General features: G+C 45.7%; 5 protein-coding genes and 1 long non-coding RNA gene across 9 annotated transcripts; 4 read left to right on the forward strand and 2 right to left on the reverse strand.

The window, feature by feature from the left end:
* Positions 1 to 2238: 2238 nt before the first annotated feature.
* Positions 2239 to 42155, forward strand: ADGRE3 (adhesion G protein-coupled receptor E3). Its single transcript, XM_081135469.1, has 15 exons — positions 2239 to 2331; positions 5417 to 5467; positions 7752 to 7874; positions 12110 to 12147; positions 16318 to 16501; positions 21540 to 21659; positions 25164 to 25348; positions 28252 to 28416; positions 31427 to 31624; positions 31892 to 32127; positions 32625 to 32691; positions 32910 to 33001; positions 35133 to 35301; positions 39139 to 39234; positions 41852 to 42155. The coding sequence occupies exons 1-15, from the start codon at positions 2307 to 2309 to the stop codon at positions 41858 to 41860; spliced, it is 1758 nt and encodes a 585-aa protein (XP_080991595.1). The 5' UTR covers positions 2239 to 2306; the 3' UTR covers positions 41861 to 42155.
* A 6591-nt stretch (positions 42156 to 48746) lies between these two features.
* CLEC17A (C-type lectin domain containing 17A) lies at positions 48747 to 59881 on the reverse strand (the record flags this gene model as incomplete). The annotated part of the gene is given in 11 exon segments (XM_081135470.1): positions 48747 to 48879; positions 50592 to 50701; positions 52539 to 52690; positions 52795 to 52890; positions 54594 to 54656; positions 54742 to 54885; positions 55863 to 55913; positions 57725 to 57865; positions 57868 to 57880; positions 57882 to 57947; positions 59837 to 59881. Coding segments are annotated over 11 exon segments (1014 nt in total).
* A 7938-nt stretch (positions 59882 to 67819) lies between these two features.
* Positions 67820 to 72552, forward strand: NDUFB7 (NADH:ubiquinone oxidoreductase subunit B7). The gene is made up of 3 exons (XM_081137071.1): positions 67820 to 68060; positions 71776 to 71944; positions 72387 to 72552. The coding sequence occupies exons 1-3, from the start codon at positions 67949 to 67951 to the stop codon at positions 72493 to 72495; spliced, it is 390 nt and encodes a 129-aa protein (XP_080993197.1). The 5' UTR covers positions 67820 to 67948; the 3' UTR covers positions 72496 to 72552.
* A 69-nt stretch (positions 72553 to 72621) lies between these two features.
* TECR (trans-2,3-enoyl-CoA reductase) lies at positions 72622 to 96318 on the reverse strand. 4 transcript variants are annotated; one of them, XM_081137068.1, is made up of 15 exons: positions 96118 to 96219; positions 95470 to 95540; positions 92839 to 92970; positions 75770 to 75820; positions 75034 to 75085; positions 74656 to 74700; positions 74458 to 74561; positions 74263 to 74378; positions 74071 to 74176; positions 73826 to 73898; positions 73691 to 73734; positions 73560 to 73617; positions 73391 to 73479; positions 72971 to 73016; positions 72622 to 72887 (listed from the first exon to the last, which is right to left on the reverse strand). In XM_081137068.1, exons 3-15 carry the CDS (start codon positions 92908 to 92910, stop codon positions 72760 to 72762), a joined length of 984 nt encoding a protein of 327 aa, XP_080993194.1. In that variant the 5' UTR covers positions 92911 to 92970; positions 95470 to 95540; positions 96118 to 96219; the 3' UTR covers positions 72622 to 72759. The 4 variants fall into 4 exon arrangements, with proteins under 4 accessions (XP_080993194.1, XP_080993193.1, XP_080993195.1 ...); XM_081137067.1 differs by lacking the exon at positions 95470 to 95540 and having other exon boundaries at positions 96118 to 96272; XM_081137069.1 differs by lacking the exons at positions 92839 to 92970; positions 95470 to 95540 and having other exon boundaries at positions 96118 to 96318.
* LOC308557077 lies at positions 78055 to 97831 on the forward strand. Its single transcript, XR_013998793.1, has 3 exons — positions 78055 to 78230; positions 84434 to 84573; positions 97749 to 97831. It is a non-coding gene; the product is annotated as an uncharacterized lncRNA (long non-coding RNA).
* A 5977-nt stretch (positions 97832 to 103808) lies between these two features.
* Positions 103809 to 108424, forward strand: DNAJB1 (DnaJ heat shock protein family (Hsp40) member B1). Its single transcript, XM_081137070.1, has 3 exons — positions 103809 to 104138; positions 105614 to 106194; positions 106498 to 108424. The coding sequence occupies exons 1-3, from the start codon at positions 103928 to 103930 to the stop codon at positions 106726 to 106728; spliced, it is 1023 nt and encodes a 340-aa protein (XP_080993196.1). The 5' UTR covers positions 103809 to 103927; the 3' UTR covers positions 106729 to 108424.
* The last annotated feature ends 3297 nt before the right edge of the window (positions 108425 to 111721 follow it).

Consider the following 111721-nt stretch of genomic DNA (forward strand, 5'->3'; position numbering starts at 1 on the left):
ATGCTATAGTAAGCAGTTAGACAGACATGAGCAGAGTAAGCATGATAAGCCAGGTATGGAAGATCACCGGAGTGGAAAGCCCTGGGTGCCTAGCAAGGGAGAATTCTAAAGTGGGCCCTCACCTCCAGGGCAACCATTCCTCCCCTAGCATATCTCTGGTCATGTGGTTTAGACCCCCTGACCTTTCATATCACTTGTCAGGCAACACAGACCCTCCCCTGACACTTCCTCCCCTCAGTATATGTGGTAGACCTCTTTCTAGGAGGAACAAGGGGGCCAGAGAATAGCCTCATACAGCTCCCATACAAGCCCTTGCATGACTATTCCCTTAAGCATTAAGCCCTCAAAACAATGAAGTTCTGAACCTCATCAAATAATCTTAGGAACAAAGCCTCAGGTCTGTTGACCACAGAGACAATGTTTTGGTCAAACTAGAGACAACGTCTAGGCCTCAGCTGTGTTTCAGCTCCAGGCCCAGAAAAGCAAGGCAAGGCAGAGCAATGCCATAGGTGACCTCAGGACCAGCTGTGCTATGACTAATAATCCCCTTCCCTGGTGGGAGATCCAACCAATCAGTGGAGATCACAACCCTGAGGATATATATTATATGGGTCTCATTTTCTTATCCATTCAGCTACCCTATATCTTTTGATTGAAGTATTTAAGCCATTTGCACTTAAAGTGATTATTGAGAGGTACATATTTATTGCCATTTTATTTTTTTATATATTCCTTTGTTTGGTACATAAAATAATGGTGTACTTTAAAACTGATCATTCCTTCCATTTGATTAAATGTGATATGAATAGAGGGAGGAGATACTAACTCCACCTCCAGGTGGGAGACTGGGGCTGTAGTGGATATACATTTGGGGTCAAGTAAGGATATACAGAACAACACACACTTGAAGGACCTGGCCAGGGCAGAGCAATGGAAGAAAGGGGGCAATTCCAGGTGAGGGTGCCACACATGCAAAGGCTTGGAGGCTGAAAAGAGCAGCATGAAGTTGTCCGAAGTCAGAAAAGCCTGAGGGACAAAGAAATTGAGTAACTTTCCCCAAGTCACACAGTATTAAGTGAAAGACCCAAGATTTGAACCTAGGCAGTCTGGCTCTAGAGCCAACACTCTTTAGTAACATTGTCCTGACCATTAGGTGGCACTGCCTGTCTTTCTTGAACAACTCTTGCCCCCAACAATCACCCCAACCCCAGAAGACCACTAAGGATAAAGAACAGGAGTGCTCCTTTGCTGCAGAGAAAGGGAACATTGAAGAAAAAGCTGGTTTGGGGGGACAGAAAGAATTTCGTTTTGGACAAATTGATTTTGAGGTGCTATATCAATATATGTTGAATATATAGCCTGGATCACAAAAGGAAGGGCTTCCCCCCTCCACAGCCAACAGGTGATAATTAAAATCATGGTAATGTACTAAATCATATAGAAAGAGATTGCAGAGTGAAAATAGAGCCATGAGTAAGTATTTAAAATCAAGTCATGGAGGAGTGGCTAATAGAGAAGACAGGGCAAGTGTGCAAGAGAAATGGAGGCAGATGAGTAGAGTATGATGTCATGGAGGGCACGGAAAGAGAGCAGACTGAATTAAGACTGAAAAATATTCACAGGTTATAGCATCAAGGACGTTGTTGGTATTCTTAGCAAAAGCAGTTCCAGTGGTGAGGATGATGGTGGTGGTGCTGCTGATGATGATGGTGATGAAGATGGTAGAAGTAGTGCTGGTGATAGTGATGGTGAAGAAGATGGTGGGGATGGTTGTGGGAGTGATAACGATCACCCACGCAGTTGCCTAAGCAAGAAAAACGGAAGGAAAAATAAAACAAGAAAAAAACACCTAGGACTAAATTCCTCTCTTGGGGCGGACGTGGGAAGCAACTAATTGATGTTTCTCTCTCACATCATTGTTTCTCTCTCTCTCTCTCTCTCTCTCTCTTTCTCCCTCTCCCTGCCTCTCTCTCTAGAATCAATAAAAACATCTTTGGGTGATTAAACATCTTTGGAGGATTAAAAAAATAAAAAGCAGAACCATGGATCTAATGGTGAAAAAAGAGAAGTTTGCTCTTCTGAGAACAATTTCCTAAGTCAGCTCATAGAAAAAAAACAAGTAAGAAAAGAGAACCATGGTCTGATGGTGAAAAATGAGAAGTTCACTTTTCTAAGAACAAATTCCTCAATCGGTTGACCATAGGTACTTATGTCAATCCTCATAAGATTACTGACCCAGGAAAAGTGGCTTAAAGGGTAGTAGAGAGCTTTCAGAACTGGCCAGCAAGGATTACCTGCAAGCAGAAATGCGGGGGCCATCACTTCTTCCAGGTACGTGTAACCTCGACAACGCCTGTATCTAAACCTACCCCCTATCAGGAGCTTCTCAGTTTAACAATTAGCTCTCTTTTCCTTCTCTTTTCTCTGTTTTGCTTTGAACAGTCTCCTTTTCTCTTAAATTATGGTTTCCTACCTCACCACTCTATTTAAACTATGCTCCCAAATATCCCTAAAATCTTTCTTACAGTCCAATCCAATGAGTTGTTCATCTTCTTCTATACAGGTTTTGGTTTCTAATTGACATCCTCTCCTTCTTGATAACTTCTTTGACCTAGCGCTGCCCTAACTCATTCTCTGCCTCTTGCTAGTCTTTCTTCCCCAACCCTTTTCCTTTTCCTGTACCAAGAATATTATTAATAACAACCAATATTTTTAAACATTCACTATGCTCCTTATATGTATTAACCCATTTAATCCTCTCAATAGACCCAGGAGGGAGGCAAGTACTATTATTATCCCCATCATACAGATGAGAAAAGTGAGGTACAAAGAGGTTATGTTGCTTGTCAAAAGCCACATACAAATGGCAGAGCCAGGATTCTACCCCAGCCATCTGGCTCAGATCTTTGCTATAATGCTCTTTCCACAGGATTCTGCTTGGGGTCTTCGTCTCTCCTTCTACTCCCTCTCCCTAAAGGAATACCATGATTCTGTGGCTTCAACCACAACTTCTTTGTATATAGTTCCCCAACTCTGAAATCCAGTCCGTCCTTCTGGCTCCAGGTCAAAGAACTATCGACAGCCACAAAATCAACCAAAGCTTACATTTATCATGCCCCTACTTGAGCCTGGCATCAAGCTAAAATTGTTTTACACTCATTTTCACACAGCATCTTCATATAACAGATGTGAGATGGCATCATGGGAAGGTTATAGACTTGCTTAAAGTCTCACAGTTATTTATTTGCAGAGGGAGTGACACACCATAAATCCTATCAAAATAATATAAACTACTTGAAAGCAAATGTCATGTCCCCTCAACTTTGTAGCCCCTCCCACGACATTTTACATAGAAGAGATGTGTATTATATATCTGTGGAATCAAATTTAAATGAGAGAGTGTGCAATGTAAATGCGAGAAACCCAAACAATATATTTCCTGTTTGGGGGCCAACTGGAGACAGAGTCCTAGACACTTTTGAAATAGGTTATTGGTGAGTTTGGTTATCCATAAACTCTCTGCCTCGTCACTGGATGGAACAAGCAGTGGAATAAAATCAGCATCAGGTCAAGAATTAGGAAAGGATTCTCATGCAAATAAAATGATAATAGAGGAAGCTAGCATTTATGGAAGATTTCTGCCAGACTTTATGCATTTACTCATTTATGTTATTACCCCAACCTCAGAAGATGGCAATGTCCAAATTTGCGCAACTGATGTCTGAGCAAATTGAAACTGAGGACCTGTTTCCTCAACAACAACAAAAGTCAGTGGATGATTTCTAAAGACTGAGAACTCTGGGATTCCAGCATACTGATGACTTTTCGGAAACTCTAAGTACATGAACATACCATTGAGAGTGGTGTTGCTGGTGGGGCTGGGAGGAGACCCTAAAGTCTAGCCTTGAGGAAATGTGACAGGGCCCAGACTGCCTGAGTTTTAGGAACTGGGAAATACTTTTCAGCGATATCTTTTACTAGTTGGAACCTGGTTCTGGCCATGACTACTGTGGAAGTGTTTCAGTATGAACCACCAACATAGTTCTTTTAGTGTGCACTGGTTAAAATTTAGCTCTGGTGACTGGTAACCTTATTTGCACCTTTGGTTACCCCTAAGAAAGTGGGTCCTGCCAATGAATGGGTAAAGAATACATACAAAGTATACATACAAAGTATATACATACAATTAAGTATTATCCAGCCTTTAAAAAGAAGGCAGACCTGCCATTTGTGACAATATAGATGAACCTGGAGGACATTATGCTAAGTGAAATAAGCAAGACACAGAAGGACAAATAATTCATGATTCTACTTATAGAAAGTATCGAAAGTAGTCAAACTCATAGAAGTAGAAAATGAAATGGTGGTTTCCAGAGGCCAGGGGGAGGGGGGAATGAGGAGTTGTTTTTCTGTTTATAAAGTTTTCCTTATATAAGATGAATAAGTCCTAGAGATTCACTGTAAAACATAGTACCTAGAGTTAACGTTGCAGTGTTGTGTGTGTCAAAATATGTTAAAAGGGTAGATTTCATGGTAAGTGTTCTTACCAAAGAAGAAAGAAGACCACAAAACAACACTAGGAAATTTTTGGAGGTGATAGATATGCTTTAGGACCTTGATTGTAGTAATGGTGTCATAGGTATATGGTATATGCATGTCCAAACTCATGAAGGTGCATACATTAAATGTGTGTGATTTTTGTATATCAATTATACCTCAGTAAAGCTTTAAAAAAGTGGTTCCCAGCCCGGCTGGGCGTGGCTCAGCGGTTGAGTGTCGACCTAGGATCCAGGAGATCCGGGTTCAATTCCCGGTCAGGGCACATGCCCGGGTTGTGGGCTCAATCGATGACTCTCTCATCATTGATGTTTCTATCTCTCTCTCTCCCTCTCCTTTCCTCTCTCTGAAATCAATAAAGATATGTTTTTTTAAAATAAATAAATAAATAAATAAAATTTAAAAAATTAAAAAGTGGTTCCCAGTAATGGAAGGGTATGTGGGATGATGGGTGTAGATGATGGTGGACTAGTTTGGTGGAGATGGGATAAACTTTGATTCCTGTGCAGCCTGACCAAGGTCAACATGTTGGAAGTAAGCTCAAACTACCCCAGGCCCTGAAATCACAGGAAGAGATAGTAATGCCCAGTTTCTAGCCACTCCAGTCCCAGCCACTGTCTAACTGCAACAATATAAGAAACCCTGAGCCAGAACTACCCAGCTAAGTTCTTCCCAGATTCTGGGCCCACAGATATCATAATAAAATTAGAGATAATAAAATGAATGTTGTTGTTTTAAGCTGCTACATTTTGTGATGGTTTGTTTTGCAGTAATAGATAACTGATACACAGCCTTGGAGAATTTCTTGAGATCTTTTCTCATTAATTTCATGTCTGTCCCTTCTGCTTCCTTGTTCCAGGACTCTGCATTCTACTGAGTTTGTCAATAGTCATGATTCAGAAGGCCAAAGGTGAGTGCTCAAAGCCTGCGTCTTCCATCGTCGGAGACCAGGAGGGATGTGGCCCGAGAATGAACCTGGGGCCATCCACATCCTCCAACAGGCTAGAGAAAAGAGGCTTGTTTGGGGAACAGAACTTGAGCTGGCTTACTCCTGTGTTGTTTCTTTTTTAATTGATTATTTCATCAAATTTGGATATATTTTATCTTTTTATTTTACTTTTATTAGTCTATTTGTTTGCTTTTAGTACCCCCAATGTTCCCAAGGTGGAGATAGAACAATAAATAAAACAAAGTCTCTTGAAGTAAACACTCAAGTGGGAAGAAACAGCATGATGGTCACCATTTCATTCTGATCATAAGCATGTCAACATAAAAAGAACAAGATCATTTCAGGTTAGCTTTAAATCCTTGCAGATCTCACTAGATTATGATTCAGTAGGTCTATGGTGGGGCCTGAGATTCTGCATTTTTAGACAAAGGGTGCATTCTGCGTAGCCAAACTCTGCATAGTGGTCCCCTGTAGTGTTCCCAGCACCCACTCCCCATGAACCCTTTACAGCTCCCAAATCTCTTCACTAGACCCAAAGCTCAAAATTTTTCCCCAGCCTTATTCTTTCCACTCATTCCCAAGGAGTCTCAAATTAAAATATTTAGTGTATCTTTGTCTAAATGAAGTTATACCTAGGGTTACAAAGATAACATATACCATTAACAGAATATACATCCCATGGTATCTTCCAAATTCAAATTTTTATAATCATAACTGACACTTATTATGTACCAGACCCTGCCCAAAGCACTTTGTATGTATTAATTCATTCCTCACAATAACTTATTTTACAGTTGAGGAAATTGAGGTTCAGAGAGTTTAAGATACTTATGCAAAGACACATAGCTATTAAGTGGTGAAACCAGAATTGAACCCAGAGTCCCAAGTCTTAACTAACTCATTCCCCTTTTATAAATTCTGCAGTGATCTTGAGAATGACACAGTATGTTGCATTGAAAATTTTCTGTTAAGATTAATTTGTTTAATGCCAACCCCAGGCCCATATCATGCACTCCTCTATAACTTGGGTTTGGTGTCTCTAATTTTTTTAGATTTTTTAAATTTATTTTTCAGTTATAGTTGACATACAATATTATATTAGTTCCAGGTATACAACTTATTGATCAGACATTTATGAAATCTCTCCATTTCTGACAACATGGATGGACCTAGTTTGAGAAGGATAGGTGTTAGTTCTTCTTTGAATGTTAGCTGTCATCAATAAATCTACTAACAAGTGCTGGCGAGGGTGTGGAGAAAAGGGAGCCCTAGTGCACTGTTGGTGGGAATGCAGACTGGTGCAGCCACTATGGAAAACAGTGTGGAGTTTCCTCAAAAAATTAAAAATGGAACTGCCATTTGACCCAGTGATCTCACTTCTAGGAATATATCCTAAGAAACCCAAAACACCAACAAGAAAGAATATATGCACCCCTATGTTCATAGCAGCACAATTTACAATAGCTAAGATCTGGAAACAGCCCAAGTGCCCATCAATAGATGAGGGGATAAAAAAGCTGTGGGACATTTACACCATAGAATACTATGCAACTGTTAAAAAGAAGGCTCTCTTACCCTTTAGGACAGCATGGATGGACCTGAAGGTGAGTAGGCTAAGTGAAATTAGCCAGTCAGAGAAAGACAAGTATCACATGATCTCATTTATATGTGGAATTAATGAACAAAATAAACTGACAAACATAAACTGACATGGATGCACAGAATACACTGACAGATCTCAGAGGCAAGGGGATAGGGAACTGGAAGAGATTAACCAAAGAACTCATATGCATATATCCATAACCCACAGGCCCAGACAATAGTGCAGTGAAGGCCCGGCATGGGGCAGGGGCTGGGTGGTGGCTGGCAAAGGGTGGGAGCTGGAAATGGGGGACATCTGTAATACTGTCAACAATTAAAAAAAATAAAGTTAAATAATAATAATAATTTTTTTAAATAAAATTGAAAGAAAGAAAATAGTCTGGGGATGTAAGTACAGCATGGGGGAATATGGCCAACGAAGTTGTTGTAACTATGTGTGCTACCAGGTGGGTACTATCGGAGTGATCACTTTGGAAGGTATATAAATAGTATCTCTAATTTTTTTTACTGCACTGAGATCTCACAAAAGAAAAAAGGTACAGGTTCCCTCAGCCTCGAGAGGCCCTACTCAGCAACAAAGCCAAATGATAACTGGAGAGTTTTTGACCCCAGTGAATCTGGCCCGCCTCTCTTCTTCCTGCAGGTGCCTGTCCTCAATGCCCCAAAAATGCTAACTGTGTCAAGGACAAGTACTGTACTTGCAACAAAGGATACGTCTCCAAATCTGGGAAGGAATTCTTCACTTTCCCCTTGGAGGTATGTCAAGGTAAGTGTGTAATTTTCAAACCGCCAGAGCTGGAACTGGAAGGTAGACAGCATAAGGGCTGTGGGGAGGTAACAGGAATGTGCGGTGCCGAACACTACCGTTCAGCCTTCGCCAAGAAGGAAACGCTCCCATGAAGTCCGCAAAGGGGGCTCTTCCAGAGCCTGGCTGGGTCTCAGGACTCTCCTCTGTAACTTGGGGATGATCATGCTGACTTCACAAGGGTGGTAGGGGGATTGAGTAAGATAATGAATGTGACAGTGCTTCATGGATTATAAAGCATCGTATAAATGCTTGGGTTTGGGGGTTTTTTAAGTTAAGGAGAGAGAATACGCACAGAAGTCATGGCAAAGACAGAACAAAGCTTAGGCAGAAACTTTTCTAATATAAATTCCTGCGGTCCTCTAAGATGCAAAATGCAGTCTCAACTCAATAATTAAAAGGTCCAACCTTATAGAAGAATAAGTACTCCAGACTTGAGTTAATATTGGCTTGTTTCCTTCCCCTAGTTCGAGCTCCCTGCTGGCTGGAAACCTGCAGTCAGTCCTCTTTCCCACCTAACACCTCTACTCTTCTCTGCCCCATCTTGCTACATTTGGAATCCAGAAGAAATCTGAAAAGGAAGCAGAAAAGTCTCTACTTGGCTGATGCTATTGTTGCCATTTAGCCTCTATGTTCCTGAGTTATAACACTTTCTCTCACGAGAACCTTTGTGGGTTGTATGAAGATAATTCCCCTCTTACTCAGTCACTGCCCTGAAATTTCCTTGATAACAGCAAATTCCTCTCTACACCTTCCTCATCCTGGAGGAATCCTGCAATTCCTCCAGCTTCTTCCTGCTAAAGTCCACTTGCCACTCCAGGTGACCATCTTGGACAGGACCTAAGCAACTGCACACCACAAATCACTCACACCTGACCCATGCCTAGTTCTTGGGAAATATTCACCCACCTTTGCCCAAGAAACTTGGGGTGTGCAGGTGGAGTAGATATCCCTTCTCTGCCCAATGCAAGCCAATGGCTCACCTTTCAGGTTTTTTAGGGGGAAATAGGCACCAATCAACTGGGTCCCGACAAAATATAGGCAATATATAATTAGCCAAATGAACTCCTTAAAATCCCTTTCTCTCTTGGAGTAAGATGAAGAGGAAAGGACCCACACACATCTCTCCTCTTGGGCGGGAGTGGAGGGGCTCACAGCACAGCATCAGCTCTCTCCAAATAAGTCTTCCCTTTCTTACTTGTCAACTCCTGATCCTTCACACCCTCGATATGAGTGAGGATATAAAGTCATATGACCAGATTCTAAACACCTCCTCCTTTGCAAATATTGCACCTGGGCTGGTTCCTCACTTGGCAATGTGGTGTCAACCCCAGTTGGTGCCAATGCTGAAACTTCTGCTTTAAGAACTGTTATTATGATAAGTTAATGTCAACATATTACCTCACTACGTAGATTGTAGAGAATGGAAGTGGTAGTCAAGAAAACTTAGCAAAGGCAATCACAAGTACAAAGATCTTTGGATTGAAATATGTCTAGCTGGTTCCAGAAAAAGAAATCAAGTCAGTGTATCCATAGCCTGGTAAGCGATAGGGACATTGGTTGGAGACATCGTTGGGGACCAGTCCTGTAAAGCCACCATCATACTTTATTGAGATTTAATTCATATATCATAAAATTCACACTTTTAAAATATATTATTTAATAGGTTTTGATATATTCCAAAATTGTGTACCATTACTACTATCTAATTCCAGAACGTTTCACTATCTCAAAAAGAAACCCAAACTCATTAGCAGTGACTCCTCATTTACTCCTCCCCCTAGACCTTGGAAAACACTAATCTGTTTTTTGTCTCCATGGATTTGCCTATTCTGGACATTTCACATAAATGGAACTACATAATATGTGTTCATCTGTGTCTGGTTTCTCTCACTCAGCATAATGTTTTCAAAGTTCATCCTTGTTGCAGTAGGTATCAGTAATTCATTCCTTTTTATGGCTGAATAATATCCATTATATAAATATATCACATTTTACTTACCTGTTCATCAATTGATGGACATTTGGGTTGTTTCCAGTTTAGGACTATTATGAAGTCAGTGAATATTATGTACAAGTTTTTGTCTGAACACCTGTTTTTGGTTCTTTGGGGTAGATACTTAGGAGTGGAATTAATGTGTCATATGATCACTGTGCTTAACTTTTTGAGAACTTGTGAACTGTGTTTCAAAGTGGTTGTGCCATTTTACATTTCCACCAGCAGTGTATGAGAGTTCCAATTTCCCCACATCCTTCCCAGCAATTTATGGTCTGTCTGTTTTTATTATAGTCTATCTTGTGGGTATGAAGCAATATCACATTGTAGTTGATTGCATTTCCCTAGTGACTAATGCTGTTGAGAATCTTTTCACATGCTTTCTATCTTCTTTGAAGAAGTGTCTATCACCCCTGGTCAGTGTGGCTCAGTTGGATGAGTGTTGTCCCACACACTAAAAGGTTGCCGGTTCAATCCCTGGGGGTTGGTAGCTGAAGGGAGCTGAGCAATGTTTCACTCTCATATCGCTGATTCTCTCTCTCCCTTTGTCTCTCTATAAAAATCAATTTTTTAAAAAAAACCTTCCATTTTAAAAAAAAGAAATGTCTATCAAATTATTTACCCATTTTTAATTAGGTTATTTGTATTCTTTTCTTGTTACTGAGTTGTAGTTCTTTATATATTCTGAATGCTAGTCCTTTACCAGATATCCGATTGGCAAATATTTCCTCCCATCTGTGGGTTTTCTTTTCACTTTCTTGATAGTGTCCCTTGAAGCACAAAAGTGTTGTTGGTTTGGCTTTTTTAATGAAGCCCAATGTATCTATTTTCTCTTTTGTTGCTTGTGCTTTGATGTCATATCTAAGAAACAATTGTTTGTTACAATTATTCATTTTTATATGATCCTCATTGTATTAGAAAATAAAGGAATCACGTTTAATTTTTTTAAATTTATTAGAGATTTTAAACTAATGGCTAAGATTTTCTACTTTTTAAAACTTTATTAGAAGTTTCTTTGCAAAAGCATATGATTGAGTTTATTAAAATGTATATTTTCAGAGGAGGGCAGGTGGGTGGAGGGGGAGAGATTAACCAAAGAATTTATGTGCATATATGCACAACCCAAGGACAGGGACAATGGTGTGGAAAGGGACTGGGGAGGGGAGTGGGACGGGGTGGAATGGGTCATTGGGGAGAAAAAGGGACATCTGTAATATTTTAAACAAAAACAAAAACAAAAAAAAGCATATTTTCTGCAGACCGGTGTTGTTCAGTGGTTGAGCATCAATCTATGCACCAAGAGGTTACCAGTTTGATTCTTGGTCAGGTCAAGTGCCTGGTTTGCAGGCTCAATCCCCAGTAAGGGTAGTGCAGGAAGCAGCCAATTGATGTTTCTCTCTCATTGATGTTTCTATCTCTCTCTCCCTCTCCCTTTCTCTCTCTCTAAAAATAAATAAAAACATATTTTTTAAATGCATATTTTCTGTTCAAAGAATATAAGATTCTCTCTGTGCATAGGTCTCTGTCTAGGAATAGATTTAACCTCAGTTTGGTGGTAACAGGTATATAAACATTTGCTAGCCTTTTCTCATCTTTCTAAAACAGAGATGGTTGTCCTCATAATGCACAATAAACAGCACACAAGGTCCCATTCATTAACAGCTGATAACCAAAAATGGACACTCCTGTTTCTGTTCTAATTCCCAGCCAGGCTGAAGTTTAAAACCTGAGGTATTTAATTTTCTGTTTCCTCAGCCATTTCAGCTATAATGTCCAGCCATGTCTGAATTAAAGAATTTGGAGTTTACATTTTTCTGCTTCCTCTATGCCAGGGTATCTCTATCACAGCAGTATTGGCATTGAGATCCAATAACTCTTTATGGTTGGGAGCTGTCCTGTACATCCCAGGCCTCCACCCATCAGATGCCAGTAGCATCCCTGCCCCAAACTGTAACCACCAAAAATGTCTCCAGCCATTGCCAGTGTCCCCTGGGGACAAAATTACCCCCAGTGGGAAAACACTGCTCTGCATCGTAACAAGGAACTTGGACTCTGATCTCCCAAAGAGCATAGAAGTTTGTCAATGAAAATAATTAGTTTGACTTCAGACATTCTACATTCAAGTTACTCACCTTACCTACCCACTCTCCATCCTTTCACTCTCAGTTCCAACAGTAACTTCCCATGGTGTCTTTTGCAGAGCTCACCTCCTCAACCACAACTAAAGGCAGTAAAGAGGTGAGTGGAAGCTGAGTCCTGGGACCTAGTCAGGTAACAAATATTTTCAAAGCCCAAAATTAGCAAATGAAGATGGGTACTATATATTATATGTGTACTACATATTGTATATCATATATTGATACATTATATACATGATATATAATATATTTTCATATATAATGTATGTTAATTATAATATAAGTTCATTACAATATAATATAATGTTAGATAATTTATATTATATATAACTATGATATATATTATAGTTGACCCTTGAACAGCATAGGGACACTGCCACCCCCATGCAGTCGAAAATCCACGTATAACTTTGACTCCCCCAAAAACTTAGCTACTAATAGGCTACTGTTGACTGGAAGCCTTCCTGATAACATAAATAGTTGATTAAGACATATTTTGTATGTTATATGTATCATATACTGTATTCTTACAAATTAAGCTAGAAAAAAGAAAATGTTATTAAGAAATTCATAAGGAAGAGAAAATACATTTATGGTATTTATTGAAAAAATTTCACATATAAGTAGACCCATTCACTTCAAACCATGTTGTTCAAGGGTCAACTGTATATCACCATATTTATCACTCTATACATATGTCACTATATTTCTCACTATAGAGATAGATTAGATGATGATGGAGATAGATAGATGGTAGGTAGATAGATGATAGATAGATGATAGATAGATAGATGATAGATAGATAGATAGATAGATAGATAGATAGATAGATAGATAGATAGATAGATGATAGATAGAGCGTGTGTGTGTGTGTGTGTGTGTGTGTGCTGCCCCCTAAAGATAGGATCTATCCCAGACCAAGAAAGACAGACTAAGCAAGACTATATTAGAGTATGCTGAGCTACTGCAACAGAGGCCCAAATAGTCAATGACTTTTAAAAGACAGATCTTTATTACTTTCTGAGTTAACAGTCCAGAAGTTAACATTCTAGGCTGGTGAAAGGATTCCACTCTGTGAGGCCATTAAGGGTGCCCAAGTTCTTTTCATACTATTGCTCCACCATCCCTTGGCATCTTGTCCTCAACTGCCTGGTCATAGCTGGGTTGCTGCAATGTTGCATTGCTACCAGTAGGGAGAGGGAGTCTAGGGCAAGTTGTCTGGAGTACAGGGTGACAGGTCCCAAGATCTGCAGCTGGCAAACTGGAGACCCAGGAGAGCTGATGATAGTGTTCCAGGGACCTGAGAACCAGGAGAGCAGAAACCCTGGAGGCTTGAAACATAGGAAGAGCTGATGTTTCAGTTCAAGTCTGAAGATAAAAAAATAAAAATAAATCAATGTCCTAGCTCAAGGCAGTTAGGTAGTTTGGCAGGAGAAAATTCCCTCTTACTTAAAAATTTTTTTCTATTCAGGCCCCTAACTGACTAGATAAGGCCTACTCACATGAGGGAAGGCAATCCACTTTCCTGTGTCTACCCATTCAAATGTTAATTTCATCCAGAGAAACCTAAAATGAGGCTTGACCAAATATCTGTGCACTCCTTGACCTTGTCAAATTGACACATAAAACTAACCATCACACGCTACAAGAATTGATTTACACATCTGTAAAATGAGGCTAATAATGGTGCCCACCTCCTTGGATAGATGGGAAGTTTAGATGAAATTATATATGTGGAGTACTTAGCACGGTGACTGATCCAGAGTACATGTTCCTTCCATGATATCCACGTGATCTCCAGCAGACTGACAACATTTACATGATATGCTGTCACCCCCATAGACTGAGCTCGAGGGCAGGAATAAGACCAAGCCCTCATAGAGAATTCAACAAATGTTCATGGAAGTAATAAATAAGCATGTAATTAAAAGGAATATTTCATTATAAAATTTTTTGCCAGGTTCCTCAAAAAGTTAAACAGAATTACTATATGCCCCAGCAACTCCACTTCTCTGAATATACCCAAGAGAATTGAAAGCAGGGACTCAAACAGGTATTCGCACATCCATGTTCACAGCAGCACTATTCACAATGACCAAAAGGTGGAGACGGCCCAAATGTTCAACAGATGAATGGAACAACATGTCATTCATCCAAACAGAACGTCATTCATCCATACAGAGGAATGTTATTAGCCATAAAAAGGAATGAAGTTCTAATACATGTTACAATGTGGATGAACCTTGAAACATGCTGAGTGAAAGAAACCAAACACAAAAAGTCATACAACGTATGATTTTATTTTTTTAATATTTTTATTGATTTTTTAGAAAGAAAGGTAGAGTGAGAGAGAGAAGCATCGATGTGAGAGCAAAACATTGATCATCTGCCTCCTGCCTGCCCCTAGGCGGGGGGGGGGGGGATCTAGCCCACAACCCAAGCATGTGCCCCAACTGGGAACCGAACCCTCAACCCTGTGGTGCACAGGACAACACCCAGGGCTGATTCCATTTATATAAAATGTCAAGAATAGGCAAATTCATAAAAGTAGAAAGCAGGTTAGTGGTTGTCAGGAGCTGGGGGAGGAGGAAATGGGGAGTGACTTCTTAATGAGTTTTCTTTTGGGGTGATGAAAATGTCTTGGAACTAGATAGAGGAGGTGTTGCATAACGTCATGAATGTACTAAATGCCACTGAATTGTATACTTTATAAGGGTGGATTTTATGTTGTGTGAATTTCACCTCAATAAAAAAATGCCCTGCCAGGAAAAGATAGGTGCAAAGTCATCGTGCTGGGTCAGTTACTGCAATGGCAATTCTGAAAGGCCAATACTTTGATGCCTGCTCCGTACAAACGGGTTTAAACCAAGAAAACTTCAGCCGTCATTTTGAGGAGACAGATAGATCTGTATCAGCTGAGGAAGGGGGGACAGCTCAGAATTCCCATGAAGACTCAGACTGGAAGAGCAGAACATTAGGAAGGTTTATATGAACCCCAGTTCTGAACATTCCTCCAGCCCTTAAGTATCTCTCTGCTTATAGCTCTTTGGCGTGATAGCATTTTCCTCTTCAGGGCATTCATTCATCCAGTACATGTATACTTACTGAGTACCTACTATTTGCCAAGAACTGTTCTAGGTTCTGGGAAATAGCTGTGAACAAGACAAAGTCCCTATCCTGATGGGACTTAATGTCTACTACTTTAACAGATGCACAAATTCCTCGGGGAGCTTGTTAAAGTGCAGGTGGGGATTTAGTACACCAAGAGTCTGCATTGCTATCAGGCTCCCAGGTGATGCTAACCCTGATGGTCCAAGGACCACACTTTGAGTACAAGGATGTGGGAATCAACACAAAAACAGTCTTTTAACTCAACTATGTTTCCATTTTTAAACCTTCACCTTGGCCCATTCTTCAGCCTCTGGTCCATCTCTTTCCTATCCTTCATAGACAAATGTCTTGGTTTTAAAAGGCCAATTAGGGGCATGAGGGGGTAGTCAAAGGTAGAGGGGGTTGAGTATATGATGACGGAAGGAGATTTGACTTTAAATGGTGGGCACACAATGCAAAATACAGATGATGCATCATAGAATTGTACACTTGAAACATAATTTTATTAATCAATGTTGCCCCAATAAGCTTAATTTTTAAAAATAAAAAAGGCCATTTAGAGTACCTTCTGAGCTATGTCTGCCTCAGAATTTCTCTTTGTATAACATTATAATGTTATAATATTCGAGATTGGGTTATTCTTGGACCTGGGGTGTTATCCTGTGCATTAGAGGATGTGGAGAAACATCTCTGGCCTCCACCCACTGGATACCAGGAGCACCCCTCAGTGGTGACAATCACAAATGCCTCCAGACTTTACCAAATGTCCGCAGGGGGTCAAAATTGCCCAAGCTGAGAACCACACTGCTCTATTTCTAGCAAACTTACCACTTCCCTGTTGGTAAAAGAGGTTCCTAATAATTAACCCTTGTCCTGTATTTATCAGGCACAGACACATAGCTTCTCTTAACTCATTTAATCTTGCCAAAAACTCTATAGGGTCCTATTACTGTCCCCATCCTAAGGTGGGGAAACTGAGGCACAGAGTGATTGAGTGACTTTCCCAAGGTTGCAGAGCCAGTGAATGGTGGAGTCAGGATTTGAACTGGGTCTTCTGACTCCAGAACCTGCTTTCTCTTGTTTTCTACTGTCCCTTGAGGTTGTGGGGACTTATTACAGTAGATTATGATGATTATTGTTATTATTTATATCTTTAAAGCTACAACGGGTTCTTGAGCATTTTGAGTCACTCCTCACCAACAAGTCTCTATGGGGATCGGGAGAGAAGAGTAAAGTCGCATCCAAGGCCACATCTATTCTCCAGACTCTGGAATTGGATGTCTTAGGATCTGCCTTGAAATCCCCAGACCAAGAAATCCAGAAAATTCAAAGTAGTACTGTGGGTAAGTACTGTGGGTAAGGAGACAATAAGGCCTAATACACACGGAACTGGCTGAGGGAGGGAAGGAGAGGGAGCTGGATTAAGCAATTAGAAAAATAAATAAATACATTGCATGAGTCCATTATATAAAATGCTGGAAAATGCAAACTAATCTATAGTGACAGGGAGGGGAGGGTGGAGGGAAGAAAAGGGGGCATGAGATAATTTGGGGAAACTTGGGGGGCATGGAGATGCTCACTACCTTGATTGTGGTGGTGGTTTTACAGGCGTATACACCAATAAAACTCATCAAATTGATACACTTTGATGTATAATCAATTACACCTCCATGGAGCTGTTTAAAAAAACCATTGTCAGTGGTTTCCAATCCCAGGCCTGGGATTTGAGTTTAAGAGTATTTTTTTAATCTAGTGCCTACATAACCTAATAGCACATGTGGAAGGAACATCTTACAACATATTTTAAAAATGAAAATCCTATTGCACTTGTCATACATATTATATAACCATGTGAAATGACACATTAATTAGCTTGACTATGGTCATCATTTCACTATGTATATGTGTGTAAAGTCATGTTATATACCTTAAATATACACAATTTTTATTTTTTAAAATAAAATATAGCAAATCCAAGTATTAATTTTTTAATTAGGAAAAACACATAAACAAAACTAAATTTAGAGAAGCCAAATCTGCCCATAGCCCACTCTTCCAACCCTACACCTAGTTAGGCATATGTTTGATAAAGAGACACATATAGGGTATCCCAAAAAAATGTATACACACACTTTAAATAATCATAAAGGCAGTGTATATTAAAACACATTTAATTTTCAAAATTGAGCTCTCAGCTGTTAAAGTGCATATACATTTTGGGGGACATCCTGTATTTGTTGTATATGTTATCTTTTACATACGGTTGCACAACCTGCTTTTTCACTCATCCCACTAACATCTTTCCATGAAAACTATATACAACATCATTACCTATTGTCTTCAGCGGTTTATACAGTTGCACTGTATGAGTGTGCCATAATTTATTTTCCTATTCTGGGAAATGTGGGGTTTTGCCAAATGACCCTGTGATATAGACCACTAAAAATGTATGCATGTATTTGTTTGATATTTTCTTAGGATAAATTCATAAAGGAGGAGTTGTTAGGTCAAGGGAAGAAAACATGTTAGACTTTTGATGCACATCACTATATTGGCCTCCAGAAATGCTTGCTGTGCTTTTATTCAGCTCAGGGATAGCGAAGGATTGGCGTATGCCTAACTAACCATTTTTCTTTTACCAACTTGGCTGATAAAATACTTTATGCTCTATAAAAATAATAATGAATGAAAGTAAATTCAAAAGATAAAATAAAATCTAGTGCCTAACCATCTTGGGAAACTGGAATCTGGACACTTTCATTCTAAATTAAAACATTTTCCAAATTGCAAGTAACTCTCATCTCTCCTGATTAGGCCAGGTTCTAATTGCTTGATCGGTAACCAGTGCCCTCACCTCAGTGAGCTTCAGTCTCTTCATCTATAAAATGGGATAATAATAGCGCATAATACACTTAGAAAAAGGGCTGGTAACTACAATTTTGATTATTCTATTTTCCATCCCTTATTACAAAATTTTGTTTAAATAGTATTCTTTTTTCATATTCCTATAATAGTATCATTCTTGGTTATTTTGTTATGCTATTTTGTTGCTTGCCTTTTTTAACTTTTTTAACATATACAAAAGGAGACCAAATAAAAACCCTGCTGCATCCATCACCCAGCTTCAACAATTTCCAACCCACACAGCCAGTCTTCTTTTTAAGCTAAATATTTCTATGAGCTTGCTTCTTCAATGCAGTTCTTCCATGATTTCATCTTTATCAGAAGCATGGTTTCCCATTATAAAGATAAGCCATCAATTATTTAATCAACTCCTTCTTGTTAAACATTTAGATCATTTCCCATTTTTCACCATCATCATCATCTGTGCCACTACGAACTTTCTTGTAGTTAAATCTTCCTTCTCACCCATGATAGTTCTGAGAATAAATTTCTATAAATGGTTGTACTAGAGAATGTTATTTAATAACCTGATTTCAGTACACAGAGTCTTACCTAATTTCTTTTTTTCTCTCTCTCACGGCCCCCCCAATCCCAAATTTCTTTTTTTAAATCATTTTTATTGTTCAATTACAATTGACATACAATATTACTTTCAGGTGTACACCTCAGTGATTAGACATTATACAATACACTAAGTGATCAGGCCAATAAATATCATACCCGTCTGACACCATACATAGTTATTAGAATATTATTGACTATATTCCCTATGCTATACTTTACATCCCCATGACTATTCTGTTACTACCAATTTTTACTTCTTAATCCCTTCACCTTTTTCACTCAAAATTTTCTCTGTATCTATGAGTCTGTTTCTGTTCTGCTTGTTCATTTGTTTTGTTTTTTTAGATTCAATTGTTGATAGATACATATTTATGCCATTTATTGTTCATATTCTTTATCTCTTCTTTTTCTTCTTAAAAAAGACTTTTTAACATTTCATATAATACTGGTTTGGTGGTGATGAACTCCTTTAGCATTTCCTTGTCTTGGGAGCTCTTTATCTCTTCTTCTATTCTAAATGATAGCTTTGCTGGGTAGAGTAATCTTGGTTGTAGGTCTTTGCTTGTCATCACTTTAAATATTTCTAGCCAATCCGTCTGGCCTGCAAAGTTTCTGTTGAGAATTCTGCTGAGAGTCTTATGGGAGCTCCCTGTAGGTAACTAACTACTTTTCTCTTGCTGCTTTTAAGATTCTCTTTTTGTCTTTAACCTTTTGCATTTTAATTATGATGTGTCTTGTTATGGGCCTCTTTGGGTTCATCTTGTTTGGGACTCTCTGTGCTTCCTGGACTTATATGTCTATTCCTTCACCAGGTTAGGGAAGCGTTCCATGATTATTTTTTTAAATAGGTTTTCCATTTCTCTCTCTCTCTCTTCTCCTTCTGGACCCCCATAAAGCCAATGTTGCTATGTTTGAAGTTGTCCAGAGTCTCCTTACTCTATCCTCATTATTTTAATTCTTTTTTTCTTTTCGCTCTTCTGGTTGGGTGTTTTTTGCTTCCTTATGTTCTACTGTTGATTCCCTCTAAATTATTCTTCATTTCAGTTAGTGTATCCTTCATTCCCGACTGGTTCTTTTGGTTTCCATGCCCTTTTTTGCTGTTCAAGTTCTAAGTTCATCTACTCCTCCCCTAAGTTTATTGAGCATCCTTATAAACAATGTTTTGAATGAACTCTACATCTAGTAGATTGCTTATCCCCATTTTGTTTGGTTCTTTTTCTGGAGTTTTGTCCTGTTCTTTCATTTGGGGTGTGTTTCTTTGTCTCCTCATTTTGGCAGCCTCCTTGTTTTTGTTTCTATGTATTAGGTAGAGCTGCTACATCTCCCAGGCTTGATAGAGTGGCCTAATATAGTATGTGTCCTATAGGGTTCAGTGGCACAGCCTCCCCATTCACCCGAGCTGGGCACTCCAGGTGCACCCCCCATGTGGGCTGTATACACCCTCCTGTTGTAGTTGAGCTTCGATTGCTGTTGATATGTTAGTGGGAAGGATTTACCCCCAGGCCGATCAGCTGCAAGGACTGGCTGCAACCATTGTGGAGGATCAGCTGTGCAGAGGCCACCCCACACAGGGACTGACTTAAGCAGTGCTTTGGTGCCTGCAGAGTCTGCCCCTTGAGTGTGTCACTTATAGGGGTGGTTGGGTGGTGCTTTGATATGGTCTGAAGCTGTTCACAGGATGCACTGGCTCTAGGGCTTCCCAGGAGGTGCAGGCCAAGGTCAACCACTGCCTGTGTTCTGCCCAGAACCACCAGGATGAGCTACAAAGCCATCAGCAGATGGCTGCTACTTGTGCTGGTCTTGGAGGTGCCCAGGAGAGGCCAAGCTGCAAACCAGCATCAGCTGCCACTAGTGCCGAGCCTGGGGCCACTTACCAAGAGGTACAGGGCATGCCAAAGCCAGATGCTGCTTGTTGGAAAGATTGTAAGAAAGTCAGAAGCATGAGGCAAAAGAGGCCAGTTGTATGGAAAAGCCACTGGAAACAGCTTGGGTGGTCCTGCAAGTGGTGGGGCAGGTTCTGGGGGAATTACCAGGGCAGGGCAAACAGTGATAGCCAGGTTGGAGACTCAGATATGGTGCCCGCCTGCCAGCTCTGTGGGAAAAGGGCTCAGAAAAGGAACAATGGCTTTGCCAGCACTTCTGTCTGGGAGAAAGCTGCCTCTCCCACTCTCACCTTGTTGCCATACACTTCAGTTCCTCCCCATGTGTCCCTGGTCCCTGTGTGTCCCAGCTCTGGAGCTCAGAGCGAGTGAATACAAGTAAATCTGTGCATGGGCCCTTTAAGTGGAACTGCCTGGGTTTCCAGCAGCCATCTGTCTCACTCAGGCACAATTCCCGCTGGTTTTTAACGACCAAAAGTTGTGGGGACTTCTCTTCCCAGCACTCGAGCCCTAAGCTAATGGGCCTATTGTGGGGCTGGGACCCCTTGGCTCCTCAGGAGTGACCTCTGCAGCCAAGATATCCCTCCTGATTTTTATCTGCCACATGTGGGTGTGGGGCCAGCCCATTCCATGTCTCTGCTACTCCTCCCAGTCTCAATGTGGCTTCTTCTTTATATCCTTAGTTGTAGGACTTCTGTTCAGCTAGATTTCAGGCAATTCTGAATAATGGTTGTTCTGTAGTTTAGTTGTATTTTTGATGTGGTTGTGGGAGGATTTGAGTACCATGTTTACCTATGCCCCCATCTTAACCGGAAGCATCAGAGAGGACCCCTAATTTCTGAACCTGTTTCCTCCTCTGAATAATGGTCCCTCATGGGGTTATATGATGCTGTCATAACATGACAGTGTATAAGGCTCTTAGCCCAGTGCTTAGCACCTTCTACACATTCAGTAAATGTGACCTGTTTTTGTTGCTGTGCACATTTTTAAAGCTTATGATAATGGTAAGCTTGCCCGGTGCTTTCCTTACCAGCTGTTGAAACTCGAGTTGTTACAGACCGTTGCTCCGAGGAAAGAAAGATCTTCAACCTGAGAGTCCATACGAACTCACTGGACATCTCTTGCAATGACGTCATCCAGGGAAACATACAAGGTACATGTGGTGGCTGCATTCAGAATCCCTAAGACACACACAGCAATATCACTGTGTGAGTCATGAGGAAACATCCCAAATAGGTTCCTATCTGATGGGTTTGTTACTCTAAGATTGTATCAGTTGAGTCTTTTCCTTAAAAAAAAAGACATCTTCCCAAAGTGGAAGCTTTCTATTCTTCAGCATGGAAGAGACTTCTTTGCAATTTGGAGGCTGTTCTGTCCAAATCTGTTTGGGTTCATCAAGAAGCAGCTTCTAGAGCAATTGTAAGGGGTTCCAGTTAAGTTTATTTAGGACGTGATCCCAGGAAGCAGCAGTAAGTGTTTTAGTCAGGATTTTCCAGAGAAACAGAACAAATACTTTATTTTTTATTTTTCAGTTACAGTTAACATTCAGGATTATATTCGTTTCAAGTGTATAGCATAGTGGTTAGACATTTATATAACTTATAAAGTGATCCCCCGATAAGTCTAGTATTCACCTGACCACACATAGTTATCACAATATTATTGACTATATTCCCTACATTGGACTTTACATCTTTGTGACTATTTTGTAACTGCCAAGACTCTCTGATTTTTTTTTTAAGAGAAACCAAAAATTGAGTTGTTTGCATGAAAACCTCCAATTTTTAAATCTAAGAATACATTTACTACAACTGCCAAATAGCTAAAACTGCTATGGCATGATAAATGGGGTCTTGAAATCCAATCATGTAAACATGGGTACAGTTGTCTATACTATCCAACAAAAATCCCAAAGTAAAGACAATAAAACATAGACAACAAACCACATTTCGATCTGAGAAAATTTCACGAGACAAGTAGTTCCTATCACTTTCTCTCCGCCCTCAAGAAGGTAAGTACTTGAATCTGCCTCCATCTGTGAATGAGCCGGGCGGAGGAAGGGGGCCAACCTCCAACCACACTTGCATTGTCACAGGATTCCTCTGCAACTCACAATTTGTAGAGAGAGTGTACAAGACTTCACAGTGCAGGCTACACAAATCACATCTTCAGCCCAGTTTGCTCCTTGGTCACATTCTGGGGAGCGGGGAGTTGGGATTTCAACATACAGATTTAGGAGGACACAGCTCAGCCCATAACAACTGTCTATGCTGAATTATTTAAGTAAATTACAGACATCGCTGTGTGATTCCATGTGCTTTGAGGAGCACCTGGCATAGACATGCAGAGCAGCAGCAGACTATTATCCCCTAATGGGCCCTGTGGTCCCACCCCCCAGCATTTGCACTGGCTGTTTCTCTGCCAGAAATGCCAACCATCACTTCACTGGGTGAACTTTGACTCTTCTTTTAACACAGCTCAACTTTCACCGGGTCCATGATTCCTCCCAGGATTGCCCACTTTCATCACCACACCAGAGTCAGGCCCTCCCTCCTCTGTGCTCCAGCCCCCTCCTCAGCATCTTGAGCCTACCTTATCCGGGCATCTACTGTGTTGTGTTGTCTGTTGATTGACACAGCCCTGTCTCCTTCACTGTACTGGGATCCCTTTCAGGATCGGAACCATTAATTCTTTCTCTATAGGCACCTTACCTGGATAACAATAACAAATGCTCAGCGAATTAAATCCACATTTAGGCTGAAGCCTTAACATTACTAATGAGAAAAAAGAACACACTGATGGGTTTGTGACAAAGAACCCTCTAATGTTATAGAGGGACATTTCTCTGTCCTTCAGGTTCTTTCTAGATTCCCAACCTCAGCACTATTGACATGTGGGGCCACGTCATTCTCTGGGATGGGGACCCTATAGTGTGCTGAGCAGCATCCCTGGCCTTTACCCACTAGATGCCAATAGCAACCCCACAGTTGTGACAACCAAAAATGCCTCCAGACATTGCCCAGTGTCCACTGAGGGGGCAGAATCTCCCTCAATTGAGAACTGCTGGTCTAGAGCAACCTTGTAATTTATTTCCAAACAGTGACAATTTTAAGATAGGAAGGGGGTGCTATTAAATCACACCAGGACACCAGGTGTGAACTGGGACTTCATAGGTAATTGGAGATGTGACACACCCTCCCTCCCATAAACCGTCTCACAGAACAAAACCACAGGCCATGGAGACCAAACTTGGAAACCTCGACAGCCTCTCCTCTCCTTCTACTTGTGCTTTGCTCTTGTGCCAGGATATTTCAGCTCAAAAATAAGCAATTTCCAGGCATAAGAACAGACAAACTTATCAGCTGCTGATGTTTTCCAACCACCTACCAGTGTTTGATTCTGACAACAGAAATTGCCATTAACTTAGAGAAACAGAAGCGCTCTCCTACTTCTGACCCCTGGAATGAGGCCAGAGAAGCCTGATTAGAGGAACTGTGGAGCTAGTAAGTGGCAAAACTGGGATTTAAATGCAGAAACTCAGTTCTTGCCCTTAGACTCCTTTTCTTCCCTTGAACACATAAATCTTTAATGAGGTTTAAATCTTTAATGCAAGTTGTTGAGGTAACAACTTGCATAGGTATTTAATAAATAAATGATTTTAAGCCTGAGCCATTTACACTTAAATTGTATTTTTGACATAAATTATTTGCCTGTTCAGTGATAAATTCTCATTGCACTTCACAAGGCTGCCCCAGATGACTTGTTCTCTGAAATGTAAGGAAAATTTGCTAATAGAGGTCTTTCTCAGGCTTATACTTACAGATGATCAGTAGTGGAAAACAGCATTTAACAGACACTATCTTTCATTAAGAATTCAACCTGCAAGCAAACCCTCTTAAAAAAAGAAATGATCTGGTGGTTAATACTGAGCTAAGATCTTACAGAGCTGATCAACATATAGTAATGGGTTTTCCTCTTTCTGAAATAAAGTTAGCCACAGTAGGATTTTAAAGAAATCTAGTAAGATTATTAGAGAAGAGCAAAGTCATACTGTATTTTTAATAAAATGCAAGATTAGATCATTTTAAATGTCAGGACCCAATGTTTGAGTATCTGAGAGGCTCCTCATGTTCACATAATCCTTGCAAGAGTGAGTAATCCAGGCTTTAGTTTAGAAAAATGAGATGCATATTTCCCAGCCCTTAGACTCTTAACTACTTATACTTTTCTGAGTGTCTAAAATATAATTTAAACTTTTTTAGGAAATAAAGGAGATGTTTGGCACTGTGCTGGGAGCCCTGTGGTTTCCAAATGAAGTGTCCTGCATAACTACTCAAGAAATGTAATTCTTGTTGGAAAAACAGAGCTCAATCCATATGAAATAATTAGTGGACAGTTGCATTCTCATCGACATGGCAGGGGCTGCACCTGAAATACAAATTCAGAGAAAGAAGCATCACAACACTTCCTGAGCTGGAGGGGGATTGAGCTGTGTCTTGAGGATGAGCTGGATTTGGGGAGGAAGAGCATGGGAGGAAGAGTGAACTTACTAGACATACCTGAGCACAAGTGTGGCCATCATGGGAGCATGATACGTGTGGAGCAGGGAAGGGGGCAGAAGGAATGGTGGTGGCACTTTATTTTTCTGTTTCCTCAGGTCCCAGTGCAGTTGCCTTTATTTCATACTCTTCTCTTGGAAATATCATAAATGCAACTTTTTTTGATGAGATAAATAAGAAAGATGAAGTTTACCTGAAGTCCCGGGTAGTAAGCGTTGCTGTTGGACCCAAAAGGAGCATCTCTCTCTCCAAACCCGTGATTCTGAGTTTTCAGCATGTGGAGGTGGGTCAAATCTGCAACTGGAGCTTGCTTGGGTTTCAGGGACATAGATGGAACGATTTGCATAGCCTCCCAGTCAGTGGTTCTGGACCTGTGCTGTCCCATATGGTAGCCAGGAGCTACCTGTAGCTATTAAGCATTCTTAAAATGTGATGGTTTCACTATACTGGGTGATCCTTGAAGACAGGAACTTTGTTTTGGCATTTATCATCCAGACTATCCTAAACCTTTGTTTCCCTGATCTCTCACCACACTTCACTAATGAATAATTAGTTTATAACAGAAACTCTATTTATCAGAGTCTAGATGGAGGAAAGGGGAATGACGAGTAGCAGATGAAAGGGGACGAGATGGTGAGAAATCAAGTCACCTCCTTTCATTTTCCCTTCATTTGCCACTATGGCTTTTCAATGATCTTCTCTGTAATACCTCTGTAGTCCCGGGTGGCACAGATTTTCCTATGAAAGCAAGATAAAAGAAATGGATCAAGCTGTTGAATACAGTAATAAAAAGTAAGGGGAAAGGATGGGACCAGGGAGACAGATAAGGAAGACGTGAACACAGTGAGGGATGATGAGTCCCATGTGGTCACGGGGTACCATAGCTTGCTAACTCCTGATCAGTATGCACATTAGAGGAGCCAAGAGCAAGCAAAATTGCTCTATAGAAAAAGAGAAATGGTGGACGTGTGATGGAGAAGGAGAGTTGAGAGAGCGTGGCAGAGAAGAAATTAGAATAGAGTGAAAAATTAAGGGGAACTTTGGGGAAATAATAGAGACCTTAGAAGAGATTATTTTAAATAATAGGAAGATAATCTTTTGCCATTTGCTTTGCAATGTTAACCATTTACCCCAACATTCCACAAAAATCTTGAATAAAATTCCCATTTTTGCTCATGAAAATAATTAATTAGTTAGTTAATTAAAATTAAATAGGGTGAGTCTGAATTGAGATTTCAAAAACTTAGTATTTTGAAGACTTAGTATTTCTAGATTTCAAAACCTTAATAAGAATAAAGCATGCAAACTATCTTCTTAATAATTTTTATATTGATTTTTATTGGCATATTAAGAGAAATCATTCTAGAGCATCATCCTACCAAATTATGTCATAACCAGACATATATATGCTCTGCAGGGATGCAATATATTAGATATTTACAATATTTTACTTGAATTAAAATGTAAGTGTATTAAATCTATAAAATAAAAAGTACACTATTTTGAATATGGTGAGTTAAACGAAATATATCATTAAAATTAATTTGACTTTTTTTTTACCTTTTTAATGTGGCTAGTAGAAAATTTCAGATTACATAAGCAGCTCACATGCTATTTTTCTTGGGCAGCGTTATTCTAGTGCATAGAATTATTTGAGTGGCAGATACCTCCTACATCTGTGAAATTTGAACTGAGATATAATATTCATTTCTGCACAGAAAGCTAATATTCATTATTAAGACTATATAACTCAATCAGAAAAAAACCTTTTATTTAATCCATTGCCTTTTCCCATTCTCTGACCAAACAAAGACAGGAGGAGTAATAGCCAGACAGAGATGTAGTAAAATTTGTTTGCTCCTTCCCCATTCATTTCTGTTAAGAAAATAAGAACTGAAGGAAATCTTACCATTTGTGACAGCATGGATGGACCTTGAGGGCATTATGCCAAGTGACATAAGTCAGTCAGAGAAAGACAAATACCGTATGATTGTACTCATATGTGAAATCTAACAAAGCCAAACAAAAGCCTCATAGAAATGGAGGACAGATTGGTGGTTGCCAGGAGTTGAGGGTGAGAGAAATAGGTGAAGGTGATCAAAGGGTACAAACTTCCAGTTATCAGAAGAGTAAGTTCTGGAGGATGTAATGTACAGCATGGCAACTCTAGTTAATAATTACTGTGTTGTATATTTGAAAATTGCTAAGAGAGTAGATTTTAAAAGTTCTCACCACAAAATAAAAATTGTAACTATGTGAAGTAATGGATGTTAACTAACCTTACTGTGGTAATCATTTCACTATGTGTGTGTGTGTGTGTGTGTGTGTGTGTGTGTGTGTGTGTATAAAATCATTACATTTTACACCTTAAACTTAGACAATGTTCTATGTAAATTGTGTCTCAATAAAACTAGAAAAATTAATCTAATTTTAAAATAAAAATTTAAGAAAACAAGAGTTAAAGGGGAAAGGTAGGGAAATGTAGGTGTTCTCTATCAGATGCATAAAATCTAGGTATGGAATTTTTGATGTATAGCATAGGGCAGATGGAGTGGAGAAAGAAATCCAGGAATGGCCCAGTGGGTTATCAAAGGAAATACAGGCCCCAAACAGGAGAGCATCTGACTCACCTCCTTGCTCCCATGAACTGTTACTCCAGTAGCTCTTGAGACAAAGAGAAGAAGTTGAAGGCTAGTTTTATTCTCTATCTCCTGGTGATGTTCTTTCCTTATACTAACCCTCTCACCGCATGAGCAATTATCGTATTGTTGTCAGGGACAGAATTGGTGTGAAGGGACCAGGAAAATCTGTTTTTTGTGTTTTGGTGGGGTTTTCAGGGGTGGGGGGGCACCAGGAAAATTTGACTTGGAGAGTGTTTGAGAGAAAACTTTGTGTGAGCCTTGTACTCTTTTTGTCTGATTCCCATGGTAGGGGACAAAGTCATAAAATCAGTGACATTTTGGAATATTCTGTCTCCCACAGAAAGAGATGACCCTGTTTTATGTTTTGTGAAATTCCAATAGAGGTGGGGCTATGGGAGCAGTTGTCCAGGTGGCCACCCTCTTCACTTAAAATAGAAGTCCACTGAGTCTCAGCCATGGTTCCCATTCTCCACTCTGGCCAAGACCAACACTCTGAGAGATGTTCCTCCTGAGCAAGGACATGATGATCTCATTCTATTTTCAGATGAAGCCCCTGAGCAAAAAGGCCTTCTGTGTCTTCTGGGAAAGCACAGAGGGCGGCCACTGGTCCACGGACGGCTGTGTCCTGGTGCAAGTGAACAATAGTCACACCACATGCAGCTGCACTCATTTGTCCAGTTTCGCCATACTCATGGCCACCACCAGCCAGGTATGGTGTAATCATTTAATTCCTCTAGCTAATACTTTCTGAGCCCCTGCTAGGTTCAATAAGTCCTATAAAGAAAATGAAAAAGAGCAAGGGACCTGAGTGACTAGAGAGGTGTGCCACTTTAGATAGACTGGTCAGAGGGGGATGAAATATGAGACCTGAAATCTGGTTATTTAGAGCAAGTAGTCCTACGATGTGGATGACATCATGCTGAGTGAGAGAAGCCAGACACAAGGGACCACATATTGCATGACTCCACTTATATGAAATGTCCCGAAAAGGCAAATCCATAGTGACAGAAAGCAAATTGGTGGCTGCCAGGGGCTGGGGGCAGAAAAGAATGGGGGTAGCTGCTTAATGGGTATGGGGTTTTATTTGGGGGGTGACGAAAGTATTTTGGAACTACACAGAGGTAGTGGTTGCACAATACTGAATGTGCTAAATGCAGCTGAACTGTGCACTGTAAGATGGTGAATTTTGTGTTATTTGGATTTTATCTCAATGGCAGGGAAAGCCAGTAGGAAAGGGTCTCAGGAAGAGTATTTGAAGAAGAGATACAAGTATGTGTAAAGACTCTGTAGAGAGAACAAATTTGATGTGTTCCAGAGAGAAGTGTGGCTGGAGCAGAGTGAATAAGAGGAGTTGGAAGGGGACAAGGTTGGAGAGAGGAACGAAGAGAGATGTGCCGGACCTTGAATGCAATGTCAGGGATTTAGATTTCATTCAAATTACAATGGGGAGTCAATGGAAGGTTTCTATCAGGGGTGCTGCATATTTATGTCATTAGAAGATCCCTCTGGCTCTCAGGTCAAGAATGAACAGTGGTCAAGAGTGGACTCACAGGGAGATGATGCGGGCTGGGGTTTGGGTGGCAGCAGTAGAGGTGGTGGAAGGTCAGACTGGACACATATACTAGAGGTGGGTCAGAAAACTTCCTGATGACATAGGCTTGGGGACAGCACACAGGAAATCCTGCATCCCTCTCCTCTTCTCAGGGATAGAGGTGGTACCCCAGAACAACACTTGGTGGAAATCTCTGACCTCTCCTATTACACGAGGCAGTGGAAAAGCTAAAATAGATTTAAAAACATAAAATACTTCTTCCATTTATTGTTACATTTATGAAATTCATCATGAGTTGAGCATAGCCTTAGTTTATTCATTTTCATTGATGTATAATATTCCCTTGTATGACTATACTACAATGTACTTACCCATTCTACAGTAAATGAGTACCTAGAGTGCTTCCTGTCAGTGGCTATTAAAAGCAATGCTACCTTTCTGGGATGAAGCACAGACAGTTCCATGTGGGATCCTCCAGGCTGATGAGGAAGCAACATACTCCAGATGGTGCAGCTACAAGATGGTGGAGCCTCTGTTATCATGGGTTTCTGAGTGGCCCTGTGGAGCAGAGTATTGTTCCATCTATATAAAGTTGAAAACAGACACAACTAAATTATATTCTCAGGGTTTGAATACATAGGTGGTAAAACTTACCACAAAAAGATCATGGCTACCTCTAGGAGAGAAGGTGGTTTGCAATTAGGAAGAGCTTCTGGGATAATGTCTACAGGCTAGTTCATGATCAGTATTCATTTAATAATTATTAATCATATGATAGATTGATTTTTGTGCTTTTTTTCTGTATGTGTGTTATATGTCACAATTCTAAGGTTAAAAAACAAAGGATTTAAAAATTCTATAAAATGACATTGAAAAAAGCGAAAATCCCCATATAATTACAAGGGATGGTGAGTGTCATTTCCCATTAGTGAGTCTGGCTAAGTCTGTATGGCTCATCAGATCCCCAGCCCCTGTCTTTAATGAGATGAGTCCTCAAGAGCTGAATTAGATAGTTTGGGGCCCCCACCAGGAAATTCTGAGGCAAGAATTTGAGGGCAAGTAGTTTCTCTGGGAGGTGAGCCCAAGAAGTATCAGTAGGACAGTAGGGAAGTGAGACAGGGAAAAGAAGGCAGCCAGGAAAGGATGCATCAAAGAGAAAGTTACCCCATGGACAACTGGGGCTCAATCCCATTGGGTACTTCTGGGAGATATCATAGGACATCCACCTCAGAGTCTTCCCACAAGAGGTGGAACAAGCTGGGGTATTTATCTACCAATTCCCCAACTGTTCTTGTTTGAGAGCAGCTTCCAGGGGCATAAACACCTGGCACTTGTGGCTCGCCCTGGTGTGTCCAAGCATGCTCTCGTGACAGGGAAAATGCCATCAGGCAGAGTCACTGGAGTTCACAGAAAGCAGCCAAAGGGCAGGTACAGGTGGGTGTGAAGAGGTTAGCAGCCTGTGCTACACAGGACTTCCTGCATCTCTTTGAGTGCATACTGAGTCTGGCATACTCATTCATTTCAACTTGAATTCCACTGTACAACATAGAGCCTACAGTTAGCAGTAGGGGGTTGTACACTTAATAACTTGCTAAAAGGGTAGATCTCATGTTGTGTTCTTACCACAAATTGTTTAAAAAGCAAGAGACACAAGAAATCTTTTGGAGATGATGGATATATTTATTACCTTGATAGTGGGGGTGATAGCATGGATATATGCCTATGTTCAAATTCTCATCAAAACGTATGCACTCGCCCAGCCAGCTGTGGCTCGGCAGTTGAGCATTGACCTAGGATCCAGGAGATCGCAGTTCAACTCCCAGTCAGGGTACTGCCCAAGTTGGGGGGGTGCAGGAGGCAGCCAATCAGTGACTTTCTCATCATTGATGTTTCTGTCTCTCTCTTTTCCTCTTCCTTCCTCTAGCTGAAATCAATAAAGATCTATTTTTAAAATAAATAAATAAAAATGTATGCATTCATATGTACAATATTTTTTATATTAGATAGACCTCAATAAAGTTGTGGGGGGAGACTTAGTCTTACAGACACCTCTCACACTCTATCATCCAGCTTTGTGCCTGTGTTTAAAATTCCCTATTCCAAGGAGGACAAACCGTAACCCAGAGTAGAAAACTGTGACTGATACCTCCTCTTTTCTGGGTCCCAGGAGGACAGCCTGGCCCTGGCTGTGATCACCTATGTGGGGCTAAGCCTCTCTCTGCTGTGCCTCTTCCTGGCGGCCCTCACCTTCCTGCTGTGCAAAGCCATCCAGAACACCAGCACCTCACTCCACCTGCAGCTCTCACTCTGCCTCTTCCTGGCCCACCTGCTCTTCCTCACGGCCATAGACAGAACAGAGATTACGGTACTGACATTGTCCCAAAGGACCCCGGTCCTCCCCAGGGGATGTGGAGTTCATGGAGCCATGCTGCATTGGGCACCTTAATAAAATAGCTTTGGTTTCTGGGAGAGGTTGGAAGGGTGGTGCTGACATTGATTACCAAGCACCTTTACTTTTGATGACCTTGGTCTAATGTCAGGTGCTCTAAACTCAGTGCCAGCATAAAGTAGAGGCTCTCAGTTCACACTCCACCCCAAGTATCCTACCTGCTGGCTCTTGCTTCTCCCCCAGGAGCTGTGCGCCATCATCGCAGGTGCCTTACACTATCTCTACCTGGCCTCCTTCACCTGGATGCTGCTGGAGGGCCTACACCTCTTCCTCACCGCACGCAACCTGACTGTGGTAAACTACTCCGGTGCGAACAGACTCATGAAATGGCTCATGTTCCCGGTCGGCTATGGAGTCCCAGCTGTTATTGTGGCCATTTGTGCAGCATCCAGGCCTCACCTTTATGGAACAACTGATCGGTGAGCTTGACTCACACCCTGTGCCATGAACAGTTTGGGGGGCAGAATTAATTATGGTAATTGAGATATCCATAGGAAATGCACTCTACTTTTCCCTTGAGTGTAAGAGCTCTGACCTTTTCTCCAATGAAGCAGGGAAAGGTGACAGTAAGAGCTTGGAAAGTTCTGAAAGGAGGGAGTTTTGTGGTTAGGTAATAGCTTTATCTCTCCCATAATTTGGAGTTTTCAAGTCTCAGATTCCTCTTTAGCAAAATAGGGATAATTATCCCCATTGTCCCACCATTATCATGCTGGTATGAAAATTCAATAGGACTGTACTCATAAAATGTTCAATGTAGCATCAGCACGTGGGAGTGGACAATCAAAGCCTTCCCTGCCATCAGCTGGCATTTTCAGAAGACATCGGAAAGTTTCTCTATTAGCAAAAGGGTCACTTCCTGCTAGTTTCATGTGCTTTCTCTGATCTCTCTTTGTGTCCCTTTCCCCATTGTTCCCAGCTGTTGGCTGCACCTGAAACAAGGATTCATCTGGGGTTTCCTTGGTCCAGTCTGTGCTATTATCTGTGTGAGTATGTGGCTCCAGTGGTCCTGACCAAAGAAGCACCAGGAGGGCTAGGTGCAGGACCGTATACGGGGCATGCATTTTCTCTATTGTATGGTTTGGTTTTTCCACTGCTACCAATTCAGGCCCGTGTGCGGGAAAGTAGGAGTTGTGTGAAATTTATAATGGACATAGTACATTATTTTAACTTGCATTCTTCCTGGTCTGCATCATTCCTGCAGGTGAATTTAGTATTTCTTCTCTTGGTCCTTTGGATTTTGAAGAAGAAATTCTCCTCCCTCAACCATGAAGTGTCAACCATCCAGAATACAAGGTGAGATGAAACAAATGGTACTTCTAACCCTCTCTTCCTCTCCTGACCCCCTTCTTGTCTTTGTTATATATCTACACACACACACACCCCGCCACCAGGCTCCAGGGACTAGCAAAGTCACTGTCTTCTCCCAATGTTTGTATTAGCTAGAGTGCAGGCTAAGCTGCTGAGACAAAAAGACCCCCCCCCCAAGAAAAGAGTGAAATTGAAGCTTATGTTATGTTCATGTCACAGTCCAGAGGTGAGCAGTCTAGGGCTAGTGGGGAAGCTCTGCTCCACAGAGTGATCCAGAGACTCAGGTTCTTTCTATTTCACTCCTCGGCCATTCTTTCGCAGTTTCTCATCCATGGGAAGGAGGTGACATGGATTTTGCATGGTCCACATTTGCTCATATCTTATTGGCTAAACCTTAGTCACATGGTGACACCTGGCTTCAAGGGAAGATAGGAAATACAGTCTCTAACTAGGTAGCCACATGTCGTTGAAAAAACTCAAAGAGGGAAGGGATCTAACCCTAAAAGGAAGAGGAGGAGAATGGACAAAATAGCAGTTCCTGCCACACAATACAAAATGCACACAGAAGTACCCTTTTTTATCAAAACCAACCAGCTTAAGTTTGTTAATCCATCAGTTACTGAGAGCTTAAATTCTATAGAAACTCTAAGAGTTGCGCTTTTTTTTAATCCTCACCCAAGGAATGAGAATATTTTTTTCCATTGATTTTTTTAGAGAGAGTAGAAGGGAGCAGAGAGGGGGAGAGAAAGAGAAAGAGAGAGAGAGAGAGAGGGAGAGAGAGGGAGAGACATCAATGTGAGAGAGACACACATTGATTCGTTGCCTCCCAAACACATCCGGACGGGGGGCAATGATCAAACCTGCAACCCAGGTACATGCCCTTGACCAGAAATCAAACCCAAAACCCTCTGGTGCACAGGACAATGCTCTAACCACTGAGCAATGTCAGCCAGAGCAAGTTACGCTTCTGAAGGATGCCAAAAAAAAACTGGGTTCACCTCACTGGTAGTGACCAATTTGGCTAATTATAACAAACAAATATATATCTAAGAGTTCTGTGTAATGGGTTTGGAAAGGATTTAAATTAAAATATATTTTGTATAATACTATTTCAAAAAATTGGGGGCTATGAGCATTTTTTTTATTTTGCTTTTTTTAAAAAAATATATCTTCATTGATTTCAGAGAGAGGAAGGGAGAGGGAGAGATAGAAACATCAACAATGAGAGAATCATTGATCTGCTGCCTCCTGCACCTCCCCCCCACACACACACTGAGGACTGAGTGCGCAACCCAGGCATGGGCCCTGACTGGAAATCAAACTGTGACCTCCTGGTTCATGGGTAGATATTCAACCACTGAGCAACACCAGCCGGGCTGCTGTTTTCATCTTAATCACAAAAATAACACGATAAATTTTTTCAAATTTTTTCAAAATATATAAAGTGAAAATGGCTAACTCCCCCTTTTGGTGCTACTTTCACTTCCCAAGAAAACTAGAGTTAACAAACTTTATGATAAGTATGATATAATATGTGTGATATTTTCCCCAGACCTTTTACTGTGCATTTCTATAAAACAGACAGACAAGCACACATACAATAGCCAACACACTATACAAATCATTTCTCAACCAGCTTTCTCACATAAAACATTATTGTCACCTCACATTTCAGTTTGCCTGGGACAGTCCCATGTATGCCTGTTGACCCATTGTAACTATTAATAGCACACTTTTTTATCTCAAAAGCCTCCCTGTTTGAATAACAAATTATGACCCTCCATCTATAAAAGAGAAGGAGATAAAGAGCCCCTAGTTTTAGAGTGCTTTATGTACATGTGGTACTGATTTTATTCTATATACTATCCTAAATACATATGTTAAAGTCTCATTTAATCTTTGCAGCAGACCTATGAAATAGGACTATTATAAAGATGAGGGGCCCTAGTTACAGAAAGGCAGAGTAACTTTCCCACTGTCACACAGTTGATTAGTGCTGCCTTGGATTTAAACCAAAGCAGTCTAGCTCCAGAGTCCTCACCCTTAACAACTACTCTATAGGACTGTCCAAATCCATTATCAGCTTTTATACATTTTCATTTTTTACTCCCCTCAGGATGCTGACCCTGAAAGCAATAGCTCAGGTCTTCATCCTGGGCTGCACGTGGTGTCTGGGCATCTTGCAGGTAGGCCCAGCTGCCTGGGTCATGGCTTACCTCTTCACCATCATCAATAGCCTGCAGGGCTTCTTCATTTTCCTGGTCTACTGCCTCCTCAGCCAGCAGGTGAACATTTACCCCTTTCTTAATTGTTTTAACATTAAGAAAAACTTGCAGGTGTGTAGTTTAGTGAACATTTAGATCCATGTTCTAAATTTTCATATGAACTTGTGAGCAGTGTGTAAATAATACCTATGTTCTATCTACTTTGAGATACTATTGATTGTGATATGTCAATTTATTAATGGCCTTCACAAAGTAAATAATTACTATATCAAGGAAATATGTTTTTCTTCAGCTTTCCTATTTGTAATTGTCAGCTATTTCTATGTTAACAAACAACTTCAAAAATCTCAGTGGCTTATACACAAATATTTACTGTTCTCATTCTCAAATCTGCAGGTTGGTTGGAGTTTAGATGATCTTGGCTGGGCTTAGCTTGGCTTGGCTATACAATGCAGGTATAGTCAGATCTGCTCTTGGTGACTCATCCGAGGCTTGGGAGAAAAGGGAGCAGTTTCCCAAAATAAGTTCTTCTCATGACAATGGCAAAGTCACAAGAAGCAAAGCCCTGATGGGCAAGGCCATTTCAAGCCTTGTGATTCTGCTTGCACCACCTCCACTGATATTCCATTGGCAAAAGAAAGTCATATGTCCAAGCCCCAAGTCAAAGGAGAAGACTCCTGCACTCACCATGAGGCTAAGACAGGGTATAATACTGTTTCAGGAGAATGAATAATTAAGATCAATAATGCAATTTAGCATACTACTTAAACATATGAATTATTAAACACATTTCCATGTAGTAGTATAGTCTCCATACTAACGTTTTAGTGGCTCTATGTAATGACATTACATAAGTTAATTTTTCCAACATTTTATTATAAACATTTTCAAACATACAAAACATTGAAAGAATTATGCAGGAAACACATATATAGTAAGTCCTCACTTAACATTGATATTAAGTTCTGCAACTTTAAGCAAAATGACATAAAATGAAACCAGTTTTACCACAGGCTAATTGGTATAAACAAGAGTTAAGTTCCTACAGCATCTCATCAACGTTATAACAAAATGACATTGAATGATACGTTATTCAAGGACCTGCTGTGTACCAATCACATAGACTGACATTGTGCTATACTTTATTACATCATCTATCAATATATCCATCCTTCGATCCATCCATTTATCCATCTCTATATAAGCCACTGTAGCTTACATGCATAGTCAAAGAAAACTGTAAACAACTCTTCTCGGAGGGTGTACGCACCTGAGTGAGCACAATGCAAAAGACTTATATGTACTGTTCCCTCAGTTCATCTCAGTTCCTAAGGCATCTCATAGTGTGACCTTCCAGTTTTTCAAGATATTTTATATTCAGTGTGACTACTAAATACAAGCCCAGTCATATTTCTGCAGCTGAACAAAAGAAACAGTGGTGTGTGTCTGACAGTTGGTAAATACTGGCTGCTTTAGGCTTGTTGAGATAATCCTCTAAGTGTTACCTTACTAAGGGGCACTCAGATCATTTGGACTGCATGTTGTCTCTAGAATTGAACCCCAGACACGATGAAACCCTACTGTATACTATCAAACTAGGTTGACATACTTCTACCTAGATTTAGTTAAATTATACTACATCTCTAGAATAGGATACTATGCAACCATGAAATGTAATGTTGTAAAAGACTGAAACCCCAATGAAGCTGGGATCCACATGGTCCAGGTCAGGAGGTACAATGGCCAACATAGCCCAGCAACCAGAAAAAATACAAAATCACTCAAGGTCTTTATCTGTACTTTTCAAATACCATGAAGAAGACACATAGTCCATGTATCCCTTTGTTAAGTTCAACCACTAAGATTTTGAGATTGTTTGTTACTGCAGCAAAACATGTCCTGACTGATACATTTTCTTTCCTGTTACTACTACTATCCCCTCCTCCTCCTCCTCCTCCTCCTCCTCCTCCTCCTCCTCCTCCTCTCTCTCCCCCTCCTCCTGCCTCCATCCCTCTTTCTTTTCCTCCCTCCCTCCCTTCCTCCTTTTTTTCTTCACTCTTCATTCAAGTGCCCAAAGAACCAACTTAGGAAAGAACACCTCCTCAGTGACTGAGGTAGAGGAAGAAACTGAGCTGACAGAGCCATCACTTCCTGGAGAGCAAAGGATGAGCATAGCCTTGAAACATTCAAATGTTAATTTTTGTCCAAGCACAAGAATATTTAGGACTGGAAAGATATTCAAAATATATTAGGAAAAAACAAATTTCAAAACATTGTTCCAGAAGGGTTGCATTTTGTTTACATAATGTATATAAACATTTATTGTTTATGTTGTTGTTATGCATTTGTTTGTGTGTAGGTATGGGTGTACATGGCAAAGCACATGGTTCTCAAACAATCCCCCTGGAGGGGCATATTTAGCAATACCTAGAGACTTTTTGATTGTCACACTGGGGGAGGGGTGCTATTGGCATCTAGTGGGTAGAGGCCAAGGATGTTGTTAAACATCCTACAGTGCATAGGACGGTCCCCACCACAAAGGATGATCCAACCCAAGTTGTCAATAGTGCCAAGGCTGGAAACTTTGGTGTAGCAGATACTGTTCATGGCCCCCTCATATCCCTTTGCCATTCATCTCTACATGCCTAGGGTTGCTTATTGCAAAAACCTGTGACTTTATGCCCATGAGCTTTTTACTGCCCACAGGACATGCCTGGCCCGCACACAGGACAAGCTGGTGGTTCCAGACAGTAATGGCCCTTGACAGCAGCCATCAACTAATGACTGATGGGAGCTGGTAGATAAATGTCCAGATTCCTTGTCCCTGAGGTGGGATGACCCTGAGGTGTTTCCTATGCTAACTCCCAGAGCTCCCCAGTTGTCCACAGTGGAAACACAGTGGAAAGGATTAGGTATTTTTTACTGACTGCCTTCCCTTCCCGATCTCACTTCCCCACTGATACACTAGTGTTTCCTGAGATCACCCCTCAAATGAACTCATTTTTTTTTCTTTTTTTTTTTAAACATATCTTTATTGATTTCAGAGAGAGGAAAGGAGGGGGAGAGAGAAGATAGAAACATCAGTAATGAGAGAGTCATTGATTGGCTGCCTAGCCCCCAACCTGGGTATGTGCCCTGACAGGGAATCGAACCCTGATCTCCTGGATCCTAGGTCGATGCTCAACCACTGAGCCACGCCTGGCCGGGCTGGACTCTTTACACTTGAACCCTGTCTCAGGGTCTGCTTCGAGGGACCCCAAACCAAGTCACATGGAAGGATACCACCAAAACATCAGTTATCTTTCACTAGATTGAGGAATTATATGTGATTTCTATTTTCTTCCTCTGCATAAGCATATTTTGTAAGTTTTCTACAACAAAGCTGTATCCATAATGAAAAATATTATTATGGTAAAATATACATAACATAAAATTTACCATTTTAACCATGTTTAATTTTACAGGTCAGTGGCATTAAGTACACTCACATTGCTGTGCAGCCATCACCACCAACCCTCTCTAGAATGGGTACTGAAACCCTGTGCCCATTAAACAATAACACTTCATTCTCCCCTGCCACACAGAACAGTGCCAGCCACCACTCTACTTTCTGCCTCAATTAATTTGACTATTACAAAGATCTCATATATGTGGAATCATACTGTATTTGTCCTTTTGTGATTGGCTTATTTTATTCAGCATAATGTCTTCAAGATTCATCCATGTTGTAGCATATGTCAGACTTTCATTCCTTTTTAAGGCTAAGAAACATTTTATTGTGTGTATAAACCACATTTATAGGAAAAAAATTTTTCATAATGTCACTTTCCTCTTCCCGACTCTGCCTTTTCTCTTCTCCAATATTAACAAAAACCATCCTGGTATTTCTTGTTCCAGGTTCGAATGTGGTTTAGAAACATGGTGAAACCTAAATCTGAGTCTGAGACTTTTACACTTTCCAGCAGGTTTGGCCCTTCCTCAAAACCCAGTGAGGTAAGAGGACTTATGATTTATTCTAATGTTTCACCCCTTGACACCCTAAACTCCCTCTCCTTGTCTTAGTATGAGCTCCCCTTCCTGGGAGGTATGAGGAAGAGGTTTTTTCCTGATGACCTGGTGAGAATTCTTCATTCTCACTGTATTGTTCTTAGCCCTGCTCACTAACAGTGCTTAAGCTGACTTTAGTATCTATTCTTGTCATTTAAATAAGTATAGGTAAAACATATCACCAGCACCACTACCATCTAAAGTAGACTTCTTTGGGAGGAGACTTGTAATCCTAGACATAGAGTGGTTCATCATCTGAAATCCCACTATCCCGTAGAGAGGTTCATGTGAGCCCAGTTGGGTTGATGGATACCATGGAAAGGATTCCAGGAAAGGAACTCCATCCCAACTGTTCAACATAATTATAAGGGAGGAATACATGGAATAATGGGACCTTCATGGGAGCGGAAATGGATCTGTTAGAAAAGGAAACTCTCTGGAACTTGGTTGCTGGTATTTGTCCTGCCATTGAGCTAACACAGGCTCAATGCACCAAAGAATGACTTTCTAGCATTATCTGAGACTCCTCTCCATAGCTGTCCCTTATTTGATCTTGTAGAGAAATAAGAGAACATAGGAAGCTATGCCACTCGATGAGCAAAATGGGCTCAAAGCGCATAATCCATAAAAATTTTATCTCATTTGGTTTTATGCCTTCTGTGTGCGCACACCACATCTGCTAGCCAAAAAGCCTTAGAATATGTTATTTTTAAGCTAAACAAAATTGAGAAGTTTCTGATATATTATCTTCTACATTTACTGATATGTGATTTTCACTGTTTCAACAGTAGAAATATTGAGGTCACTGTTCCTTATTGGAGGCAGGAAAGGAAAATTCATTGAGAAATGCCTGGTGAGGGGATCAATGGGAGAAAAAGAGGGACATCTGTAATACTCTCAACAATAAATAAATTTTTTAAAATAAAATGATCAGCATTAAATAATAATAAAAATTAAAAATTAAATAAAATTTTTCCAAAATGACCAAGAGAAAAATATGACCAGAGAAAAAAAAGGTATTAAGCATGTCAGGTAATTGGAAAAAATATTTATGACTATTAGGCTTAATCATTCTCAATAAGAGTAAAGCCATGATAGGTGCTAACCATTGGCTGTGACTTTTGAAAGGTTTCCCAGATAATCCAAAATAACTCCCAAAGCTCCTAGCATTCCAGCTACTGGTTTCCCACAATTAATAAGGATACATTATTATTATTATTATTATTATTATTATTATTATTACTTAACATTGTGGGAAGTGAGTGTATATTCTTTTAAAAGAATATATTTTATATATTATTATATATTTATTTTTATATTTTTAATATATAGAAAACACTTTAGCTCACTTTAAAAAATATATTTGTGCCCAGCCAGCATGGCTCAGCGGTTGAGCATCGACGTATGGTCCAGATCAGGGTTTGATTCCTGGTCAGGGCACATGCCCAACTTTCAGGCTCAGTCTCCAGTAGGGGGCGTGCAGGAGGCAGCTGATCAATGACTCTCTCATCATTGATGTTTCTGTCTCTCTCCCTCCCTCCCCCTTCCTCTCCCTGAAATCAATAAAGACATTTTTTTAAAAAAAGAAAGAAAAGAAATATATTTGCTTTAATTAAAAGAATTTCTTGAGTTTTTCTTTTTCTAGGCACAGGATATGAGTAAAGGCTAAGAAGATCCTTTCTATGAACTAATTTGTAGCTCTGTACCCTAAAAATTGCTAATATTGGAATGTCAATTGTGTAACCAGGCAATACTGTTTATGGGAAAAGGCATGCTTGACTGGACAGGGGGTTCTGTGAATGAACCACAAATATCAAGAGGGAAGGCATAGCTTTAGACTTCCTGCATACAATGACTCTCATAACTAGGCCAGGAACTCTTAACCTCATGGGCTGCTACAGGAGATATTGGTTCCCCAGTAGAGTTTGGGGCTTCTAAACAAGCTGTAACTTGTAGGGAGCAAAGAGAACATTTGTTGAGTTCTATATGTCAGACACTACAGTAAACGATAGACATAAAAAAACAAAAGTAACGAGACCAACACAGTTCCTACCTTAATGGAGCTTAGAGTCTAGCTTTTCTTCAAAGACAAAAACCAAGATCCAGGGGCCTGAAATTCTTGAGCTATATCCAAAAATTTTTCCAAAAAAAATAATTCTTCACCTGAGTTTTTTGTGTTTTTTTTTATTGCTTGATTTGAGGGAGAAAGAGAGAATCAATTTGTTGTTTCACTCATTTATGCACTCATTGGTTGATTCCTATATGTGTTCTGACCCAGGATTGAACCAACAACTTTGGCATATCTGGACGATGCTCCAAACAACTGAGCTAACTGGCCAGGGCCTCATCTTGGATTTTTTAGAAGTGCTCTCACTATAAACTAAGGCCACACCTATCCTAGGATTCCCAGATACTAGGAGATCATGCCATCCTTGCCTACTGGATATAGCTCTCTGGCTTTAACCCACTCCTACCCTTCTTCTCTGCTTTGTTGTTGTTTGTTTGTTTTATGCTTACCTCTACCTTTAATCTAAACATCTTTGGGGGGGCAATATCTTTTCAGGACAAGTGAAGAGAACATATTCAAACTAGAATGTTCAACTTCACATGAAAAACTATATCCATGGATCTGGTTGGCTTTGTGAAGAATGACGCTGAGGACAAAATGAATCATTATACACATCACCCCTGGAGAAGAAATGTTTAACTTGTACTTCCTGAAGTGCTTGTTCTGCATAATGGGTTCTCAAAAATGCATGTTGAATTGGATTTCTCTTGTTCAACCAATGCTTGTCCCTGGTTACCCAAATCATGACTGTTGCAAATGCTTTTTGTAAATAAAGAGGTCCTTTTCAAGGCCTCATCTCAAGTTCTTTCTCTCACTCATCCTAAACTTGTTCTTTAAACTCATCCACTCCCAAAAACTATCAGCTTTACCTCCTTTCTTATCCAGGCTAGATCTCATGATGAGCCAGGTCAAATGATTCTCTCCCATGCTTTCAACACCTTTGCTTTCTCATTCTGATTCCACACCTGCCTGGGAAAACCCCAATCCAGCAGTGATCCAAATATGGCAGGCACTGTGCATTGTCTATTCAGCAGCCATTACCACTATCAACAGAAACTTGATTATTAACAGAAACTTGATTGTTTTAAGGTTTGAGACAGCAATGTGTCTGAACCCAGGGGGTCAGTGATACTCAGCTGAGGGGAGATTACCCCCCGACCAGGGACATTTGTCAATGTCTAGAAAGCATTTTTGGTTGTCATGACTAGGGCAAGGTGAGATGCTACTGGCATCTAAGTGGCAGAGGCCAGGAATGCTACTAAACACCCAACAATACACAAGGCAGACCACACACACAGAGCAAAAACTTATTCATCTCCAAATGTCAGTAGTGCTGAAGTAGAGAAACCCTGGTCCTAACTAACTATAGTGCACTTATTCCTATTTGCTAAAGATTGATTCAGGATGGGCATTTGTATGCCAATTGTAACCAATGAGATATAAAAAACACCTACTGGAAAATGCTTTTTCTCCTTGATAAAAAAGCAGACAAATTTAAGGAGACCCTGACCATGACTTCTTATTTTTGGTTATTATAATAATATGATCCATGAAGGAAAGATGGAAGAGTGGAAAGATGGGAATAATCTGGGCTTTTATAACATTGTTGAGTTACTGAAACACTCCTTGGGCTATTTCCTATGTGAGACAGACTCCTTTTGTTAAGCCTCTTTGGGTCAGGTCATCTGTTACTTGCAGCCCAAATCAGCCTTCTTTATGAACCAATCATGTTTCTTCTCCGTTCCACCATCAAAGCTGTGAGACCTCAGAATCATTTAGCTTGGAGCCATTACAAATGTGTACTTTCTGCCCAGCCACGCATGGCTCAGCGGTTGAGCATCGACCTATGATCCAGGAGATCGAGGTTGGGTTCCCCATCAGGGTACATGCCCAGGTTTCAGGCTCAATCCCCAGTAGGGGGCCTGCAGGAGACAGCCAATCAATGACTCTCATCATTGATGTTCCTATCTCTCTCTCTTTCTCCCTTTCTCTCTCTGAAATCAATAAAGTTATATTTTTTTAATAATAAAAATATATATATATAAAACAAATATGTACTTTCTACCCATGTATGGTTTACAAACAATGCTAATGTATGGTTTATAAAGAGACATTTATCTGCTTTTGAATTTTCTATATCACAAAGAATTTTTAAGACCTGGACAACTAATAAAAAACAAATGTTTAAAAATAACAAAAAAATAAAACTTGTGAATTGTTTATTTCTGGAATTTTGCATTGAATAATTTTGGACTGAGGTTGGCCACAGGTAACAAAGAGCAGTAAATGAAACCATGGATAAGGGAGGACTACTGTAAAAACTGAAAGAAAAAAATAACCAAATATGTGCTTTCTGATCTAAACAAGACTCTCCATGCTACCTGAAACTTGCTCTTCCTATCCTCAGTCAACTTTCCCACATGGGGAGTTTCTGTTTTCACATCCTTCCTCAATTCACATCACTTTTCCTTTTACATAGGTATAAGACCTTGTCTCCTACTTCACAGAGATAATAAACACCAACTGATGGAAAGTCCCTCAATTTTCTAGCATCTCTTTACAAATATACCCACATCCATACCTATCCTTGCATCCTTTCCTCATGACTGCTCGTTGTCTCCCCCTCCATCCTTCCAAACAACAAAGGGATCCTCCACCTTATTTAAAGCTAACCCTTCCCTCTGTGCTTTGGAGCTCATCTCCTCCCATCTCTTTGGCAGACCTTTATCCATTGATTATCTCCTCTCTCTGCTATCCCCTCTTCCTCCCATCCCCTCACCGCCCAACTTGCTGCAGCCTGACTTCTGTCTTCAACATGCCCAAGAGTCGGGCAATATCCCAAATGCTTCCTCAGTGCTAAGTGCACCAGCTGCTCCTCAGTCTCTTCTAACTTGACCTTTCTTGATGTTGTAGGTCCCTTTTTCTTCATTTTCTTTTTTATAATAAAGTATTTTTTGTTTTGTCTAGCTTTGCTGAGGTATAATGAACAACTAAAAATTGTCTATAAAATGTACAACATACATCTGTAATACTTTCAACAATAAAGATAAATTTTCAAAAATTAAAAATAAAATAAAATGTACATGATTTGATCTACATCTACTTTTCTCCTTGAGGTTTTCTCTCTCTTTTTTTTTAATTTTTTATTTTTATTTTCCTGATATCACACTATTTTCCTATAAGGGTGGTCAGCTCATCCCAGGACTTTCCCAGCTTTTGGACTGAAAGTCCCACACCCCAGGAACCCCTCCATCCCAAGCAAACCAGAACCATGTCGCAAGCTTGTCTTCTCCTGTCTTGCAATGTCCTAGTTTGGGTTCCCCAAAGAGCAAATTGAGACAAGGATCCAAATGCAAGTAGTTTATTTTGGATGTGATCCCAGGGAACACCAGCAGGGGTGTGAAGAAGTGAGTCAGGAAGGGAAAGGCAGTCAGCACAAGATGCGTTCAAAGGTGTGTTATGGAGCAGGCTATTGCTGTAGGCAATGGGAACTTAATCCCAGCAGGGACCGCTGGGCAGTCACACGGTCTGAGTCATCTCACCTGAGAGGTGAGGGAGCTGGGGTATATGCCCACCAAGTCCAGGGGTTGGTAAGGTCTGTTCCAGGAAGCATTTTTCCCTTGCCATTTCTCACCTACCATGTGCCAGACCAGGTAGACTCTGGTGGCAGTTGCTGGCCATTAGAAGTCACTGAAAGCCTGAGGATCAAGACTATAAGCAGGGTATGTCCACATCTGCTACACACAGGATCTCATCCTTGACTCAAGAGAAGTTCTAAGAATTTCAGCAAGAGTTCATGAATCACCTAAATTTCAATGTGTTGCGTTCATAAGCTTTTTTTCCTTCCCTATCTCTAAGTAATGATAACTCCATTTTTTCTATTGCTTAAGCTGAAAACCTGAGGATCATTCTTTACTCTTCTCTTTCTCTCACACCCCATATTCAGTCCATTAAATAAGTTAGCTGTTGCTTCAAAATAGATCCAGAAGTCTTCCTACCTTCACAATTAGCTCCCTGGTCCCCATCATCTCTCACCTGCATTATGATAATAGCCCCAGGAGAGCCATACAGATTATTATCATCAGACCCAGAAGTCAACTCTTGGTCTCTCACCTTAGTCCAGGATGTCTGTTCCTCCAAACCATGCTGTTCCTTTCCCATAATTGCCAGCGGAAACAAGAGCTACAAGGTCAGGGCCCTCAAATAATTCAAGTTTGCAGACAGTCCCTCAGAAAGCAGCAGGTGCTACAGAAAGAGATGAACCACTGGGGGCACAAACTGAGTCCAATATCAGCTCTGCCACTTATCCACTAAATGTCAATGAACAAGCCATGACACCTCTATTTGCTCAGTATTTCTAGCTATACGATGGGGTTGCTTATTATTGCAACCTCACAGAGTCATTGTAAAGATTAAATGAGAGCTCTTGTGTCTATCTAGCAAACAATACATGCTTGATAATCCATGTGGTAAGAGGGCCTCTTTCATATTCATGTCTCTATCTGAAATTAGACAATCATGAGAAATTGGGGAAGTGAAATAGGTTTGGGCCAGCTCCATCGAAGACCCACTAGCATGACTTGGAGACATGACCACAGACCCCTGTTTCTCCATTTCTCAACCCACATACTGGGGGAAACTGAAGTTTCTTCTTCTGAGATTTGGGAATTTCCCCTGACCCCAGATGAACAGTTGATTGGACCAATGGTCCCTTCAGTGGGGGGTTTGAAACAGGATGCCCCACCCACACTGCAGTCTATGGGCTGTATAGGGGGCTGGTTTCAGTACTGGTGAGCTGGGGACAGGTGTAAAGGTTAGCAGGGAGAAGTATAGAAGGAATAGAAAATGAAATGAATGCCAACCTCTCCCACTACCCAACACCCTCTCAGAACCTGCTCTCAGTCAAAATAGGGACAATTCTATTAGTCATTTACTAATCAATAAATTAATTGATTTGGAGAATATCTACTCACCCCTGCATACAATTCAGGGATTGTCCAAAGGAATTGCCATGTTGAGTTGTGCTCAGCTGGGGGTAGTACCAGCTTTCAGGGGATGTTTTTGATTGTCACAATGACTGGGAGAGGTACCTCTGGCATTTAGTGGGTGTTAAAGACTTAATTCTGCCCTCCTCCCCCCCCCAAAAAAAATTCATAGGTTGAAGTCCTAACCCCCAGTACCTCAGAATGTGACTGTATTTGGAGATAGGATCTCTTTTAAAGAGGTGATTAAGGTAAAATGAAGGTCTTAGGGTGGACCCTAATCCAATATGAATAGTATCCTTATAAGAAGAGATTAGGGCACAGACATACACAAAGGGAAGACCATGTGAACACACAGGGAGAAGACAGCCATCTATAAACCAAGGAGACAAATCTTACTAGAAACCAACCAGGCCAACACCTTGATTTCGCACTTCCATTCTCCAGAACTATGAGACAATGTATTTTTAATTTTATAACAGCTTTATTGAGATATAATTTACATATACAATTCACTCATTTAAAGTCTACAATTCAATGACATCTAGTATGATCACAGAGTTGTACAACCATTACTACAATCAATTCTAGGACATTTTCACCACCCCCAAAAGAAACTCCATATCCATTAGCAGTAACTCCCCACTCTTCCCTTCCCCCAGCACCTGCTAGCCACTTATTTATTTTCTGTTTCTATGAGTTTGTCTATCCTGGACATCCCATATAAGTGAAATCATACAATACATGACCTATTATGCTTGGCTTCTCTTACTTAGCATAATGTATTCAATGTTAGTCTATGTTGTAGCATATATAAGTATTTCATTTTTATGACTAAATAACATTTCATTGTCTGTATATACCACATTTTATTAATCCATTATCGGTTGAAGGACATTTGTATTTACCAGTTTTTGGCTATTATAAATAATGTGAATGATGCTTCTAGGAGCATTCATGTACAAGTTTTTGTGTGGGCATATATTTTTTTAATTTATCTTTATTGTTGAAAGTATCACAAATGTCCCCTTTTTCTCCTCCATTGACCCCCTCCTTCTCACTCCCTTCTCCTCCCCAGGCCTTCACTGCATTATTGCCTGAGTCCATGATTTTGCATATATGCGTATAAATTCTTTGGTTAATCCCTTCCCGCCCCCCTCATTTCCCTCTGAGAATTATCAGTCTATTACATGCTTCCATGTGAGACAATATATTCTTGTTTTTTAAACCAGTCTGTGGTACTTTATTGTGGCAGCCCCAGCAAATTAAACAGTAGGCAAGGACCACACAATGAACTGGCATTTTGAGACTCTCTAATGTTGCAAGAGCTAATAACCCAGAAGGTCCACTTGACAGTAGAGTGAAACATTTCACCAAAGATCTTTACCAACTACAAATAGTTCAAAGATACATGTGGATAGATATCTCCATTGCTGTCCTGAGAATCTGACCAAGTCATGGCCTATCTTGGCAACACTGGGTGGGGAATCTTGCCTTTCAGGTGGTCAGCAGTTCCAAGGGCCAAATCTTAACAGAGGTCTGATTCCGCCACCTAGCTTGGTCAAACCTCACCTGAGACATTGAGAAAGTTGCTTGTCAAGAATAATCTTGCCCCACCTGCTTCTCAATAGCTGATCCACATCAGGTAAGCAGTAAGGGAGCCCAGCCCCAGTGCATCATGGTTCAGAGGACCCAAGGTATTTTCAGCTCCAGTTCAATCAATGTCAGACCCGGAGTCCCCAGAGCAAGCATCACTTCCTAAGTGCCATGATCAAAGACTTGGTTTTCTCCAGACCCCAGAACTGGGAAACCATAACTCCAGCTCACCATCAGCTGTGGACTGATTGTGTGTGTCCCCAAAAATTCATATGTTGAAATCCAACCCCCATGGTGATGGTATTCAGAGTTGGGCCTTTGGGAGTTCATTAGGTCCTGAGGGTAGAGCCCTCATGAATGGGAGTAATGCCCTTATCAAAGGAACCCAAGAGAGCTCTCTTGTCCTTTCTAACATATGAGAATACAGCAAAAAGATGGCATCCATGAACCAAGAAGCAGGCGTTCACCAAGCACTGAATCTCCCTACACCTTGATCTTGGGCTTCCCAGATTCCAAAACTTTGAGAAAAAAATTCTGTTGTTTATAAGCCACCCAGCCTATGGTATTCTGTTATAACAGCCTGAACATACTAAGACACCATCCAACTGAACAATCCCCGAAGTCTTCGCCCTAGAAATTGTCTGACTTACACCCCAAGGAACTTGCTACATCCAAGCTGCTGGTTCTGTCTTGGGTACATCCAAATTGGTTCATGAAGAAGCAAGGTCTTCCGCAGAAGGACAGGAAGCTCTCATCTTCAAGAGCCAAGGGGCACTCAGGTACGGACCCCCACCCAGTCTCATCCCTGGGGTTCAACAGGAACATTTCCTCTCACAAATCCAATAAGTAGCTTTGTTGCAAGACAGGTCATTCCAGGTGCCACCTTTGTTCATGCTGACACAGTCCTCATCATTAACGTTGTTAGGTTCCTCTGGTTCCCAGAAGCTGGATAGAAGAAAAAGTGGTGTGGGAGGGGTGAATAGGTGGAGCACAGGGTATTTTTCAGGACAGTGAAATTATTATTCTACATGATACTGTGATGGTGGATACATGACATTAACATTATGCATTTGTCAAAACCCATAGAATGTACAACATTCAGGATGAACCCAGATGTAAAGTATGGACTTTAGTTAATAATAATGTGTCCCTATTGGTTCATCAATTGTAACAAATGCACCACACTAATGCAAAATGTTCATAATAGAGGAAACTATGTATGGGAGAGGAATGTATATAGCATATTTCTGTACCTTCAGCCCAATTTTTCTGTAAATTAAAAAAATTATTAATTCTATTGATTTTAAAAAATATATTGGGGGAAAAAGGCCTTCATGGTACAGGACTCTTTCTTCTATCTGAATCACTTCTTCCACCTCTTAGAATTACCTGAAGATGCTGCATCATCCGCTTTACCCCAACTTGCATGTCCTAACTCAGCTCCATCTCCCCCATTCACCAGGCCAATCTCTTCCCTCCTGAATCAGTTTCCTGCATCTGGTCAATGTTCTTTTCCAAAGAACACTTCATTTCCACCTTAATTCTCCCAACCTTATGGGTATTGTAATGTCTTAGGTCACAGCAGATCTTTACTTGGTTATTCAGGTGCACAGGACTTACCGAAGGACACTTAGGAGAGGGGGACAGAGAGAAGCAGAATGGGGTAGAAGATAGAAGTGAGCAAGGATGTGAGTTCAGCTGAGTCTAGCCTCAACTTGATCCCACAGGGAGCTCTGGAGAGTGAATGGCATCACAGAGTTATCCCAACTTGAGACAAGGTGTCCAGCCTTCTCTTAGCCAATCATTGTTGTGGACTGACCCCAGTGAGAATAGGGTAAACTTCTAGGTGAGCAGGCTTCCATTCAGCTGAGGACAACTATCCAGAGAAAGCATAACTGTGACCCTTTAGCCACCATGGCCTCTTGCTGGTGTGTGGCTCCATCAGCCCCATACAAGGATCTGAGCTGGGCACCCACAGTGCCATGCCATGCTATGCCATCTCTATTTATAGAGATGTGCCTCTTTCCAAGAATCTTTAACAAAAAATAAGATCCCCAGACACAACACTAATATATCTAATATATAAAGAGCTCCTAGAAATCAATAGGAAAAAGATCAAAATTCCAATATTTAAAAAACAAAAAAGATATGAATAGATAATTCACAGAAACATTAATACATAATGTAGACTCTTAGCTATTAGACTCTGGAGCCAGGTTGGTTTGCACTGCCACCTGCTAGCTGTCTAACCTTCGGTAGGTTACTTAACCTTTCTGTGCCTCAGTTTCCTCATCTTTAAAATTAAGATAATGCTACTTTCCTTATAAAGATTAAATGAATGGGTTAATATCTGTAGAGTGTAAAAAGAGTGAGATCCTGTTCATTCTGTTCCTCTTGTCCTATAGGCACTCCATCTTTCTTTCTTTTTTCCCAACCATCAGCTTGGGGACTAGATATATTTGAGCAGTTGTGCTAAAAGGTGGAGATTATTGCAATGGAGGAAAATTAAGCAGGTACAGGGGCCAGAACCCCTATCAGGGAAAAAAGCACCCTGTGCCTCCCCTGTCCAGTCCAGCCTGGGATTCTAAAGAATCTGCTAGCTTGGACTACACAAGGATCCACAATGAGCAGAGAACACAAGAACTCTAGATACTTGCCTCAGAGTGACAGGTGACCCATCCAGCCACTTCCACTTCCCTTCGTGCTCCCTGTCACTCAACCCCAGCCAGTGCACCCGAGGAGAGCGGTGAGCCTTGGACACAAAGTTCTGCAAGTACAAACTCCATTCAGCCATCAATTCTTCTACCTGACTCTTAGGATGAGGGTCCTCCCTCTGTTCTGTCCCACCCCCTGTGGGGTCCCAGACCCTGTGACATCCCAGACCCTGTGACATCCAGAGCAAGATTAGCACCTTCCTCCTACTTGAGCATGTGCAGTGGGGAAAATAATTATGTTACTTTCTCACATGAGCTGTGAACCACTCTGAGCCTCAGTTTCCTCATCTGTAAAATGGAATAATAGTAGCTACCATCTCATAGGTTTGTGAGGATTAAATGAGTTAATAGCATAAATCACTCAAAACAGTGTCTGACAGTCAGTACTGTGACCTCTTCACATCTAACATTATAACACTTAAGGGACACTTTACTAATAACCAACATCTTGGTTTCCCTGTACTTTCACCCCACCCTCCAGTCCTGATCTGCAATCAAGCAGAAAGGTGATTCATTGCTTCAAACAAAAGGCACGAAGGGGGAAAGAAAAGAGAGAATGGGCCTTCCTGCCTTTTTGAATTTCAAAAGCCCAGGCCTTTGGGAGAAAAGAAAGGACTTGGGCCAAAGACAAAAGAAGAGGAAGAAAATATCATGATTAAAAACAACTCCTCTGGTAGCCAACTGACCTATGGTGGAGAAACCACATTAGTAGTTGCCTGGGGAGGGCGTGGGGAAATGACTGGAAAAGGACCACGAGGGAACTCACTGAGGTGGTAAGCAATGTTCTAAATCCTGACTGGGTTAGCAGTTACGTGGGTGTGTGCATCTGTGAAAATGGAATGTACATTTAGGATCTGTGCATTTCATTGTATGCTGATCATACCGCACTCACCCAATCTTATTACAATACTAAGGTTCCCTAAAAGATGGAGAAGAAAGAGTACAAAGGGGGAAATAGTTGTGAAGATGTAGACATGGTGGGGGCCAGAGAGAGGGGCTCTACATTCATCCCCAGTGAGCCCAGATAGGTTGGAGACTATACAAAGTCGAGGGCCCCTGAACCCTTGTTCCTAGGTAAAGCCCCAGAGAGGTGTAAGGAAACCAGAAAGACAAAAGGGCTGCTTGGCCTATCAAAATAGAAAAGTGCCGCCCTGGCCGGTGTGGCTCAGTTGGTTGAGCGTCGTCTTAAGCACCAAGAGGTCCTGGTTGGATCAGTCAGGGCATGTGCTCGGGTTGTGGGCTCTACTCTCAATAGAGGGCATGAAGGAAACAGCAGATCAATGTTTCTCTCTCTCCCCCTCTCCCTTCCTCTCTCTCTAAAAATCAACTAAAAAATCTTTTTTTTAATATGTCTTTATTGATTTCAGAGAGAAGAAGGGAGAGGGGGAGAGAGAAATAGAAACATCAGTGATGAGAGTCATTGATCGGCTGCCTCCTGCACCCCCCCCCCCACTGGGGATCAAGCTCACAACCCAGGCATGTGCCCTGACCAGGAATCGAACAGCAATCTCCTGGATCATAGGTCAATGCTCAGCTGCTGAGCCACACCAGCCGGGCTAAAAACATATTTTAAAAAATAAAATAAAATATTGACCTTCACCACAAATTTTTCTTTTGGCATTAATTTTGTTTGAAATTCAGTCTGGAGAATAGGACATGTTACCTCAGAGCTAGAAAACTGAGACTTGAGAGCTAGGATTTGAACTCAAGCAGAGCATACAATCTTAACCTCTGCATGGTGTTATGCTGGTAAAAGCTGGCTATTAAAAGTTTCAGTGACTCAAAAGCAATTCCCATTTCTCTTCATCCAGGCGAGGGAAGGATGTGTAAATCTGGGAAACAAGCAGGCTGGCCCTGCTGGTTCTCCAGGGCTTAGAGGGGACAGCTCACCTGCTCAGCAATGCTACTGATGATAACCAAGTGAGAGTAATTCTCTTGGCAGAACTTCCGGGCTTCATCCCATGACTTGGTGTTTGTGGAGAAGTAGTAACACTTGCCCTCAAAAGGGAGCCAGCCCTCAGGGCAGGTGACCCTGGTACAGTCTGGGAACAGGATAGACTGCAATGAGAATTGCTCCCATGGATTTGTACAATATGCCAGCTCTGCCATGTCCCCACCTCAGGACAGTTCTCCAAGTCCCACTCACCTAATAAGCCCCGAAGTTCCACCAGGGACTGGTTGGTGTCAGCTCTTACTTGGTCAATGTCCTTCCTCAGTCCAGCAAGCCCTGCCATGCCAGTCACTGTCAGCAGGGAAGAGCTGGAAGGTTAGAGACCCAAACCCCCATCTACCCACTCACTCATCACTGACTGCAGACTCAGCAGAGAGAAGCAAAAGTTGTGCTCCCCACGGTACCCACATTCTTGTGAGTGGTAGTACAACTCAAAACCAACATGCTTGGTGTCCAGCAGGAGTCATAGAGTGGCTCAGAGGAGGGGTTAATCTCTGAACCTTTGGGGAAGAGTGGGGATGGAGGGATTCCCTAAAAGAGGTGGTTTTGAAGGAAGACACTAATTCGGTTACTGTGAGGGGATGGGGTACAGCACGCACCTTGGAAGCAAGGGTACAGAGGTAAGCATTTTGGGGAAGGCTGGTGCAGTAGAGGTCAAGGGAATCTCATAGGAGCTGGAGTTCAAAGTAGGATGAGGGCCAATTTCTTGTTCTTTGAATATAAAGTCAAGGGTTTCATAGTGGTTCCTGGGCAGTGAGAAGCCATTGATGGTTTCTGAGTGAAAGAGGGGCCTGATCTGAGATGTGGGGTGAGGGAGTGTGGAATGTAGCAATGTTCATACTTCAGCAATCATGGTGAAGACCATGGTAGCCCAGAAAATTCTTCTACAACTAGTGTGTATTTCCACTGCTCCCACACAAACTTGCCTTCTTCCAACACTCCCTAGGGTCATCAGTAGATGGCCCTTCAGTTAGATAAGCCAGAAATATAAGATATATAGATACAGATAGATAAAGAGATAGAGATAAGGATAGAAATATATGACATACACATTATCCTTGACACCCTTCCCTCTCACTCACCATCATTCCCAATCCATCCATCCCCAGATCTGATCAATTTTATTTCTTAAATCTTTCTACTTCACACAGTCTTCTTCATCTCCACAGCCACAATCCTCATCCAAGCCATTACCTCCTCTCACCTGTCTTACTACACCATCTTCCTCCCTTGTACTTAAACAATGTTGCTTCTCACCACAGAGCCTTTGCACATGCCTGAGACCCTCAATCCCTCACCTGGTTAATCCCTTCTCTTCCTTCACTCAGCTGCAATACCATTCCTCAGGGGAGCCCTGTATGATCCGCCCAAAGATAAGGTCAAGACCCCTTGATAGACTTTTTCATAGAATCACCTTCTTCTTCCTTTAGACTACCCATCAAAATTTGAAATTTTATAGTCATGTAGGTGACAATTTGTTAAATGGCTGTTTATGCTTGTGCTGTCCAACAGAAAGAACATGTGAACCACGTGGGTAATTTTAAATTCTCTAGGAGCCACATTTTTAAAGTCAAACAGGTAAAATTACTTTGAAAGCTATTCTTATTTATCCCAGTATATCCAAAATATTGTCATTTTAGTGAGTAATCAATATTAAAGATTATTATTAAGATATTTTACATTATTTTTTGTAGCAAGGCTTTGAAATTGGTGTGTGTTTTAGACTTGCTGCACATCTCATTTCAGAATGAGCACATTTCAAGTGCTCAGCAGCCACAGTGACTCATGACCACCATATTGGGCAGTAAAGGTGTAGACACAGACACACACACACCACAGGAACTATGTCTAATGAGTTCACCATCCTACCCACCAACCCCCACCCTGGTACCTGGCCAAGTACTGGGCAAAGATGAGGTTGGTGATTGGTCATGGAGCTGGGTATGACGGTCGTTCAATATGCATGGCATGATGGGATGATTGAAAACACTCACCATTTGCTTGCCATGCCATCTGCTGAAAGGTTAACAGCTTCAGTTCTTCCATCACTTTCCGGTCTATGAGAAGGAGTCTAGCTTGAGCCCAAGTCCTCCTGTACCCCATCCCCAATCTCTCCACATGCCCCATCCTCAACCTACTCACACTTAATCAGGGTTACAAGCAGACCAGTACATCCCAGGAACAATGATGCCACCAGCAGCAGCAGACACAGGAGAACCAGACGTTTTTCCTCCTGGTAGCACCCAGGAACCCCAGATTTCTGACTGAGCCAGGGCACTGGAGTTGCTTGTGGGGGGGATGGAGACACAGAGACCAATGCTGGTGCTTGAGAGAATGAGGAAAGGACCCCTGAGCCTGTCTCCAAAAGCAAAGGGAAAGAGACCTATGGTCATGACTATATCACCAAATGGGGTCAGCAGAAGAGTGTCGGGGAGAGCAAACCCTGAAGAAGCCCAGAGCATTTGTAGAGCATTTACTGTGTGTCAAGCATCCTGTTATAGCTTTTATTGTCTTATTGGATCCTCACCCTTATAACATAGATGTAATTATTCCCATTTTGCCCATGAGTAAACTGTGAGGTCATCCATGACTTGGACCCAGATCTGCCCTTAACCTCTATGATGCATTGTCTTCTGCCCTCCAGTAGTTCCTGCCCAAGCTGCTCTCCATTCAAGGAAGACTGTGGACCCTTGCATCTGGAGCATAGAATGTTTCTTGTACCTTATATGTAAGCAGAAGGTGGACCCAAAAGAATGCCCTACTTGACAGACACCCTGAGCCCCTGGGGGTCTGGTCTAGGCTCAGGGAAAAGTAGCTTCTAAGAGAAAATATTTCTCTGCCCTATGGTCTCACTCCAGAACTATAGATCTAACTCAAATACTCTGGCCACTGTGAGAGGAGCAATAGAAGAACATATGGAGGACTGACTTACTGGCTTGGGATGGCTGGAATGGAGGAAGCTCCAGAGCAATGCCTGGGAGAAAGGGGGAGAGAGTTTTATTCAGAAGTTGCTGACTCTGTCTTCCAAGATCAACAAGACTTTGTCCCCTCTGATTTGCTTTCTAGTCAGAATTGGGGGACTGGAAGAAGGGCTTCCAGATGTCCCCTCTTAGACTTCTCGAAGGGTCTTCCCATGGCTCACCCAGTTGAGATGTGCAGGTGACAGAGGTGAGGTCCGTGCCTGGAGGGGGTCAGAAAGATAATGATCATGTAGAGCAGGTCATCAACCAGGTAAACACAAAGGTCCAGCCCTAGATTCTCACCTGTTATCTTCAGGGGCTTTCTGGGAAGTGGAGGAGTTCCTGTTTTTTTTCCTGAAGAGGAAGGAAAGGTTACTTAGGCCCAAAGCAGAGTAAAGCCAGCACTGGGTCTCCTATACACCAAGCCCCAGCTCACCTGCCCTTGGAAGCCTTGGTGGAGCCACTGGACCTGAAGAAGAGAAGCTCAGAGTTAGAGTTGGCCTGTGGATGAAAATGAGATCAGAGGCAGTGATGAAAACAAGATTGAGATTGTAATGGATGGGGTTGGGCATAAGAATAAAATTGGGTTAGAGATGGGGACAGGATTAAGGTACAATGACCAACCACCCTGCATTACCCAGGACTTCCTCAGTTTTAAAACTGAAAGATATCCATATCCCAAGAAATCTTTCATCCTGGGCAACCTGGGACAGTTGGTCACCCTACATTAAAGACACAGTTAAGTTTAGGAATGGGGGTGGAGCTAAGATTGGGGTTGGTATGAGGGTTTGGATTGAGATGAGGATGGGGTTGAAGATGGGTCGGGGACAGTGACGGACATGGGAGTAGGGTTGTGATTCAGGATGTGGTTGAGATGAAGAATGGGGTTGTAGCTATTTTGGGGGATGGGAAAGAAGTTGAGCTGGGATGAACTTGGGCTTGGAAAAAAGGAAGAAGTTGAGGTTGGGTTGTAGTTGTGATGGGGCATAGTGATGGCATTGGATTGGAAATGGAGATGGGGATGGAGATATAGCTGTACTTGGAGATGGGGAGGGGGTTAAGTTTGGGGAAGGGGTGGCCCTAAAAATGGGGATGAAGTTAGTCTTGGAACTAGATTTGAGAATCATTTTGGAACCAGGTTAGAGTTGGAAGCAAGCAGTCAAACAGCAGAGGCAAGCCCTGGCTGGTAGTTCAGTTGGACGGGTGTCGTCCTGTGCACCAAACAGTTGCCGGTTTGACTCCCTGTCAGGGCATATGCCCAAGTTGTGTTTTCAATCCCTGGTAGGGGGCATACAGGAGGCAGCCAATAGATGTTTTACTCTCACATCAATGTTTCTCTCTCTTTTTCTTCCTCTCTCTCTAAAAATCAATTTTTAAAAAAATTTTTAAAGATTCTATCAATGGCAAATATGTTTTAAAAAAAAAAGCAGAATCCAGTTCACCTCCCACCTCATCCCAAGCCCCACAGAGCCCTGAGACCTCCCAAGCTCGCCCCAGCCTAAACTCAGAAGTGGAGGATTTGGAGCACCATCCCACATGGAATGGCGCCTGTCCAAGGACACCAGGCAGCATGGTCAGCCCTCAGGGGCCCTGGCAGGAGTTGACTCAGGGAAACTTCCAAAATCTCCACTTTTATACCCACTTATTAGACTCTTGTTGATTCCCAGGCCAGGTGTGGGCCACCCAAGTCTAAAGGCAAATTTGGGCCCTAGGTGTGAATGCTAGGAAGTTGGGGAGCCAACAGTCTACTCTCAGTTTCTCAAACATCCACCAGTTCTCTTCTGGGCTTCTCTTCCTAACAAACTCATACTCATACTTCAAGTCCTACTCCAATGTCCCCTCTTCTGACCCCCAGTCCTCCTACCATTGCAGACACAGCCCTCCATTTCCCTCAGAATTTCTACAATCTCTTGGCTTATCCCCCTTCAGATCTTTTTACCTTATGTTGTTCCCAGAACTAACTTCCCCACCAGCCTGAGATATCATCAAGGGCAGGGCAGGGCAGAGGCATGAGTACTCCCACCATCAGAGTGCCTAGCATGGGCTGAGTACACAGGAAGCTGACTATGTCTACAAAGGCCAGCTAATGTCCCCTGGAGACCTAGCTCCCCCTCCAGCCCACAAACCACACATCTCTTCACCTAGCCTCTGAGAAGTCCTCTTACCTGGCTTGGGAGGAAGGTCCTTGTAGGATGGTGCCATGTTCTCATAATCATCACCATCATCATCATCCTCCTCTCTGGTCCCTTTCAGAGGAAAGGCAAGTGAACACCCAGCCCATTTCCTCCTCTGTCCCTCAGGCCCAAGTTTTCAGCCTCAGGATGGAGATGCTGTAACCTGGGTCCTGACCACCCCTGGCCCCCAACCCAAATCTGGCCAAGGCCATACCTGGCAGATCCCGGCACCCAGAGTGAGTAAACAGGGTATGCATGGCTGTAGCTAACACAAAAGACTGACAAGGTGCAACCAGAGTCTTACAGTTTCTGCCCCCTGTTCTTCCTGCTCAGGTTTCTGGAGCTCCTCTCAGTTCCCTTTTTTAAGAGAAGTACATGCAAATCTATCTTGAGGAGAACCACCCCAGACCACACATACATATACACACCTTTCTCCCCAGTATCAATTCATGCATAGAGGTAATAGTAACAACAGCCCTTGCATTTGAGTTTCTACAAAGTGTCAAGCCCTGGGTGGGAAAGATCTATAAGCTCCTTCTTCCATGGAACTTTCCATCAAGACAGGAGAGACAATAAACCAGTAAAGAAATATAGAAATAAACACTACAGTTTTTATTATATTTCCAATAGTGACTAAATATTATTTTTTAAAATAAAACAGGGTAATGGAACAGGATGGGGGCTAATGTAGAGAGATGATCAGGGAAGTAGTCACATTTGTAACAAGGTGTTAAAGTGGTAGGTGCTAAGTATTCCCATATTCCAAAGTGAAATGCTAGGACACTGGATCAGTTAGCTATGACTGCATTTAAAAATTACCCCAAAACTTAGTGACTTAAAACAACAACAGCACTTATCTCATAGTTTCTGTGATTCAGGAGTGCAAGAGCAACTTAGCTGGGTGTTTCTGGCTTGTGATCTCTCATATGTTTGCAGTTAATATGTTGGCCAGGGCTGCAATCATCTGAAGGCTTGACTGGGGCTAGAAGAGCCTCTTCAAGATGGTGCCTTCACATGGCTCTCAGTGGAAGACCACAGCTCCTCACCATGGGAGCCTCCCCAAATGGTTGATTGAGTGTCCTCACCACATAGTGAGGCTAAGGTGGAAACCGCAATGCCTTTATGGTTTAACCTACAATCCCAAACTATGATATCCACTGTATTATATGTGTCACATGGACCAACTGTGAGTCATTGTGGAAGGAGGCTGCACAAGAGCATGAATACCAAGATACAGGGATCATTGGGGCCATTGTGAAAGCTGGCTACTGCAACCATATATACAGAACTTGCAAAGGAAGTTTTTTCACACTTAGCTTGACATTGACTGGTAGGTGTTTTAGAAGTGAAAGTTGAAGAGAGAGAATGAGGTCTGCCTACCCCGTGGGAAAGGCAAAAGATGAAGTTTTGACTCGCACCCAAAACAACATGAAGTGAAAGGATATACATAGAAAGAAGGGCTGCAGTAGGAGTGATTGAGTTTTTTGGTACAGCAAGGATATGAGAGTTTTCTGTGAGCCAACTGAAGGCAGTGAAATACCAGCCTGAAGCCATTTGGAGAACCCTGCCCAAGAGGGTAGCCTGACTGTATTTCTCAAAAGGACTGCTATTGGTCTTTGGGCCCAACAGCCTTAGAATTATCCCTGGTTCCTCCCTTCTCTCTCATCCCATGGCTATGGCAAAGGGAGTTTTCAAAAGATGTTCACAAGCATATCTCATGTCTTATATGGTCGTATGCAATGTGACCTTGCTTCTCTTTAAGGAGTAGAGTCTAGTTCTCTTCTGACTAAATCTGTGTTGGCCTTAATGACTCTCTTATAGCCAACAGAATGTGGTAGAAGTGACATCTGTCATGCAGCTTCCATCTGGGTCTATCAGAACATGTGCTCCAAGAGCCACGTTGTGAGAAAGTCCAAGCCACATGGAGGTCACAGGGAGGCGCTCCACTCAAAAGTCTCAGCTCAGTCCAGGTACTAAAGATTCCAGCCCCCAGGGCATTAGAGTCACCTCCAGTCCTATGAGTCTCCCTATCTTCTGGCCATTTGTTAGTAAGTCTGGTTAGCTTTACCTTCACAATATATCCAGCATCTGAGCCCTTCTTACCTTCTGGTCTGACCCACTATCATCTTTCACCTCAATTACAGTCATAACCTCCACCTTGGTCTACCTGCTTCCCCCCTTGCCCTCCATATAGTAAAGTTCATAAAAGCAGAAAGTAGAAGCAGAGAGGTGGTTACCAGGGGCCAGAGGAAAAAATGGGGAGATGCTGATCAAGGGTTACAAAGCTTCAGGTATACAAGATGAATAAGTGCTGAAGACCTGGTGTAAGCAATGTGACTAGCTGACAATATTGTACTGTGTACTTGATATTTGCTAAGAGGGTAGATCTTGGGTGTTCCCACTAGAAAAAAAGGAAAATGGTAACTGTGTGAGGTGATGAATATGTTGGTTGGCTTGATTGTAGTGAATATTTTACAATGTACGTGTATATTGGGTCATCAGGTTATACACCTTAAATATGTACAATTTTTGAACCTCAAATAGAGCTGGAAGAAAAGCAAACGACAGCCTGTCTTGATTTAAACTTTTGCTATTTTGTTCATTGTGGATTTTTTTCATTTCTTTTTATTTTTTAATATTTTATTAATATATCATTTATCTTGGGAGGGTCTGAAATAAAGCTGTCAGTAGGGTCGTGCTCTCTCTGAAGGCTCTAGGAGAAGGACCTTCCTGACTCTTTCAGCTTCTGGGGACTCCTGGCATCCCTTGGTTTGTGGCCACATCACTCCAATCTCTGCTTCTGACCTAATATGGCCTTCTCTCTGTGTCTCTGTGTCTCAAATCTCCCTCTCCTTTCTCTGAAGCTGGGTGCTATACTGGTGACCCTGAAGACACAGGGAGAGGCCATGAGACAAGGAAGGCAACTCTGGAAAAGGCAAGAAAACAGACTATCCCACTAGGTCCTCTGAGGAAAGGTGGCCCTGCTGATAACTTGATTTAAGCTACATGAAACAATTTGAACTTCTGACCTCCAGAGCTATAAAAGAATTAATTCCTGTTTTCTTAAGTCACTAAATTTGTGACAATTTGGTATAGTAACCATAGGAAACTATTACAGACCCCAAAAGACAAGATCCCAATTCCCCTTTTTAGGGGCTTTCCACTACCCGTAAAAGGAAACACAACTCAAGTTAGCTTAAACAATAAGGAAATCCCGTCCAGCCCACGTACAAATTAGAGTAGCAGGCTGAGTTGCTATAATAGAGATTCAGAACAAGTGTGGCTTCCACAAAACAGAATTTATATCCCATCTCACAGTCTCAGTATTGGCAATAAGCAGTCTTGACAAGTGAAAAACTGTCCCCAACACAGAGGGATGTGAGTGGCCCCAGCCCTAGCTGAGAGGCTAGGGGCAGCAGACCAGCTGGGGGCCAGGCTGTCCCCTGTTAGGGAAGTCTGAGAAGGCAGGAAGAGTTGCCTGCCCAGCAAACACCCGTGGAGCACACATGGGGAGCATGTGTGTGGATATGGTGTGTCAGGGAAGAGGGAGGGGACAGAGGTAGGAGTGAGGTATACCAGCCAAAAAGACCAATAGCATCTCTGCCTATCAAGGGTGACTTTTGAGGTGGGTGGCTCTGGAGCAAGGTAAGTGTAGTGGAGACTGGATGGTCTCACTTGTAGGAGTGATGGCCACATGGCTAGGCTATCCCTCAGGGCCTGGCTCACAGTAGGCACTGAGGAACTGTGGAATCCAGTCCCATCCACCGGGTATAAGACCATGGGCCTAGTCTGATCCCAGCTCTGCCCCATTCTTGCTGTGTGACCTCAGAGAAAAATGACATCTCTGAGCAACTATCTCCTGATATGTCCAAAAGGGGTGGGGGTTTCAGTGGTTCATTCATCCATTCAAGATATGTATTGACCATCTACTATGTGTTAGGCCCTGTTCTAGGTACTAGGGATCCATGGTGAACAACAACAACAAAAAAATCCCTTGCAATAAAAAAGATCACAGAACGGAAATTATACAAAGCAGGTTCTCAGACCAGAACCAAATTAAACTAGAAATCACAGAATGATGTCTGGAAAATCTGCAAATATTCAGAAATCAAGTCATATCCACGAGTAAAAAAGGAAGTCAAGAATTAAAAATATTTTCAACTGAATGAAAGAGAAAGCAGACCATACCAAACTATGTGCGGTGCAGGTAAAACAGTGCTAAGAGGGAAAGTTGGAACATTAACTGCTTATGTTTAAGAAAGTGATCAGATATATTTGAAAGTTGCTAAAAGAGTAAAACTTTTTTTGTGTTTTGGTTTTTTTTAGGTAATACTCTTAGAAATATCTTTTTTATTTATGCTGCTAGACACTTCTCTACATGCCTCACAGAATTGTCTATATATCCATTCACTAAAACAGCACAGTTCAGAACTGCATGGACAAGGAACGCTCAGAAGAACATGACTTTCCCATGTGTCCTTAAACACACTTCTATGTGCACTCCAGAATGGATAGCCAACCCATACCCAGAAATAATAAATACTATTTTCAGAGAATAGATCTTAAAAGTTCTCACCACAAGAAAAAAAAAAATTGTAACTATGTGTGGTTACAGATGTGATCTAGTCTTATTGTGGTGATCATTTTGTAAGATATACAAATATTGAATCATTATGTTGTACATCTAAAGCTAATATAATGTTATATGTCAATTACATCTCAATTTTTAAAGAAGAAGGTTATTAGGAAAGGCCTGACAATTGATATAGACCGAAGGAGGTAGGGGGAAGGCCTTGGATATCTGCAGGAAGAGCATTTCAGGCTGTGCAAAGGCCCTGACAACAAGCTCCTGGTGTGTTTGAGAAACAAGAAGTCTTGAATCCATTGTCCCCCTCTCTGTGAGACTTTCTAAAAAGACCCCATTTAAATTCCCAAGCCAGCCCTTATACACACCATCTATTATGTTTCTCCCTAAAAGTTATCACCACCTTATCCCCACCTGACATTCCATATATCTCACTTCTTTATCTTGCCCACTGCCTGTCTTCCCTTCCCTTAGAAACTCCACTCCACTGCCTGGCACACAGTAGGTATCCAATGAATGTTTGTTGAATGAATGAGTGACCATCCCACACACCAAGCCCTAACTAAGGCCACTGCCACTGCCAGGCCTCTCCAGGCTCACTGGTCCTCCGGCACCAGCCAGCCAGCCACCCCCAAGCAGGCAGAAGCTCCTGGACTAGCTGAGAGGCCAGGTCTTCTCTGCCCCACAGGCAGGGAGGAGGCATGCCCCCGGGGGTTTCTGCCCAGGTCTCACTGACCTTGTTTTTCTTCCTCCCCCAGAACTGAATTACCCAGAGCTTCCAGTCTCCCATCCAGCAGACCGTGGCGAGACACAGATGCTGCCTGGAATTTCCTTCTCCACCCCCAGTCCCGCTTGGGGCCTCTGAGCTGTTGGGGGCACAGAATGCCAAAGCAGCCCTGCGGGGACAGGCCAGGATGGCAAGAAGGAGGAAGGAGGGGTGGAGACGCTGTGGGCAGTGAACTAGGGCACCTGGGGGGCGCTAGTGGAGGACACAGGAACATCTCCTGGTCAGGTGATTGGTAGAGAAAAAATAGGAAGGTTGTGGGCACAGGTAACTAGTCCGGGCACCCTCCCTCCTCACCCGCGCACAGGCTGCCTAATACCACCCTCACCCTAACATCGTCTCCCCCAGGTCCCCAACTCTGAGTATGGACAGGCCAGGCTGAAGCATCTAAGTCCAACGACCTCGGGACAGAATGGGCCACATCCCACCCACCCCCATCCAGAGTCATTCCTGGTTTGCACCCCTTCAGCCTCTGGTGACATGACTGGACCCAGGAGGGACCCCTATTTGGTTGGCTTTCTAGAGAGTTCCTCCTGAATGAGAGTAACACTGGCAAGCATGTATTGGGTGCCAACTAGGTGCCAGGCAGTGAGCGTTTTCCATGCAACCAACCATCTGTCTCCTCCAAACCATCCCTTTCACTTACCCATTTGTTGATTTGACAAGTATTTACTAAGCACCTATTGTGAGCCAGCTCCGTTCTACCAGCAGGACTGTAGCAATGCCCAAGACAGACAAGAAAAGACAGTAAACAAGGTAAATAAGTCAAACGGACCTCAGGCTGGATGGCACGAGGAAGGAGGGGTGGAGAAGCTGTGGGCAGTGAACTAGGGCACCTGGGGGAGCCGATGAATAAACTGAGTATCCCTGAAAGAGGAAGTCACTTCCCACGGTCATACCAGGGGAGTGAGCTGTGTTCTCAGTTGGCCTCCCTGAGTCTCCTCCCAGCTGTGACTCTGGGCGAGCAGCTGGAGAACAGAAGAAGGGGAGGGGGGGAGGAACACCCCGGACAGGGCAGGGCTGTCAGGTAAAGCCCTGCAGGCTGCGGGCAGCACAACTGCAGGGGGCCATTCGAGGAGGCCCCCCCGAGCGCTGCTCCCCGGGTGAGGAAGAGCACAGCTGGGAGAGCGCAGCTGGGGAAGGGAATCGCCACCCCCGCTCGCCTACTCTCCGCAGCCTGCTTTCTCCACTTAGTGCACAGCGGCCACTTCCCCGTTTCAGCACGTGAAAATCTACCCCCCGATTCTCCCAGGGGTGCTCCCCAGACCACCACCATCACCACCACCTGGGAATTTGTTATAAACACAGAGTCCGGGGCCCCACACCCCAGACCTCCTGAGTCAGACATTTGCAGGCTGCGTCCAGCTTTTACTCCACATGAAAGGGGGGGGGGGGGGCAAAGGAGGGTTTGAGCAGAGTAACGACGTGATCTGATCTCCCTTTTGACATGTGAGCCCTGAGGGTGAGAGATCAGGGAAGGCGAGGACAGGGAGATGGCTCTGGGAGAGCCATCTAGGGAGAGATGATGGTGCCTTGACAGATTTCAACGGTGAAGCCAGAGGAATGTGCCAATGATTTGGCCGCCTGAAGGGAGGGAAGGACAAGATTCAAGTATGATCCCAAGGTTTGGGGCCTGAGCCCCTGGAAAAATGGAGCAGCCATTGCCCAAGACTGGGAGACAAGGAGAGGAGCAGGTTTAGGGGAGAGTGCAGAGAAATCAGGAGTGTGGTTTGAGTGTAGGTTATGGGCTGACTGTGTGCGTCCCTCCCCCCACAAAGAATTCATATGTTGAATTCCTAACCCCCAATGTGATGGTATTAGGATGTGAGGCCTTTGAGAGGTAACTGGGTCATAAGAGTGGAGCCCTCATGAACCGGATTAGTGCTCTTATAAAAGGGACCCCAGAGAGCTCACTCATCCCTTCTGCCACATGAGGGCACAGCAAGAAGCTGGCCATCTGCAAGCTGCAAGAGGGGTCTTACTAGAATCCGACCGTGCCAGCACCCTGATCTTGGACTTCCAGCCCCCAAATCTGTGAGAAATAAAATTCTGTCGTTTAAAAGCCACCCAGTCTGTGGTACTTTGTCATAGCAGCTCAAATAGACTGAGACAGCCTGTGAAGTGTGAGATGCCCATCTGGAGGTGCCCAGTCAATGGTTGCATACACCTGCCATTCAGGGGACAGGACACGTCTGGAGACAAATTTGGGAATTATCCACCTAAAGGGAGCATATTTGTTTCCTAGGGCTGCCAAAACAAATGACCACAAACTGGGTGGCTTAACACAGCAAGAAGTTATTTTCTCACCTTTCTGAAGGCCGAAATCAAGGTGTGGGCAGAGGCAGGCTCCCTTCGAAGCACTCTGCCGTGCCTCCTCCTGCCTCTGAGTTTCTTGCCTCTAGTAGCTCCTTGGCTTGTGGCTGCATCTCTCCAGTCTCTGCCTCCATCTTCACAGGGCCTGCTCCTCTTTCTGTCTCCTCTTCTGTTGGTGCCAAATCTCCTTATGTCTTTCTCTTATAGGACACTTGTCATTAGATTGGTGGCCCACCTGGTTAATCCAAGATGATCTCATCTCAAGATCCTTAATTTAATTACATTTGCAAAGGCCCTTTTTCCAAATAAGGCCACATTCACAGGTTCTGAGGATAAAGGCATGGATATATCTTGGCAGGGGCACTATTTGGCTTCCCACCAGTTGTATTTAAAGCCCCCCATGGGACTGTGATGGGAAGAGACGCCCTCTACCCCTCTTGTCCTATTGTTCATCTGTGTCCTTCAGTTCTGGAACAGCCATTCATTAAAAAAGTATGTAGTACTAATAATAATAAATAATGCTTATCTAACTCTATGTGCCAAACCCTTCTATAAGTACTTCATATAGTTAACACATTTAATCCTTACAACACTAAAATCAATATTTTCATTTTACAGAGAGCTCAAGGCCCAGGCCACACTACTAGGGTTCTAATCCAGGACATCTATTCTCTGAAATGGCAGGAATCCCCACCTGGCCCATGTAGAGGGCCTTAGAGGACCTCACCTATTACAAACACAAAATAAGTTTACTGAAGAACTCAGGACCTCGCTGTCATGAGAGACAGAGCTGGAATAGAACAACCATAATTCTAAACATTGCAACATCGTTCTTGGTATTAATGACATTCAGGCCCCAAGGGAGTGCTCCCCAGCTTCACTAGCTGACGTCCTCATGTGTCTGAATTCCGAGATTCTGGTTGTGCCAATGATGGAAACTGATGCTGCTTTGGAGTGTGGGGAAGACTGCAGCACCAGAAAAGCTTAGGTAGGAGAAAAGACAGATTCTCTTGTGTATTCGTTTCCTAGGCTGCCATAACAAAGTCCCACAAACTAGGTGGTTTAAAACAGTAAACGTTTAGTCTCACAGTTCTAGAAGCTGAAATGCAAAATAAGGTGTGGGCAGGGCCATGCTATGCTGGCTCTGAAGGCTCTGGAAGAGGAGCCTTCCTGACTAGGATCCTTTGCATCCCTTGGCTTGTAGAAACATCACTCCCATTTTTGCCTTCATCTGTCATGATGTTCTCCCTGTGTGTATGTCTGGACTCCAGTCACTGGATTAGGACCCACAGGACTCCAGTATGATCTCCACTTAACTTAATTACATCTGCAAATACTCTATTTTCAAATAAGGCCACATTCACAGGTTCCAGGGGTTAGGAGTTCAACGTATATTTTGGGGGGAGGGAACACAATTCAACCCAAAACACCTTGTCTAATGAAATCTATTCTTGCATAACTAAGTATCATTTCCCAACACTGCCAAGCTCCCAATGAATGGCTGCTCTGTGTTCCAATGAAGGATTCCAGAGAGAATAACATATTAGGGCATTTGTTACAGTTGCACATTGAGGCCAAGAAGTATTTGGCAGTATTAAATAAAATTTTATTTTATTTTTTAATAAAAATTAAAATTTGCATACATGTAAACCCTAATGTAAATAGGTGTGAAGTGTAATACCAATTCTTTTTTTTTTTAAACACATCTTTATTGATTTCAGAGAGAGGAAAGGAGGGGGAGAGAGAGATAGAAGCATCAATGATGAGACAGTCATTTATAGGCTGCCTAGCCGGCAACCCAGGCGTGTGCCCTGACCGGGAATCGAACCCAGATCTCCTGGATCCATGCTCAACTGCTGAGCCACGCCCGGCCGGGCTAATACCAATTCTTTACAGTGGCCACTAGAGGAATACTAGAATTGCAACTTGTTTTATTTTCATGAAAGTATTCAATAGGATTTATTTAAAATTTCAGCTCTAAATAGTTATATTTATAAATAACTTTATTTACTTATTTAAATTAAATTCACTAAAATACATATTTGGAATAATTTTATTTAAACTTTTGATATTCACTAAATATATCATTGATACCGTGCAAGGTTTTGAAAAACAAATTCGAATATTTTTGAAGAAAAACCATGTTTTTAAAAATTTGATTATGAGATGAAAAAATTTTTCATTTGTGCTCTAGCCTCGGGAGATCAGGGGCTCCCAGTGAGGGTAGGGGGAGGCCCCGAACCTACGTCGATCCCCCTCCACTTCCCCACCCAAGTGGATTTCCGTCCAGAGGCAGAGACCCCACCCACCCATCGTCGGTCACGGGATCCCGCGGAGGAGAGCACAGCATCTGTAATGTCAGCACACGGCCGCCAGGTGACGCTAGAAATAACAGAAGTCCTCCGGGGTCATTCATCTCTATGATCCCTGTGGCGGCCAGCGCAACCCGGAATCCGTGGCGAGCTAAGGGGGAGTGCTTCCGGTTAGGAACGCGGTGACCTGGGTGCCGCTGGAGTCTGTGGCGACAGCTGCCATGGGGGCGCACCTGGCCACGCGCTACCTGGGCGATACCTCAGGGGAGCCAGACCCCCTGCGGATGCCCACCTTCCCGCCCGACTACGGCTTCCCCGGGCGCAAGGAGCGCGGTGAGATACAATGCGCAGGCGCGGCGGCGAGGGTGGGACGCGGACGCCGTAACCCCGGGGTCCGCAGGGCTGGGCTCGGCGCTGACCTCGGCCGGGAGTAGTCCAGAGGGCAAGCCTGGTGCTGTCCCAGTGTGGAGGCACTCCGGGCAGAGGGCACGGTTTGAGCAAAATCCCGGGGGCAAGAGTGGGGCTAACGAGGCCTCGGAGCTGGGCTTTGTACTGGAGTAGTGGGGAGCCTTGGGAGGGTTTATTACGAAGGGACGTGTTCATTGTGTCCAGATGTTACTACTATTTTTAGGTATGCGCAAGAAAACACAAGGGGGCTCACACCGTATATACTGTCCCTGCACGTTGCTTTAAAATATATATATATATGATTTAAGAGAGAGGGAGAGAAACCTGATCGGCTGCCTCCTGCACGCCCCCCCCACCCCCCCGGGATGGAGCCTGCAAGCTGAGCATGTGCCCTGACCAGGAATCCAGCCGGGACCTCTCCGTGCATGGGACTGTGCTCAACCAACTGAACCACACCAGCCAGGGCTGCACGTTGCTTTTTTATGTAGTAATATCACAAGCATATCGAGTGCCAATCATGGGCCAAGTTCCCAAGTTGGGCACCAGGGATACAGCAGGTACTGATTAAAGGAAACTCGCAGCCCTGGGGGTGAAGCAGCGGCACCAGGTAGATCTTGGGGATGGCATCTTGCAGTAGTCTCAAGGCAGGCTTCCAGGAGGTGATAACTGGAAGTGAGACCTCAGGGTAATGAGTAGGACTTGACCACACAGAGACCCAGGAGAGGAGAGAGCCAGCGTTTGTAAGCAGAGGAGGGACAGGATCAGATCTGCTTTGTCAGAACGTCCTGCTGGCTGCTGTGTGGGTGACAGCTTGGAGACAGGGAGACCTCTAAGTGAGGTCTGAATTTGAGAGAACATTGGGAGGTGGGCTCTAGTTAGTTCAGCCCTACCTGAACCTGCAGTCCATTGATCCACTACCATTTTACACGTTCATCTTTCCCACTGCCTCTCACAACCTGCTTTGCCCTGTTTTGCAAACACCCACAGTCCCCTGCTCCTCTCTCCTGCTTGGCTAAACCAAAACCCTGGGTAAGCCAAGCTCTCCCTGACTCCTGTCTTTATACAGCTGAACATCATAGGAGAAAAACACTTCTCTCTTAACTGTTCTCACCATCGATCCCCCAGCTGACCCTTCATGCTGCTGGCTTTCCTGTTACATTCCCTGGCCCTTCGCCCTGAGTGTCTCAAGCCTTCTAACTCCAGCACCTCCTTACCACCTCCTTTCAGCTAGTTGCTTTGCTAGCTCTTAAGAAAATAGAAGCTGTCAAAAGAGCTCTCATGGCTCCCTGGCACTCCTCCTCTGCTGTTACTTCACTTGATCTGACCCTGCTCCAGAAAACCACTGTGACCTCCATCTCATCTTCTCACCTACCCAAGGGCACCCCATCATTCTCCCTTTCTCTTGCAACAGTTTTTCCCATAAACGTGCAGATAGTTACTCCTGAACCACCACCCTCTCCAGCTCTCTCTCTAGCTCTCTCTCCACTGCAAGAGCTCTCATCGTTTGTCACACACAGTGTATCGCTATACCCCATTATCAATTATCACTTCTAACCAACCCCACTGCAGCAGTGTCAAGCATAGTTGATTGCTGCCACTTCTTGGAAGCCCTTTCTCACCTGGCTGCTAGGACCCCCTATTCCTGCCCACATCACTGTGGGCTCCTTCACTGATTCTTCCCCACTGTCTGTCTCGTAAATGTTGAGAAGCTGCAGGGCTCAGACCTCTGTCTTCACACACTCCCTGGGGTTCTCTGCTAGTTCCCTAGCTTTAAATCTTTTCTGTGTGCCAGTGCTCCCAAGTTTTTATTTCCAGCTGGGCCTTGACCCTGAACCCCAGACTCACGGACCCCACTTGACATCTCTGCCCAATGTTAACGAGCATCTTACATTCAGCAAGTCCAAAACAGCTCTTGACCTCCCTATGGTCCAACTACATGCTTAGTCCAAAATCCCTGGGCTGTCCCAAGGCCTGTCCTCTCACCTCAAGGCCTTTGCACCTGTTGCTCCCCTACCTGGAATGCTCTTTCCCCAGGTGTCGTGTCTCACTCCCTCACTTTCAAATGCCACCTTCTAAGGGACCCTTTCATCTAAAGTTGTGACCCATCTCCCAACACTACCTCTGTCTCCCTTGCTTTATTTTTCCAATACTTAGCATTGTGGACATTCTGTGACATTAGTTCCACCTGTTTGTGCTGTCTCCCTCCAAGGATAGGACCCCCAACACCTAGGTGCTCCATAAATCCTAACTGCTAACTCATTATGCCAGAGCATCAGATGCAGGTAGTAGTCACATTTCTGTGGAAACCAGCAGGGGGCTGTAGATGGATTAGGGGCCTGGGGCTCAGACATGGTGAGGGTGGGGGTACTGACTTGGGGCTCAACAGTCTATGGGCTGATGATCGAAGCCATGGATTAAAAGGAGTAAAGGCTCTCAACAAAAACCTCAGGAAGCCTAGCCGGCGTGGCTCAGGAGTTGAGCATTGACCTATGATCCAGGAGATCGAGGTTCAATTACCGATTCCGGGCACATGCCCAGGTTGTGGGCTCGATCCCCAATAGGGGGCATGCAGGAGGCAGCTGACCACTGACTAATCATTGATGTTTCCATCTCTCTCCCCATCTCCCTTCCTCTCTCTGAAATCAATAAAGATATATTTAAAAAAAAAAAAAAAAACCTCAGGAAGCCAAAGCCATAGATATGGGAGGAGGACACCTGGGGAGGAGAGAACCAGGGGAAGAGAATGTTCAAGAAACAAGAGGCTAAGGAAGAGCAGTGTCCTGGGCTCTCAGTTGCCCTTATGAGAGCCTTGTGTGGGCAGTGCTAACAGAGTATGGAAGCTGGAGGGGGTTCTGTGCAGGAACAGATGAGAACCTGGACCCGAGGGAGACAGACACAGGTTCAGAAGCAAAGGGAAGAGAAGCCAGTGAGGGAAGATTGCTTGTGAGCTGGGAGATTGCCAACATGGAGCGTGCACCCACAACTTCTAAGGGCTCCAGTCAGCCTCCTGAAGATTGATTTGATCTGGGGTCAGATTTGCCAGGTGGATGGGGCCCAAGCCAAGTGGCTAGTTCAGCTCTCATTGAGGTAGGCACTAAGCACTTTAGATTAGTTCCTTAGTGCTCACTCAGTTGACTTTGGAGCTGGGGACTGTTAGTCTCCTCCTTAATGGAAAAACTGAAGCTGCAAGAGGCCATACCCAGCGAGAGGGCAGAGCTGGGATCCAGGTCGCCCCAGCAGCCCAGCCCCCACACTGGGTTGTGCCCAGCAGAGGGGAGCACAGGGATCCCAAAAGTGGGCTGTACAGGGTGGGGCTGTCTGATGACCTGAGAGAGAGGGGAGATGAGGATCCAGTGTGGATGCTGAGGTGCCTGGGGTGATGGGGAGAGAGGGGCTCCTCCCGTCTGGACCTTAGTGTCCAGGATTGTCGTATTGCAAATTAGAAAATGATACTCATTCTGTCAGAGGGTGGCAGTCATCTGCTGCCATATCATTGATCTGAGGGGAAGAGGAGGGCTGGCCTGAGCTGTTGCTTCTGGTTGTACCTGGGCCAGCTGGGTCTCCCTGGAGTCGGGCATGATAGAGACCCTCCAGCAGTTAGCCCACCCCAGCTGAGCCCTCACACGCTCCCTCCCCACAGAGATGGTGGCCACACAGCAGGAGATGAACGATGCACAGCTGGTGCTGCAGCAGCGGGACTACTGTGCCCACTATCTCATCCGGCTGCTCAAGTGCAAGCGTGACAGCTTCCCCAATTTCCTGGCCTGCAAGCATGAGCAGCATGACTGGGACTACTGCGAACATCTCGAGTGAGCCCCAGGCCCACCCCACATCCTTCATCTGCCCACCCCCGCCTGTCCCCCAGCCCAGGCATCCTGAGGCAGAAGACAGTGAACTAACCTGAGTTCCTAGCCAGGCCCCCATCTTAGTTGAAAAAGAACTCTCAAGGAGTCTGTCGGGTGGGGGCAGGGAATGCGTCTGGGTGGGGCAGGCATCTTTGAGGCCACCTGGAGGATCAGCCAAGCCAGGGTTCCAAGTAGGAGGACCAGGGCTCACTGGTGTCCACCAGAGAGGCAGGGGGCAGACCCCAGACTTAAGCCACAGGCACACAGGTCTCCCCAACTCCAAGGCCTCCCAGAGTGCTCTGGGACAGAGTTCTAGCTTCCCCCCCCCCCTTGGCTTCCCAGGGGTAAGGGAGGGCCCAGGCCGGCCAGGGAGCCTTGACAGCCCTTCTCATGCTCTGCCTTATAGCTACGTGATGCGAATGAAGGAGTTTGAGCGGGAGCGGCGGCTGCTCCAAAGGAAGAAGCGGCGGGAGCAGAGGGAGGCGGATTTGGCCAGAGACCAGGTGGCCCTGTAGTGGGGCCCACCCATCACCCTTGGACAAGTGGAGAAAATAAAAAGGCCCTCAGCCCAAGCCCTGCCTGTTCTTATGGTATACTGGTCCCCAAAGCCCCCAAAAGAAAACACAGAGCCTAAGTCTGAATCCGGCTGGTCAGGCAGATTTTATTTCAGGTGCTGGAGAGCGGTATACCCCCATCCCTCCCCAAGAAGGACCCGGGGTGGGGGTACAAGAGCCAGCTCCTGAGAGTTCGACTGGTAGAAGCCAGTGGGGGTGGGTGACTCAGAGCAGGAAGGGGATGATGGGCATGCGCAGGGGTGGGTAGTCTTGGAACTCCTTCAGGTAGCTGCGGTGCTTGCCCTTGGCCCAGATGGTCATTTGGATGAAGCCCACCAGGGAGAAGAGGGCCACTGCAGAGCAGAGCAGGGGGTCAGGGAGGGTGCACAGCCTCGGGTAGGGCAGGACCCAGCTAAGGGAGGGGAAGCAGCCTCACCTGGGAGACACTGTGTCATGATGGCAAAGCCGATCCACGACCCCACCTGTGGGCACAGGGTGGGAGGTAAGGGCAAGCAGGGCTGGGCAGGCCAGCTGTTCTGTTGAGGCCTCATACCCCCTGGGCTACCTCCCTCCCAACCTTTTCTTTCCACGTGGAAGGTAGGAATGAAACTCAAGCTAGAGGGGCTAGAGTAAAGGAGAGACTGCATAATGAGGCTGCCCCTCAGCCCTCAACAGCCACAAGCCCAGCCTTACACAACTCCCAACCCCCAAGAGGCTATAGTCTCTGCATCTCCAGATGCTCCCAAGTTCAAACTGCAAAAGCAACTGCTGAGCCAGGCAACCCCCTACAGGGACTGGACCCTCCACATGGAACCTAAAGCCCCATGAGGGAGAGGGGAGCAGGGCAGGCCCTCACCTCATAGGTGTAGTTGGGGCAGGACACCAGCAGGAAGAGCCACGTGAAGGGATTCTTTGTGGGATATGGGATCTTCCTGGTCTTGGATCCTGAGGGGCAGGATGAAAAGGGTGAGTGAGATCCCCCCGGGCCAGCCTGCATGCCCCTCTGCCCCGAACAGACCACTCACCAGCCGGCCGCAGATCCCGCAGGGCCATGTGGATGGAGAAGTTGCCCAGCTGGCAGATCTGTCAGAGGAGCAGGGTTAGCCCAGAGCCCTGCACACTCCCTCCACCCTGTCACACATACCAGCATACTTACCACAAAGATGGCCAGTGCCAGTTTAACCTGCTGAGCTCCATAGGCTGAAAAAGAAAAGCCAGAGGGGAGGCCTGTGAGGGGAGCCCAGTGGGGGGTAGGGGCTCACAGGAGGAGCAGGGTCCCAAAGCTACTTACTGGGGGGCGTGTAGAGAGGGTGATTGATGTAATAGGCCATCCACGCAGCGAAGCCCCAGTAATAGGTGCAGTTCTGAAAGGAAGCAAGGCCAGGATGGGGCCTGGCCCAGTGGAGGACGGGGTACAGGTGGACCAGGTGAGGGGTAGAAGAGGGCAGGGTCTGAGTGGGCGGGGCCAGAGAGCTGGGTCCTGCAGAGAGCAGGGTGGGGGGGGGTGGGCCTGGGACTACGAGGCCTGGGCCTCACCTTGAAGATGTTGCGCAAGGGCATGGTACCATGGGAGAAGCGGTGTACGAAGAGCGTCTCCAGTAGGCGTTTGACATAGTGGAATGAGTGGCAGATGCAGGCAAGGCTGGGAGAGGGGAGCTGGCTCAGAGGGGGCCAGTCCACAGGCCTTTCCCCCACCCACCACAGGCCCCTCCAGCCTGGCCCACTCACTGCACCACAGTGTGCCGGCTGGATGTGAAGTCATATTTGTGGCCATAGATGAAGGGCACCCGGAAGTAGAAGAGCAGGTAGATGAAAAGGGGTCCCGCGTACTCTGTCAGGAAGACCTGGGAGGACGGGAGCAGGTGAGTGACCCCAATGTGACTGATGGAAGAGGAGGCTGTAGGTAGTAGGGTCAGGACTCACCGTCACCCAACTGATCTGGGCCCCCAGGTCCCGGAAGTACAGTGTGGCTGTGGTGCCCACAGGCAGCTTCTGCAGAATGTCCTCATCCTTCAGTGATCTGCCCTCTGCAGAGAGGCAGGCCACGGCTCAGGAGCTACCCAGGCCTTCGCCCACTGCCACCAGGGTGCCCAGGGGTAGTCAAGCGACAGCTGTACTCACTGGGGTCCAGGCGGAGGGACTGGCGGGCAGGGTACCACTGCGGATCTGTGGGGAGAGCAGGACGTCACAGCACACAGCCTGGCAGGGCCCAGGGACCCCACATCTCCTCCCGTGCCACAGGCAAGGCCTCTGTGGCCTGTGTGGCTCCAGGACACTGAAGAGCACTGGCAGAAGCAGGACATTGTCCTTACAAAAACCAAGCAAGGGCATTCCTGCCAGTGGCCACATGAGGGCGCTGCAACAGGCAAGCCCAGAAAGTCCTGGGACACACTGGGGCATCTCCAGGCCCTGGGGGGAGAGGCTGCCAGGAGGGGTCCCACCCAGAGGCCCCTGCGCAGAGAGGCTGCAGGGAGCAGTGTAGCTGGGCCCTGGACTTACGGCTCTTAGTGAAAAGGTTCTTGATCTCTGCGATGGTGGCATGAGGCTCCACCTGAGGGAAGCACAGCCGGAGGGAAGTCAGCCCTGGGGAGAGCCCGAACCCCAGATCCTGGATCCCTCCTGCTGAGGTGGGGATGGATGGGGGCCTGGATAGCTGCTATGGGAGTGAGGAGGGTTGGAGTCCAGCCCCCCCGCCACATGGCTGAGTAGAGCAGCAAAAGCCTGTCAGAGTGAGGACACCAGTGGGCCTCAGGGCCGTTTTACCAGGCAGCCAGGATGCCCCCCCAGCCAGGCTGGGAGATAGTTTGAGCACAGGAAACTGGGCCTGCTTCTCTGCCTTTCCTCTTCACCCCCACCCACAACTCCCCCCAGAGAAAAGACCAGCAGTCCAGGCCAGACCTTCCCTAGGAAGGGACAAGCCCCTTCCCCTGGCCTGGTCTCAGAAGCGGTAGGTCACAACTCTACCACCCTTCGCATCCCAAAGCCCTGCAGGGTCCACTGAGGCTGTTTCACCTCCCCTTGCACTGGGAGGCCAACTCCCGGCCACACCCAGGGGCCAGGGCTGTCCACCCCGAGGAGGCAGGGACAGGCCCAGGCCTGAGGATAGTACCCCTCATGCGCACCCCCTAAGCAGTGTGGAAGGGATTCCCACCTCCCTCAGAGCCAGGAGCCCCCAGAAGGAATGGAATCATGGGCCCAGCACCCTGGCCCAGTGCAGCCGGCACCTCGGTCCTACCTTGTCCAGGAAACACAGCTTCTCCCTAGTCTTTGCATCCAGAATCTCCACCTCAAAGAAGAGAACGGCCTTTTTAGGTTTCTTGGCCACCTTGGGAGGTGCAGGCCAGGGGAGGCCATTGAGGCCGAAGCCAGGGCCGGGGCCAAGGCCCTGGCTAGCCTCCTGGGCCACCATGCTCACACTCAGGTCCATGCCACCCTGCTCTGCCCACGAGGACAGTGGCCCAAGCTGCCGGCCGTCAGCCCCCACCACCGACCTCCCCACATGAAGCGCTCTGGGCCAGGCCACGCGATCAAATTCTGCCGCGGTGCTGGAAAGGAGCCCACGCCTGCCCTGGCACTGCCACTTTCTGTGCAGCTGTAACCCGAGTGGCCCCATAGCCATGCCCAGCTAAATATAAAACTACCCAGACTGAGCCCCCCAAGAGCCATGGCACAGATTGGGGCAGCCCCTCCAGGGGCTGGGTTACCCTAAAAGTGAGGCTTTTGAGTGGGCATAGCCCCCAAAGAGCACTGAGGGGTAGGAAGGTCCCCAGAGGAAGGCATGGAGGTACCTCCTGGCCCTCATACCCAATGCAGGGTGGGGGCCAGTCTTGGGGAGGATGAGAGACCAGTGGGCAGCCCATACCCCGGCACCCGGCTCAGGCCGGCAGAGTTCACTGGGCTTGGAGAAATCCCAGCTATTTTGAGAATCCAAGAGATAGATCATCCATTTCCCCTTCTGAGCTGTGAGAGACACTCAGATTATTTCCCTGTATATTTGTGTTCCAGGGAGGTGACAGATTCCAGAGTTCTATGTGTGGAAAGAGTCAGGAAACCAGGATTCCAGAAAGCACCTTGGCCTGGGCTGATGAGGCCTCAGCCTCACCTCCCTGACCTCCTTTTCCACATATTTTCACTAGATCCACCCAGACCATGTTCAAGGTCACCTTCAGGGCACTCTGCCCACCGTGTAAGCCCACCATAGCTCCCATGTCCAGGCCCTGAGACCCCCAAAGCCCAGAGCACACAGCCTGCACCACACACGATCTCCCTGAGTCCCAGAAAGTGGTAGAACAGAGGGATGTTGCTGGGAGGGAAGATGCTCCAGGGGGGAGGGGGAGATCTGACCCACTACTCCACACAGGTCAAAGCAGACACCACAGACAGAAGAGCAGAGCAGCGGAGGCGGTGAACTGCTGGAGGAGCTGCAGTGAGACTAGCAGGCAGGCCAATCCTGAGAGGCTGAGTGCCACGGAGCTCGAAATGGGCAGTGGCAGGTAGAGCTGGGTCTGTCCCCAAGTTGGCCACTGGCCAACAGGTGCTGAGGGCCCTTCCCACCTCTAGTGGGCCCTTCGTGGCAGTGTGGGGAAGAGGAGCAGGATGCAAAACCACAGGCAGGACCCCAGGCAGGCTCTCTGAGGGATGCCACCTACCCAGAGCCCAGGGAGAGGGCTTCCCTGGAGCTGGAGCCCCCTTGAAAGAAAGGGCCCCCTCACACACACCCAACGACAGTGGGAGAGGCAGGGGATGTGGTACATGGAACTGAATCTGGCCCTGCTATATAGTCACTTCTCTATGGGCCTCAGCCAGGGAAGCAGATAGGAAGGTGTATACTTCACAGGGCTGGGAGGGTCCCATGAGACAATGCATGTGAAGTGCAGCATGGTGCCTGACAGACATGCAGTGCCCAAAGCCTCAGGAGATGCCACAAAGGGAAAGGGCATGGGCCTGGGTTGAGATCCCAGCTCCCCTGATGGCCAGCTGGTGGCTGCAGCACCTGCCCCCATCATGGATGTGAGGGTTGGAAGGCACAGCACCCAAGATGTCTTGGCCAAGCTGCCTACTGTTAACCTACTAGAGAGAGCTCTGCCAGGCCATATGGCCTTGGGACACAGGTTATTGAACTCCTCTGAGCCACAGAGGTAACAAGGCCAGCCAGAGGGGCCAGAAACAGGGAGCTGGTCATATCACCTGGAGTACCAGGCCCACCAAGGGGACTTATGGGAGAGGGAAGGAGCACACACAGAATGTACTCAAAGGGCTAGAACAGCAGGGCCCCAGGCAGGCACAGGGCCTGCCCCGTGGCTGCAGGTATATTAATAGTTGCTGGGTCCCAGGCGGGCAGTGCCCACATGCCTTCAGAGCCCGTGTGGTCCACAGGAAGGCAACACCGCGCCTACGGGGAAAGGGGCCTCCTCCAAGTTCCTGCTGAACCACTCAACAGCTTAAAATACAACCAGCCCTCTCTCCCTGCCTGCCAGCTGCTGGGGAAGGGCTAAAATTCTACCCTACCCCCAACCAGGCATGGGACCAGGACCCAAGAGGAGAGGACAGCCGTCGAGGCCCCAACTGGCTGCTGGGAGAGGAAGCTGGGCAACAGGAGAGGGCAGCCAGGAGAGGGGCCCCGCTCCCAGCAGCCGCCACACTTCACCCAGGCCAGCTCAAAGCCAAAGAACGGGATAGACTCAGCCGTCACAGAGGTAAGCCCAGACCAAGGGGCAGTACCAGGGGCCCAGCCTACCAGGGTGGGGGCTGCCCCAGCTCAGGACCACCTCGATAGGATCAGTCCTCATTTCCCATTTCCTGCCCCCAAACCCTGGGACCCAGAGGCCATCTTCACCCCAAGAGAGGTCTGAAAAGCCCTGGGGGTGGGGGATGGGAGGGCCCAGGACCTCTCCGTACTATTTTTGCAGCTCCTTGCGCCTCTGTAATTATTTCAAAATAAAAAGTTAAATAAAAGCTATGCTAGGTGGGGAAAAAAGTTTTGCCAGGTGAAAGAAGCCAGACACAAAGGGTCGCATATGTATATGAAATGTCCAGAACAGTTAAATCCAGAGACAGAAAGCAGAATGGCAGTTGCCTGAGGCTGGAGGAGGGAGAATGGGGAGTATCAGCTAATGGGGACTTGGTCTCCTTTTGGGGTGTTGGAAAGTTGTGGAACTAGATAGAGGTTGGTGGTTGTACGACACTGTGAATGTACCAAATACCACTAAACCTCTCACTTTTAAATGGGCAATTTTGTTATGTGAATTTCATCTCAATAAAATCTTTTAAAGATGGGGAGACTAACAAACAAGCTCCAATAACCCATCAAAACAAAAGGTCCCAGGGCAGGGAGCAGCAGAGGTTCCTCACCCTCACCCCACCCCCACCCCACCCCCACCCACTCCACCCAGACTGAGGGCCTAAATGTGGGAGGCCCTGTCGTGTGCTTCCCAGTCTTCAGGCCCTGAGCTCACCCCTCAAATGCAACCCTCCCCATCCCACTGCCACCCCTACCCTCTGCTCTGTGCCCAAGCACACCTCCCATTCCCTATGCTTAACGGACACACACATACACCACATGCCTGCCCCAGCACTGAGGCCAGCCTGGGATAAGGGCCCAGGGTAGGCCCCAGGACTTGGGTCAGAGGGCACAGGCAGCTGCTAAGCACAGAAGAGGCAGCAGGCCCAGGCCCCATCCCTGGGGAGAAGGCAGGCTGAGGGGCAGGGAGGAGTGGTGTGCCCTACTGAGGGATGCAGGGACAGCCCTTCCTGCCCCAACAGAGGGAAGGGGCTGGGAGGGGGCAACGTGTTCTACTCTATGGATGAAGGAAGTGAGGCCTGTGCAGGGAATCACTGGCCCAAGGTCCATCAGTGGCTGCAGGGAGTGTGGCCCCATGGCCTACAATGGACAGAGGACAAGGGCAGGGCAGGCACCCTGGCCTGGGGTGCATGCAGTGACATTCCACTAGCCTGGGAGGAATTCTCACCCAGAGGCCTGAGATTCTGGGGCCCAGCCAACAGCAACTCGTGGCAGCACGAGGTGGCAGAGGGGTGTAGGGGCTGACCAGGACAAGGGGCAAGACCACAGCCCACCCTGCAGGAGGGGAGGAGCAGAGCCACACTGTGGTCTTCCCCAACCCAGAGAGGAGCACCCAAAGCCACTGTCAAGCAGCAGGGCCCCTGGCCTTCACTGTCTTCATGGAAATAAAAATGTGACTGATCAAGGTAGCAGTAGTAGAAAGAGGGGCACCATTTTCTGAGCACCTGCTCCATGCTCCAAGCTGGCGCCAGTGCCCAGAGCTATCAGGGAGGCAAGGCTCTAGAGATGGACCCTGCCTGGCCATGAAAAAACCAGAGCACAGTTATGCAACTGTAGGAGAGACTCAAGGCCTTTGCACATGCTGTTCCAGCTGCTTAGAATGCTCTCCCCCAGATCCTACAGGCCTCTTCCCTTACCTCCTCAGGCCTTCAGACAACTTTGCAGGAGGCCCTTCCTGACCATCAACTGAAAATATCAACCCCCAGACATTTACCATCTTCCTCCCACTGGGTTGTCAGTTGTTTCCCAGCACCCGGAGCATAGCCCAGCATGGAGCTGTGCTCTATATACACCTGGGTAAGACACCTAGCCAAAGACTCACCTATTTCCTAGCTGTGTGGCCCTGAACAAGTTACCCAACCCTTCTGAACCTCTGTTTCCTCATCTACAAAGCAGTCTGCCCCCACCTGCCATCTCACCAGGTTACTGTAAGCTTTACAGAGATGACAGTAACAACCAAAAAAAGTACATAAATATATCCAGCCTAGAATAAGTCTTACAAAGAATAAATATAATACAGACCAATACTAGTGAAATAGCACTGCTAGATGCCCAGAAAACCAGGCCCCTTGTCCTCAAATCCTGATCACCACCATGAAGGGGCCCATCCAGAGGACATCAAGGTCAGAGGGGTGGTGCAATGATGCTTCATTCAGCTGCTGACAGTGAGCAGAACCCTAACAATAGCAAGACATGTGTGGGCGGAGAGGTGGGCATCTGCCACCTTCCCTACACAGTCCTACATTCACCCCAGTGCTCCAGGCTGCCACATCTCTGCTGCCCCCTTGTGGCAGCGGCCTCCATCCCACAGTCTCACATCTTGGAAGGGTGATGGCAGCAGCTTTGCTCCATAGTTCCCCATCTCAACTCCCACATCCCAATTCCAGTACAGGATGGGACCAGGATGGGACCAAGACAGTGAGTGCTAACCTGAGCTCTGCCACTTACCAGCAAAGAGGTTTCATTCATTCATTCCTGCACCCCTTCATCCCATGGCTAGGAACTGCAGTGAATACCAGGCCCCTGCCTCCAGAGGACCTGCATTAGTCTGTGTGTATTGGGGAGTAGCAAGCAGGGGACAGAGGCAGACAATAGTGGCATGATTTGTCACCAAGGGTTTTGAAATAAAACAGAGAATGGGAAAGGTAGGGCTTCAGGAGTTGGGAGGGTGGCCATTTTAGGCAAAGTGATCAGGGAAGGCCTCCCTCAGAACAGGGCATCTAAGCAAAGGCCAGTAGGAAGTGAGGGAACAAACCATGCACACATCTAGGGGGGAAGTATTCCAGGCAGAGGCAATAGCAAGTGCAAAGACCCTGAGGCTGGACTGTGGAGCAGGAAGGAGGCTACATGGCCTGAACAGAGTGAGTGAGGGGGAGAGGGGGAGGACATGAAGACGGGGAGGTGATGGGGACAGGTCATACAGAGCCTTGTGAGCCACAGAAAGGATTCTAGCTTTTACTGAGTGAGGCAGGAGACATGGAGGTTTCATGAGTAGAAGAGGAGTATAACCTGACTCAGGTGTTCACAGGCACCGCCTAGGAATTGGGAGACCTGCTGGCAGGTCCTGCTGATGGTTTGCATGTGGAGGTGAGAGGAGGGGGAAATCTGATGTTTCTATCTGAGCCCCATAAGGGAGGAGCAGAGAGTCAGAGGCCAGTGGGAGGGGCAGGTACCACCTGAACCCGAGTTGGAAGATCCGAGTTTGCAATTGCTATTCCACTCTGCATAAGCCACCAGGCAAACACAACACAAAAGGCCCAGGCACCAGTGCCCAGGTCACCAGCGCCAGGAGCCTGGGCTCCTCTTGAGCTTCAGTTTCACCATCTTTACAAACAAAGCCATCTGGGTGCTTCCCAAGTTTCTCCCACCGGTAAACCAGACTCAGTGGCCTCAAGGTGGAGTACCATATCCAGGGCCTGGGGTGAGGCGCTGGAAGAAGCCCAAGACTCAGCATGGAGCCCGGGTCACCCTCCACACCTCCCACTTTTGCACCAGGAACTTCTGTGCATCCTAAGATGGGACCTGCCCAGTGGACATGGGTGAGGACAATGGGCCCGGAAATGCGACAGTTTCCTAGCCTCCTCTCCTCACCCTCTCTCGTCCCTACGGTAACCAAGGGAGCAGGAGCCATGAGCTCCATTTCCAGATGAGGAAGCCAAGTTCCAAAGGGTGCAGAGTATGCCCAAGTCATGCAAATGCCTGAGCCCAGATCCCCCACAACACAGTCTTCTGGGGCTGCACCACCAGCCAGGACATGCTCTGCAGTGGCCCCCACACAGAGGTGGCACAGGGCCACACACCCTGCTTCCAGCAGACTCTCTGTGATGCCACAGGGGACTGCCTGCCAGGAAAGGGCACTTAAACTGGGCTGTCACATGCTGGGCAGCCTCACAGCACTCAGCCAGTGCCTGCGGGGGAGTGTGTGCCCTGGTGGGCAACATGTTCTCCCAAGGCTGGAACACAAGATGCCCGCTGTGGTGCAAACCCTGCTCAGAGCAACCTAGGACTCCAGGCAAAGATGAATATGGCCCAGCAGGTCTTTCAGCCAGACAGCCAGACAGCCAGCCCAGGCACTCGGCTCCCACAGCCACCACGCAGGGCACAGGGGCTGCCGCACCCAAGGGATGGAGGCCTGGCCCAACTCGGCCAGCTAACCAACTTCACAAATGTGGAGGCTTGAGTGCACTTGCCTGGACTCAGTATCTCAGCACTCTGGGCTCCCTTTCCCTTACACTTTCCAGAAATATCAAAGTCACACTACTCCTGCCAGGGCAGCTGAAAAGACCTTGGGCCCAGCTGCCAGGATGTCAGCCACACCTGCTCAGCCAGAAATACCTCCTTCCCCAGTGGCCTCGCCTCGTGACCCCATTTCTCTGAGGTGCCCAGGGCAACCGTGGTGGGGGCGGAATGTCATCATCCAGTCTGGAAAGGACAGAGAAAGGCTGATCACCCATTCCCAGGTACCCAGCCAGCCAACTCCCACTCCCCACACCCCCTGGCCAGATGAGCAGTACCAGGGTCTATATGGCAATGTCCCTAGGCTGTGGGACCCAGGCCAGGAGAAGTTGGCAGAATACCATGCAGCCTGGTAGCAACTAGCCTCAGAGGACATTCCTCAGGTGCTCAGGTGCCCCCAGGTTTGTCACTGTGATGACAGAAGGCCTAAGATGAAGGGGACACTGGACCAACACAGCAGGGGACTCTGAGTCTCAGGCCTGGGTCTGACCAGCTGCTCACTGGCACCCCACAGCCTACGCACCTCTCTGGGTGGTTACAGGCTGTGCCTGTTCCACTTGGAAGTGCCACCACTAGTAACATGTATCAGATGCTGACCTCGTTCCAAGGACTGTGTTAAGACCTTCATCTGCATAACTTACCTAGCCTCACCTGGGCCTGTGACCCCTGTTAGGCAGCTCACATAACAGGGCTCAAAAACAAGGGGGCCCTTGCTCAGGACATGTATTCAGGAAGTACCAGAGCCAACGCCGACCCAGCCTGCTTGGACTCACAGCCCCTGCTCACCACCACGAAGCAATACAGTCTCCGCTCTGAAGAGCAGGACTAAATGCTAACAGAAAAAGGAAAGGAAACCCTGGATCAGATTATCTGCTGACACTCCAACTTCAGCACACCAATCTGGAAGGTCTGAACTCAGCAAAACATGCCACCTCCACGGGGAATGCCCTGCAGGGGAGCCCAAAAACTGAGCCTACTCCTCCCTGGCCTCAACCTCCCTTGGCTCCAGAAGTCAGGCCTTATGGAGGGCAAAAGGCCTGTCACCTCCTGAAACCACACGGAGGGGCCCAGGTAGGCTCAGCAGCTGTCTAAACACTTCCTGCACGTTTTTCTGTGTCAGGCTAAGGCCATCAACAGGCCCAGAAAAGCAGTGCCACAGGTGAGCCAACACTGAGCAAGAGGCAGTGCTGCAAAGGCCAGAACCTGACCAACTTTCCCTGCCCGAGTTTTGGCTTCTGCATCTGGACAATGGGAATTTCCATAAAAGGACCTAACAGAGATGACTCCTGTGGCACACATGGCAGAAGTCCTTCCCAGTGGTCCTCAACCCTGCCTGCTTGTGAACAACCTAGACAAGGAAGTCTGGATCTCTGATGGGGCCCAGAATCCATAGCTTTAAAAGCTCCCAGGTGACAGATGGAGGTGACCCCCTCAACCTGGGCTGCCTTCCTCAAACAGACCCCTGCCCTCTGGAAGAAGCGCAAAACCCTTACCACAACTGATGCAGCCCTCCTAGGCCCTCCCAGTGAGGACTTAGCCAACCCCTAAGGTCGCTCCCCACTCCCTTCACTGTCCCCTCCTGTGGGTTTGAGCACACAGCCTCCTCTACCACCACTGGTTCCCTTTTAGATTGGCAGTTACACCATTTTACAGGGAAGGAGGCCGAAGCTCAGAAGCACAAGTCGTCAGCCCAAGGGCACACAGGCTACAAGCTCCAGGAGTTGGGCTCCATCTGTTTCTGTTCCTGAGGAACTTAATACTCTTCCTCCAGGGCCATCCCAGGGGATGACCCACATTTGTACCCTTATACCCTACAGCCAGTTCCAGGTTGGTGACCACATGTCTCTCTGTATCTCTGGACAGGAAGACACTGTTGGATCAAAAGGCTGAAAGAGGCTGGAGATGCTGACCCCTGTGGACACAGGCTAACCAGAGTGGCAGGAGCTCATCTGCGCTGACCCCCGACCTGTGCCCAGCACTCCCAGCCCAAGTGCAGCAAGCAGGTTAGTCCACCCCCGGGGGAGCTCAGCTTGCAGAACAGCCAGTCTGGGGTCCACGTTGCCAGCTTTATACAGGCAGCAGCAGCTAATGCTTCCTCCACACTCACAGTGTGCTAGGCATGGAGGCACATCCTCCATTTGAATTCTCTCCTTTACTATTAATCCCCTTTTGCAGATGAGGAGACAGTCTTATTCATTCCCTGCGCAAATACTGACTGAACACCTACTATAAGCCAGGCATTGTTAAAGGCTCTAGGGATTCAGCCGTGAAAGGACAGAAATCCTTGCCCACGAAGAGCTGACATTTTAGTCAGGGAACAGAGACAACTAGTTACACATAAGGTATTAGATGACATCTGCCACAGAAAAACGGGACAGGAAGTGACAAGTAAAGGAGGGGTACAATTTTACATAAAGTGGTCAAGAAAGACCTCCCTGAGGGGACACTGAGCCAAGCCCTGAACAACCTAGGAAAGGGCAGTTCAGAGATCTGGGGAGAGTATCCAGCAGAGGAATGGCCGGTGCAGCATGCTTGGTGCGCTCAAGCAACAGAGCAGAGGCCCCTGTGGCTAGAGGGAGGGAGCAAGGGTGGGAGTGGGAGGAGGTAAGGGCAGGGTAGTGATGGGTCATGCAGGGTCTCATAGGCTGGGTGAGGACTTTGGCTTCTACTCCGAGTGAGGTGGGAGCCATAGAGAGTTCTGGGCATTGCAGGAACATGACCTGTCTTGGGTTCTTAAAAGGATCTCTTTGGACAGGAAGGAAATAAGGTGAAAGTAGGCTATGGGAATAATTCTATCACAAATGAAGGATGGTTTAGACCAGGGGTCAGCAAACTATGGCCCACAGGCCAATTCTGGTCCACCGCCTGCCTCTTTGTGTACAAGCTAAGAATGGTCGGAAAAATCAAAAGCCTATTTCATGAAATTCAGATGTCAGTATCCACACAGTTGTACTGGAACAAAGCCATGTTCATTGGCTGACGTATCATCTAGATCTGCTTTTGTTACAACAGCTAGCCCATTAGGCAGGCATCCCTCCACTGTTTCTCTGAAAGCAAAGACTTGGGACCCAGTCCCAGGACTGGCAACAGGACCTGGTCCCCAGGGACTGGCATCACTCACTTTCTCACCCCCAAGAGCCAAGTGGCATGGCAGGCATTACCAGGTCAGGGTGGGAGATCCAGGCCCCATCTCCTGGTCCAGGCTCAGTCCCTGGGCTGCCTGTCTCCTGGGCCTCTATCAGGCCAAGAGGAGCTCCAACCTAGGCCATCAAACCTCATTATATGACACTGAGCCAGTGGGCTCTGCCCGAGGATGGTTGTGGCAGCTTCCTGCGTAACAATCCCGTTCCCTGTGCTCCTCGGGGGCAGCTGGCCTAGGCCAAGGTACCCCCACTGTACTGGAAGCTATGGCCCACGCCTACACAAAGCGAAGATGTGCTTGCTGCACAGAAACCTGCAAAGGGCTCAACAGCGTACAGAAGGCATCTGGAACCTCCAAAAGCCTTTTCTGCTGACAGAGAAGTTCCTGTTCTTCATTCACTCAGCAAACACTTGCTGAGCCCATCCATGTGCCAACCAGTGCTAGGTGCTGGGCTCCAGGATAAATAGAAAGACCTATTTGTGATAGCAGGGTGCTGGGCAGTGTTCCAGGTGATGGGATACAACAGTGAGTACAGCTGAGAGAGGCCATGCCCCTGACAGGACCTGTTCACACTCAAGGAGAACAAAGGCAAAGCATCAATCATGTAACACAAGGTCAGGATGTACCAGGCGCCATAAAGAAAACAAAGGGCAGGAGACCAGAGTTCCACAGGAGTGGTAAGGGAAGGCCTTTCTAAGGAAGTGTAATTTGAGCCAAACCATGAGGCTTCCCTGGGAGATGTGCAAAGGCCCTGAGGCAGCACAGAGCTTTGTAGGACTCAGAACCATCAAAAGGCTGGAGCAGAGTGGACTTGAGAGCAAACAGCTGAGGAGGCTGGAAGGGCAGCCAAGACAAGCACTTCAGAAAATTGTTGGAATGCCACGACCTGGTCTGGTTTTGAGAAGAATCCCTCTTGTTGCTGGGGGGCAGGGGGTGGCTCAAACATGCAGAGACAGCAGTGACAGTCTCAGAAACAAACCAGGCCAGAGACTCTTGGTGGCTTAGACTGGGGCACAGAGGTAGCAAGTGAAAAGGAAACCCTAGTTCCTGGTTCCTGAGTTGTCACTGATTCAAAGCAAGCCACCTTTTAAGAGAAAAATAAACTTCCTATGTCAATATTAAATAGATGATGATAGATAGATGATAGATAGATAGATAGATGATAGATAGATAGATAGATAGATAGATAGATAGATAGATAGATGATGATAGATAGATGATAGATAGATAGATAGATAGATAGATAGATAGATAGATAGATAGATAGATGATAGATAGATGGATGGATAGATAGATAGATAGATAGATAGATAGATGAATGATAGATATGCATCCCTACTTAAGGAACATGAAAACGGGGAGGGGGGAAATGTGCATCTTGGGATTAAGATAGAAGAGTACTAACAAGTGCAAGAGGGCTCAACAGAGGGGTACAGGGTTTCTGGGATGTTTAACAGGCCTAGCCACATCTACCAAGGGAAAGGTAAGCTGAAATGCCAGCCCTAGCTGTTGAGAGAAGGGTCTAGGAAGACGCCCACGGTTATCTTCCCACCTGCAAGTCCCACAGGTTTCTGCTGGCTCCACTCTGCCCCTTTGGCTGAAGTGAAATAAAGCGAGAGGAAAGGAATCTAGGAGTCTTGACATGGACATCCTTCCCCACACTTTCTCCCTGGATGGTGCATGTTCCCAGACCCAGCTGGGGAGACTGGAAATGGTTCTGTCCTCTGAGGCCCCACGTGAGCTGGAATGTGGCAGGCAGTACAGTTCCTGGGCTGGGCTAGGGTAGCCTGGCAGGAAATATTCTTGAAGACTGATGATCATGGTGTTAGTGCTTCCCAAGGGATCCCCATCTTATCCTTACAGGACAACTCAGAGTTCAGGCAATTTTGGGTCAAAAAGGGGAAAAAAAGACTGGCGAAACTCCAAAATAACTAAAGATGAGCAGAAACCAGCTTCAAGACAGAAGGGGGCCAACACTAACACAGTGAAGCTACATGCGCTCCAAGTCAGAAATTCCAGGCCTCACAACAAGCCCTCCACAAGTGCATAAGGGTCCTTCCCCCTCAAGTTGCAGTGCCTTGGGGGGGGGGGGGGCAAAGATGCTATGGCTGACTGCCTGGGTCCACCCTACGCCTTGCTCTGTGGAAGTTAACAGATGTACAAAATCACTCACTCCACAGTGTCTCCTGAGCCCCACCAGAAGCCAAGGTTAAAAACACACTATCAGAAGGTGCTAAGTCTGTGTGGAGAACTAAAACAGGACAGGTGATAAGGTGACAAGTGGTCTGGCTGGGTCAGGGGGAGCCTCTCAAAGGGGTGACAATCCTGAATGACAGGATTCCCAGGCAGGATGAGTAGAGCAGTATCTCCCCAAAACGTCCAGCACTGGAGTTACCCATCTGAACTCCAACCCGTGGATCCCCACTCCCAGCCTGGAGATTTTGTTCCACTTGATTCTCTGGAGCAAATAGTATTCAACAATATATTTTATACTATAGATCTCCCCAAGAATTTTGATATTACCCTCACCACCCCCTCAAGAGATATGCTTCCCCAACCCCACCTCTTGAGAAGCCTTGATACAGCAGCCCCCCACCCCCTTCTCCTGCTGAGCTAGAGTCCTGAGAGCTTCTCCCCATACGACTTGAGGCTCTATCTGTGACCCCCTCAAGTTTCAAACTGATTACTGATGCTCCATGAAGCCCCAGTGCCAATATTAAACCACCCTCCCCCAAACTTGGCCAACCCACACCCACCCTGAGGACAGGCACTGTTCCCATGGGCCTCACCAAACAACTGGCATGGCCGTGGCCAATGCTCCCTGGTCCCTTTAAACAGGAAAAAAAAAAGAATTCAGAAGGGCCAGGGTACAACACAAACCCTGCAGTCTCCTGGGCTGACTGAATGGCCTGGGGACTCTGCTTATATAAGAGCCTGGTTCAAGCAGGGACAGGGACAGGGCTGTGCCAGCCTGCCAGTCACTGCAAGCTACTGAGAGGCTCTTTATCCCTCCAAGGGCTGGGAAAGGCTCGTGGCCCATCTCTAACTAACCACTTGTCAATAAGGAACTACCCTGAGCATTTATGTAACAAACACCACAACAAGAGGGCCCCCAAGGACTTTATAAAAATAAACCACCCTCTGGAAGTTAACCTTTTAGGTAAAATCAACAGGAAAAAGCAGCTTCCATCACCCTCCGGATAAAGTCCACAGGCATCTGAGTGGCTACAAAGCCCTGCCTGGCCAGGTTCATCTCTTGATGTGGGTCACCCAAGAAAGTCTGGCCTCCAAGCCTCTGCACATGCTGTTCCCCTCCCCCTCCCTTCGGGCCTCACTTAGGTGGAAGACCTTGAGGCCAGAGGCTATGATGCATTCATCCCATTATTCCTGGCAAGTGAGGGGTAAAGATAAAAAAAATACGTTCACACAAGCGAACTAATAAAGAAGTGATAGATTGGAAACGGGAAGCTGAAGCCCCAGAGAACACCTAGACAAGCAGATCCTGCCAGCCACCTGTGTGGGGAGGGGTGGACCCAGGTGCAGTCTTGGCAGCTCTCATTGAAGGGGTGGGATGATGGGGAACAGTCCTGCTGAGGTTGGGTAGACCCAGAGCATGTGGTCAGGAGCCATAAGAAGCTGCCTTCCCTAGGTCAGGACACCTAAGGAGTGGCCAAACAAGGCCCCTCAGCCCACCATGTGAGACACCAGACTCATCCAGGTCCCTGCAATAGGCCCCACTCCCACCCTTCTGATCCCCATAAGCCTGACTGTAAGAAGATGCATTTACTCATCCAATCATTCATTCAACAAAGAGGCACTGGTCAGATGCTGGGGAGGCTGCAGGAACAAAACACAGAGTCCCTGCCCTCATGGAGCTCACAGCCTGACTGGGGTAGAAAGACCATCAAGTAACCAAATGAAAACACCATAGCCAGAGAGAGCCAATGAAAGGGATGACAGGGCACTGGGGAGTGGGGTCAAGGTTATAGTCCAGATAGCAAGGTCCAGGAAGGCCTCTCAGCATGACACTGAAGCTGAGCTCTCAATAACAAGGGAACAGGCATGGGAAGAATAGATGGGAAGCACATTCCTGGCTGAGGGATCAGCATATGCTCACAGAGCAGGAACATGGCTGTAGGTGTTTGAAGAAAAGAAAGCATGTAGTGATGAATAAGGAGCTTCAAGAGTTATGAGCCAGAGTGCTAAGACCCTCGCATTTACATGCTTCTGAGTGAGGAGGCTGTGACACAGCACTGCTGCCTGGGATGGTTCTTTGTCACAATAAGTTAAAAAGTGGATTCTGAGTGCACTGACTTTACTGAGGGTCTTCCCATAGAGCAGGAAAGAGCGGATCATCTGTAACTTCAATGTGTGTGATAGTAGATCAAAACTGATCACTGGCATCCGGGCTTCTCCTTCCACCTTCTGGCCATATTATTAGCACGAAGGCATCTCCAGGAGCCCCACTAGCTTGTTCATTGAGAGGTTCTGAGGCCTTCAAGAGACCACATGCTGAAAGCACTTCGGGTGGCCACACGGATGCAGATCTGTCCTTATCTGCCAGGGGTTGGGCCTTCTCCGCCTAATGCCTTGTACCCTAACTGAAGGCCAGGACGTGCACGCGGCACTTCACACTCCCCAGTGGCCCTCGGAGATAGGCGTCCTCATCCGGACTTCACAGGTGAGAAAACTGAAACTTGAGCAGGGTAAATGTCCTAGAGCAGACACACTCAGCAGCCTCCCGGGGCCACCCCCTTCATCCCTTCCTCAGTGCATGACCACCTGGCCCACACGCAGCAAAGCCCACTTTGGCTCTGGAAGAATTGGGCCCTGCCACTCACTGTGTAACCATGGGCACGTCACTTTGCTTTTCTGTGCTTCAGTCTCCCCATCTGTCAAACAGGGATAAGAACAGTATCTACTTTATAGGTTTATTGTAAGGGTTAAATAAGTTACTAAAAAAAAGCACTTAGAGTGAGCACTACATTGGCAGTAGCTTTATTATTATTATTATTACAGTGCTCTGGCTATTTCCTATATTCAAACATTCTCAGCTACCACTGTCAAGCTCAGCAAGAGGGTTTTACAACCTAGCCTGAACTGGACCAACTAGCCCAAGGTCTCTGGCCTTTCTCACCCTGCCAAGCCTGTCAGTGAAAGTGCAGAGATTCTCAACCAAACAGTCGTGTCACAAGAGGTACAAGTCCCTTCCAATTACATTCCCCACTCAGGGCTGTCAACCCTCCAACTCTTCACTCCTCAGGAACCAGTTATTCAAGGAGCTCAGCGAAGCACAGGATCACTCCCAGTCCAGCCAGTGCGGTTCAGTGGCTCTACCTGGAAGCCCACTCTCACCCACCTCCTACTTGCCTCCTCCACCTAGACCCCACCTTCCTCACCTCAGCCCCACCCCACCCAGCCTCCTCCAACTCAGCACCACGGCATCTGCAGACAAGTAGATCAACACAACTTGCTAAATGTTTAGCTGCTGTGCTGTGCCTGGCCCTGAGCTGAGTGCCTTCTATGCATCTGCTCTAATGTTCACCAGAGCAATAACCCCTTGAAGTCATAAACCTGTGAGGTTAGGGACTATTATGCTCAGCAGGGTGGTGGTAAGTATTGCAACAGGGACAGAAACTAGAGAAAGGCAAACTGCTTCCTGGGTCTATGACCTTAAGCAACTTAAATTTACTTCTCTGAGCCTGTTTCGTCATCTATAAAGTAGAATACTCATGCCCACCTGATCAGGTGCTCACAGGACTCAATAACAACCGGCAGCCATCAGCAGCACCATCATCACACTATTGTGGCTCTGGCTCTTCTATCAGTGAGGAATCAGAGAGACCTAGGTCTGGATTCTGTCTCCACCATGATGTCACTGACCGTGGGCAAGTTCCTAATCTACAAAATGGGGAACAAAGAATACCCACCTCTCAGGGTTTTTGGAAGGACACCATAAATGTGAACTGTAAAATCAACCCCAGAAGCATTTTCTGAAGGCCTGTTCGATGCAGTGTAGAAGGGCATGAGAGTAGAGATCAAGCAATCCCCATCTCAGAGCATATCACCTTCCTGCAAACAGGCACCAAATTTAACCTGCAAGGGTCAGAGACCCACATGTTTAAACAGGGCTCAATGGCCAAAATCTCCTACTTATTCCTTACCTTCTATTTTAAAAGGACACAAGAATTCAGAAGAAAAAATTACAGGAAACAGCAGACATCCAGAATCCCACTTCCGAAGTTTAACAGATATTTTCATTTGACTCTAGTTATATCAGATTCCCTTTTTCTTTTTTTAATAAAACAGACATAGCTAAAGCCTCCCCATGCCTTTTCTTCCCCATCTTTATTCCTGAAACAAGTTCCTTTAACTATTGTGTAATTCCCACACATTTCTCACCTTGTATTACAATTTATCCTTTTATTAGGTATATACCTATAAACAGTATGTGTAAGTCTCATTTGGTAAATTTTCTAAATTTACAGAACCTTTTGCAACTTGCTTTTTCCCACTCAACAGGATGTCTGGAAATTTATTAAAGGGCTAGGTAAATCAAACTGATTTTTTTTTTCATATAATGGAATTGTGCGAAACATTTAAAATGAATGAACCAGAGCTGCATGTAGCACCTCCCCTTTTATGCATACCCCTTGATGATGTATTTCCAGCAACTTCATAATGTTCTTTAAAACTGGCCTTTGCTGTTACAATTATATGGGTTTCATCCCAAGGAGCACACAGGCTCACAGAGATTAAATTAAGCTGCCCTGGGTCCCGCAATTATTTAGTGACAGAGCCAGGGCTCAGCCCAGGCCTATTCAAAGCCCACACACCTATGACACCATTAAACAGTAGTGTACTTTCTCCTTAATTTTCACCTTCCTACTCAGTTCTCTGGCTCTAAACAACTGGCCCATGATCAGAACTTTAGTTCCAGAACTTTCACATACTTATTTATACTTGTGGAGGTAGCTGAAGCAAGAATCTGCCTGAGGCAAGGTACTATATTGGCCTAGAATTATCTGCAAACTGGACATCAATAGAGCTATCCTTTGGGGGATGAGGTGGTGGGAGATCCTAAATGAGAGCAGTGGGGACCCCCAAGAGGATGAGGCTTCCTCACCTTGGGGTACCCAGCTGCAGGAAATGAGCAGGAACTTGGGCTCAGGGAGGCTGAAAGGTAGATTCTCCTCATTTACAAGATGCAATAGCTGTTTTTCCAGTTGCTACTGGGATCATTGTTTTGACCTCTTACCTGCAATGCAAAAACTACAATTTTAGAAAAAATCCTATAGCCTGAGATAAGCAGTTCTCTTATTTTACCTTGCTCTGACCCCAAGACAATCCCAAGGCCTGCTGTGAATTCCAAGAGTCAGCTTCAGCCAAGGCCAGAGGGTGGCCTGCTCTACAGCCTGTCTCAGGCCACTGAAGGGATACTTTTCTTCATCTCAGATCACAGAGGGGAAATAGGCAGTAACAGCAAACTGCAACAAACCCTCCCTACAGCTGAAATTCTAACTGCCATTAACATCAGATATCAGTCCTGGTTGGCTTGCTGGGTGACACGGCGTGAGTCCTGCACCTGTCTGTGTAATACTTCTATCACTCATAAACTGCACTTCAATCACTTGTAAATTGCACTTTATCATCTAGGAGAAACCTCTGGGGGCCACAAAGGCCTTTTAAGGGAGGCTAATCTCTCAATGGACAGGGGTCACTTGGGGTAGACTTAGTCCCAAACAAATGCATTCTTTGATGTGGACAGTAACTGGAACCTTTTCTCAATCTTTGCTGTGAGTGAAAGCGTCCTTGCTATTTTTATTAATCTGCAAAAAAAAACACCTGGAGTAAAATTAACCAGTTTGCTGTGCAAACTGGGCAGGGAGACAACTGCTCCTCCATACAGAAACTCTGTAGCTATCACCTCAGTGGATATTTGGCAAAGGTTAGCAGAGAATGATAACAGAGAACACAGCAAAATAACTATTTTTCCTCCAAGGTCACTGAATAGTGGGTTTGAAGTTCCTCCTTCATTCTGGGAGGGAAAAGGTTTGAGAAAGGTAAAGCATGTTCTCCAGTCCAACCATGGGTCTCAGGCTGTGCCCAGCTTCCCCGAACAAAAGTGCCCAAGCCAAGGGTTCTCAGAGGCCTACATTACCTGACTACTAACTAGTAAAATTAAGAGATTTTACTTTGAGTGGTAAACACACAATGCAATATACAGATGATGTATTATATACATTGTACACTTGAAACATATATAACTTTATTAACCAATAAATTTAATAGGGGAAAAAATTAAAACTCCACTTTCAAAATGCCACACAGGCCTTCCAACCTGCATCTTTCAAACTGAATGTGGCTTTTTCTCCAGGGTTACACAGAAGGTTTGAAAGAAAAAACTATAGAAGAACTTTATAAAGTTAAGTCGGGAAGGAGAGATTACTGAATCCCTACCTCCTTATTCTTAGTACCATGTCAAAAATGACTGAGCCCAGCCGGCGTGGCTCAGCAGTTGAGCATCGACCTATGATCCAAGAGATCTCGGCTGGATTCCAGGTCAGGGCACATGCCCAGGTTGCAGGCTCCATCCCCAGTCGGGGGCATGTAGGAGGCAGCCGATCAGTGACTCTCTCATCATTGATGTTTCTACCTCTCTCTCTCCCTCTCCCTTCCTCTCTCTGAAATCAATAAAGACACATATATGCACAACCCAAGGACACAGACAATGATGGGGAGAGGGACTGGGAAGGGGGAGGGGACAGGGTGGAATGGGTCATTGGGCAGAAAAAGGGACATCTGTAATATTTTAAACAAAAATAAAATTTTTTTAAAAAAAATTTAAAAAATAGACATATATATATATATAAATGACTGAGGACTTATGGGTTAAAAGTTTTAAAAGATTCTAGGTGAATTTACCAAAAATAATAATAATAAAGGGGGCAGACAGAGGTAGTAGTATTCAACTTATGAATAAAAACAATCCTTCCTTCTATTTATATGAGGTACCTAACTGTAGTCAAATTCACAAAGACAGAAAGTAAAATGGCGGTTGCTGGGGGCTGGGCAGAGGGGGGAATAGGAAGTTAGTATTTTATGGGTACAGAATTTTGGTTTTGCAAGATGAAAACAGAGTTCTGGAGATGGATGGTGGTGATGGTTGCACAACAGTATGAATGTACTTAATGCCACTGACCTGTACACTTAAAAATGTAAAGATGGTAAATTTTATATGTATTTTACCAAATTTTTTAGTTGGGGGGGTAAAAATTAAGAAATCTCTCGACCTTCTAATTTTCATTGGGGCATAGTGGCTAGTAACTAGGACTCTGGAGTTGTGAGTTTCTCTCTGTGTTCTGTATTTACTAGCTGGGAAGCTTTGGGGCATTTCAGCATGGCATAGTGGCTAGTAACTAGGACTCTAGAGTTCTGAGTTTCTCTGTGTTCTGTATTTACTAGCTGGGAACCTTTGGGCAAGTCACTTGACATCTCTGAGACTGTTTCTTCATCTAAAAAAATGTAAATACTAACAATAAGAGTCTCCTTCATAGGCTATGAGAAAACGAGAACAAGGTAACTGAATCTCATTAGCACAAGAGTGGGCACTTGCTAAAATGATTCTTAACATTTTTAATAATAAATGAGTTTAGTATTCAATGATGTTACTAAAAAGTCAGCAATAACTAAATGATAACAAAATTATTAATGTTATCGGAGAGATCTACAAGTGCATGAAAAGACTTTGTCTTACGGGAAAAAGAAGCCCAGGTGAGGAGTCAGAAGACGGGCTTCAATTGTGGCTGTGGGCGTGAGATTTCTCCTCTGTGAAACACAAGCGGTGACAAAGATGATCTCTAAGATTACCAGGAAGCCAGATCAGCTTTGCTGCTTGGCGGGAGCCAGCCCTGGCAGGCCCTCCTTCACCTCCTAAGCTTTTCGGGGACGTCCCGGGCGAAGGAAGGGGCCCAAAGGTCGTGCCAGAGAGGGCTGATAGCAAAGCCCCTTCCTAAGCCCGAGGCAGCGGCATGGTGCAAGGTTTGTGCAAGACACATACGCTTTGGGAGCAAAGGTCCCGCACCCTCGTTCCTCCCCTGCCAAAGTCTGCAACTGTGCAGACTGCCTGTTGAGGGATCTGAAGGGAACCGCAAGCTCCCCAGGTACAGCAGAGACCCCCCAAGAAAAGGCAGCCCCAAAACAGCCTGGATTGCAGAATTATAAATACCTCCTCTGCACATGCGCACTGAAATTTATGAGCGTCCCCAGGGTACAACCGCGCCCACTGCGCCTGCGCCCTCCGGCTCTCCTTGGCGCACAGGATAGGAAAAGGGGATCCCACGGACCCACGAAAAAAAGAATGGGTACGCGGTGGCCCCTCGGTCCCAGTTTCCTCATTTCTTACCTCGTAGTGCTTCATGACTTCCTCACACGGCGGATACTGCTCCCGCTGCTACTGCTGCTGGGCTGCTGCTTCCCAGCGCGCGACGCAGCACAGGTTCCTCACGCTTTCCGGACCGCTGCGCCAGACTAACCGCGGCTCCGCGTTCGCCCCGCCCCTCCCCACCGCGCGTGCCCCTCCAGCCAATCAGCGTGCAGGAAGCCCATCTTCGTCTCCGCCCCTCGGGGCCGGTCTGAGCGAAGACTAGACGCTCGCTCCATAAGGTTGACCAATCAGCTTGTGGGACTCATCTAGGGGGCGGAGCGCGGGCAAGACCTGAGCGGGGGGGAAAGGGGCGTGGCCCCCACCAATCAAAATGGGCCTCGAGGCCACGCGCCCCTTTCCCCGCCCCTTTCCCCGCCCCTTGATGGAGTCGCTGTGGAAACCTAGGGAAGCGACGGTTACTAAAAGACTGGGGGAGGGAGCAAGAAGTTGAGTGACAGGGAGAGCAGCATCCACCAGGCGGGCGGCGCGGCGGGGTGAATTCCCAGGTGGGCGGCCCCTGGGGTACTGGGGAGCAACGGGAGAAGGCGAGGGGCTGGGGGCGTGGGCTGAGGCGCCTGGATGTAGTGGCCTCTCAGGAGAGGCCACTGATAAATGGAAGAGAAGGAAAGGGGAAATGGGTGGCGAAAAGCACCCTGAAACCCTCCCAACCTGCAACCAGGGGTTGTCTTAACCGCTCTTTTCAACGCAAGCCCCCGTCCAGCTATGGTCAGGGGGCCCACATTTGTCTCCACCTGCGCTGTCCAGCATGGTCACTACATGAAGCTAGTGAGCCCTGGGCCTTTCTGGACAAAACAGATGAAAACACAAAGGTGTTTTATAACCGCACTTTCAAAAGCATCGATCTTTTTCTGTTGGTAGTTGGGGGGCTCACAGTATCTTGAAACCCTTTGTGTCCCAACAGGCTTCACTCGCTGCCCTCATTGAGGGGGACAATTTGAGATGTGCTGTATAAATGTAAAATACACCAATTTCAGTGACAGTATTGAAAAGGAGTGTGTGTGTTTTTTAATCTCATAACCTTTTATGTTGATTACACCTTGAAATAATATTTTGGATATATTGGATTAATATATATTACTAAGATTAAATTCCCATGTTTCTTTTCACTTTTTTTATGTCTTTATTGATTTCAGAGAGGAGGGAGAGGGGGAGAGAGAGAGAGAAACATCAATGATAACAGTCATTGACCTGCTGCCTCCTGCTCGCCCCCTGCACGCCCCCTGCTGGGCATCAAGCCTGCAACCGAGCTTGTGCCCAGACCTGGAACCGCAATCTCCTGGATCATAGGTCGATGCTCAACTGCTCAGCCACACCGGCTGGGCAGGCTCTTTTCACTTTCTTAGTGTCTGTTGGAACACTGAAAATCACAAACACAGCTGGCATTTATGGCCGGCAGTTGTGCCTCTCACACTAGCTCTACCGAACAGTTCTGGTCTGGGGTCGGGCCATCTTCTGTCATGAATGGACTGGGGAGGTTAGATGCTAACACACATGCACACACACAGACTCATGCACACACTCAAGATTTCAGGACAAGCTAAGAGTAGCACCTGGCACACTCCCTCACCTCTTCTTTCTCCTGGTTCCAGGCCTGCCCCTGAGCCATAATCAACTGTTGCATCATGGGAGACCCAGAGACCTGATATCAGAGACATCTGAGAAGTCCTCAAAGGTAAATTGAGTCATAGGGAAGTAGGGTGGGGCATGAGTGAGTCATTGCTGAGCCCTTAATCATCCAGGTTTGATTCTAGACACTGAAGCTACAGCTTTTGGGGACTTCCAGGTAACAGCAAAGGTTGTAGTCTTCAGAAACTCACTGTCTTTTTCAGTGGGCCTATCTGGACAAAACAGATGAAAACACAGAGGTGTTTTATAACTGCACTTTCAAAAGCATCGATCTTTTTTTTTCTTTTTTTTAATATATCTTTATCGATTCCAAAGAGAGGGAAGGAGGAGGAAGAGAGAGAGATAGAAACATCAATGATGAGAAAGTCACCATGGATCGGCTGCCTCCTGCATGCCCCCGACTGGGGATCGAGCCCAAAACCCCAGCATGTGCCCTGACAGAGAATCGAACCGCGATCTCTTGGATCCTAGGTTGATGCTCAACCACGGAGCCACACCTAGCCAGGCATCAATCTTTTTTTTATTTATTTATCTTTATTATTGAAAGTATTACAGATGTCCCCTCTTTTCCTCATTGACAGCAAAAGCATCCATCTTTTTCTGTTGGTAGTTGTAGGTCTCACAGTATCTTGAAACCCTTTGTGTCCCAATAGGCCTCACTTGCTGCCCTCATTGAGGGGGACAAGGGGAATACTCACCCTGAGGCCACAAGCTAAAATCCTACCAAGTTGAATTACTTGAGATGTCTGATTGTGAAGTGCTAAGGGGGCAGGGTTGAACCCCTAAAATCTAGCCACATTTTGCTATTTCGCCAATTCTGGTGATTTCCAGCTTCTCCAATATGGTCTGAGTAGGCGCCTCTTCAGTATCACTGGGTTCCAGCTAGGTCAGGCTTGCGGTGTCGTGCCCAAATAGATGACATTGCGGTGTCGTGCCCAAATAGATGACATTGTTGGAGAGATTCTGCACACATTCCTAGGGACTTGGAACATTCTGGAGTTCCCCTTTCAAGACTGCTTTCCTGAGCCTCTCACTCACTCAACAGGAACAAAATCATTTTGTAAAGCTACTATGCTGTGTGCCATATGGGGCATACAAATAATTTCCACCCTGCTCACCTATAAGAAGCTCATAGAAAAGCAGGAGCAAGCCTCCAAAGGAGAATTCCTCTTTATTTTTGACAAATATTGCAGGAGTGAGGACCCCTTGTTGGCTTCATCTGGCTTCCAGTGACCAGGCTGTCAGCAAAAATCAAATCCACCCTTGGAATGAAAACTGGCCACTTTGTACAGCCATTCATGACACTGTACTGTGGCTCTGGCTGTGCCTGTTATCAGGGACAACTAAATCATGCTTATGTCTTCAGCATCCCCAGCACAGTGGCTAATTCATAACAGTGACAAGTAGACACATTTGGTGTTTGCTGTGCTGATTGTAACAAGCTCCTGAAAACAGTTTCCAAAGGGGAAATTCCAGAAAGATCTTGCATTTGGCAGTGCTGAAAGTGAGGCCTCCTGGGGTCTTGGATTTGGGGGAACCCACAGTCATTTGAAGATCCAGTGTGTTCAGCTGTATCCAGCTTTTTGTATCCCACACATGAGTTAGGTAGGATCTTGATTTTCCAGAACCTGACTTGGCTGGTTTGGGGGTATGTGATAGAGCTTGTTCAGAATGTGAGGGAAGGTGAAGCAGAGAGCAGACAAGCCAGGGCTGGTTAGCAACTTTCCGCTGTGTCAGGAGCCCCAGAGAGAGGTTTCCCAAGCCCTGCCCTGTTTTGCTTTTTTTTAATTGTTAAGCCCATGGGATGATTATTTTTTGTTTTTTTATTGAAGTATAATATACATACAGTAAAATTCACCTTTTTCAGTATATAGTTCTGAATGCAGACAGTGGTATAACCACCACCACAATAAAAATATAGAACATTTTCATCATCCCAGAAATCTCTCCTGTACCCCTCTGTAGCAGATCCCAGTTGCCAGCAACCACTTTCTCCCCAATACTTTTGCCTTTTCCAGAAGGTCCTATAAAATGCATTACACAGTAAATAGCCTTTTGAGTCTGCCTTCTTTCACTAACAATGTATTTGAGGTGCGTCTGCATTATTTCCTTTAACAGTAGTTTGTTCCTTTTTTATGGCTGAATAATATTCCATCACTTTGCCGGATCAGTTTGTTTATGCATTCACCCACTGAAGGACATTTAGGTTTTAATGGCTGTCATTAATTATGAATAAAACCTTGATAATCATTGGTTCATGGGTTTTTGTGAACATGGGTTTTTATTTCACATGGGTATTCTACCAGGGGTTGGGACTGCTGGCTCATACGACAGTTGTGCTTTTGAAGTCCTTTTTGATGAAGAAAATTGAAAAGAGTGGTGATTCACTTTTTTTCTTAATTAAGACTTTATCATGATCTGAATCATATCTTACACAAGCTGAGTGCTTACCAGAAGAACTCAGTGTGCTAAACACTCTACATTTCAACATCTTACTCCCTGGGTGACCTCAGGCAAGTCACAAGACCTCTCAGAGCCTCAGTTTCCCCACCCATAAAATAAAGGTAACACTAGGCCTCTTATTATTGTGAGAATTAAATGAGTTAATACACACTGAGCACTTGAAAATGGCTTGACACATGTTGTTACTATAATGTTCATTTCCTGTCCCCTCTTAATTTCCTCCTTATAGCAACTCTACGTGGTAAGAGCTACTCTTATCCTCATTTTATGGAGGACACACCTAACAGAGATCAAGCAAGCTGTGTAATATTGCACAGGCAGTAAATAAGTAAATAGTGGGTCCCAGACTTCCACTGAGGCTAACTTCAGATTTGCCTGCTTAGTTCCTATATCAGTCAGGTTTCTATCAAAGAAACAGAACCAGTAGGCTGTGTGTGTGTGTGTGTGTGTGTGTGTGTATTAAGAGATTTATTTCAAGGCATTGGCTTACACAATTGTGGGGACTGGCAAGGCAACTCTGAAATCTGTAGGGCAGACCAGCAGGCTGGAAACTCTTGACCAGGAGCTGAAACTTCTTCCTCAGGGGAACCTCAGTTGTTGTTTTATAGGTAACTTTTTTTTTTAATTTTCTTTTCAATTACGATTTACATTTAATATTATTTTTGCATTAGTTTGAGGTATACAGCATAGCAGGCCTATCCCAAGCACTTTACAATTGTTGACTCATGTCAACTTCAGAACTCTATGAGGCTGGTATAACCATCACCCCCATTGTACAGGTTAGGAAGCTGAGGCCCAGAAAAGATCAGTAACCAGTCCAAGGACATGCAGCCAGGAAGTGCTAGAACTGGAAATGAAACACAGCTGTCTGGCTCCAGAGCCAATGTCACACCTCCCTGACCTTCATATACTTTACAAAGTGTTCCCCCTGATATTTCTAGTACCCAACTGGCACCATACATACTTATTTCCTATGTTGTACTTTACACCCTCATGACTATTCTGTAACTACCAATCTGTACTTCTCAATCCCTCCACATTTTCACCCAGCCTCCCAACCCTCCTCCCCTCTGGAAACCATCAGTCTGTTCTCTGTATCTATGAGTCAGTTTCTGTTTTGTTTATATTGTTCTTTAGATTCCACATATAAGTGAAATCATATGGTATTTGTCTTTCTCTGACTTATTTCACTTAGCACAATACCCTTTAGGTCCATCCATGCTGTCACAAATGGTAAGATTTCATTCTTTTTTATGGCTGGGTAATATTCCATTGTATATATGTAGCACAGCTTTTTATCTACTTTTTTATTCATGAGCACTTGAGTTGCTTCCATAGCTTGGCTATTGTAAATAATGCTGCAGTGGACATAGGGATGCATAAGTATTTGTTTTTAAGGCCTTTCAGTGTTTGCTTTTAAAGCCTTGCAACTGACTGGATGAGGCCCACCCACATTATCCAGAGTCATCCCCTGTACTTAAAGTCAACTAACTGGAAATGGTAACTGAATCTACAAAATACCTTCACAGCAACACTTTGATTGAATGACTGGGTACGATAGCCCAGCCACACTAATGCATAAAACTAACCATCACATCTTCTCTGGGTTGAGAGCTGAAAATCTGCTGAGGTTTCTAGAAGCAGAGGCCACTTTTTCAGTAACATTCTGAAGTTCCCAGTGAGTGTCCAGGTTAAAGAATCCTAAAGAGAGGTGTTGTGTGTTTGTTTTTTTGGGGGGAGGTGTTAAACAATGAAAACTTCCTGAATATGAGCCACGCTTATTCAGGAAAAGGGAGGCCCAAAAGTTGCCCCCAAACAAGAAAACACCCAGAGCGACGTGAAGACCTTTGGAGCCTGTCACATTTGTAACTCTAAATTAAATTTATCCTATAAAATAAATACTAGATTATAAGTTGAGGGAGTCCATAAACTCTGGGTTTTTCACCATGGTGAATACTCTTCTGCTTGTTTATGTAACTTTTTAAAAATCAAACTCTTTTTCTTCTATAACTGGTTGATGACCCCTGTATGCTGTGCCGTTGGACTCCCAGCCCATACCCATCTTCCCAGGCTGGCCAGTGTGTATCCTAGTCCCTGGGGTCAGTGAGTGGCCACTGAGGGCCAGAATCCCCCTATTGGACCACAGGGAAGGCCAGAGTCATCTTTCTCAGGAGTCCCAGGCTGCGTAAGGGTGGCAGTCATTGAACTTTTTGTTGTGGTACTGCCAGGAAGCTGGTGGTTCAGCAGCCCCTCACTCAAAAAAGAGGGTTTGTCACCCCTCTGAGAGCACTTTCTCTGTGCCAGGCCTATCCCAAGCACTTTACAATTGTTGACTCATGTCAACTTCAGAACTCTACGAGGCTGGTATAACCATTACCCCCATTGTACAGATTAGGAAGCTGAGGCCCAGAAAAGCTCAGTAACCAGTCCAAGGACATGCAGCCAGGAAGTGCTAGAACTGGAAATGAAACGCAGCTGTCTGAATCCAGAGCCAATGTCACACCTCCCTGACCTCCCAAGCAGTACTTCCAGGAATCGGTCCCCTCAGGGGCCACCACTGGCACCCCCTCTTCCTTATACCCTTCCCAGGCTATACCCCTTTCTGAACCCCCTTTTCCCATCAGCCCTGTCTGACCACAGGCAGTCCAGATTCCCAGAGCCAAAAGGGATCATGTTGCCCACAAAAGAGGAAATAGAGGCCATGAGAGGTATAGGACACACCCACGTTCCCCCAAATCATAAAAGTAGTGGAGAGAGAAAAAGGAGGCGCATTCAAAAAAGCCAGAAATACTTATGAAGCATCCATTGCAACTGAGTGCCAAACACTATTCAAGGTACTGAAGACCCAACACTGACCGGACCCAGCCCCTGCCCTGGTGGGGATCACAGGCTGAGACACAAATGATATTTATTATGAACACCAAGGTACAAGATTTCAGATTTCAGTGGCATGTGTTCTTGAGAAAACGGTAAAGTGAAAGGCCTGCCTAAGGAGCAGCGGGACTGGGAAGACCTCTCCCGGAGGTGAGCTTTGGTCTCAGGTCCTCACCTCTCTTTATAGGGGAGGACAGGGACATCCTGGGGCTCCCAAGTGCGCTCTCCTCACTGCCAGGAGAAGAGAATGATGAGTATTTTTATTCCCAGAAAGGGGAATCTGGGGCTGGAAGAGGTTAAGCAATTTGCCCAGGGCACCCAGTCAGGACCCGACCCAGGAAGTTGGGGACGGGCAGGTTTACCTTCTGCGGGGGAGCGGAGCCTTCCCCAACCCCGCCCCTTCCGCAGCAGCTCGTCGTAAACTATTACCCAGGCTGGGCGCGGGACGCGCGGCTGGCCGGGTCATCCGGGGAAGTGAAACAAAGTCGCCACAGACTCCCGTGGAGGATGGGCGAGGCCGCCCCTGCAAGCTGCGCGCGCCCGGGGGAGGCGTTGCGGAAGGCGGAGAGGGAAGAGGTGTGGCCACGTGCTCGCGGCCGTTGGCGTCGCGGCCCCGCCCCGGATATCGCGCGTCCCAGGCTGGGCGGCGGGGATTGGTCGTCGCGGAGCGAGGGGCGGGACGGAAGGTTCTGGAGGGGGCTGGCGGGATCTGGAAGCTTCCGCCGGACGGGTATATAGAGTCCGGGACGGGGAGGCAGAGTGGGGGGGACTCCGACAGCTGGGCGGCAGGCCGCAGGCGGGGGCCATGGGAAAAGACTATTACCAGACGCTGGGCCTAGCCCGCGGAGCGTCGGACGAGGAGATCAAACGGGCCTACCGCCGCCAGGCGCTGCGCTACCACCCGGACAAGAACAAGGAGCCCGGCGCCGAGGAGAAGTTCAAGGAGATCGCCGAGGCCTACGACGTGCTCAGCGACCCGCGCAAGCGCGAGATCTTCGACCGCTACGGAGAGGAAGGTGCGTGCGCGCGCGCGGCTGGGGGCGCGCCCCCGCCGTTTGACAGGCTGGGAAACCAAGGCACAGCAGCTGGGCTGCGGCATCCCGGGGGTGGGGGTGGGGACGGCGACGGCGGCGGGGTCCTGCCAGCAGCCCCCGCCCTTTGGCCACGCGGGCCTGCGCCCTCGGATTGGCGGCCGCCTGATGGGAGGAGGAACCCTGGCCGCGCTGCTCGCCCCGAAGCTTCCAACACGTCTGAGGCTGCCCCTCCCTGGGCGCCTCCGCCTCGGGCCCCGGGTGCGGGTGCAGACGGAGAAGGGGACGGAAGTTCCTTCGGCAGGTGACGCCGCGGGCCCACAGGCCCCGGCTGACCTGGGACTGGTTGGAGGCCGTGTGGTCCAAGGGCGCTGGTCAGGGCCTCCGACTGAGTGCGGGGCACCACCTGAGTACAGTGAGCCTGCAGAGGGAGCACCAGTTCTCACCCCCTGCTTCCCGGGCCCCAGGGAGGGTGGAGTGAGCTAATCCCAGTAAAGTGCTTACCCAGCCCTGAGCCAGGCATATAGATGGCAGCCTGCACCCACCGCAGCCGTCGAGGTGCGGAGAGCGGAGAGACCCGCCTCTGCCCAGCCTCCTTGGGTAGCCCTCCTCAGGGAAGGAGAAAGCAGCTTTCTTGTTTGTCCAGTTACTCATGGATGACTCAGACTGGTTTCTGGACTTGGTATTAAGAAATTAAGTGGCTTCTTATATAAGGATGGTGGCAGTTAAGCATGGTGGCAGTTAGTGCCAGGGTGTGAGAATTTGAAAATCTCCGTGTATTGTTTTACTAACATTTTTTTATTCTCCCCACACACGTCCCCAGCCCTAAAGTACTTAAGAGTAAACATTTCCTGAAAGCTGACCCTGGGTCAGGTTTTTTCATCTGATCTTAGTGAATTCTTTTAAGTCCTTGTATCATTGCAGGAAGAGTGGGTCAGTGAAGAAGTGACAGGAACTGGGTGGCCCCTAGAGAGGACCATTTCAGAGCTTGAGCCCCCTTGCCCCTGTCATGCCACACTGAAGTACCTTGATGGGGAGTCTGTCTCTGCTACTACAGTGGGAGGTAAAAACTCAGCTTCTTGCTCTGGCCAGTGTGGCTCAGTGGTTAGAGTGTCAGCCTGGGCACCAAAGGGTTGAGGGTTTGATTCCCAGTCAAGGGCATGTATGTACCTGGGTTGCAGATTCCATCGTTGGGGCAGGTGAGGGAGGCAGCCAACTGATGTGTCTCTCTCACGGCGGTCTTTCTCTTTCTCTTGCTCTCTCCCCTCCCACTCTCTCTAAAAAAAAAAAAAGAGGAAAAATATTCTCGGGTGAGGATTAATAAAACAAAACAAAAACTCAGGTTCTTCCTTGTTCTTCTCTGACAGGCTAAATAAAATTCCTCTCCTGGTGGCTCCCAACTTTTTTCCCCTTGAAAGCCCCTGGCCAGCCATCTGACTTCTTTCAATTCTTCCTTTCAGGCCTAAAGGGCGGTGGCCCCAGTGGTGGGAGCAGCGGTGGTGCTAATGGTACCTCCTTTAGCTACACATTCCATGGAGACCCTCATGCCATGTTTGCTGAGTTCTTCGGTGGCCGAAATCCCTTTGACACCTTTTTTGGACAGCGGAACGGGGAAGAAGGCATGGACGTTGATGACCCATTCTCCAGCTTCCCCATGGGCATGGGTGGCTTCACCAACATGAACTTTGTCCGTTCCCGCCCTGCCCAAGAGCCCACCCGAAAGAAGCAAGACCCCCCTGTCACCCATGACCTTAGAGTTTCCCTTGAAGAGATCTACAGCGGTTGTACCAAGAAGATGAAGATCTCCCATAAACGACTGAACCCCGATGGGAAGAGCATTCGCAACGAAGACAAGATCTTGACCATTGAAGTGAAACGGGGGTGGAAAGAAGGGACCAAAATCACCTTCCCCAAGGAGGGAGACCAGACCTCTAACAACATTCCAGCTGACATCGTCTTTGTTTTAAAGGACAAGCCACACAATATCTTTAAGAGAGATGGCTCTGATGTCATTTACCCAGCCAGGATCACCCTTCGGGAGGTAAGGCAGTAGACAGAGTGTTGTCTGTGGAGAGACGGCTGCTTTTCAAAGCAGTTTGATGTTTGTTTGACAGATATTTCTGAGTACTTGGTGCCTGCTAGACTTGGGGGATGCAGCAGGTACAAGGCTTATCAGGAATCCATTTTTCTGGAGCTTCTGTGCTGATGCCCTGGGTAGACCTGGGTCAGAGTCTTAGCTGCAGAGGCCTGATGACTCTTAACCCTACCCCAAACAGCCTCTGGGCAGGAGTGAAACTTCCTGAGGTATACCCTTCATCTAATGCTGTCACTTTGCTTTTCCAAGGCTCTCTGTGGCTGTACTGTGAATGTCCCCACTCTGGACGGCAGGACCATACCCATCGTGTTCAAAGATGTCATCAGGCCTGGCATGCGGCGAAAAGTTCCTGGAGAAGGCCTTCCTCTCCCCAAAACACCCGAGAAACGTGGGGACCTCATTATTGAGTTTGAAGTAATCTTCCCTGAAAGGATTCCCCAGACATCAAGAACCGTACTTGAGCAGGTTCTTCCAAAATAGCCACCTGTGTTCCCCAAGGACTGACCAGGGACCTTTCCAGAGCTCAAGGATTTCTGGACCGTTCCACCAGTTGTGGACCCGTGAGAGGGCGGGAGGGCCCAGGGAGGGCTTTCGTACTGCTGAATGTTTTCCAGAGAATATATTACAATCTTTCAAAGTCGTGCACTAGACTTCAGTGGTTTTTCGAGCGATAGGGCGGCAGGTAGTGGTGACAGCAGAAGAAGGCATTCCAGTTTGCCCCACCGGGTCCTGTAGCCCTCCTGGGATGGGCCCACCCATCCTCTTCCAGGCCCTGCCCAAGGCCAAGAGGCAGCCCTGCAGTTGGACTTGAGCCCTCTGTCATCCCTCTGCTTGTGACCATTAGGTGATGTCAACCTGCTGTCCTGGTTACCACACCTTCCCTGTATGCTCTACACTTTCCACGGTGTGACCAGTTTGTATTTGTTTTATTTTGTATTTGTCTCCCATATCTTGCTCTTCCTCTGAAGAATCCCATCTTTTGCCATCTCAAATTGAGAACCTAGACTATTTTTGCAGAACTGCCTGTCCTGCACAAGCAATACCTCTCATTCCAGCAGGACCAAGGGAGCCAGCCTCAGTGAGTAGTGAGTGACTTCCACAGCCACCTCTCGCTCGAGAGGAGCCCTTTCAACCTCTGGCTCCGAGGCCAAGTGTGCTCACTTAAGGGTCCTTTCCTGTAAGGCAATCTTTGGCACACCTGGGCTTCCCAATGGCCCAGGTCATTTTTTTGCTTAATGGACTCTGGACTCTTTCAAAAGGATCTGATCCTTTTGAATTTTGCACAGCCCTAGATATAATCCCTTTTGATAAAAGGGTCTTTGCTCCTGATTACAGGAGCACGGTGGAACATCTGTAAATATGTTTTTATAATTCCATGTAAAGTTAGTGTACACTCAAACCAGTCCATGGCAGCTGCTGCTCTCTGTATAGGCCCATGATGGAATTCAGAAGGGATGGGGGGGTTGGAATGAGGGTTCCCTGTAGGCCAGTCTGGTGCTCAGACCTTTAGACTCATTGTAAGTTGCCACTGCCAACACGAGACCAAAGCGTGTGACTTGTCAATGTGCAGCGTGACAGCATTAAAGACTGATGCTAAACCTCAGGGGAGCAGTCCTGCGACTCTGTTTGAGGGCTCTGCTGATGGGGCGGGGGCTGGGCATCCCTCCAGCCAGGGCAGGAGGGAGGGGTTGGGTGAGAGGCAGGAGTCCTCTGCGAAAGAGAGATAACTCTCCCCTCCTGGGCTCCATGTGAGGTGGGGAGTGTCAACCCACCCAGACTTTGCATCCAGACATCCAGAGACCCCACTGGATTCAGAGCTTGTTTTTTGTGAAGGTTGGGGCCAAAATTAAGCATTTCCCCTTCCGGTCTTCGGGGGCCTGGGGGCAGTGCGTGGTCTGCCCTCTTAATCCTCCTCTACCCTTCTTTCTGGAACGGGCTGGGCTGCCAGGCAGACCCTGGCCAGGCCTTACTAGGATTCCCGGCCTTCGCTGGCTGCCTTCCCTGGAGAAGACCATTTCCTGTCCTCCCTTTATTTGCAGGCCACTGAAACTGCTTTTACTTTGTAACTTTTTTTAAGGAACTGGTTTTACTATAAGGTAAGTAATTACACAGGCTGGAAACAATGTGTTGCTACTTTGCTACAAAAAGTCAATAAAAAGAAGACCATATTAAAGTCAACCTAGGAGTGTTTTTTTTCTTTCCCATTAAAACAATTTAACTACTGAAAACAGTCTGAGAGCACTGTCCAAAAAAACTTTGTAGTGAAGGGAATGTTCTGTCTTTAAATGGAAGTTAAATTCAATAAAATTAAAAATTCAATTTCTCAGTCTCTCCAGCCCCACGTTTCAAGTCCCCAGCAGCTGCACATGGTTAACAGCAACTATTAGCACAGACTAGAGTAGAGGACTTTTCACCAAAATCTAAGAAATTGGCCTCTCAGAAGAGCAGCCACATTGAGCCATTCTAGTTGGGAAGTGACCCCCAGATAGAGCGAAAAAGGACCTTGTCACAAGAGACTACTGAACTACCTCAGATACCAAGAAGACACTTAATGTAGAACTGAACCTGCCCTCAGACAGGGTCACCATCCCCAGGGCTACCAACCCCCTGCTCTCAGTATCCATTTATGTAGCAGATTCCTGTGAACGTAATATCCAGAACTGCACAGTCTGAATGTGCTCACAGTAATGGGAACTTCGGAAGCAACCTACCAAGGGTGGATTCTTCAGAGCAGTGATTATGGTAAAAAAGACAAAAAGGATTCAAGTAGAAAGCCTGCTTTTCGGGTGTGCACTATTTTGCCCATGCTGGGCCTGGATGTGTGTCCAGAGGTGTTTGGGGGGTCCACTAGCAGACCACTCCTTCCTGGGCTGCCCTTTAGGGATTCATTTTCCTGTTCTCATGCTGCCTTTCTGGGCATGTTTTGGAGTTCCTTCCCTGTCTGTACGTGCAGAGCTACCCCTTTGACCAACCTCATCTTACTGCATTGCACCAGTAGTGTCACATTTTTGCATGATTTAAACACAGTCCAAAACTCAAAATGTTATCTAGCCTGTGGTGAGAAGTCAAGTCTCCTCTCACCTCTGGGCCTGCAGCTCCCTTTCCCTCCGTGCCAGTATGGACAAGCCATGGCATCAGAGATTTTTAAAAACATGTTTTGTGCATCCCCAGAGCATGCTTATATAAGCATAAGCATAATTTCTAAATTTTTGTTCAATTGTTGGCTATGTAATCACAGTACCAAACTTGCAAGGGCACAGAGTGAGAATCCTCCCACTGTGCTATACAAGTCCACCCCCATCGAATATTCCCAGTGTCTTGTGTGCCTTCCCTGAGATGCTATGTGAGTGCATCTGTTTTTATACAAATAGTACATATTGTACACTGCATTTTTTCCCCTTAGGTGGGAAATAAAGAGCTTCCTCATTACTGTTACTCTACGCCTTTATTCTGCCGTGCCTACCCACAGAGGTGTGAAGATCAAGGTCAGTGTTTGGTGGTCCCTTACTCTCCCCTAGCCATTGCTCCTGCTTCCAGGTTTGAGTCCCAGCTCAACCACTTTCTAGCTTTGTGATCTTGGACAAGTGACAACCTCTCTGTGCCTCAGTTTCTTCAACTGTGTAACAGGCATAATAATACAGTAGGTTCCCCCATATCTGTGGTTTCTCTTTCCATAGTTTCAGTTAACACAAGTCAACCACAGTCCAAAATATTAGATGAAAATTCCAGAAATAATTCATAAGTTTTAAATTGCATGTCATTCTGAGTAGTTCAAGGAAGTCTCGTGCCAACCCGCTCCGTCCAGCCCAGAGCTGAATCATCCCTTTGTCCAGCACAGCCACACTATACACGCCCTCTCCTCCCCACCCATTAGTCACTTAGTAGCCATCTTGATTATCAGATCAACTGTCATGGTATCTCAGTACTTGTGTTCAAATAACACAGTATTTTACTTAATAACAGCCCCAAAGGACAAGGGTAGTGATGCTGGCAATTCCTATATGCCAGAGAGAAGCCATAAAGCGCTTCCTTTAAGTGAAAAGGTGAAAGTTCTCAATAACAGAGACCACATTCACATAACTCTTATTACAGTATATTGTTATAATTGTGCTATTTTATTATTAGTTATTGGTGTTAATCTCTGACTATGCCTAACTTATAAATTAAATTTTACCATAGGTAGTTATGTATCGGGGGGAAAAACAGTATATACAAGGTTTGGTACTACCTGTGGTTCCAGGCATCCACTGGGGGTCTTGGACTGTATTTCCTGTGGATTAGTCCGGGACTACTTCAGTACCTCTTCTAGGGTTGTAAAGTAGTTCTAGATACAGGTACACACAGCCCAGGGCCTAGTGTAGAGCCAGCACTGTGTGTCAGTTATTAGCATCACTACATCCTTACGTGAAGCTCTCTTAGCCCACAGTCTATAACCCCCAAAGACCGAGGTGTATCCCAGGTCTTTTAGGTCAAGTGCTCTTAGCTGAGCTTTTTGTTGTTGTTGTTAAATATGTTTTTATTGATTTTATTTTATTATTTTTTAATATGTCTTTATTGATTTCAGAGAGAGAAGGGAGAGTGAGAAACATCAATGATGAGAGAGTCATTGATCGGCTGCCTCCTACACCCCCCTACTAGGGATTGAGCCTGCAACCCGGGCATGTGCCCTGACTGGGAATCAAACTGGTGCATGGGACGACACTCAACCAACTGAGCCACACCAGGGCTTGTCTGAGCTTTTTAAAAATCAAATTCCCAGGCAAGTTGCTAAGACCCTCAGCTCAAGCCCCGGCCCCTGCCCAGCTCAAGGACACTATCTAAAGCAGGCTCACTCCCCTGCTATCTTGCAGCAACCTGCTCACAATTCCTGGGCTGAGCCATCCTGGCTCTAAATCCTGGCTCTTCCACTCTGCTATTGAGTGTCCTTGGGCAAGGAACTTCATTTCTCTGAGTCTCAGTGGCTTCCTTTGACCACCAGGGACAATGAAGGTACAAATTTCATGGAGTGTTGTGAAAACTGGGCGAGGCAATATATTAGGAGGCAAAACAAATGGCTAATAACTTGGTTTCTGGTGGTTGGCTGTGCCGAGTTCAAGTTCTGCTCACTGCATTCCCCAAGAAAAATGATGAAACCTCTCAGAGCCTTGGTTTCCTCCCATGTGAAACAGGACTAATCATAGAAGTCACTCTTTCTCACTCCCCCAGAGCAAGAACTCAGCTAGCCACAAGCCTGGCCCAGATCAAGTGTGTAATTAACATGGACAACCTTTCTAAAGCACTTAACCTGCTTAAAACCTGCTCTCGGTCTCCTTGAATGCTACTTATTCTCATTAGATTCTAATTATTGAAGCACACCGCATAGTGCCTGACACATTATAAACATTCATTCAATAAACATTTATTGAATACCTACTGTGTGCCCAGCCTTGTTCTTGATGCTGGGGACACAGCAGTGAACAAAACTAGACAAAAT

Source organism: Miniopterus schreibersii (genome assembly GCF_964146895.1).
Source record: "Miniopterus schreibersii genome assembly, chromosome: 4".
Classification (NCBI taxonomy): Eukaryota; Metazoa; Chordata; class Mammalia; order Chiroptera; family Miniopteridae; genus Miniopterus; species Miniopterus schreibersii.

What these genes read in the sequence shown, in the direction of transcription:
- ADGRE3 (XM_081135469.1), top strand. Translation starts at nt 2,307, where the DNA reads ATGCGGGGGCCATCACTTCTTCCAG. An exon ending in GGGGCCATCACTTCTTCCAG is followed by an intron (nt 2,332 to 5,416) that starts GTACGTGTAACC and finishes TCCTTGTTCCAG; the next exon opens with GACTCTGCATTCTACTGAGT. An exon ending in TCATGGCCACCACCAGCCAG is followed by an intron (nt 28,417 to 31,426) that starts GTATGGTGTAAT and finishes TCTGGGTCCCAG; the next exon opens with GAGGACAGCCTGGCCCTGGC.
- DNAJB1 (XM_081137070.1), top strand. Translation starts at nt 103,928, where the DNA reads ATGGGAAAAGACTATTACCAGACGCTGGGCCTAGCCCGCGGAGCGTCG. An exon ending in CGACCGCTACGGAGAGGAAG is followed by an intron (nt 104,139 to 105,613) that starts GTGCGTGCGCGC and finishes TCTTCCTTTCAG; the next exon opens with GCCTAAAGGGCGGTGGCCCC. An exon ending in CCAGGATCACCCTTCGGGAG is followed by an intron (nt 106,195 to 106,497) that starts GTAAGGCAGTAG and finishes TGCTTTTCCAAG; the next exon opens with GCTCTCTGTGGCTGTACTGT.
- NDUFB7 (XM_081137071.1), top strand. Translation starts at nt 67,949, where the DNA reads ATGGGGGCGCACCTGGCCACGCGCTACCTGGGCGATACCTCAGGGGAG. An exon ending in CCCCGGGCGCAAGGAGCGCG is followed by an intron (nt 68,061 to 71,775) that starts GTGAGATACAAT and finishes CCCTCCCCACAG; the next exon opens with AGATGGTGGCCACACAGCAG. An exon ending in GACTACTGCGAACATCTCGA is followed by an intron (nt 71,945 to 72,386) that starts GTGAGCCCCAGG and finishes TCTGCCTTATAG; the next exon opens with CTACGTGATGCGAATGAAGG.
- TECR (XM_081137066.1), bottom strand. Translation starts at nt 75,961, where the DNA reads ATGGACCTGAGTGTGAGCATGGTGGCCCAGGAGGCTAGCCAGGGCCTT. An exon ending in GAACCTTTTCACTAAGAGCC is followed by an intron (nt 74,701 to 75,033) that starts GTAAGTCCAGGG and finishes CTCTCCCCACAG; the next exon opens with ATCCGCAGTGGTACCCTGCC. An exon ending in CATGACACAGTGTCTCCCAG is followed by an intron (nt 72,888 to 72,970) that starts GTGAGGCTGCTT and finishes TCTGCTCTGCAG; the next exon opens with TGGCCCTCTTCTCCCTGGTG.